At 48.2% G+C, this 135061-nt stretch overlaps 5 protein-coding genes and 6 pseudogenes across 13 annotated transcripts; 5 read left to right on the forward strand and 6 right to left on the reverse strand.

Annotated features, from left to right (window-relative positions):
• The first annotated feature begins 219 nt into the window (after window positions 1–219).
• LOC138987124 (UL16-binding protein 1-like) lies at window positions 220–13615 on the forward strand (annotated as a pseudogene).
• Window positions 13616–15606: 1991 nt separating this feature from the next.
• LOC102269969 (UL16-binding protein 3) lies at window positions 15607–27351 on the forward strand. The gene is given in 6 exon segments (XM_070367031.1): window positions 15607–15773; window positions 24534–24797; window positions 25035–25310; window positions 25914–26046; window positions 27230–27247; window positions 27249–27351. Coding segments are annotated over 6 exon segments (852 nt in total). The 5' UTR covers window positions 15607–15700; the 3' UTR covers window positions 27337–27351.
• Window positions 16410–17705, forward strand: LOC102274057 (tyrosine-protein kinase RYK-like; annotated as a pseudogene).
• LOC138987128 (retinoic acid early transcript 1E-like) lies at window positions 25388–41134 on the reverse strand. 9 transcript variants are annotated; one of them, XR_011463549.1, is made up of 8 exons: window positions 40727–41133; window positions 39699–39879; window positions 38656–38919; window positions 38133–38414; window positions 37153–37292; window positions 28976–29152; window positions 26968–27396; window positions 25388–25520 (listed from the first exon to the last, which is right to left on the reverse strand). XR_011463549.1 is itself a non-coding variant. In XM_070367036.1 (6 exons), the coding sequence occupies exons 2-5, from the start codon at window positions 39769–39771 to the stop codon at window positions 37183–37185; spliced, it is 729 nt and encodes a 242-aa protein (XP_070223137.1). In that variant the 5' UTR covers window positions 39772–39879; window positions 40727–41133; the 3' UTR covers window positions 25401–27396; window positions 37153–37182. The 9 variants fall into 9 exon arrangements, 6 of the variants coding, with proteins under 6 accessions (XP_070223137.1, XP_070223138.1, XP_070223136.1 ...); XR_011463548.1 differs by having other exon boundaries at window positions 25401–27396; XR_011463550.1 differs by lacking the exon at window positions 37153–37292 and having other exon boundaries at window positions 25401–27396; window positions 40727–41134.
• Window positions 41135–41139: 5 nt separating this feature from the next.
• LOC138987127 (UL16-binding protein 1-like) lies at window positions 41140–55194 on the forward strand. The gene is made up of 4 exons (XM_070367032.1): window positions 41140–42662; window positions 51370–51639; window positions 51876–52151; window positions 54064–55194. Exons 1-4 carry the CDS (start codon window positions 42590–42592, stop codon window positions 54177–54179), a joined length of 735 nt encoding a protein of 244 aa, XP_070223133.1. The 5' UTR covers window positions 41140–42589; the 3' UTR covers window positions 54180–55194.
• On the forward strand, window positions 42888–45858 carry LOC102266069 (tyrosine-protein kinase RYK-like; annotated as a pseudogene).
• A 10693-nt stretch (window positions 55195–65887) lies between the features above and the next one.
• On the reverse strand, window positions 65888–82344 carry LOC138987126 (UL16-binding protein 3-like). The gene is given in 6 exon segments (XM_070367030.1): window positions 65888–66327; window positions 66330–66355; window positions 67545–67677; window positions 68282–68563; window positions 70060–70323; window positions 82152–82344. Coding segments are annotated over 6 exon segments (819 nt in total). The 5' UTR covers window positions 82225–82344; the 3' UTR covers window positions 65888–66286.
• LOC138987123 (tyrosine-protein kinase RYK-like) lies at window positions 77169–80805 on the reverse strand (annotated as a pseudogene).
• A 6775-nt stretch (window positions 82345–89119) lies between the features above and the next one.
• LOC138987125 (UL16-binding protein 3-like) lies at window positions 89120–98064 on the reverse strand. Its single transcript, XM_070367029.1, is given in 7 exon segments — window positions 89120–90383; window positions 91551–91683; window positions 92840–92934; window positions 92936–93107; window positions 93483–93746; window positions 97779–97906; window positions 97994–98064. Coding segments are annotated over 7 exon segments (1050 nt in total). The 3' UTR covers window positions 89120–90196.
• A 13684-nt stretch (window positions 98065–111748) lies between these two features.
• LOC102274630 (UL16-binding protein 3-like) lies at window positions 111749–121108 on the reverse strand (annotated as a pseudogene).
• On the reverse strand, window positions 117403–118491 carry LOC102274342 (tyrosine-protein kinase RYK-like; annotated as a pseudogene).
• Window positions 121109–135061: the final 13953 nt, after the last annotated feature.

The raw sequence follows: 135061 nt of genomic DNA on the forward strand, positions 1-135061 counted from the left end.
ACACGACTGAGCGAGTAAAACCACCACCGCAGGAAGACTGCAGGCGGGAACGGGGAGGAAGGTTGAGCGGCGAGAAGGACTTGCAGGAGAAAAGAGACAGTGAGGGGCGGGGGGAACAAGGAGTGAGTCAGGAGTGGGCGGCTACTGCCCGGCGTCAGCAAGGCTGGGAGGAGGCAGGGGCGGAGAATGGACTGAAATGCGGGGCGAGCTATAAATAGCTCCCGCAAAGTCGGATCCAACCAGTTTCCAGGCGGGGATGGACTGGAAGCCTGACCCCAGAGCGCGTCTTGGTTTCGTGGCTCTGGTGCTACTCGTGGCTCTCCGGTTCTGCACGGCGCGAGGCGGTGAGTTCGGGGATTAACCTGCGAGGAGAGGACACGGGGCCCTAAGACCCGAGAGGGATGGGGGTGTCCGAGGCGGCATGGGGAACGCCGAGGCGGGTCGCCTCCTGCTTTAAAGCCCGCGCGCTCCTTTCCCGCTGGGCTCCTGCTCCCCGCCCCCATTCGCGCTTGTTGCCGTCCCCCTGCAGGGAAAAGACAAGATCTGGGTGAAAAAGGAATCCCAGCAGGAAGGGAGGGAAGGCAGGGAGACGTTGAGAGCCAGGTCGGCGTCACGAAATGCTGCTGCATCCCCCCGGGTTTCTGTCCGGAATTCAGAGTCACTGAAGGGGTGCAGGAAAGGTGGCGGCTGCTTCGAGGGACCGGAACCCACGCGGTTCAGGGAAGACTGGGTGGAGTCTGACCAGTTGCGTTGGCCGCAGGAAAGGTGGCGGAGATGGGCAAGAGTTCAGGTGGAGTCTGCCACTTGGGCGGAGAGTAGGGGGCGGCAGTGCAGGAGGGAGGGTCTGGGAGATGGGTGGAGTCTGTCCCAGGACGCCTCCCAGAGTCCTGCTTGGTTCAGTTCAGTTCAGTTCAATCTCTCAGTCGTGTCCCACTCAGTGCGCACCCCATGAATCACAGCACGCCAGGCCTCCCAGTCCATCACCAACCCCGGAGTTCACCAAACTCATGTCCATCGAGTCGGGTGATGCCATCCAGCCATCTCATCCTCTGTCGCCCCCTTCTCCTCCTGCCCCAAACCCTCCAAGCATCAGGTCTTTTCCAGTGAGTCAGCTCTTCATGAGGTGGCCAAAGTACTGAGTTTCAGCTTCAGCATCAGTCCTTCCAATGAACACCCAGAACTGATCTCCTTCAGAATGGACTGGTTGGATCTCCTTGCAGTCCAAGGGACTCAAGAGTCTTCCCCAACACCACAGTTCAAAAGCATCATTCTTTGGCCAGCTTTCTTCACAGTCCAACTCCCACGTCCATACATGACCACTGAAATACCATAGCCTTGACTAGACAGGCCTTTGCTGGCAATGTAATATCTCTACTTTTCAATATGCTGTCTAGGTTGCTCATAACTTTCCTCCCAAAGACTAAGCGTCTTTTAATTTCATGTGCTTGGTTACAACAGTATTTTTCCATATCCCTCCCCATCCCAAGAACCTCAGGGCTCCAACAACTTCCCATCTGTGAAGGGATCCTAAACCTGCCCTCTGTCAACTGGCACCCTATCCTCTTGCCTGAGAATTCACTCCAGCAGAAGCCTCCCAGCCTGGGCCCCAGGACATAAAGCAGGAGAGATGGGAGAAGAGTTTCCCAAAGTGTGTGACACAGGGCACGAGGGTGAGGACGGCACCCCACTCTACCCTTTCGTCCCACATTCATATTCCCTGAGACTATGGAGACAGTGGCCTATTATAGCTATTATTTAAGATAGGAGTTGGAGAACCTTTCTTCAAAAGATAGAGAGTAAATCTGTTGGTCTCCACAGGCCATGTGGTGTCTGTGTGCGTTATACATCTCCACATTTGTGCTACAAGAGCAGGAAAAACGACCTGAAAAACAAAAAAGAACCATGTGACTGCCCTGGGTCACAAAACAGTAACAAATGACTCCTCCCTAGGGACTAGTGCAGGTATTCCTTAGCTGCCTGTTAGTGAACCAAAATTTGCTCTGTCCTACCTTGTAGGTTCTGGGTGGTGTGATTGTGAAAGGAGTGTGGGTCCAGCAGATACGGGTTAATGTCCCCTGACCCCTCTGCTCTAGAATGGCTTCCTTGGTCCATGGAGATAGGGGGACACTGCATGAAGCCTCTCAGGCATGAGCAGAGAATAGTGTGTGCATGCTAAGTCACTTCAGTTATGTCCAACTCTTTATGATCCTATGGACTATAGCCCACGAGGGTCCTCTGTCCAAGAGATTCTCCAGGCAACAACACTGGAGTGGGTTGCCATGCCTCCTCCATGGGATCTTCTCTCACTCAGGATAGATCCCACATCTACCCAGCCCGACATTACAGATGGATTCTTACCTTCTGAGCCACAGGGCAGGCCCTGGAGAATAGTGGTCCTACAGTTCTGATGTCAGGCCCAAGCCACCTGCTGCCTCTCTCTTATTTGTTACCTCTGGCCCTTCTTATGCCACACCACCATATCACTTCAATCCTATGATGGTTGGTCTATGTGGACTAATGATGAGGGGTTGATGAGCCCAGATCATGATGGACAACACTGACGCTTTCATGACCAGAGGCTTCACTCCACCAGCCCCAGGACCATACACAGGAGCCACATTTAAATGGTGTAGTATTCCCCATTGCAATTGCATGGCCTTGCTTCAGGACATAAAGGGTCTGTGTTGTGAACCTCCAAGTAAAAATGCCATAGACGGCACATAGCACCTTTCTGACCACAGATACCTCTGACGTCACAGGTTCTGCTGGGTCATGTACCCAGGAAGCAGGTCATTATTCACCACTCATCTGTGACTGCTTTTGTTCTAGGACAGCAGTTGTAACAGAAAACTATGGTCTGCAGAGCCTGAAATATGTCATATGTACAATTATAGAAGTCTATGGGCCACACTGCAAATTTAATGGAAATAGGATAGGGATAACACCTGAACCCTGAAAGGTTGTAGGTTGTTAGTCATTTTCTCCAGGATATGATATTGTTTACACATACTATTGGGGAATGAAGGTCAGTGTCAGAAGTGTGAACTTGGAAATCGCTTTATGGTAGCCTCACAGCACGGTAATTTACTAACTGTGAAGATTTTTCATTCATATTGCAAATGCAATGGATGTGAAATGAGCATTATGAGGATCAGTGAATGGGTGACACTCCTGTGGGCAGCACGTGGGACAGATGTACTCTTACCACAGATCTCAGGCACCACAGTAATAACAGGCGGGCCATGATGATGTTTCAGACTGTTGGACACGATGACAGTCCCACTCTAGGTCCTTATGAATGGGGTGGCTTCTCTGCCAAGTGTACACTTACCCCAGTCAATGACCGTGGCTTCCAAAGGCCAGAAGGACTTCTGCACTTGCTGTGGTGATAAGAGGCCCCTCCTTGCTGAAGCCTGGCATCTCTGTCTCTAGTAGTGGATTCTAAATATAAGACCTGACTCAGTGCTGATACTGCACAAAGGACCCAGACATTTTGTTGGGATGTCTGCACTCAGCCTCCTGAACATCCAGCCTTGTGTTTGTCTCTGTTTTTATATAATTTTTCCTTTCAATTATGTAGTTTTTAACAGGGCTCACTGCTCTTCCCTTTGCCTTTAGGATCGCCCTGTGCTATGAGCCAGCGTGGTACTCTCTGCAGTGAGTCCTGGCTACACTGGGGCTCTCTGGTCACTTTGGTCACTGCGCCTGCTTTGTTTCTGACATAGAGCACTCCACTTGGCATCGGCTCTTCCCCTTCTTCCTCAGTCCTGCTGGAAGACAGGGAACACCAATCCCACCACCATCCCTGACCTTCAGCAAAGTCACCCTTGAGCTGTTGGAGATGCTTCTCATCCATTCTTTCCTCTCGGCTCCATAGAACCTGTTGGACTGCACACTTTCCTGCCCTTTCATACCATGTCCACCCTGGCACATTCACTTCTCTGAGCCTTTGATCCCCTCCTCTACCACCTGCCTCAGAAGTTCTGGATTTTCTCTTTCATGTCATGTGGGCCAGGCCTTCTCCAGGATTCCAAGACCCGTCAAAGTGGTAGATCAGCAGCATCTCCCTGGCCTTGCTAAATCCTGTGAATTCTCCTTTCTGCAGCTTTGGGTTCTGTGTTGGCCTTATGAGCAGAGTAGAGATAATGTTATGTGGTTTCTCTGCTTGCTCAGCCTGTAGGTGGTGTTTAGGGCCAGGGTGCCTTCCTGCTCTACCAACCCAGCCTGGCAGCTTTACTCTGCTCTCACATAAGTGGGGAGGAGGTGGGGTCTTCTCCAGAACCTGCCCTCACCTGCATTTTCCTTCACAGACACTCACTCTTTTCTACAACTTCACTGTCGATCCTCACCCCAGTCCTGGAGAGCTGTGGTGTGTGGTTCAAGGCCAGGTCGATGGGAATTTTTTCTCTCCTATGACTGTGGTGGCACCAAGATCCAATCCACAAGTCCATTGGGAGAGGAGGTGAAACCACTGAACACTTGGGAAACACAGACAGAACCACTAAGAAACATCGGGACTTCCTCAAGGGGCAATTGCCTGACATTATACTGGAAAACACACGGCCAGAGGTGAGTTCAATTCAATTCAGTTCAGTCGCTCAGTCGTGTCCCACTCTTTGCAACCCCGTGGACTGAAGCACGCCAGGCTTCCCCTGTCCTTCACCAACTCCCAGAGGTTGCTCAAACTCGTGTCCATCAAGTCAAACTCATGTCCATCGAGTCCAGGGGTGAGTTAGAAGTCCAAATACTGAAGGGGCTGCATCCATTGTTTATGGGTAAAAAATTCAGTGGGTATTGGTCCTTCCTAGTAGTCCAGTGGAAGGAGCAGGCCTTTGAGGAGAGAACAGGGCCAATTACCTGGGCCCAGGGAGGTGGACCAAGGTGAGGCAAAGAATTTGTCAAGTCCAAGGCTGAGCTCTTTCTTTCCTTGGTGGAGTCAGGCCCTCTGACCCTGCAGGCCAGGATGACGTGCCAGTGTGAAGAGGATGGACACATCAGTGGATCCTGGCAGTTCGCTTCAATGGAGAAATGTGCTCCGCTTTGATTCAGAAAAATGGACACTGGACAGAGGTTCATTCTGGAGGAGGCGGATGAAGGAGAAGTGGAGAAGGACAGAGCTGTGACCGACTTCTTCAAGAAAGTCTCCATGGGAGACTGTCAGGGCCTGGCTTCAGGATTTTATAGTGTGCTGGGAGAAAATGTTGAAGACCTCAGGTAAGTGAGAGACAGTATAAGGAAGTGGTAGTCCACCCAAGGTGATATGGACCCAATGTCTGTGTGTGGGTGTGTGTGTCTGTGTGTGTCTGTGTGTGTCTGTGTGTATGTGTGTTTTGGCAAAGTGATCCATCTAAAGTGAGCTGTTCCTGAAACATGGATGGACCTAGAGAGTGTCATACTGAGTGATCTAAGTCAGAAAGAGAAGGAGAAATATCATATGACATGCCTTATATCTGGAATCTAAAAAGAAATAGTACAAAAAACTTAGAAAACAGAAAGAGACTCACAGACTTAGAAAACAAGCTTATGGTTACCTGGGGGAAGGGTAGTTAGGGACTCTGGGAAGTTCATGTACATGTGCTATATGTAAAATGGATAACCAACAAGCTCCTACTGAATAGCACATGGAACTCTACTCAGTGTTATGTGCCAGCCTGGATGGGAGAGGGGTTTAGGGGAGAAGGGGTACATGTGTATCTATGGCTGAATCCCTTCACCGCTCACCTGAAACTATCATAGCACTGTTAATGGCTGTACCCCAATTAACAATGTTTTTTGGAGTGAATAAAAATAAAATAAAAGAATGTAAAAAAATAAATTTTAAAAGTGAGTAGCTCCTGGGAGAACAATGATCCGGGATGCTCTGTCATCCTCGCGTTCACTTTCCACCTCCTGATGTCCTTTCTCACAGAACAGGCATTTGGACGACTGAACATGGAGTTTTGCTGATCCAAATCCTGTAGACATCTTTTTATTTCTGGGATTTATTTCTCACTGTGCCCTCATTCCAGAATCTTCTTTTAAATGTCACCAATTCTACTGAAAACTGTCAGTACCACCTCTGCTGTCAGCTCCTGAGGACTCCATCCTCAGGTCACTGTCTCTGATGTCACAGCAGGACTGAGTGGCTGTGTTGGAAACCTTGCTCCCCATTAGCTGTCAGAGCCCGTAGGACTGGGCTCCTCCCTCCCCCATCTCACCTGAGGATCTATCACAGGGCCTCCATGTGATGGGTACAAGCTGTCTGCACCCATCTAGGGGTACCTAGGGTACCTGAATTCTAGGGGTACCTGAATCAGGGGGCCTGAGGAGGCATCTGGTGAGTTTGGGGTCTGGACAAAGGATTCACTCTTACTCTCCTTGCAGCATCACCGACCACAGTCCCCAGACAGTGCAGCCTACGGCCCCAACCAGCAATCACATAACCAAGATCATCCTTGGAGTTCTCACCGGTTTCATCATAATAAGCATCGAGCATGGATCATTCACAAGAACAGGTACTGAGGGCAGAATTCAGAGGGAAGGCAGGGGCACAGGTCCTGTCGTGAGGCTGGGGACCCAGTGACTCCCAGCCAACCCCTCCCCTCACTGAACCTCCTCACCCTGGAAATGAGCCGAGGGATAAGACACCGTATCATCTGAGAGCAGAACTCGACAAGCTCAGCCCTGAGTTCTGAGAGAGGTCCCCGCTGTCAGGTGACATTTGAAAAGGAGGCGCCTTCACCAGGCTGAGGGCCTATTGATGCTTAAAGGGTTCAGCCAAGTCCCCTGACTGAGCACAGACTGCTGGCTGGCAGGGCCCCGGTAGGTGGTGTGAGAACAGCAGGCACTCAGGGCGAAGGCAGGACTCACGGGGGCTGAGAGCAGCATGGGGGCTCCACATGTTGTGTCAGCGGGGAGGGGACCCACCCAGGGGGCCAAGATGAGAGGGGCCGGGCTCTCATCCCAGGAGGAAGGGCGGGAAGGCCTTTTGCAGACCCAACTCCAAAGGCCTGTTCTCACAGGAAGTGGCTTGGGTCACAGCAGGCAAGGCAGGAGCCCCACAGCAGAGACTGTGGGAAGGGCTGAGGCCAGGCCTGTGCTCCTGGAGCAACAGCAGTTCTGTCTCAGCCTGTGGCCTCTTGGGGACCCAGAGACTCCATCACTGAGTGATATTGCCTTGAGCAGAGGTGCCTGGGGATGGGTGGGGCTGAGCTGGGGTGGAGGCGCCCAGCTGAGCTGCACCAGGAAGAGATGCGGGGGGGCACGGACCCTGGTCCTGAGGGCTGTCAGTTGCTGGCTCAGAGGCTGCAGGGCAACGAAGGAAGGAGGTTTGCCTGCAGCCCTTAAGGCTGTCAGAAAGCAAGGCCCCTCATCTGGGGACCTACTCTCTGGTACTTAGGCACCCCCTTGGGAGGATCTGGACCTGAGTAAAGGAAGCAGGTTGACTCCTCACTGGCTCCAGTCCTGAGCCTAACCAGGGGGTGTCAGGGCCTGGGTGACTCAGTGATACAGGAAAGGAGGAGGAGGTGAGAACAAGCTGCTGGGCCTGGGGTGGGGGTGCGGGTAGAGGACATAGAAGCCCCTCAGTGAGGAAGGAGCTGGATGGGGGCTGGGGAGGGGCAGCCCCAGGAAAGTGACAGGAATTCCTCAGCTTCCTGGACCAAGGCCTCTTTCTTTTCTGCAGGAGACAGTGCTCCCAGGAAGCCCCTGACAGGTGCTCTGTTGGCCTCAGGACTCAGTCTTTGCTTGGCTGCTTTTGTTCTCCTGCGTTCACTTTAAAGCCAAGAGATCAGACCTTAGGAATCCCAAGTCTGTCTACCAGTTATGATGACACAGTGGCTGCACCATCTCGAGTCTCTTGTCACATCTAATGAGCATCCTCCTCAACATCTTTATTTTTTTCAAATCTCCTTTCCCACTTCCTCTTGGTGTTGAGTGATGCAGTCTCTGCACTGATACTTTCAACTACTTGAACAAGAGATCACCACAAACATAACACTTTCAATCTTCTAGTTTTTGGAAAATTAGACTTTTCCCTGCATCGTGACCTTATTCTTAAAAAATGATGATATTGCTGGAAAAAATACATCTGCTATTACAGGACTCAGGGTTTTTTTTTTTATATATATCCAGAGAAACAACTTCATTATATTTTCAAAGGAATAAAATTTTACATTGACTGGTTCCTTCATAGTTTGTGCTGAGTCATGTTCGACTCTTTGCGACCCCATAGACTGTAGGCCACCAGGCTCCTCTGTCCGTGGGATTTCCCAAGCAAGAATACTGGAATGGGTTGCTATTTCCTTCTCCAGGGGATCTTCCTGATCCAGGGATCAAACTCATGTCGCCTGTGTGTCTCCTGTACCTCTTTTCGTTGGCTGATTCTTTACAACAAGTGCCACCTGGGAAGCCTTTGTAGTGATTCTTAAGTCAACATCTCTATATTGCAGAAAAGTTAAGTACTTCATGCCTGTTTTCTAATCCAGGAGAAAAGTCATGGTATGTCTCTATTCCTCCACATTATGGGATTAAATAAAACCAGTGATAATGCTTTATTTCTTGTGGAAACAGAGAATTTAAGGATCATTCCTAAAGTAACATGCAGTCCAGCTGTGAAGTGATCCTTAAATTCTCTGGATTTTTAAATGTATATATCACCATATCACAACAGTAGATCTGTGTTCACCCTACTATGCAGCCATCCAGTGTTAGTTCCAGGATGGAAAACATACTCTAAAAAGCCATGTAGATAGAGGCCAACCTCAGAGATACTGTGGGCTGGCTTCAGACCAGGGCAATAAATTAAATTTCACAATAAAGGGAATTTCCACTGCACATAATACTGTGTTGACATGGAAGTCTGTTAAGTGTGCAATACCTTTATGTCTAAATAAACAATGTACAGACCTTAATACACAACACTTTGTTTCTAAAATAAAATATGTTGAGCATCGCCTGAGCCTCCAGGAGTCACCATGTTTTTGCTGGTCGAGGGTCCTGTCTCAGTGTCTGTGGCTGCTGACTTATTAGGGTGGTGGTTGCTGGGGTTTTTGTGGGTAGCACAGTTTCTGAAAAGAAGACAGCAATGAAATTTGCCACATCAATTGACTCTTCCTTTCACAGAATTCTCTTAGCATGCAATGCTCTTTGACAGCGTTTTACCCATAGTAGATCTTCTTTCAAATTGAGGTAATCCTCTCAAATCCTCCTCCTGCCTTTTCAACTAAATTTATTCTAAACTTAAAATAGTCTAAGTCCTTTGTTGTCATTTCAACAATCTTCACAGAATTTTCACCAGGAGGAGGTTTTATATCAAGAAACCACTTCGTTGGCTCATCCATTAGCATCAACTCTCATTTATTCCAATTTTATCATTAGATTGCAACTATCAGTCCCATCTTTACATTAGGCTCCACTTCTAATTCTAGCTCTCTTGCTATGTTCGCCACATCTGTAGTTACTTCTTCAAAAGTGAACTCTTGAACTCCTCAAAGTCATCTAAGAAAGTTAAAATCAACTTCTAAATTTCTATTAATGTTGAAATTTCAACCTCTATTCATGAATCACGAATGTTTTGGTTGGAACTTATAATCATGAATTCGCTTTAGAAAGTTTCCAATTGGCTTTGCCCAGATCTGGCTTTTGCTATGTGCCAGGCTCTGTGGTCAGGATATTATTGACATACGTCACGATCTGTAACACATACAGGTAAGTGGGGCCCTAATCCCAGATCTCTGTGATTACAGATGTAACAAGAAAGGGAAACATGGGGAGGGAAACAGTGTTAAACATAGCTTCCTTAGAGAAGCCTGCTCTGATTTCCCCCAGCATGGTTGAATCTCCGTTACAAGCCTCTACATCACCTTTGTACTAGACATGGACTCCATGGGTAGGGACTGTGTCTGTCTCACTCAGCAACGTATTTCCAGCACTCAACACAGTGGTGAGCACAACATAGGTGCTTAATGTGTGCTTGTTGAATGAATGAACAGTCATGGAAGGCTTTACAGAGGTGGTGGCACTGAGGTGGGTCTTGACAAATCAGGAGGGTTTACCAGGGAAGAAGTGAATGGACAATTTTGTAAAACAAACATATGTTATTAAATTTATGACCCTCCTCACTAGCACAGGGAAAATCCTTGATGTTTACAAGTAGTTTTGATGGCAGGATGAAGCCTAGGCAGGCTAGGGGTGAGAAAAGTATTTGCGATCCTTCCTTTCAACACACTTGGAAAACCAATCTCCTAATGAGAATGAGGCTTGTTGGACAGGGAGTCCCTGGGATAGAAGAGCCCCAGCCGCCACCCCTTCTCTCTGCCCCAGTAAACAGTTGGGATTTCAAGAAATATGAGAAAGACTGCTCTTCCTTTGGTTAGTATTTCTTACCTTACCTTCCTCTACTTTCTGATTGGGATGAATTTATGGGCACTTAACAGCTGGTTTAAGTTAGAATCACGACTCATTCAACAAACATTTAGTGAACATCCTTGGCATTGAAGATGCTGTATGGGAGCAGCGGCAGAAAGTACAGGATGTAACGAACCACAGGCTCTGTCTTCATGGAGCTTATTTTAGTAAATAAATAACACGGATAACATCAACTACTAGAGTGCAGTCAGAACCTTGTGGAAATCACATCGGAAGGGCAGAAATGCTGCCTAGGGAGGGAGACCTGGAGTGGAGATTGAGGGTAAGAGATGTGATGGGGCAGGGTTCTGTGGGAGTGAAGACACGAAAACGGGTGGCACGGAGGGTCTGGGGAAGAGCTTGTAACAGCTGCGCCAGGAAAGTGATGGATGGTGAAGTCGGAAAAGGACTTCAGTGCCATACATGCATGCATCGTGCTCTGTTGCTTCAGGCATGTCTGACTCTTTGCGACCTTTTGAGCCCTCCAGGCTCCTCTGTCCATGGGATTCTCCAGGCAAGAGTACTGGAGTGGGTTGCCATGCCCTCCTCCAGGGGATCTTTCCAACATACGTCTCCTGCACTGGGAGGCGGGTTCTTTACCACTAGCACCTGGAACCCCTACCTTGGAGAACAACGAAAAGCAGATCTAAAAGTTTCCAAAGGTGAAATATCTTCTATAGGTGGCCCTCTAGGAAGTGGTAGGGCAGGGATTTAAGCTGGTGCTTGATCAGACTCCAAAAGCCTGTGTATATGCATATATATTAATACCTGTGTATACTGAGGCAAGGGGCTTCCCCCTGGGGCTCAGCGGTAAAGAATCTGCCTGCAGTGCAGGAAACTCAGGTTTGATCCTTGGGTCTTGAAGACCCCTGGAGAAGGGAATGGCTACCTACTCCAGTATTCTTGCCTGGGAAATCCCATGGACAGAGGAGCCTGTGGGCAACAGTCCCTGGGGCTGCAAAGAATCCCACACAACTACTGACTAAACAAGAACACTCTGAGGCATGTGTTAAACTGCTTAACTAAGAATTTTTGAATTAGGAGGAAATGGGCAGAATTATCTGGAACTCTCAATGTTAGCCAGATTTATGAAGTAAAATTTTCCTTAATTTCTAATGAGCAGGATCACAGTGTGGGGCAGGATGAGCATAGAACCCAAAGCTGGAGAAGGGAGAGTTCACAATTAGGGGTCACAGGACTTAGCAAGGCCAGGGAGATGCTGCTGATCTCCCACTAGGATGGGTCTTGGAAGCCTGGAGAAAGGCCTGGCCCACCTGGCATGAAAGAGAAAGTCCAGAACTTCCAAGGCAGGTGGTAGAGGAGGGGATCCAAGGCTCAGAGAAGTGAATCTGCCAGGGTGGACACGGTATGAAAGGGCAGGAAAGTGTGCAATCCACCAGCTCCATGGGAAAGCCTGATGGACTCCATGGAGCCTGAGAGGAAAGCGTGGATGAGAAACATGTCCAGCAGCGCAAGTGAGATCTGCTGGGACTTGAAACCTAGGATCTGTAGACCTTCACTCTAGTGCTTGCACCTGGACAGTGATCTCCTCCAGCAACAAAATACAAAGAAATTATGAGGGACTGAAAATAACTGCATGCATGCCAAGTTGGGCTTAATTATGAATGAAAAGATAAAACACCCAACTGGAAAAGCAGGGTGCGGGGTATGATCCCTGCACAGGACACTGCCACGACGGTGGGCAGACCACCTAAGCCATCCCTCAGGTCCTAAGCCTTGACCTGCCCCTACCCTCACCCATATAAGGGACCAGCCTGCCTCCCCCACCGCCCTCCCCCCAAGGGAATGAGCAAGGAAACCTGTGGCTTGTGCTTGCGCCCTCACACTGCAGCACGTGTCCCAGTGAAGCCTCGCCTAAATTTCTTATCTGGCCTCTTATCCACTTCTATCGATTAGGGTTCTGTTCGTGCCCTCCAAGAGTCTATTCCCCCAGTCCTGTGTACGTTCTGGCAGCTCTTTGGTGGGGTTAATGGCGACCTCCACCAAGAGGAGCTATGCAATACCCATGTCTGCAGCACCAAGCATACCCAAGTCTGCCGAACCCAGAGCCCCTGCCCCTGCGGCATCATTGACTCAATGGGCATGAGTTTGAGTAAACACTGGGAGTTGGTGATGGACAGGGAGGCCTGGCGTGCTGCAGTCCATGGGGTCACAAAGAGTTGGACATGACTGAGCGACTGAATGAACTGAACTGAGGCCAATAAGCCTGGTCGCTAACATACTCTGTGGCAACCATGAAGGGCTACTGTCCCCTTTCTGCCAGAGCATCTGGGCATCTCTGTGACCTCGGGGTGCAAATTCTCTGTGGTGACAAGTGGCCGCCTGAACCTCAGCTCAGAGTCACCAGTTTGGTTGGTCTGCCTTCCTGGCCCCTGGGGGCCTCAGGGCCCTCATTCAGGCATCGCGCTCCCCCTCACCCTTTGTCCCTTTCCCTCATCTATTATCTCTCCACTTCTCCTCTCTCTGTCTTATCCTTCTGAGAGAGTGGACCTCGGCAAGGACAGCATCACCCCTCCCAGCTTAGGAGACAAAGCTCCCTCTGGCTGTCAATGGCTCACTTTGATGGGTGACAAGGTAGTGGGAGAGACTCACCTCATACCCTGCAGGTCTTGGTCCAGCAGGTTCTGCCTCATAGGAGATTTGTGAGAACGATAGAGGTTCAAACCACGTATTAGGTAGTGGCTGGATGTCTGATCATACCAATATTCTCACTTCTATTTTCCTGCGGCCAAGAGAAGTCCCGTTGGGAACTCAGTAAAGTGGCAGATTTCTATATGCTGGTTTATGCGTAGGTGAGAATCCCACCTCTGGGCTGCAGGCCCACAGCCGATGTACAAGGGGCTGGTTTCTGGGCTTGATCACCCCAGTGGGCAGTGGACAGGGTGCTCCCTCCCTCACTGGCCCTTTCTGGAAGCCTGCAGGTTGGTGCCTGAATAAATAGACACCCGCAGAGTGCAAGGGTTGAAAAGGCAATGGCTCCCTTTCCGTTTTTTCAGTCTTTTCTGTCCCTCCTCCCTTTTGCTCTCCCTTGGTCCTCATACCTACACTCCTGTCCTTTTACATCCAAGAGACTCCCTGTTGGGTCACCTTTTTCACCATGACTTGTTTGTTTTGTGTCCCCACTTCAGGCTTGAGGTTCCCACTGGCCCCCTTGAGAGAAGAGCTGGGCTGGGCTGGACAAAATGCCCCAGAGGCCACTTCCCAGTAAGACCCTCTCTTTGTTTCTTGTTTGTTAATTTTCTGTCATTGGTAGGTTCTCTCAGTCAGTGAATTTAAAAGCATCTTTGTTTTATGTACTTTTCTCTGTCCAATTGCTCCTGCAAAGCTCTGCTACAGTTGTGGGCATGGGTTACTTGTTGCTCTTTCACTCAGTCATGTCTGACTCTTTGAGACCCCATGGACTGCAAGAACCAGGCTTCCATGTCCTTCACCATCTCCTGGAGCTTGCTCACACTCATGTCGATTGAGTCAGTGATGCCATCCAACCATCCCGTCCCCTGTCATCCCCTTCTCCTCCTGCCTTCAATCTTTCCCAGCATCTTTCCCAGGTCTTTTCCAGTGAGTTGGCTCTTCACATCAGGTGGCCAATGTATTGGAGCTTCAACTTCAGCATCAGTCCTTCCAATGAATATTCAGGACTGATTTCCTTTAGGATTGACTGGTTTGATTTCCTTGCTGTCCAAGGGACTCTCAAGAGTCTTCCACAACACCACAGCTCAAAAGCATCAATTCTTCAGTGCTCAGTCTTCTTATGGCCCAACTGTCACGTCCATACATGACTACTGAAAAAACCATAGCTTTGACTATAGGGACCTTTGTTGGGAAAGTGATGTCTCCGGTTTTTAATATGCTATCTAGGTTTATCATAGCTTTTCTTCCAAGGAGCAAGCATCTTTTAATTTCATGGCTGCAATCACTGTTCACAATCATTTTGGAAGACTTTAAAAACAAAACAAACAAAAAAGGGAGCTTCCATTTCTCCCTTCCAAAATGTAAGTCTTTCACCTGGGTTCTCAGGAACCATCTGATCCATCTGTGGTACCCCAGAGTCAGGGGGAAAAAATAGCATTTTTAAAACAGAAGCAATAAAACAAGGAGATCTCTGGTTCTGTCTTTACATGAAAATGAATTTGTAACTGAGCGTGATTTAATTGGGTTAAAGGAAAGTAAGTACTATATAAATAAACCCTCAGAAATATCAATAAAGCTCGTCAGAACACATTTCTGACACCAGGGACGACCCTGAGTCAGAATGATTGGCCAGAGATGACCCAGAAACTAACTCCATCACCAAAGAACCTGAGACCACAAGCCATGTGGCAAAGCAGTTCTGCTGGGTTCCCTTACCCTGCTGCTCTCCGCCCTGTAGCCCCTTCCCAAAAAAGCCTCTTCCCTTGTCAGCATGTGTGTCTCCTGGAACAATTCATTTCCCAATGTTAGACAAAAGCCCACTCTCACACCCTGCACGGAGTCCCCCTTTCTGTAACAGATGGCGACTCTGGTGGGATTTCCTCACTGCGACTGATGCCCTGACCATTCAGGTACTTAGGGACAAGCTTGTCCGCTGACTGACCCGACCCAGGGGCCCGAACAAGAATTTTCTTTTGTTCCTTGTCTCCTCCCAACTCAGATGACTGGCCTGAGTGCCCCCGATCTGATAAGGGACAAGAGACTTAAGACTGATAAGGTGAGGAACAAGAAGAGCCTTAAGTTCAGTGGCTCAGTCGTCTCCGACTCTTTGCGACCCCGTGGACTGCAAACCCATCACCAACTCCCGGATTTTACTCAAACTCGTGTCCATCGAGTCGGTGATGCCTTCCAACTATCTCATCCTCTGTCGTCCCCTGCTCCTACCGTCTTTAATCCTTCCCAGCATCAGGGTCTTTTCCAGTGACGCCCCTTCTTTCGCATCAGGTGGCCAAAGTATTGTCGTTTCAGCCTCAGTAACAAGACCTAGGCGGTCTCCAATCACCTGCAAGTGGCGCACTACGTAAGCAGGTGGGCAGGCGAGCACACTGGGGAGGCCGGGCTAGAGAGCAAGTGAGCTGTTAATAGAGCCCCGCCCAGCCCCGGCAGTGGGCTAGCCGGAAAAGATCGCGGGTTACTAGTAGGTGGCAGCCTGCACTCCTGCAAAATTGAAACCTGTCAGCGGAGGGCTCCAAGGCCAGGCAGTCCTGGGAGTCTTGTTCAGCGGGAGGTCCACACCTCAGCTGTGGGCTAGCGGGAGAGGATCGCGGGTTCTGGCTTGGCAGCCTCGCACTCCTGCAAAGGGATCCAGGTGGCAAAGGGAGAGATGGGTGGCTTCAAGACCAGTCTTGGTTTCCTCGTTTTGCTTCCAATTGTTTTGTTCAGCGGAACGTCCAGCGGTGAGTTCGGGGATGACCCTACGCGGAGCGTGGCGGGGGAACGCGAGGAGGTTTAATGGGTTATGAGCGGTAAAGGGGATGGGGGTGGTGTCCCCGGGGTTTCGCGAAACTTTTTACAGGGTGGCGCTGCCGCCCCCACCTCTTTCCCTTCCCTGGCCCATTTAGTCCTCGGAGGCTCCTCCCGGCTTCTTGCTGGTACTCCGGGCCAGAACAGGGTTGACTTGGGTGAAGTAGTAATGTCGGGAATTTGGGAAGTGACGCTGGGAAAAGAGGGGTCCGCAACGCGGCAGGAAATAGGGTTGAAACCCCCAAGGGTCCAGACCGCCCCTGGAAGTGGGAGCCCTGGAGCCGGGCGGTTTGGGGCCAGTCGGGCATCCCGCGAATAGACCCAGACCCGCCCCGAAAAGCACGCCTTCCCGCCCCGACCTGTGCAACAGAGACCCTTCTGGTCCCTACATCTCCCGGCCCTTGAAGGACCAGCGCTCTTTCCCGGCTGTAAGTTATAAACGCAGAGCGGACCCTGGTGCCCAGGAAGCGGCGGCGGCGGCGCACTCCCTGCTGAAACGTGCTTGAGTGCTCCTGTCCGAGCCCTGGCTGCTGGCTCCAGCCCGGGCCCCGGCCCCAGGGCTCTGCGTCATGGCTCCACCCCGCCCCGGGCTCCACCCCGGCCTCCGGGCTCCACCCTCAGCCACCGGGCTCCGCGGCACGGCTCCACCCCCGCTCTCCGGGCTCCACCCTCGGCCACCAGGCTCCGCGGCACGGCTCCACCCCCGGTCCCCGGGCTCCACTCTCGGCCACCAGGCTCCGCGGCACGGCTCCACCCCCGGTCCCAGGGCTCCACCCCCGGTCCCCTGGCTCCTCAGCAAGGCTCCACCTCCGGCGCCGGGCTCCATCCCCGGTCCCCGGGCTCCACCCTTGGCCACCAGGCTCCGCGGCACGGCTCAACCCCCGGCCCCAGGGCTCCACCCCCGGCCCCCGGGCCTCACCCAGGACCCCGGGGGCCGGTGCGAGCCTCTTCCTGAGCAGGGACCAGGTGCCTCGGCTCATTGGTCTAGATGCAGAACTTTATATATTAGAGAAGTGGCCTTGTTGGGCACTACGTCTATCCTTTAACCCAGCGAAACAGATGTCCTGCCTTTCACTTGGCCTGCAGAGTCCAAGTTGAATATAAGCAGGTTTCCAAGTAGACAATTTCGTGGACCTGCCCCAGGTCGGCATTTCTGCTTGATGGGGGTGGGGCGTTCGAGGGGCACGGGGTGGGGGATTTCCACGCACTATATCGGCTCTAGCTTTCCTTTTCTGCAAAGTAGATGATGAGGTTGTGATACTAAATGCAGCTCAACTTGACAGTAAATTCTTCAAAACTTCCCTTCTTCAAAAATTTGAAAGGAAGGAAAATGTGCTACAAAAAACTTCGGTCTTAGACAAAGCCACTAGCAGAACTATTTATGATCCTGTTCATGCAGCTCCAGCTACTTCTACCCGTGTGTTTTATATCACCGCAGGGGTTTGCCGTGCAGTTATATTTCTTGTAGTAATAATATTAGCTGTTTTGCACCTTCATAGTATGACAAGAATTGAACTGGAAGACAGCATCAGTGTCCAGTAGTTCCCAAGGGTTGTCTCAGCCATGTCCCAGATGACTCAGTATCTGTGAGGAGACACACCCAACAATAGTACTTCCATCCCGTTATCCTACCTTGTGGGTGGGTAGAGGAGTGTCTTGAGAAGTGCCCCTCTTTTGGAGGCCAGAGCTAAGGTGAAGGATATCGAAATATCCAAGGAGAGGATAACTCTATCCACGGAAAGGATGTACTCCAAGAAGGTAGTTTAGGGCGTATTTTCCATGGGATTTATGTAGATGGAAAATATCCAAATAAAAAACAGCAATCATTTGTAAAAACAGAGATTAAGCTTCTGAAATTCAGGTGACAATGATATTCACTGAACATTGCAAGCTATGAGATCTTCATCACAGAAATCTTCTCCTATTTCCCTTATGTGTATAGAAAAAAGAGAAAAGCCCTCATGATATTGCCTTACACGAATTGGGAGAATCATAAATAGTTTTCACAGCATTGCAAATTGTGTGTCTCTGTGTGTATTAGTCAGTCCTGTCCGGCTCTTGCCACCTCATCTACTGTAGCCCGCCAAGCTCTTCTGTCCGAGGAATTCTTCAGGCAAGAATAATGGAGTGGGTGGCCATTCCCTTCTCCAGGTGATCTTTCTGACCCAGGGGTCAAACTCGGGTCTTCTGAATTGCAGGCAGATTCTTCACTGTCTGAGCCACCAGGGAAGCCTGCAGCACAAATTAGTAGAGGCCAGTAATCCTCAGGCAATTTCTCAACAGGACCTGGTCCACAAGGTCAGATTGCCTGTGGAATGGATTACCTGGTCAGAAGAGAAGTCCTCCACAAAGACCTGGCTGCTAGGAGCTCTGCCATTGATGACAACCTCAAGTTAAGAGTACAGATAGCCCCTCTCCAGAATCTTGTTCCCCATGGACTCTCACTGTGTGGGGGACAATGAAAAAGTGGGATCGATGGATGGCTCATGAACGTCTGGTTAAGAATGAGGTCTCCGGACTTCCCTGGTAATCCAGTCGCTAAGAATCCACACTCCCAATGAAAGGGCCTGGTTCGATCCTTGGTCAGGGAACTGGATCCCGCATGCTACAACTAAGAAGTCAGCATGTTGCAACTAAGAGTCTTCATGCTGCAAAAAGGTCCCAAGTGCCACAACTTAGACCCAATACAGCCAAAAAAAGATAGATATGAAAAAAATAATGTTTTTTAGTTCTCCAGTGCTAGTGATGTGTGGGCCTTCAGAGTGATAGTGTAGGAGCTCATGGCTCTGGGTCAAATACCCTACACGGATGTCGACTCTTTAGAGATATGAAAGAAGGTCATCAAATAGCCCAGCCTATCAACTGTCCTGATGAACCATTTGCTGTGATGGCTTGTGCTGGGCCTTAGATTTGGAGGAGAAGCCCAGTTCCAGCAGCTGGCCCAGTGTCTCACAGGGTTCCATGCAGCCCTGGGGGTCTGTGTCTGACTGTCCTCTCACAGTCCCCCAGCATCAGGGGGACGGTGCCTGCTGAGGCCCACGTGGAGCCGGCCAGTCACATACATCACCCAGCACCGCAGAAGCACATTGTCTTCCAGAACACTGTGCCTTAGGAATGCCATAGCATCTGAACTTTCTAAGACAGACTTAATGATGTGGAATATTTTCTAGATATCACTTTCTTTAGGTTGAACTGAAAATGTTTGTATAAATTTTTTGACCAAGAAAGTTTTAAACAGTGTTATAAAATAAATAGTTTTTAAAATTGTTTCAACACAAATACTTGGACTAGCTTAGTGCCAAGTGCTTTTTAGTTTTTACTTCATCAAAGTAATGTAGTTGATTCACCCTTGAATGTGCTGGGCTTAGTTGCTCAGTCGTGTCTGACTCTTTGCGACCCCATGGACTATACAGTCCCTGGAATTCTCCAGGGTTGAATACTAGAATGGGTAGCCTTTCCCTTCTCTAGGGGATCTTCCCAACCCAGGGATCGAACCCAGGTCTTCCACATTGCAGGTGGATTCTTTACCATCTAAGGCACCAGGGAAGCTCAAGAATACTGGAGTGGGTAGCCTCTCCCTTTTCCAGGAGATCTTTCTGACTCAGGAATTGCACTGGGGTCTCCTGCATTGCAGGTGGATTCATTACCTGCTGAGCCACCAGGGAAACTCTTAAGTTTCTTTCTTCTTCTTCTTTTTTTAAATATTTATCACTAGTCTTGGGAATTATTTGTCTATAAGATAGAATACTTTGTCTTAGAAAAAGAAAAATGAAAAAATGCTGTTGCCTTGTACAGGAAAAGGTAGTATTGGAGGAAGAAAACTTAAAAGCTAGAAGGAAAAAAAAAAGAAAAATGCAATAGAAATAGAAACTACTCTTTCATGAAAAATTGCCTTTTAAATTTTTTTTTAAATAAAGAGGAGTTCTGCCTTCTTACTTTGGGGAAAGTAGGAGTGGAATTCACTGAAACATCTTAAATTTGGCAGATCCTAGCATATGGCACCCCACTCCAGTACTCTTGCCTGGAAAATCCCATGGATAGAGGAGCCTGGTAGGCTGCAGTCCATGGGGTCGCTAAGAGTTGGACACAACTGGGAGACTTCACTTTCACTTTCATGCATTGGAGAAGGACATGGCAACCCACTCCAGTGTTCTTGCCTGGAGAATCCCAGGGACGGGGGAGCCTGGTGGGCTGTCGTCTATGGGGTTGCACAGAGTCAGACACGACTGAAGCGACTTAGCAGCAGCAGCATTTCTCAGAGCCAGAAGTGGATTTGGGGCAGGTCAATAGTAAACAATGGTGATTTTATTTATTTTTACTTTCTGGAAAAGGAGGATAACACAGTTCCAGAAGGTACACTCATGGTTTAAGGTTAAGAATCCCTTTTACTGCACCTAGAACAGTGCTATGCACAGAATGGGTGCCTGAGTTTTGTTGGGTAAAAAAAAAAAGTAAACAGATTTTGTGCTTATCTTCAAGGCTGGCTTAAGTATAAAATGGATTTTTAAACACACTTGAAAAAATTAAAGAATTCAGTTTATTAAAAAAAAAATTACATATGCATCGTGAGGAAGGCTCTCAATGCCTAGCCATTGATCAGCGCGTCCCTGGAGTCAAAGCTCCTCCCACACAGTTCAGGCCGTTACTAATTGAAGCTGGTTATGACCCAGATCCTACCACTGGTGAAGTTAATAAGTGATGGAAAAGGAGAAGCTGGTTTGTTCAGGAGCCCTGGGAAATAGTGACCTAATGTTCTCAGACCGCCTCTAAGTTTCCAGGTTAGAAAGGGAGCAGAGGTGGCTGCTGTGGGGCACATCAGCGTCTTGAGCACAGTCAGGGTGGTTGGCACAAGGCGAATGTTTGAGCACCACCAAGCTTATGGTTTCAACAAGTCTGGGGGTCTACGTGCTTGCCACCAGCAGTTTTTCTGTGCTGGGGGTCTGCTTCCTGTGGAAACAACTTGAGGCTTGTGTCAGCTCTTTGTTATCTTTCAGGGAACTGGTAATTTCATGACACTGCTATGTGGCTGGTCACAGTCTAAATTGTTACCAGTTTCCCAGCACAAGGAGTATTCCTTTCTCCATCTTCACATGTTCTAATCCTTAACTCGTAAACCACTGTTTTGAGACTCACAGGAGGCCTGGCTGACTGAAACTTTTCTACAAACAAGAGGCAGACAGAGACCATGGGGGGAGGGGTGGGGAGGTCTTTCCCACTAAGGCGCCCTTGAGCCGTTTTGGTTACGAGACCATTTATTTCCCATTTGTCCATGGTCCCAAGAAGCCCAGGGCCTCCAACAGCTAGTTGGAGAAAGTCTAAACATGCCCTCTCTCAACTGGCATCTTATCCCTCTGTCTGATAACTCACCCAACAAACCCCCCCACACCTGGCCCCGAGGACCTAACTTAGGAGGGACGGGAACAGGGTTTCCCAGAGTGTGACACAGGGCTCGAGGGTGAGGCTGGGCATCCCCACTTCTACCCTTTGGTCCCACATTCATAGTGTCTAGGAATTGGGACAGCAGCAGCCTATAATGGTTATTGATTAAGGTAGGAGTTGACAGATTTTTTTCTACAGAAGATAGTAAATCTCAAGGTCTCTTTAGGCAATTTGGTATCTGTCTCTGGGTGCAAAAGGAGCTTCCATGTTTGTGGAGCAGCAGGAGCCAAATATAATGTGTAAATCAACTGAGAACCAGACTTGTCCACTGTCCTGGTTTCTGACCCCAGTAATGAGTGACCCATCCCATAGAGAATCATCCAAGAGCTGCCTCAGTTGTCTGTTTATGAACCAGAAACTTACCGTGTCCTGCCTTGTAGCTTCTGGTGGTGGGACTGTGATAGGAGTGTGGATCTGGCTGTTATGGGCTAATGCACCCCCTCTGCTATAGTCTGGCTTCCTTGGTTCAAGGAGCCATAGGGGGCACTGCATGAAGCCACAGGTGTGAGCATACCTGTATCAACTCTGGTGTCAGGCCTAGGTGACCTGCTGGCACATCTTATTTGTTCCCTGTAGCCCTGGTTATGCCAAGCCACATAATCACTTCTATCCTATGACGGCTGGCCTATCTGAACTAATGGTTGGGGTTGGTGAACCCAGATCATGATGGGCAACTCTGACATTCCATGACCAGAGGCCTCATCTCTGCCAGGCCCCAGGACCATACCAGGAGCCGCACTGAATGGTATGGGCTTTCTCACTGCAAGTGGTATGTCCTTTCTTCAGGACACCAGGAGTCTGTGTTGTGAGCCTCCAAGTAAAATGCCACCTACAGCATGTAGCACCTTTCTGAACACAGGAAGCTATGATGTCACCGGTTCTGTTGGGTCATCTGCCCAAGAAGCAGGTCCAGCCACACTCATCATTCATCAATTGTGACTGCCTTTGTGCCAGGACAGGAGTTGCAGCAGAGACCTAGGGTCTTGAAGCCTGGAATGTGTCATATGTACCATTAGAGGGAACCTAGGACCTCAGTGGTAATTCAGTGGAGATAAGATAGGGACCACAGCTCTGCAGGCCTAGGGAGAGTGTAGGTTGGTACTCGTTTTCATTATTTCCTCCAGGAGATGATACTGTCTCCATGTACTATCGGGGGATGGGGAGTCAGGGTGAGAAGAATGAATGTGGAATCCACGACTATGGTACCTCACCCATGGTAGTTTACTAACAACACAGACTGTGCATTCGTGTCAGAAGCCCAGGACGTGTGCAATGGACACTGAGTGGATCTGTGGACCCAGAGATAACCACTGTCAGCAGGACCTGGCACAGGTGTCTATTAATTGCCTGGTCCTTGGAGCATCGCTTCACAGCATGGGGGCCATGATCATGCTACTGTTCCTGTGCGTGGTGTTAGTAACACACTGGGTCTAATGAATGTGGGAGTAGTTTCTACTTCTGCACTTCCAGTTCAGTTCAGTTCATTCACTCAGTCGTGTCCGACTCTTTGCGACCCCATGGACTGCAGCCTGCCAGGCTTCCCTGTCCATCACCAACTCCCAGAGTCATGTCCATCGCATCGGTGATGCCATCCAACCATCTCATCCTCTGTCGTCCCCTTCTCCTCTATCCTTCAATCTTTCCCAGCATCAGGGTCTTTTCCAATGAGTCAGTTCTTCACATCAGGTGGCCAAAGTATTGGAGTTAGTTGCCCCAGTAAATAACCGTGTGGCTCATCGGGAGAGTATGGAAGGACTTCTGCACTTGCTGTGGTGATGAAAGGGCCCTCCTCACTGGGACGTGGCTTCTTTCTCTGGTGATGCCTTCTGAGAAGTAGCTCAGTTCTGGAGATTTTGGTAGGGATGTTTGGTAGGGATGGCTGCTTTCAGCTTACTGATCATCCAGTCTTGTGTTTGTCTCTCCTTGTTTTCTGTCTCTCAATCAAGCAGTTTGCATCCAGGTTCACTGACCATCTCTCTGCCTCTAGGATCACCCTGTGCTATGAACCAGCATTGTACTCTCTGCAGTCAGGCCCTGGCTGGCATTGGGACTCTCTAATCACTTTCAGCTTCCCTGATAGCTCAGTTGGTAAAGAATCCACCTGCAACACAGGAAACCCCAGTTTGATTCCTGGGTCTGGAAGATCCGCTGGAGAAGGGATAGGCTAGCCACTCCAGTATCCTTGGGCTTCCCTTGTGGCTCAGCTGGTAAAGAATCCGCCTGCAACGTGGGAGACCTGGGTTCGATCCCTGGATTGGGAAGATCCTCTGGAGAAGGGAAAGGCTACCCACTGCAGTATTCTGGCCTGGAGAATTCCATGGACTGTATAGTCCATGGGGGTCACAAGAGTGAGACACGACTGACTGACTTTCACTAATGACTTTGACCATTGTACCAACTTTGCTCCTGACATACAGTACTCCACCTGGAATCTGATCTTTCCCCATTTTCCAGCCCTGTTCCTGCCGGAAGCCCACAGGAACACAGTCTCCTATCACCATCCCTGATTTCCACAAAAGTCATCCTTGAGCTATTGGAGATGCTTCTCATCCATGCTTTCCTCTCAGGCTCCATAGAATCCATCAGGCTTTCCCATGGCGCCTGGTGGCCTGCACACTTTCCTGCCCTTTCATACTGTGTCTGCCCTGGCAGATTCACTTCTCTGAGCCTTTGATCCCCTCCTCTACCACCTGCCTCGGAAGTTCTGGATTTTCTCTTTCATGCCATGTGGGCCAGGCCTTTCTCCAGGCTTCCAAGACCCATCCTAATGGGAGATCAGCAGTGTCTCCCCGGCCTTGCTAAGTCCTGTGACCCCTAGTTGTGAACTCTCCCTTCTCCAACTTGGGGTTCTGTGCTCACCCGTCCCCTCTTTGCCCCTCTCCCTGTCATCCTGCTTCCTCAGGAGCATCCCCACAGGCTCCCCATCTCTCACAGGACATGGGGTTAGATTCTGACAGTCCTCTGTCATCTAGGCTTTTCCTGCATAGCAGCCTGGCACGTCTCTGCAAAGGTTATTATGCTGAGAACTGACCTGGTGGACAAGGGGACACACCCAGGATGTGTGAAATTTGCCAGGCAGGGGACTCCTCCTTCTCCACAAGGAGAGGAGGGGCACTGGCTGTGTGGTGTGTGTTGTGGGGTGTCATTGCTCTGTCAGCCCAGCCCTGCACTTTACTCTGCTCTCACATAAATGGGGGAAGGGGCCTCAGGGTCTTTTTCCCCAACCTCACCCTCACTGTGTTTTGCCTTCACAGACGCTCATTCTCTTTCCTATAATGTCACCATCGATCCTCAGCCCAGAGATGGTCAGCCATGGTGTGAGGTTCAAGGAGAAGTTGATCAAAAGGTCTTTCTCTCCTATGACTGTGGTAGAGCTAAGATCAAGTACATGAGTCCATTGGGAGAGGAAGTGAAAAGTATGAACGCTTGGGAAACACAGACTGACACACTCAGAGACATTGGAGACTTGCTCAAGGAGCAGATGCCTGACGTTACACCGGAGAAACACATAGACGAGGGTGAGTTAGAAAGTCCAAATGCAGGAGGAGTAGACTGGGGGCTTAGCTGCATCCACTGTTTTCAGGTAAAAAAAAAAAAATTGGATATTGTCCTTCCCTAGTAGTCCAATGGAAAGAGCAGCTGTTGCAGGAGAGACCAGGGCCAGATTAGCTGGGCCCAGGGGAGGTGGACCCAGGTTGGGCAAAGAATCTCTCAAGCTCAGAGGCTGAGCTCTTTCTTTTCCTCGGTGGGGTCAGGCCCTCTGACCCTGCAGGCCAGGATGACATGCTGGCGTGAAGACAACGGACACACCAGTGCATCCTGGGAGTTTGGCTTCAATGGACAACTGTGCCTCCTCTTTGATTCGGAGAATGGACACTGGACAATGGTTCATTCTAAAGGGAGGTGGATGAAAGAGAAGTGGGAGAATGACAGAGCTGTGATGGAGTTCTTCAAGAAGGTCTCCATGGGAGACTGTCAGCGCTGGTATCAGGATTTCTTGCTGCGCTGGGAGAAAATGTTGAAGACCGCGGGTAAGTGAGAAGAGTAGGAGAAAGTGGTAGTTCTCTCATGGTGACATGGACCCCCCCTCTCTGTGTGTGTGAAAATGATCTGTCAGAGGTGAGCTGTCCTGGGAGAACAATGGCCCGGGATGCTCTGTCATCCTCCTTCCTCTTCCAGCTCCTGACGTCTCTCCTCACAGCACAGGCCTTTGGACGAGTGAACATGGATTCCCACGGATCCTAAAAATGAGAACATCTCTGTGATCCCAATCTCTTTCTTACTGTTCCCTCTTTCCAGAATCTTCTTTTAGATGTCACCAATCCTACTTCTGGAAAAGTGTCAATACCACCCCTGCTGTCAGCTCCTGAGGACTCCATCCTCAGGTCACCGTCTCTGATGTCACAGCAGGACTGAGTGGCTGTGTTGGAAACCTTGCTCCCCCATTAGCTGTCAGAGCCCCGTGAGGACTGGGCTCCTCCCTTCCCCCCATCTCACCTGAGGACCTATCACAGTGGCCTCCATGTGATGTGTGTAAACTCTCTGCACAGTAGGGGTACCTGAGTCAGGGGGGTGAGCAGGCATCTGCCGAGCTTGGGGTCTGGACCAGGGCTTCACTCTTACTCTCCTTGCAGCATCACCGACCACGGGACCCTCTACAATGCAGCCCATGGCCCCAGACAGCAGTTACATCGCCTGGATCGCCACCGGGGTTCTCGCCAGTTTAGTCATAATCATCGTTTTAGCCTATATCCATTACAAGAACAGGTACTGAGGGCAGAATTCAGAGGGAAGGCAGGGGCACAGGGCCTGGTGTGAGGCCAGGGAAGGTGAATCCCAGCCAACCCCTGCCCCTCACTGAACCTCCTCATCCTGGAAATGAGCCAGTGAATAAGACCCCATATCACCTGAGAGCAGAATTCGGGCAAGATCAGGCCTCAGTCCTGAAAGGTCCTCATGTCAGATGCCAATGGGAAGTGAGGGGTGGCTGGGGCACGGGAAGGCCGAGGGCCTATTGATGCTTAAAGGGTTCAGCCAAGTCCCCTGACTGAGCACAGACTGCTGGCTGGCAGGGCCCCCGGTAGGTGGTGTGAGAACAGCAGGCACTCAGGGAGAGGGCAGGACTCATGGGGGCTGAGAGCAGCAGGGGGCTCCACATGATGTGTCAGCGGGGAGGGGACCCACCCAGGGGCCAAGATGAGAGGGGCCGGGCTCTCATCCCAGGAGGAAGGAGTGGGAAGGCCTTTGCAGACTCAACTCCAAAGGCCTGTTCTCACAGGAAGTGGCCTGGGTCATGCAGGTAAGGCAGGAGCCCCACAGCAGAGACGGGGGAAGGACTGAGGCCAGGCCTGTGCTCTTGGAGCAGCAGCAGTTCTGACTCAGTGTGGCCTGCAGGTCACCAGCCTCCTGGGGACCCAGAGCCTCTATCACTGAGCGGCCCTGCCTTGAGCAGAGGTGCCTGGGGATGGTGGGCCTGAGCTGGGGTGGAGGCGCCCAGCTGGGGGGACCAGGAAGAGATGGGGGGCAGGGAACCTGGTCCTGAGAGCTCTGTGTGCTGCTGGCTCAGAGACTGGAGGGGAGCAAAGGATGGAGGTTTGCCTGCAGCCCCCAAGGCTGTCAGGAAGCAAAGACCCTCCTCCAGGGACCTGCTCCCTGGTCCTTTAGGCCCCCCTCAGGGAGGATCCAGACCTGAGTAAAGGGAGCCAATTGATTCCTCACTGGCTCCAGTCCCGAGCCTAAGCAGGCGGTGTCAGAGCCTGGGGTGACTCTGTGATGCAGGAAGGAAAAAGGAGATGACAAGAAGCTGCTGGGCCTGGGGTGGAGGTGGGGGTGGAGGACATAGGAGCCCCTCAGTGAGGGCGGGGCTGGAGGGGGCCTGGGTAGGGGCAGCCCCAAGAAGGTGACAGGAGTTCCTCAGCCTCCTGGACCAAGGCCTCTTTCTTTTCTGCAGGCGACGGTGCTCCCAGGAAGCGCGACAGGTGCCTCTCTCCTGCTCTTCACTTTAGATCCAGGACATCAGACCCCATGAATCCTGAGTCTGTTTTCCGGTTACAGTGACACAGTAGATGCATCATCTCATGGGCTTTATCACATTTGGGGAAATCCTACTCAGTGTCTCTAAAAAAAAAAACAGAAACAATTTATTTTGCCACTTTGTCCTGGTGCTAAGTGATGGAATTTCTACACTGAAATGCTCAAGTCCTTGAAGAAATCTCCACAAACAGGACATTTTTCATCATATTCTAGTTTGTGGATAATTAGACTCTGCCTCGTGACCTCGTTCTTGCAAATGATATTGCAAGAAAAATACCATCTGCTATTACAGGACTCAGGGATTGTTTCTGTGTCTGGAGAAATCACCTCAGCCTATTTTCAATAGAACAAAGTTTTATTTATGACTGTTTCCCTTAATAATTTATCATGCCTAGTCGCTGTGTTAGTCGCTCAGTCATGTCCAACTCTTTTGACCCCGTGATCTGTAGCCCGCCAGGCTCCTCTGTCCATGGGATTCTCCAGGCAAGAACACTGAAGTGGGTTGCTGTTTCCTTCTCAGGGGACGTCTCCAACTCAGGGATTGAACCCACGTCTCCTGTGTCTCCTGCCTTGACAGTGGATTCTTTACCATCTGAGCCACTGGGGAAGCCTATTTATTATGCTAGTGCTATTTAAATAAAAATCTCAGTACTCCAGGAAACTTGAAGTATTTAAGATTTTTGTTTTCTAACCCCAAGAGAGGTCATGACGTGTCACCCTTTGTCCATCTTGTGGGATTCGATGTCCCTGGCGATTCTGAGGACACATGGTCTGAGAGGACACGTGCACCCTGTGTTCACGGCAGCGCTGCTCACAGTAGCCGGGACCTGGAAGCCACCTACACGTCACCCACAGATGAATGGGCAAAGAAGATGTGGGACATATACACAGGGCAGTATTTCTCAGCCTCAGAAAGAATGAAACAATGCCCTATGCAGCAACATGGATGGACCTGGAGAGTGTCATATTGAACGACATACGTCAGACGGAGGAGCAGAAACACCTTCTGAGGTCCTTCACACTCAGAATCCAAAACGTCGTGATACAAGTGCTCTTACTTACAAACCAGAAAGAGACTCACAGACTTAGAGAATGAATTTATGGTTGCAGGGGGAAAGGATGAGGGGAAGGGATAGTTAGGGAGTCTGGGATCAACATGCACACACTGATTTATTTAAAATGGATAACCAGCAAGGACCTACTGTATAGCACATAGAACTCTGCTCAATGTCATGTGGCAGCCTGGGTGGGGATGGGAGGGGAGTTGGGGAAGAAAAGATGCATGTATGGAAGTGAAAGTGAAAGAAGGTTAGTTACACAGTCATGTCGGACTCTTTGGGATCCCATGGACTGTAAGCTGCCAGCTCGTCTGTTCATGGAAATCTTCAGGCAAGGGATACTGGAGTGGATTGCCATTTTCTTCTCCAGGGGATCTTCCTGACCTGGGGATCGAACCCGGGTCTCTTGTATTGCAGGCAAATTCTTTACCAACTGAGCCACCAGGGAAGATAGAGACATGTATGTGTATGTTAAATCCCTAGCCTAGCTTCTTTGTATTGCTCATTCAGGACGCCTGCACTCCTTTCTGGGTGTATATTTCTGCCTTGCTTCCCTCTTAAATAAACGAACTCTTTCTGTATGTCTCCAGTAATAACTTTGGTACCTGTTTTTACAGTTTTTGCCTCCTTCAGTTCAGTTCAGTTCAGTCGCTCAGTCCTGTCCGAATTTTTGTGACCCCATGGACTGCAGCACGCCAGGCTTCCCTGTCCATCATCAAGTCCCGGAGCCTACTCAGACTCATAGACTTTTCAGTATGGCCATTCTGATCAGTGTGAGGTTCCTTGAAGGGGGAAGGAGAATAAATGTCAGAGAATGAGCAGTAAGAGCTAAAGCGTCTCGGCCCCAGGATCCAGGACACCTCCTGGGCAACAAGGACAGCCTTCAGGAGACAGAGCAGGTGGGTGTGCGCAGGCCTCTCATAGCAGTGGCTCCTCTTGTTGCAAAGCACCGGCTCTAGTTTGCCTGGGCTTCCAAAGCACATGGGTTTAGTCGTCCTGTGGCATGTGGGATCTTCCCTGACCAGGGATCAAACCTGTGTCCCCTGCATTGGCAGGAGAATTCCTATCACTGTCCCACCAGAAAGCCCCTGCCACATCTTCTTTATCCATTCATTTTTCGATTGTCATTTGTTGCTTCTATGGTGTCTCAATAGCTCAGACCGTAAAGAATCTGCCTACTATGCGGGAGACCTGGGTTCAGTCCCTGTGTTGGGAAGCTCCCCTGGGGAGGGCATGGCAACCCACTCCAGTATTCATGCCTGGAGAATCCCACGGACAGAGGAGCCTGGTGGGCCACAGTCCATGAGGTTGCAAAGAGTTGAACACGACTGAGCTACTAAGCACACACACATTCTCCTTCCCCTGGTGGTGTCTAGGCCCTGGTTCCCACCTCTTACCCTGGGCCCACAATTCTCCAGCTGAACGGCCTCAGGTTCTGAGTCCTTGCCCCATGTCTCCCCCAGGGTCTGGGTCTGTTCTGAGCAGGCCTTCAAGGCATTAATTTTCCTCCAAGAGAAGCAAGGATTTGGGCCTGTTATTGTCATAATGAAGGAAAATCTGTTTCTCCAATGCCTCTGTGGAGCCTCCATCTCACATCAGGGCTGGAGTGACAATGAAGTTGTAGCCAAGTTAAGTGTCTGTGAGAGAACTCAGGTACTAGCTGGCATGGGGAGTGCTGGCTCACTCTTCATGTGCCCCACAAAATTCATCTGTTGCAACTTTGGCCCTGAATGTGATGGTATCAGAAGATGGGTGTGTGGGAAATGATTGATGTGTTCCTTTCAATTCAGTTCAGTCTCAGTCATGTCTGACTCTTTGTGGCCTTGTGGACTGCAGCACGCCAGGCTTCCCTTTCCATCACCAAATCCTGGAGCTTGGTCAAACTCATGTCCACTGAGTTGGTGATGCTTTTTAACCATCTCATCCTCTGTAGTTCCCTTCTCCTCCTGCCTTCAATCTTTCCCAGCATCAGAGTCTTTTCCAATGAGTTCTTCACATCAGGTGGCCAAAGTATTGAAACTTCTGCTTCAGCATCATTCCTTCCAATGAATAATCAGGAATGATTTCTTTTAGAATTGACTGGTTTGATCTCCTTGCAGTCCAAGGGACTCTCAAGACTCTTCTCCAACACCACAGTTCAAAAGCATCAATTCTTTAGCACTCAGCTTTCTTTATGGTCCAACTCTCACACCTATACATGACTACTGGAAAAACCATAGCTTTGACTAGATGAACCTTTGTCACCAAATAATGTCTTTGCTGTTTAATATGCTATCTAGGTTGGTCATAGCTTTTCTTCCAAGGAGCAAGCATCTTTTAATTTCAAGGCTACAGTCACCATCTGCAATGAGTTTGGAGGCCAAGGAAATAAAGTCTGTCACTGTTTCCATTGTTTCCCCATCTATTTGCCATGAAGTAATGGGACCAGATGCCATGATCTTTATTTTCTGAATGTTGAGTTTTAAGCCAGCTTTTTTACTCTCCTCTTTCACTTTCATCAAGAGGCTCTTTTCTTCCTCTTTCCTTTCTGCTGTGAGGGTGGTGTTGTCTGTGTATCTGAGGTTATTGATATCTCTCCTGGCAGTCTTGATTCCAGCTTGTGCTTCTTCCAGCCAAGCATGTAGCATGATGTACTCTGCATATAAGTTAAGTAAGCAGGGTGACAATATACAGCCTTGACGTACTCCTTTCCCAATTTGGAACCAGTCTGTTGTTCCATGTCTGGTTCTAACTGCTGCTTCTTGACCTGCATACAGATTTCTCAGGAGGCAGATAAGGTGGTCTGGTATTCCCATCTCTTTAAGAATTTAGCAGAGTTTGTTGTGATCCACACAGTCAAAATAATGGGTGAGAACCATTGTAGAAAATGACCCTGTGTTCCCTCCACCCTTCCACAAGGTGAGTGCACCGTGAGAAGACAGCCCTCTGTGAACCAGACATCTTCCAGTGCCTTGATCTTGGACTTGCCAGATTCCAGAACCATGGGGAAAACTTTCCTGTTGTTTATAAGCCACCCAATGTATGGTTACTTGTTATAGCAATCCCATGGGACTAAGACAGGGAGGAAGGGAGCTCTCAAAAGCCTGGTGTCTAAGACACGGGGTTCAAGTCCCCTGAAAGGCAGGACAGGCAGAGTGGACCCCAGACTTAGTGTCTTTCCACCCTTCCCCCATCCTCACTGGTGTCTCCATTTAACCCCTGATGTTCTGTAGCCACTATGGCTGAGGACTTCCCCAGGGTACATGCTGATGCCAGTACAGTAGCCCTAACAAACATTGGGGAGAGGAATCAGCTACATGGAAAGGAGAGTGCCAAGGGCAGGACATGTGAAGAAAAATATGTGACCCTGTCTGAATCCCGCAGTTAACAACCCTAGATGAAAAAACAAACCATCCCGTGGAAAGTAGTGGTAAGTATTAGGGCGACCTCTTCAGGACAGCAGGGAGGGCTTAGCAAGGTGGGTATTGGCTCCAGGGTTTCCTGGAGGGGGGCCAAGGGGTGGTGTGGGAGGGGTGGGGTGGAGTGTGGTTGGGGTGGAGAGGTAAAGGGAGAGGGAGGGGGGAGGGTGGGGGAGGGAGGGTAGGTTGCATTTAAAAGCTGCTGGGGAGTAGTCTCCAAGGTCACAGCTCAGGCTCCCAAGTCCCCACTTTTCTGTTGAAGCTGCTTCTGCTCCCTCTGGACAGAGCCCAGGACACATGGGCCATGAGTGTCTGAGGGTGGGTCCGGGGGTCTTGCCATGCAGGCTCCTGGCTCCCCAGCTGAGCTACTGGACAGATCTGGGAACACCTGTGATGAGCGGTAAGAGATGAGGGAAGGTGGGGAGAAGGGCGAGGTGGGGAGGAAGGAGTTGGGGACAGTGAGGAGTCTGGGCCTGGAGAGGTGGGAGGGGCGTGGTGGAGAGGGTTGGGTCCCCTCCTCCACCTGTGGGCCCCCACAAGAGTCCCTCCCCCTGAGCTTAGTAGGCAGGGAGGGATTGAAGGGAATCCTATTGCTCAGAGGCTCCAAAGTGAAAGTCACTCAGTCAGGTCCAACTGTACAGTCCATGGAATTCTCCAGGCCAGAATACTGGAGTGGGTAGCCTTTCTCTTCTCCAGGGGATCGTCCTGACCCAGGAGTCGAACTGGGGTCTCCTGCATTCCAGGTGGATTCTTTACCAACTGAGCTATCAGGGAAGTCCCAGGCTGACTAAAAACTGAGGGAGAGAATGCAGTTCAGCCCCTGGGCCTGGGGGAGGCATCAGCTGGTGAAGGCAGCCCCAGTTGACACCTGTCACAAGGCAGATATTCTTGTGTGGTGTTTCAAGCTAAAAAAAGAAAGTACATGATAGGGGGTATCAGCTTCTTCCCTGTCCCTGCCAGTTTTTGGTTCCCTTGGAGCCTTGGGGTCCAGGCCAGAGGGTCCAGGCCCAGAGAAAGGGAGAAGCTGGGGAGCCAGTCACCACTGAGGCCTCTTCAGCAACAGTCCTGACACACTGCTCACCCCACACTCTCCATGCACACCTGTCTTCCCACACTTCAGCCCCCACAGTTACACACACAAGCCCCCTCGCCCTCACACTGCCCTCCATCACCCACAGCCCAGCCTGACTCTCCAGCCTCCCACACAGCCCCCTCACACACACGTGTTCCCCACATAGGCTTCATGCTTCTCACTTACACTCCTTCCACCCTTGTGCACGTCACCCTTCCTGAAATTTTCCATGCAGGTCTCCTCACACCCCCTTCCCTCTGTGCACCCCCCATCCCCTACCCCCCACACACTTTCTTTCACACACAAGTGCCTGCTTGCCTGCCCCACTGGCTCTCCACTCTCTGCAAAGTCACACCGCGTTCCCTTCCCTCAGGGACCCTGGCTTCCTCACACTGTCTGTACACACTGCTTCACACAAATTCCACACAGAAGGCTCCCGTCTACTTCCACTGCCATCCAGAAACTTTCCCCTCACAGCCATTTCCCTTCACTCTCTTCCTCCTCTCTGGGTCCCCCAGGGCATCCCCCTCCGGGCCCTCTGCATATGCATACTGTCTTCTCCCCTTCTGTCCCAGGCTCAGCTGTCCACAGTCACACACATACACACACATCAAGGTTCCCAACATTCTCACACACCAGTTGTGGCCGCTCCCCACACATCCAACACACTCTTTCCAGCATTCCCTCCCTCTCTTCACATTCACCTTCCTATCACAAATTAGTGGCACTGCCCCCCACACACCTAAGTAGGAAATGGCAACCACTCCAGTATTCTTGCCTGGAGAATCCCATGGACAGAGGAACCTGGAGGGCTACAGCGCACAGGGTCGCAAAGAGGCAGACATGACTGAGCACCTAACACAATCACTCCTCTCTTCTGCCCTCCTCCTCTCATGCATACCCTCTGTGTCTCTCTCTCTCTCACACACACACACACAGTCACACTGACCAGTTCTCCCCAAGATACTGGGCCTTCCAGCTGCCGCAAAGCCACACACAGCTCGGGGTGGTTCTGGGAAGGGGCTGGCTGCCAGGACTCTGCCCCAGGGCCGAGCAGGAATTTTAGGTCTCTGTCTGGGTCCTACCTGGAAACGTGCTGTCTCCTTTTTAATGCCCCAGCCCCATATCTAAAACTACTCAGCAAACGTGCTCCTATTTGCATACAGCCCCGAGCCTGCACGAACAGTCACCTTCCATGCGTTGATCAACCTAAAATGAACGTTTGTGTGTTGTGCTAAATAGAAATCCTCTTTTAGTTACAGGATCAGCCAGTTCTCCCGCTGTCACGTATTGAGCAGTGTACCCTTCGCTGGTATTTCTTTCCTCGTCTACTAGGTGTCACATTTCTAGACGTCCCTGGGTCTGTTTCTTGGCTCTTTTCTAAAACTGCTCTCTTGCCTTCCTTCTTGCTCACCAGTTCCCTTTGTGCTGGGAATGCAGCCTAAGCCCCTGCAAGCTTGGTTGGGACAGTGAAGTCTTTATAAAAATTACCACAAACTCTATGGCTTGAAACAACCAAAATTTATTCTTTCAAGATTGTGAGGGTTAGAAGTCTGAAATCAAGCTGTCAGTAGGGTCCTCTCTGAAGGCTCTAAGGAAGGCTCCATCTTTTCTCTTCCTGACTACTGGTGACTGCATGGAGAAGGAAATGGCAACCCACTCCAGTATTCTTGCTTGCAGAATCGCCATGGACAGAGGAACCTGGTGGGCTGCAGTCCATGGCGGCGCAAAGAGTCGGACACGACTGAGGTACTATGCACAGCACTGGTGCTTGCCAGAAACCCTTGGCAGTGCGTAGCCCCAGTGTCTGTTTCTGTCCTTCCATGACGCTCGTGTGTCTTGTTTTCCTATATCCGTCTCTTCTTTGCGTGTCCACATTTCTTTCAAGGCGTGCCTCCTGGTAAAGGCACCAGTCTTTGGATTAGAGCCCAACCTAATCCACCCTGACCTCACCTTGGTTGGATTACATCTGCACACACCCTATTTCCAGGTGAGGTCTCCTTCACCTAATGGTAGGACTTCAACACATTTGAGCCCCTAAAATAAAGGAGTTTCAATAAACATTCATGTGATTCTCACTGGGCAAAAAAGGTACAATGTATAATTGAATTCTCTGCATCACTGAATATATTCCTGACAGGAGAAAACTTCAAGTTTGTCTAGACATGAGTGAAAACTGAAAGGTTAAAATTTTTTCCAATGTTGTCTTCTTCTCGTCCTGGTATGAATGTATGAGCTCAAACATCTTCTTTGTTTGAGCATTGTTTTTAGGTGTTTCTGAGGTCAGCAGTGTTCTCTGTTAGCCAGTTCAGTGCAGTCGCCCTTTCTAAGTGGGAAATATTAATCCAAGAGTTCATTCTCTTCAGTTTTGTTGTGCATGAGCTAGTTTAGAGCACCTGATAAGGGTCCATCTAGGTTGTGGAGAGTCCTTTAAATAATATCTTTTCCAGTATGCATAATTTCCTGGTTGCAAGTCATGGAACATCTAATCTTCATCCATAAATTATTGAGGTAGGATTTAGAATCAAGCTTAGAATGTCTTTTTAATAATTTGATTAGGGCTTCCCTGGTGGCTCATTGGTAATGAATCTGCCCACCAATGCAGGAGACACGAGTTCAGTCCCTGTCAGGGAAGATCCCACATGTTGTGAAATAACTAAGCTCATGGGCCACAAATCCTGAGGCTGTGCCCTGGAGCCTGGGCACTGCAGCTACTGAGCCTGTGTGCCTCAGCTACTGAAGCCCACAGCCTAGAGCCTGCACTCTGCTACGAGAAGAGTCATCACAGTGAGCTGCTCTTGCACCGTAACGAGAGAGCAGCAAGTAGAGAATGCCCGCACACAGCAATGAAGACCCAGCACAGCCAAAAATAAATACATCTTAAAAACAATTCAGTTAAATTTCACAATAATGTAACACAACAAATAGGAGTACCACAGCATATATATTCTTTTGTGTCCAGCACTTGCCTCTCAAATCCTTTTTATGAGGCATCTATGGTTTTACTGCGGTAATGTATTCTTTATTTATTGTGTTATAGTGTTCCATTCCTGGCTATATCACACTTTATCCTTTCCTCTGTCCTGGATACATTTTTATGCATTAACATGTTAGTATGTTAATACATATATTAATCTATGTGATAATTCAACTGGTAGCCTCATACTTTTGTGTCATGACATCTAGGCAGTTAGCACTTGATTGCGGTTTCTGCATATGTATTAGTCTGCTAGGTCTCTAAAGAAAAGCTATTTTTTCTATACTCAGAACACCAAATATGACACCAAAATGTGGGTTTTAGAAACTCTGATCCAGGAACCAGGACTCCGACCAAACATACACCTCCTATTGTACCACAACACAGACTATAACCACACACCACCAGCCGAGTGGTTTCAACAAGTCTTCCTGGAGGTGAGGATTTCATCACATGAATTAAGAAGAACATTCAGCCCATAAAAGCATGCGGTAACTTAACTATACATGAAAGTGAGTGTGAACACCTAAATTATGTCTCATTAAATCACACAGTATATCCCTAATGCATTATCTTCTTAACAGAATTAAAAAATGCCAACCCCCCCCCACCCCAATTTCACCCCACATGAAGGCAAGTCTGATGGAAAGAATAGCATTGGAAGTTTTAACTGATTGTGAGCAAATGTTTGACTTTTGCAAATCCTGAAAATGACCAAGTCAATACATCTTAAGGGCCCATCAACAGTCGTGGAAAGTGAAGGAATTCTTAAGCATAGGCTTTTTTAGCTTCTTGTTAAACCTCACTCTGAGTAGAAGGTAGTATATTAGATCAACAGCCAGACTGTCATCAAGGGTCAGTTTTTGCCACCCAGAGTTGGTTTAACATTGTACCTTCTCATAGTCCAGGGAGAAACATCCAGATGATGGAATAGCTGTTGGAACATTGGGGAAAATGTTGAGCTAGATAATGCTACCATCAGAAAACAAAAGGTTTTTTTCATCCAAGGGCTGGGAAAGCCTGAGTAAGATCTCAGGACAACACCCCACCCCACCACGTCTACATCTTGTACCCGGGGCCCCCAAAGGAGAAGACACTTGTCTTCATCCCCACTCCCACTGCACTGTCCTGCTGCCCACACCAGCCTCTTCTACCCCAGCAACAGAGTGGTTCCCAACCCTACAGGGAAGTGTGGGGGCCCAAGACAGAGACAGAACATCATCTTGGTAAAGATGGGTCCAGTGGACAGGGGCTTGGTGAAACCCGTGGCTCACCTCTCCCAAGTCCTGACCAGAACAAACCTGCCTAGGAGCCAGAGGCCGGCTGGCTTCTCACCTGCTGTGGTCCCTGATTTCTTCATAATATTCATGACGATGAAGCAATTAGAACTAACTGGGTGATGATCAATAGGATAATGCAAGAGACCAATCGGATGGATGCAGACTGGCTGATATCTGGGGCCATTATTATTGGTTCTAAAACGAAAAAGCAAAAGCCTTGTCAAATCTAAGAATACACCTTCCTCAGCACGTGCTGTCCTTAGCACATGTTCCCCATATAGTTACTGACTCACGTGAAGCCACTCTTCAGGTCCGGGTATGGAAAGATTAATGGGCTTGTGCTCTGTCTTCGTGGAGCTAATATTTCTCCTGAGTTGTGTTAGTCACTCAGTCATGTCCGACTCTTTTGTGAGCTCATGGACTATAGCCAACCAGGCTCCTCTGTCCCTGGGATTCTCCAGGCAAGAATACTGGAGTGGGTTGCCATTTCCTACTCCAGGGGATCTTCCCAATCCAGGGATTGAACCCAGGTCTCCTGCCTTGCAGGCAGATTCTTTACCGTCTGAGTCACTGAGACAGCAAATGTCCATCTGATTATCTTTCAGGTGGACATGTTTACTATGAGGAGTCCTTTTTGAGGAGGACACAATTGGGGACACTTAATTCTGTCTGGGAAGGGATAAGGGCTTCATTAAGTGACATTTGAGTTGGTTAAAGGATCAGTACGACAGGCGGGAGAGAAGGCCTGGAAACATAATGCATATATAGGTTTGGGGACCATCGAGCAGTGCCTGGGGTCTTGGTTAATGAGGAAGGGGGCTCCTATGCTGAGGGAGGTGGGTTGGGAAAGGAGGATGCTGGCCAGTTCAGTGCTATGCCCATCACTGACTCTCCAGACAGGAAGCCCACCAAGAGATGAGTCACTCCATCCATCATCACATTTTCAATTACACTAACATATGTGCTCATATCCACACATGAAGGCACTAGACCTTTGAAGAGAGCTGCCACCTCCCCCACGTCCCACTCAGTTACCTGTGGGCTCTGGGACCAGCATCTTCTCCCAGTGTTTCAGGAATTCCCTAAGCCAGTAACTGCAGTCTCCTGTTGAAATGGTCCTGAAATACTCTGCCAGTTCCTGGTTGTTCTCCCACTCCTCCTTGATGCCTGTGGCTCCAGGATCGATGACTGTCCAGGTTATGCTCATGGTGTCAAGGAGAAGAGCTGTCCGTCCATTGAGGCTGAAGTGCAAGGATGCACCAGAGCATTGCTCAGCTTCACGTTGACAACACAGCTTTACCTGCAGGGTGGGAGGACCTGTGCCCCCCACACACAATGAATCATCCTGGACTCTCCACAGTCCATCCTCCCCAGTCACTCAAGTGTGTCTGCACATCTAGGGGCTCGTGATCTTCTGACCATGACCTGCCCCATTTTACCCATCAGGTCCACCGGGTCTCTAAGGCTGGATCCTGTTCAGTCCTTTCACAGGAATGCCCTCCCTGCATGCACTCTTTCTCTTGCTGTCTCCAGCTCCCCACCCCCTTCCCATACTTACCCCTCATCTCATTTTTGTCCAGTTTGATGACAGGCAGGACCATCCTGAGCTCTCTTCCTGCTTCTACCAGCGTTTGGCTTATTTCAGTCCATGCTTTCGTGTCGTTTACCTCCTTTCCCAGGAAACCCAAAGGTTTGACCTTGTTGCTGGCACTGTCATACCAGAGGAAAGGCTTTGTGTCCACGGAGCCCTGGACTTGACACCAGAGCTGGCCAGGTCTGGACTGAGATTTGACAGTGAGGTCAAGGCACAGAGAGTGGGCATCTGTGAGAGAAAACCACAGGTATGGCTGGGAGTTTCCTCCTCCAGGGCCTGGTTGCAGAGGGAGGGGTCTCTATCCCAGACCCCCGCCTCTGCTGTATCCTCAGTCCTACCTCACCTTTAACTGTCTGAGCTTTAGTTAAACATTTTGATGCCACCGTGGATCTTTTCTGTCCATATGCTATTAGCAGGAAGATTTATCTGATATATGGTGGCTCAGGCAGTAAAGAATCTGCCTGCAATGCAGGAGACCCAGGTTCGATCCCTGGAGAAGGAAATGGCAATCCACTCCAGTATTCTTGCCTGGAGAATGGACAGAGGAGCCTACAGAGTCCGTAGGGTGGCAAGAAGTTGGACACACCTAAGTGACTAAGTATGCACATGCCAGCTTGTGAGGCAGCAAAAACAGAAGACAGTGTCTGGTTTCTAGAGACTTAAAATCTATCTGAACAGATAAGACTTTCAACAGAATGGGGAGAAGGATGCCATAGGACACATGCCACATTCACGATGGGTCCCTAGTCATCAGGAAAGTTTTACTGGAGTAGGAGGTAGGACTTGCCAGGAGAGGGAAAGCTGCTACAGGAGCACAAGCCCAGGCACTATGCCTTGGGTGGGGTCCTGGAAGGCAGGGTGTCACCTCCTGGGCAGCCAGTCCAACTAAACCACACCCTCACCATCCTAAGAGCAGGTGGACAGGGGCCCACCAGGGTGGAGCTCCTTCCCTCCCCATTGTGTCATGTCCCCCTCACCCACCAGAGCCCCAGATCCAGGACACTCACTGCCCAGAGTCTTCCTGGCTTCTATCAGCAGCAGTATCAGCAAAAGATGACCTGCGGTTTGTGCCAGTGACATTCCTCCCTGCAGTTTTAGGAGAGTGACCAGCAAAAGGTAGCCTGGGGTGTGTCTATACCTCTGTCTCCTGGCACCGCCCAAAGTCTTCAGTCCTAGACTGAGGAAGCCCTGTTGAAAAACAAGAAAAATAACACTTATACCCAGGAAGTATTTCTTAAGTTTCAAATGTAATTACTCATTAAAAAAAAAATACTAATGACATTACAAAGCCAAATTCACTTTGAATAACTATCCTCTCTCCAAAACAGCCCTTTTCTGGTGTGAGCAAGAAAAGCCCACGTTCTGTTGGCTCTTCTGCTCATTCCTTGAACCACTTCCTGCTCTAATCTTTCTTTGAACTCCTTCCTCCCTCACCCCCACCCCACAGCCGCTGCCATCTCCTGCTCAGTTATCCCTTCTTTTCTCCTACATCCACTTTCCATCCTAACCTCTCAAACCTTCTCTGTAATGATAACGATTCACTACATGTTAGTCACTCAGTCGTGTCCGACTCTTTGCGACCCCATGGGCTGTAGCCCGCCAGGCTACTCTGTGCATGGGATTCTCCAGGCAAGAATACTGGAGTGGGTTGTCATTCCCTTCTGTTAATCAAACCAGCAGCGGCCGACCCCACCAGGTCTGTCATATCGGAGGAGGGTGTACAACAGAGTCCAATAGTCCTGTTGGAGCCGAGCTCCAGAACAGCCGGGAATTTATTATCCTTTGCTCACCCGCAAGTGGCAAAGTCCTCCCAGGGCCCCGAGGAGCAAGCTCACCGCAAAACATTGACGGATTTTCCCGAGTCAAGCAGCAGCGGCCCCCTCCCGCCTTTCCCAACCCCCTCCCCTGCGCTACCCGTCTCCAGCACGACATCAGCAGCGCAGGTGGCTCAACTCCGCGGTCTCCGGGCTGGTGGCTTCGGGGTGGCGAGAGAAGACAGAACATTTGCGGGGGCCCGTCCTGGGTTCGCACTCACCGCCCATTCCTTCTCCGCACCCGGCTCCTGCGATCGGCGGGGCGCGGTCCTCGCCTGCCCGGTCCAGCCAAGGTCGCTTTCGAGCAGGTTGAAACCCCGAGAGAACAACCACAAGAGAAATCCTGAAACTCTCCTCGGGGTTTTCACTTTGAATCGCTCTTTCGAATCTCGGCCCGACACCTCGAGGCCCCGGCTCGGGGGAAGCTCGGCCGGCGGCGTTCGGAGAGGCGTCGCTGGAGCGGGGATCCCCGGGCGGGCGCCGAAGAGGGGCCCCGGGCCGAGGTGCTGCGCTCGGGGGACGGCGCCCCTGGAGGGCCGCCCGGTCGATGAGTGAGTCTTTGTAAGGAAGTGCCCAGGGTTGCGGGGTGATGACGAGGCTCTTTCCGGTTGTCAGTCTGGGCGCCGCCGCGGTGCCTTCGGGGACCCACGAGCTGGGACGAGGCCCGGCCAAGGAGCCACGGGCGATTTCTCCGTCCTTCCCCCGGGCGAGTTTTCAGGCGCTCTGGCTCCGCCCCTCTCTTCTCTACCATCGCATCTTGGGTTTCCTAAATCGATGTCACCCTGGCCACCTGTCCAGCTGCCCCAAGTCAGTCCTTCATGGATGGCATTCCTTACAAGGGCAGCTCAGTTAGAACTGGACATGGAACAACAGACTGGTTTCAAATAGGAAAAGGAGTACATCAAGGCTATATATTGTCACCCTGCTTATTTAACTTCTATGCAGAGTACATCATGAGAAACGCTGGGCTGTAAGAAGCACAAGCTGGAATCAAGATTGCCGAAGAAATATCAATAACCTCAGATATGCAGATGACACCACCCTTATGGAAGAAAGTGAAGAAGAACTAAAGAGCCTCTTGATGAAAGTGAAAGAGGAGAGTGAAAAAGTTGGCTTAAAGCTCAACATTCAGAAAACAAAGATCATGGCATCTGGTCCCATCACTTCATGGGAAATAGATGCGGGAACAGTGGAAACAGTGGCTAACTTGATTTTTCTGGGCTCCAAAATCACTGCAGATGGTGATTGCAGATGTGAAATTAAAAGACGCTTACTCCTTGGAAGGAAAGTTATGACCTACCTAGACAGCATATTGCAGAGCAGAGACGTTACTTTGCTAACAAAGGTCCGTCTAATCAAAGCTATGATTTTTCCAATAGTCATGTATGGATGTGAAAGTTGAACTGTAAGGAAAGCTGAGCGTGGAAGAATTGATGTTTTTGAACTGTGGTGTTGGAGAAGACTCTTGGATTGCAAGGAGATTCAACCAGTCCATCCTAGAGGAAATCAGTACTGAATATTCGTTGGAAGGGCTGATGTTGAAGCTGAAACTCCAATCCTTTGGCCACCTGATGCAAAGAACTGACTCATTGGAAAAGACCCTGATGCTGGGAAAGATTGAAGGCGGGAGGAGACGGGACAACAGAGAATGAGATGGTTGCATGGCATCACCGACTCAGTGGACAAGAGTTTGAGTAAACTGCAGGAGTTGGTGATGGACAGGGAGGCCTAGCGTGCTGCAGTCCATGGGATCGCAAAGAGTCGGACAGGAGTGAGCAACTGAACTGAATTGAAGGAACAAGAGCGTTGCGGTCTCCTGTAACCAGCGCACGTGGGCGCCCAGTGTAAAAGGCGGGTAGGCTGCTTTACAGGAAGGCAGGCGTGTGAGTGAGGGAGCAGGCAGGAGTCCCCGCCCAGATCCGGCGGTAACCTGGGCGGGGCCTGTCGGCGGAGGAGGCGCTCAGGCAGTCAGAGCAGAGGCGGAGGTCCAGGCCACAGCTGCGGGCTAGCGGGAGAGGATCGCGGGTTCTGACTTGGCAGCCTCGCACTCCTGCAAAATTGGGATCCAGGTGGCAAAGGGAGAAATGGGTGGCTCCAAGAGCAGTCTTGGCTTCCTCGTTTTGCTTCTGATTGTGTTGTTGAGCGGGACGTCCAGCGGTGAGTTTGGGGATGAACCTGCGGGGGAACGCGAGGAGGTTGGATGGGTTCTGACCCGGAAAGGGGATGGGGGTGGTGTCCGTGGGGCTTCGCGAAACTTCTTGCAGCGTGTCGCCGCCGCTCCCTCCTCTTTCCCTTCCCTAGGCCCCTTTGCTCCTCGGTGGCTCCTCCTGGCTTCTTGCCGGCTCTCTGGGCCAGAACAGGGATACCTTGGGTGTAGTAGTAATGCCGGGAGTTTGGGAGGTGACGCTGGGAGAAGAGGGGGCTGGGGCGCGGCAGGAAGTGCGGTTGAAACCCCCCAAGGGTCCAGCCCGCCCCTGGGAAGTGGGAGCCCTGGAGCAGGGCCGTTTGGGACCAGTCAGCCTTCCCGGGGAGAAGGGACCCAGACCCACCCCGAAAAGCACACCCTCCCGCCCCGACCTGTGCAACAGAGACCCTTCTGGTCCCTCCATCTCCCGGCCCTTGAAGGACCAGCGCTCTTTCCCGGCCGTAAGTTATAAACGCAGAGCAGACCCGGGTGCCCAGGCGGCGGCGGCCGCGCCCTCCCGGCTGAAACGTGCTTGAGTTGCTCTTGTCCGAGCCGCAGCTGCTGGCTCCACTCCCGGCCCGTGGACTCCGCGGCGCGGCTCCTCCCCGATCTCTGGGCTCCGCGGCGCGGCTGCATCCGGGACCACCGAGACTCCGCGGTGCGGCTCCACCCGCGATCCCGGGGCTTCGCGGCGCTGCACCTCTCAGATCCCCGAGACTCCGCGGTGCGTCTCCACCCGCGATCCCGGGGCTCCGCGGCGCGGCTCCTCCCGGATTCCCGAGACTCCGTGGTTCGGCTCCTCTCCGAACCCCGAGGCTCCGCTGCGCGGCCCCACCCGTGATCCTCCGGGCTCCGCGGCGCGGTTCCTTCCCCGGCCCGGGCTCCGCGGCGCGGTTCGTTCCCAGATCCCGGGCTCCGCTGCGCGGCTGCACCTCCGACCCCTGGGCTCCGCGGCGCCGCTCCATCCCCGACCCCGGAGGCGGGTGTGAGCCTTTTCCTGATCAGGGACCAGGTGCCCTGGCTCATTGGTTTAGATGCAGAACTTTTTTTTATTAGAGAAGTGATCTTGTTGGACACTACGTCTATCCTTTAACCTGTTCGTACCCAGCGAAACAGATGTCCTGCCTTTCACTTGGCCTGCAGAGTCCAAGTTGAATATAAGCAGGTTTCCAGGTAGACAGTTTCATGGACCTGCCCCAGGTCAGCATTTCTGCTTGTTGGGGGTGGGGGTGCGAGTAGCAACGGGGTGGGGGTATTTCCACGCACTGTATCAGTGATTTGGCTCTAGCTCTCCTTTTCTGCAAAGTAGATGATGAGGTTATGATACTAAATGCAGCTCAACTTGACAGTAAATTCTTCAAAAACTTCCCTTCTTCAAAAATTTGAAAGGAAGGAAAATGTGTTAAAAAAAGCAGAACTATTTATGATCCTGTTCATGCAGCTCCAGCTTCTTCTACCCGTGTGTTTTGTATCAGCACAGGGGTTTGCCCTGCAGTTATATTTCTTGTAGTAATAATATTAGCTGTTTTGCACCTTCATAGTGTGACAAGAATTGAACTGGAAGACAGCATCAGTGTCCAATAGTTCCCAAGGGTTGTCTCAGCCATGTCTCAGACATGTTCCATGTCTGAGAGGAGACACACCCAACAATGGTACTTCCATCCCATTATCCTACCTTGTGGGTGGGTAGAGGAGTGTCTTGAGAAGTGCCCCTCTTTTGGAGGCCAGAGCTAAGCTGAAGGATATTGAAATATCCAAGGAGAGGATAATTCTATCCATGGAGAGGATGTACTCCAAGAAGGTAGTTTAGGGCGTATTTTCCATGGGATTTATGTAGATGAAAAAGATCCAAATAAAGAACAGCAATCATTTGTAAAAACAGAGATTAAGCTTCTGAAATTCAGGTGACAATACTCCCTGAACGTTGCAAGCTGTGAGATCTTCATCAGAGAAATCTTCCTCCTATTTCCCTTGTGTGTATAGAAGATAGAGAAAACCCCTGGTGATATTGCCTTACATGAATTGGGAGAATCGTAAATAGTTTTCACAGCATTGCAAATTGTGTGTCTGTGTGTGTTAGTTAGTCAAACTCTTCTGTCCAAGGAATTCTTCAGGCAAGAATAATGGAGTGAGTGGCCATTCCCTTCTCCAGGTGATCTTTCCAGCCCAGGGATCAAACTTGGGTCTCCTGAATTGCAGGCAGATTCTTTACTGTCTGAGCCACCAGGGGAGCCTGCAGTACAAATTAGTAGAGGCCAATAATCCTCAGGCAATTTCTCAACAAGACCTGGTCCACAAGGTCAGATTGCCTGTGGAATGGATTACCTGGTCAGAAGAGAAGCCCTCCACAAAGACCTGGCTACTAGGAGCTCTGCCATTGATGACAACCTCAAATTAAGAGTACAGATAGCCCCTCTCCAGAGTCTTGTTCCCCATGGACTCTCACTGTCTGGAGGACAATGAAAACGTGGGATCGATGGATGGCTCATGAATGTCTGGTTAAGAATGAGGTCTCCAGACTTCCCTGGTGATTTAGTTGCTAAGACTCCACACTCCCAATGAAGGGGCCCAGTTCGATCCTTGGTCGGGGAACTGGATCCCACATGCTACAACTAAGAAGTCAGCATGTTGCAACTAAGAGTCTTCATGCTGCAAAAAGATCCCAAGTGCCACAACTAAGACCCAATAGAGCCAAAAAAAGATAGATATGAAAAAAATAATTTATTTTCGTTCTCCAGGGCTAGTGATGTGTGGGCCTTCAGAGTGATAGTGTAGGAGCTCATGGTTCTGGATCAAATACCCTACACGGATGTCGACTCTTTAGAGATATGAAAGAAGGTCATCAAATAGCCCAGCCTATCAACTGTCCTGATGAACCATTTGCTGTGATGGCTTGTGCTGGGCCTTAGATTCGGAGGAGAAGCCCAGTTCCAGCAGCTGGCCCAGTGTCTCACAGGGTTCCATGCAGCCCTGGGGGTCTGTGTCTGACTGTCCTCTCACAGTCCCCCAGCATCAGGGGGACGGTGCCTGCTGAGGCCCACGTGGAGCCGGCCAGTCACATACATCACCCAGCACCGCAGAAGCACATTGTCTTCCAGAACACTGTGCCTTAGGAATGCCATAGCATCTGAACTTTCTAAGACAGACTTAATGATGTGGAATATTTTCTAGATATCACTTTCATTAGGTTGAACTGAAAATGTTTGTATAAATTTTTTGACCAAGAAATTTTTAAACAGTGTTATAAAATAAATAGTTTTTAAAATTGTTTCAGCACAAATACTTGGACTAGCTTAGTGCCAAGTGCTTTTTAGTTTTTACTTCATCAAAGTAATGTAGTTGATTCACCCTTGAATGTGCTGGGCTTAGTTGCTCAGTCGTGTCTGACTCTTTGCGACCCCATGGACTATACAGTCCCTGAAATTCTCCAGGGTTGAATACTAGAATGGGTAGCCTTTCCCTTCTCTAGGGGATCTTCCCAACCCAGGGATCGAACCCAGGTCTTCCACATTGCAGGTGGATTCTTTACCATCTAAGGCACCAGGGAAGCTCAAGAATACTGGAGTGGGTAGCCTCTCCCTTTTCCAGGAGATCTTTCTGACTCAGGAATTGAACTGGGGTCTCCTGCATTGCAGGTGGATTCATTACCTGCTGAGCCACCAGGGAAACCCTTAAGTTTCTTTCTTCTTCTTCTTCTTCTTTTTAATATTTATTACTAGTCTTGGGAATTATTTGTCTAAAAGATAAAATACTTTGTCTTAGGAAAAGAAAAGTGAAAAAATGCTGTTGCCTTGTACAGGAAAAGGCAGTGTTGGAGGAAGAAAAAAGATAGAAGGAAAAAAAGAGGAAAATACAGTAGAAACAGAAACTACTCTTTCATGAAAAATTGCCTTTTTATTTTATTTTTTTAATAAAGAGGGGTTCTGCCTTCTTACTTTGGGGAAAGTAGCAGCAGAATTCACTGAAACATCTTAAATTTGGCAGATCCTAGCATATGGCACCCCACTCCAGTACTCTTGCCTGGAAAATCCCATGGATGGAGGAGCCTGGTAGGCTGCAGTCCATGGGGTCGCTAAGAGTCAGACACGACTGGGAGACTTCACTTTCACTTTCATGCATTGGAGAAGGACATGGCAACCCACTCCAGTATTCTTGCCTGGAGAATCCCAGGGACGGGGGAGCCTGGTGGGCTGCCATCTATGGGGTCACACAGAGTCGGACACGACTGAAGCGACTTAGCAGCAGCAGTAGCAGCAGCAGAAGCAGCATTTCTCAGAGCCAGAAGTGGATTTGGGGCAGGTCAATAGTAAACAATGGTGATTTTATTTATTTTTACTTTCTGGAAAAGGAGATAACACAATTCCAGAAGGTGCAATCATGTTTTAAGGTTAAGAATACCTTTTACCACACCTGCACAGAATGGGTGCCTGAGTTGTGTTGGGTAAAAAAAAAAAAAAAAGTAGACAGATTTTGTGCTTATCTTCAAGGCTGGCTTAAGTATAAAATGGATTTTTAAACACACTTGAAAAAAATAAAGAATTCAATTTATTAAAAGAAAAATTACATATGCATTGAATGGAAGGCTGTCAATGCCTAGCCATTGATCAGCACCTCCCTGGAGTCAAAGCTCCTCCCAGACAGCTCAGGCTGTTACAAATTGAAGCTGGTTATGACTCATATGCTACCACTGGTGAAGTTAACAAGTGGTGGAAAAGGAGAAGCTGGTTTGTTCAGGAGCCCTGGGAAATAGTGACCTAATGTTTTCAGACCATCTCCAAGTTTCCAGGTTAGAAAGGGGGCAGAGGTGGCGGCTGCGGGCGCGTCAGCGTCTTGAGCACAGTCAGGGTGGTTGGCACAAGGCGAACGTTTGCGCACCACCAAATTATGGTTCCAACCAGTCTGGGGTTCTGCGTGTTTGCAGCCAGCAGTTTTTATGTGCTGGAGGTCTGCTTTCTGTAGAAACAACTTGAGGCTTGTGTCAGCTCTTTGTTATCTTTCAGGGAACTGATAATTTCATGACACTGCTATGTGGCTGGTCACAGTCTAAATTGTTACCAGTTTCCCAGCACAAGGAGTATTCGTTTCTCCATCTTCACATGTTCTAATCCTTAACTCGTAAACCACTGTTTTGAGACTCACAGGAGGCCTGGCTGACTGAAACTTTTCTACAAACAAGAGGCAGACAGAGACCATGGGGGAGGGGGCAGGTCTTTCCCACTAAGGCCCCCTAGAGCCCTTTTGGTTACAAGACCATTTATTACCCACTTTTCCATGGTCCCAAGAAGCCCAGGGCCTCCAACAGCTTCCTATCTCTTGAAGAGAATCTAAACATGCCCTCTCTCAACTGGCATCTTATCCCTCTGTCTGATAATTCACCCAGCAAAACCCCCGACCAGACCCCCAGGACCTAACTTAGGAGGGACGGGAACAGGGTTTCCCAGAATGTGACACATGGCTCGAGGGTGAGGCTGGGCATCCCCACTTCTACCCTTTGGTCCCACATTCATAGTGTCTAGGAATTGGGACAGCAGCAGCCTATAATGGTTATTGATTAAGGTAGGAGTTGACAGATTTTTTTTCTGCAGAAGAAAGTAAATCTCGAGGTCTCTTTAGGCCATTTGGTATCTGTCTCTGGGTGCAAAAGGAGCTTCCGTATTTGTGGAGCAGCAGGAGCCAAATATAATGTGTAAATCAACTGAGAACCAGACTTGTCCACTGTCCTGGTTTCTGACCCCAGGAATGAGTGACCCATCCCGTAGAGAAGCATCCAAGAGCTGCCTCAGTTGTCTGTTTATGAACCAGAAACTTACCGTGTCCTGCCTTGTAGCTTCTGGTGGTGGGACTGTGGATCTGGCTGTTATGGGCTAATGTGCCACCTCTGCTGTAGTCTGGCTTCCTTGGTTCAGGGAGCCATAGGGGACACTGCATGAAGCCACAGGTGTGATCAGGGGATAGTGGCCCTGTATCAACTCTGGTGTCAGGCCTAGGTCACCTGCTGGCACATCTTATTTGTTCCCTGTAGCCCTGGTTATGCCAAGCCACATAATCACTTCTATCCTATGACGGCTGGCCTATCTGAACTAATGGTTGGGGTTGGTGAACCCAGATCATGATGGGCAACTCTGACATTCCATGACCAGAGGCCTCATCTCTGCCAGGCCCCAGGACCATACCAGGAGCCGCACTGAATGGTATGGGCTTTCTCACTGCAAGTGGTATGTCCTTTCTTCAGGACACCAGGAGTCTGTGTTGTGAGCCTCCAAGTAAAATGCCACATACAGCATGTAGCACCTTTTTGAACACAGGAAGCTATGATGTCACCGGTTCTGTTGGGTCATCTGCCCAAGAAGCAGGTCCAGCCACACTCATCATTCATCAATTGTGACTGCTTTTGTGCCAGGACAGCAGTTGCAGCAGAGACCTAGGGTCTGTGAAGCCTGAAATGTGTCATATGTACCATCAGAGGGAACCTAGGACCTCAGTGGTAATTCAGTGGAGATAAGATAGGGACCACAGCTCTGCAGGCCTAGAGAGACTGTAGGTTGGTACTCATTTCCATTATTTCCTCCAGGAGATGATACTGTCTCCATGTACTATCGGGGGATGGGGAGTCAGGGTGAGAAGAATGAATGTGGAATCCACGACTATGGTACCTCACCCATGGCAGTTTACTAACAACACAGACTGTGCATTCATGTCAGAAGCCCAGGACGTGTGCAATGGACACTGAGTGGACCTGTGGACCCAGAGATAACCACTGTCAGCAGGACCTGGCACAGGTGTCTATTAATTGCCTGGTCCTCAGAGCATTGCTTCACAGCACGGGGGCCATGATCATGCTACCGTTCCTGTGTGTGGTGTTAGTAACACACTGGGTCCCATATGAATGTGGGAGTAGTTTCTCCTTCTGCACTTCCAGTTCAGTTCAATCACTCAGTTGTGTCTGACTCTTTGCCACCCCATGGACTGCAGCACGCCAGGCTTCCCTGTCCATCACCAACTCCCAGAGCTTACTCTAACTCATGTATATCGCATTAGTGAAGGCATCCAACTGTCCCATCCTCTGTCGTCCCCTTTCCTCTGGCCTTCAATCTTTCCCAGCATCAGGGTCTTTTCCAATGAGTCAGTTCTTCACATCAGGTGGCCAAAGTATTGGAGTTAGTTGCCCCAGTAAATAACCGTGTGGCTCATCGGGAGAGTATGGAAGGACTTCTGCACTTGCTGTGGTGATGAAAGGGCCCTCCTCACTGGGACGTGGCTTCTTTCTCTGGTGATGCCTTCTGAGAAGTAGCTCAGTTCTGGAGATTTTGGTAGGGATGTTTGGTAGGGATGGCTGCTTTCAGCCTACTGATCATCCAGTCTTGTGTTTGTCTCTCCTTGTTTTCTGTCTCTCAATCAAGCAGTTTGCATCCAGGTTCACTGACCATCTCTCTGCCTCTAGGATCACCCTGTGCTATGAGCCAGCATTGTACTCTCTGCAGTCAGGCCCTGGCTGGCATTGGGACTCTCTAATCACTTTCAGCTTCCCTGATAGCTCAGTTGGTAAAGAATCCACCTGCAACACAGGAGACCCCAGTTTGATTCCTGCGTCGGGAAGATCTGCTGGAGAAGGGATAGGCTAGCCACTCCAGTATCCTTGGGCTTCCCTTGTGGCTCAGCTGGTAACAAATCCGCCTGCAATGCAGGAGACCTGGGTTTGATTCCGGGTCGGGAAGATCCTCTGGAGAAAGGAAAGGCTACCCACCGCAGTATTCTGGCCTGGAGAATTCCATGGACTGTATAGTCCATGGGGGTCACAAGAGTCAGACATGACTGAGTGACTTTCACTAATCACTTTGACCGTTGTACCAACTGTGCTCCTGACATACAACACTCCACCTGGAATCTGATCTTTCCCCATTTTCCATCCCTGTTCCTGCCGGAAGCCCACAGGAACACGGTCTCCTACCACTATCCCTGATTTCCAATAGTCATCCTTGAACTATTGGAGATGCTTCTCATCTGTGCTTTCCTCTCAGGCTCCATGGAGTCCATCAGGCTTTCCCATGGCGCCTGGTGGCCTGGACACTTTCCTGCCCTTTCATACCATGTCCCCCTGGCAGATGATCCCCTCCTCTACCACCTGCCTCAGAAGTTCTGGATTTTTTCTTTCATGCCAGGTGGGCCAGGCCTTTCTCCAGGCTTCCAAGACCCATCCTAATGGGAGATCAGCAGCATCTCCCTGGCCTTGCTAACTCCCGTGACCCATAAATATAAACTCTTCCTTCTCCAACTTGGGGTTCTGTGCTCACCTGTCACCTCTTTGCCTCTCTGCCTGTGATCCTGCTTCCTCAGGAGCATCCCCACAGGCTCCCCATCTCTCACAGGACATGGGGTTAGATTCTGACAGTCCTCTGTCATCTAGGCTTTTCCTGCATAGCAGCCTGGCACGTCTCTGCAAAGGTTATGATGCTGGGAACAGACCTGGTGGGGACGCACCCAGGATGTGTGAAATTTGCCAGGCAGGGGACTCCTCCTTCTCCACAAGGAGAGGAGGGGCACTGGCTGTGTGGTGTGTGTTGTGGGGTGTCATTGCTCTGTCAGCCCAGCCCTGCACTTTACTCTGCTCTCACATAACTGGGGAAGGGGCCTCAGGGTCTTTTTCCCCAACCTCACCCTCACTGTGTTTTGCCTTCACAGACGCTCATTCTCTTTCCTATAATGTCACCATCGATCCTCGGCCCAGAGATGGTCAGCCATGGTGTGAGGTTCAAGGAGAAGTTGATCAAAAGGTCTTTCTCTCCTGTGACTGTGGTACAGCTAAGATCAAGTACATGAGTCCATTGGGAGAGGAAGTGAAAAATATGAATGCCCGGGAAACACAGTCTCTGACTGACACACTCGGAGACATTGGAGACGTGCTCAAGGAGCAGATGCCTGACGTTACACCGGAGAAACACATAGACAGAGGTGAGTTAGAAAGTCCAAATGCAGGAGGAGTAGACTGGGGGCTTAGCTGCATCCACTGTTTTGGGGTTAAAAAAAAAAAAAGGATATTGTCCCTGCCTAGTAGTCCAATGGAAAGAACAGCTGTTGCAGGAGAGACCAGGGCCAGATTAGCTGGGCCCAGGGGAGGTGGACCCAGGTGGGGCAAAGAATCTGTCAAGCTCAGAGGCTGAGCTCTTTCTTTTCCCCGGTGGGGTTAGGCCCTCTGACCCTGCAGGCCAAGATGACATGCTGGCGAGATGACAACAGACACAACAATGTGTCCTGGCAGTTTGGCTTCAATGGACAACTGTGCCTCCTCTTTGATTCGGAGAATGGATACTGGAGAGTGCATCATCCTGGAGGGAGACAGATGAAAGAGAAGTGGGAGAATAACAGAGCTGTGACCGACTTCTTCAAGAAGGTCTCCAAGGGAGACTCTTGGCTCTGTTATCAGGCTTTCTTGGAGCACTGGGAGAAAATGTTGAAGGCCACAGGTAAGTGAGAAGAGTAGGAGAAAGTGGTAGTTCTCTCATGGTGACATGGACCCACCCCTCTGTGTGTGTGTGTGTTTGTGAAAATGATCCGTCAGAGGTGAGCTGTCCTGGGAGAACAATGGCCCAGGGATGCTGTCATCCTCCTTCCTCTTCCAGCTCCTGACGTCTCTCCTCACAGCACAGGCCTTTGTATTGTTGGACATGGATTCTCACTGATCCTAAACATGAGAGCATCTCTGTGATTCCAATCTCCTTCTTACTATTCTCTCTTTTTTTTCTTTTTTTAGATGTCTTAATCCTTTATTTATTTATTTATTTATTTTACCCAAGTTAGATATATTATCATCCTCTGTTTGGTTTAAAATTTCTCACCATTTTTATAGTACAAGATACAAAAAAAAAAAAACTCCCCATAGACTGTCAAAGTATAAAATTGGCCTCCCTCCCCCCCATCTCACATAAGAATAAAATTTAGGGGCTTTTCTACTGTTCAAATGCAACTTGCAGTTAGTTATTCACTAAACATGTTTCACAGACTACTGATATTCCCTATTTCCAGAACCTTCTTTTAAATGTCACCAGTCCTACTTCTGGAAATCTGTAAATAGCACCTCTACTGTCAGCTCCTGAGGACTTCCATCCTGATGTCACCGTCTCTGATGTCATAGCAGGACTGAGTGACTCTGTTGGAAATCTTGCTTCCCCATTAGCTGTCAGAGTCCCATGGGAACAGGTACTGAGGGCAGAATTCAGAGGGAAGCCTGAGGACCTGGCACAGGGCCTGTGTGAGGCAAACAGGCTGCATAGTAGGGGTCCCTGGCCAACCCTGCCCCTCACTGAACCATCTCCTGAGTTTGGGGTCTGGACAAGACCCTTCATCACCTTATTCTTCTTGCAAGATCAGGCCCAGTCCTGAAAGCCCCCTCAGTCAGATGCCAATGGGACAGTGAGGGGTGGCACATCACCTGGATCCTGCCTATTGATGCTTACCAGTTTCATCCTAACTGTCAGACTGCTGGCTGGCAGGGTCCTTTCTAGGAGCATGTGCTGAGGGCAGGCACTCAGGGGAAGGCAGGGCACAGGGCCTGGGGACTGAGGCTGGGGCAGGGGCTCCACATGATGTGTCTGCCCTCAGGGGAACCTCCTCATCCAAGATGAGAGGGGCAGGGGATAAGATCCCAGGATATGAGGTGGGAGGCAAGAACTGCAGACCCAACTCCAAAGGCCTGTTCTCACAGGAAGTGGCCTGGGTCAAGCAGGCAAGGCAGGAGCCCCACAGCAGAGACTGTGGGAAGGGCTGAGGCCAGGCCTGTGCTCCTGGAGCAGCAGCAGGTCTGACTCAGTGTGGCCTGCATATCACCAACCTCCTGGGGACCCAGAGCCTCCATAACTGAGGGGTCCTGCCTTGAGCAGAGGTGCCTGGGGATGGGTGGGCCTGAGCTGGGGTGGAGGTGCACAGCTGGGAGGGACCAGGAAGAGATGGGGGGCAGGGACTCTGGTCCTGAAAGCTGTCAGCTGCTGCCTCAGAGGCTGGAGGGGAGCGAAGGAAGGAGGTTTGCCTGCAGCCCCCGAAGGCTGTCAGGAAGCAACGCCCCTCCTCCAGGGACCTGCTCCCTGGTCCTTTAGGCCCCCCTCGGGGAGGATCTGGACCTGAGTAAAGGGAGCTGATTGATTCATCACTGGCTCCAGTCCTGAGCCTAAGCAGGGGGTGTCAGAGCCTGGAGTGACTCTGTGATGCAGGAAGGAAGGAGGAGGTGACAAGAAGCTGGTGGGCCTGGGGTGGGGGTGGGGGTGGAGGACATAGGAGCCCCTCAGTGAGGGCGGGGCTGGAGGGGGGGCTGGGGAGGGCAGCCCCAGGAAAGTGACAGGAGTTTCTCAGCCTCCTGGACCAAGGCCTCTTTCTTTTCTGCAGGAGACGGTGCTCCCAGGAAGCGTGACAGGTGCTTTGTCTGCTTCTCTCCTGCTCTTCACTTTAGATCCAGGAGATCAGACCCCATAAGTCCTGAGTCTGTTTTCTGGTTACAATGACACAGTAGATGCATCATCTCATGGGCTTTATCACATTTGACGAAATCCTACACAGCATCTTTAAAAAAAAAAAACAGGAACAATTTATTTCACCACTTTCTCCTGGTGCTAAGTGATGGAATTTCTACACGGAAATGCTCAAGTCCTTGAAGAAATCCCACAAACAGGACATTTTTCATCGTGTTCTAGTTTGTGGATAATTAGACTCTGCCTCGTGACCTTATTCTTGCAAATGATATTGCAAGAAAAATACCATCTGCTATTACAGGACTCAGGGATTCTTTCTGTGTCTGGAGAAATCACCTCAACCTATTTTCAATAGAAGAAAGTTTTATTTATGACTATTTCCCTTAATAATTTATTGCGCTTAAAGTGAAAGTGTTAGTTGCTCAGTCGGTCCAACTCTTTGTGACCCCGTGCTCTGTAGCCCGCCAGGCTCCTCAATCCATGGGATTCTCCAGGCAAGAATATTGAAGTGGGGTGCTATTTCCTTCTCCATGGGACCTCTCCAACTCAGGGATTGAACCCACATCTGCTGTGTCTCCTGTGTTGGCAGGCAGATTCTATACCATCAGAGCCACTGAGGAAGCCTATTTATTCTGCTACTGCTACTGCTGCTACGTCGCTTTAGTCGTGTCTAACTCTGTGCGACCCCATAGATGACAGCCAACCAGGCTTCCTGTCCCTAGGATTCTCCAGGCAAGAACACTGGAGTGGATTGCCATTTCCTTCTCCAATGCACGAAAGCGAAAATCGAAAGTGAAGTCACTCAGTCATGTCCGACTCCAGCGACCCCATGGACTGCAGCCTACCAGGCTCCTCTATCCATGGGATCCCCAGGCAAAAGTACTGGAGTGGGGTGCCATTGCCTTCGTGCTATTTAAATAAAAATCTCAGTACTCCAGGAAACTTGAAGTATTTAAGATTTTTGTTTTCTAACCCCCAAGAGAGGTCATGACATGTCACCCTTTGTCCATCTTGTGGGATTGATGTCCCTGGCGATTCTGAGGACACATGGTCTGCAGCTGTGTTCAGGACACGGGACCTGGAAGCCACCTACACTCACCCACAGATGAATGGGCAAAAGAAGATGGGGGACATACACACAGGGCAGTATTTCTCAGCCTCAGAAAGAATGAAACAATGCCCTATGCAGCAACATGGATGGACCTGGAGAGTGTCATATTGAGCGACCTCAGGACGGAAGCCACCTTCTGAGGTCCTTCATACTCAGAATCCACCCACAGATGATTTATGGTTGCAGGGGAAAGGATGAGAAGATAGTTAGGAGTCTGGGATCAACATGCACACAACCACAGGTACTGGCAGTCAGAATGGCTGCAATCAAAAGTCTACAAGTAATAAAGAATGAAACAATGAACCCTCTTACACTGTTGGTGGGAATGCAAACTAGTACAGCCACTAGAGAACAGTGTGGAAATTCCTTAAAACTGGAAATAGAACTGCCTTATGATCCAGCAATCCCACTGCTGGGCATACACACTGAGAAACCAGAAGGAAAGAGACACGTGTACCCCAATGTTCATTGTAGCACTGTTTATAATAGCCAGAACATGGAAGCAACCTAGATGTCCATCAGCAGATGAATGGATAAGAAAGCTGTGGTACATATACACAATGGAGTATTACTCAGCCATTAAAAAGAATACATTTGAATCAGTTCTAATGAGGTGGATGAAACTGGAGCCTATTATACAGAGTGAAGTTAAGCCAGAAAGAAAAACACCAATATAGTATACTACATATATATGGAATTTAGAAAGATGGTAACAATAACCCTGTATATGAGACAGCAAAAGAGACACTGATGTATAGAACAGTCTTATGGACTCTGTGGGAGAGGAGAGGGTGGGAATATTTGGGAGAATGGCATTTGAAGCATGTATAATATCATGTATGAAGCAGTCGCCAGTCCAGGTTCGATGCGATACTGGATGCTTGGGGCTGGTGCACTGGGACGACCCAGAGAGGTGGTATGGGGAGGGAGGAGGGAGGAGGGTTCAGGATGGGGAACACATGTATACCTGTAGCGGATTCATATCGATATTTGCCAAAACTAACACAATATTGTAAAGTTTAAAAATAAAATAAAATTTTAAAAAAATGAATAAAATGGATAACCAGCAAGGACCTACTGTATAGCACATAGAACTCTGCTCAATGTTATGTGGCAGCCTGGGTGGGGATGGGAGGGGACTTGGGGAAGAATGGATGCATGTATGGAAGTGAAAGTGAAAGAAGGTTAGTTACACAGTCATGTCTGACTCTTTGGGATCCCATGGACTGTAAGCTACCAGCTCGTCTGTTCATGGAAATCTTCAGGCAAGGGAGTACTGGAATGGGTTGCCATTTTCTTCTCCAGGAGATCTTCACGACCTGGGGATCGAACCCGGGTCTCTTGCATTGCAGGCAAATTCTTTACCAACTGAGCCACCAGGGAAGATAGAGACATGTAAGTAAGTAAGTAAGTGTTAGTCGCTCAGTCGTGCCCAACTCTTTGCAACCCCATGGACTGCAGCCCACCAGACTCCTCTGTCCATGAAATTTTCCAGGCAAGGATACTGGAGTGGGTTGCCATTTCCTTCTCCAGGGGATCTTCCCAACCCAGGGATCGAACCCGGGTCTCCTGCACTGCAGGCAGATTCTTTACTGACTGAGCTACAAGGGAAGCCCTGTATGTGTGTGTTAAATCCCTAGCCTAGCTTCTTTGTGCTGCTCATTCAGGACTCCTGCACTCCTCTCTGGGTGTATATTTCCACCTTGCTTCCGTCTTAAATAAACAAACTTTTTCTGTTATGTCTCCAGTAATAACTTTGGTATTTGTTTTTACAGTTTTTGCCTCCTTGAAACATTCTTGCTTTCAAAGTTGGTAAGAGCCAAGGGAACTTTGCATCTAGCCCCTGATGTTTAGTGTCTAGAATTCCTCATTTTACACCAAGCTACCCAGGTTCAATTCCTGGGCAGGAAACTAAGATCCCTCTTTAGCACCACTCACAACTGTCTCTCTGAGGTCAATATTAAGGAAATATACACCTTATATTAAGGTGTAACTATGCACCTTAAATATACAGGTAGAGGGGCTTCACAATTTTGTCATGGGAGATTTCACCTCTGCCAAGAGTTTAAAAAAAAGAGAAAGTCCTTCCAAAGTTAACCCGGTTCATTCCCTTTCTAGGCCCTTTAATAGCTATTGTTGTTCTTTCCTTTCTAGTCCTTGTTTATTTAACCTTTTGATTGACTTTGTGTCTGTAAGATCTACCAGTTTGAAATAACATTCATGGTGGCTCAAGGAATATAGCCGTTTCAGTGGAGGGTGGCCCAGATCCATGTAGGTCCTTGTGAGGGACTTCTGCACCTTGAGGGGAGGCTCAGTTCAGTGGTCCCTGTCCAGCAGGGAGAAGTTTTGATAGAAGAAAGCTTCAGCCCCTTAACCCTTAAGAATAAGGGTGTAGAACCCCTCAGTGGGTAAGGAGACAGGCTGGGACAGTTTGCTGCAGTGAGTGTACCTGGACAAAAGTCACATCAAGCATCAAAATAAATTGTAAAAGAAATTTATTTTATTTGTAAATTGTAAAATCGAAAGAAATTGTAAGGGGCTAAAAATAATTACATCCACCTGCAGTTGGGGCAAATAATCAACAAAAAGATACAAAAAGACCAAAAACCCAAGGCGATTTCAGAGCAGCCAGGTGCAAAAGCAGGGTACTGGTCATGATCCCTGCACACAGCACCACCAAGGGGGAACAAACCACCCAGGTCACCCCCCCTGGCCTGAACCCAGGACCTGCCCCCACCCTCATCTCATATGTGGGACTGGCTCCCCCACCCTCTGGAGCCAGCAAGGGAACATGTTACTTGTTTTTGCTCCCTCATGAGTCCCAATAAAGCTTCTTTCCCCCTGAATTTGTGTCTGGCCTTTTACCAACTTCTATTGATGGAGTCCAGGAGCACTGGTCAGTAACACAGAAGGACTTTTGCTGAAGGTCAGGATGCTGCTCGGAGATGGTGTCTCCAGTGGGCTTCCAGCAGAAACAGGGGTTGAACATATGCAGATCCCAGGTAGGGATGCACCGTGTCAGGAACAAAGCAGGCACAATGGTTGATATGAGTAGAGAGATGGGACGGCTGCCAGGTCCTGGCTGCAGAGTATGATGCTGGTTCACAGCACAGGGCAATCCTAGAGGCAAACACTCTGGATGGGCGGCCAACCTAGATATAAACTGCACGATTGAAAGGAATGAGACAAGGGAATGCCCTGGGGCTCCACTGGTTAGGACTCCGGGGTTTTGCTGCCAGGTGCCCGGTTTGATCACTGGTCAGGGAACTAAGATCCCAAAAGCCAGGCAGCTGACCAAAACACAAAAAAACCCAGAAGCGATAGAAAATAGAACACAAGCTGGATGATCAGGAAGCTGAAAACAGCCGTCCCAACAGCTTGTCTGGATACTTTGCTCAGTTTCTAGAACTGAGCCAGTTATCAGAACAGAGAATCCCTTACTAGAGAGAGATGCCAGTTTCCAGCAGGAGGGCCCTCTTATCACCGTGGCAAGCACAGTGCAGCAGTCCTCTGGCCTTCCCCATCCTTGGAAGCCACACGGCCATTGACTCAGGTAAGTGCATACCAGGAAGCAGAAGCCACCCCACATTCCTATGAACCCAGTGTGTGACTCACATCATGTCCAGGCATCTGAAGCGTCATCGCGGCCCTGCTGTTATCAATGTGATGCATGAGATGCAGGGTACTGAATATATAACCATCCTGCATCCTGCTTCTAGGGGTATCACGGTGTGTGAAGACCCACACAGTGGTTATTTCACATTCTCTGGATTTGAACCAATGATGGAAAAGTCTCTGCAGTTAGGAATGGGGCAAAGGCTGCCATAGTTGAGAAGTACAAGTACATTCTCATATTGTCTTTCCATTGCTACAAACAGGATGTTGCAAGACCACAATTTTCTGGGTAAAATGAGAGATTAGTGACAATCATAGCCTGAAAGCATGCAGGGCTGTGATCCCTTCACATCTTCTTTTTATATCTGCCTGGTGTAAAGCATTTCTATCAATGGCCGGACACTAAATATTTCAGGGTTTGCAGACCAGAGGCCTCTGCAACTGCTCAACTCAGCTGTGGAAGGTGTTCATGGGAAGGACATGAAGGAAAGAGTGTGGTGGGAACTGCCACTGGGACCCTAGGACCCTGCAGCACCCATGACACAGAAGTCCATCCAGCTGGGGAAATCGTGCCAGGGGTAACCTGCCTGCCTGCTAAGTCACTTCAGTCATGTCTGACTCTTTGAGACCCTATGGACTGTTGCCCACCAGGTCCCTCTGTCCATGGGATTCTCCAGGCAAGAATACCAGTGTGGGTTGCCATGCCCTCCCCCAGGGAGAGCTTATGACATCCTAATCAGAGCATCACAACCCAGCCCCACAGGGTCAGAGGCATGGCCACGCCACTTGTAGTGGGGAAAGCCTTCATTTAAACATGGCTACTGATATGGTCCTGAGTCTGGTAGAGAAGGGACCTCCAGTCTTGATGAACTGGGCTCATCCAGTCAGTAATCATTACTGAGAGGCCAGCTGTCATAGGATAGAAGTGACTGTGTGGTTTGGCATAAGCAGGGCCACAGGAAACAGATAAGATGACCAGCAGGGGACCAAGACCTGACAGCAGAACTGTGGTACCTTCCTGTCCTCTGCTTTCCTCTGTGGTTACACAGGGTCCCCGTGGCCCCTTGGACCGAGGAAGCCACTCTACAGCAGAGGAGGGGTGCTTTAGCCTGTAACTGCAGGACCCACCCTCCTATCACATTCCCACCACCAGAGGCTACAAGGCAGGACAGGGCAGGGTTGTGACTCATAAACAGGCAGGCGAGGGAGCCCCCGGATAATTCCCCCAGTGATGAGTCACCCAGTGCTGGAGTTCGCAAACCAGGACAGTGGTCAGAGGGATTCCTTTGGTTTTTCACGTTGTCTTTGCCTCTTGTCCCACCACAAACCTGGGGGTGCACAGAGACAGACGCCAAAAGGCCTGAAGAGACGAACAGATTTATTGTCTTTGTAGAAGAGTTCTCCATCTCCTGTCTTAATCAATAACCATTATAGGCTGCCATCTCCACAGTCTGTGGATGATATGAATGTGGGAACAAAGGGTAGAAGTGGGGGTGCCCCTCCTCACCCTCAGGCCCCATGTCACACTTTGGGCGACTGGGCTCTCATCCCTCCTGGGGACCAGGCTGGGAAGCTTTTGCTGGGGTAAGTCCTCAGGCAAGGGGATAGGATGCCAGTGGTGGAGACTGTGATTCGGGTCCATTCACAGGTGGGAAGGTATTGGAAGCCCTGGGCTTCTCGGGATGCAAAGATGTGGAATGAACTTAGTGAGATGTGGGGCAGGAGTGTGGCCACTAAGGGGATGTGTCTGGGGAAGGGAGAGCCCGGGTGGCACGGGTGGTTTATAGCTGGTAAAGTGGCCTGGGAGTCAAGGGCAGGGAGTCATGTGGAGGAGAAGGGTTTGTGTGAACACATGAGATCAGTGGTGTGTGCTTTTCAGGGGGTGTCCCGGTTCCTCCCCACAGGAAGGTCACCTGTCCCAGCCCTGCTACAGGGGTCCCACTCCTGGAGGCATGGGTGAGGGGCTGGGAGCTTAGGGATGGCAGTGTTTCCTGCCATGCTCTCCTTGTCCTCTTGCCTCCCCACCTCCCATTGTCTGAGCATTGCTATTTCAACCAGTTTGCCCGTTTGCTGGCCTGAAGGTGGCCAACCAGCCCAGCAGGTGCCAACAAGGAAAGGAGCTCACCTAAGGATTGAGGAGGAGGAGGCGTAGGCAACACCACGCCCGTGGACTTTCTAACCAAGGCCAGCTCAGGTCCCGCTCTTCGGTTATAATGCATCATCCCCGCCTTCTCCCAGCAGGTTCACCGGGAACTCACCACGCTGCGCTTTGTGGACACAGTTGGGCAGCAGAAGCAGGACCAGGAAGCACGACTGAAGTTGGTACCAGCAGCCCTTGCCACCTGGAGCCCCGGGGTGACCCACCCTTGGGGAGGAGCCTGGTTGGCCAGTGGAGAAGGGACTGAGTCCCCAGAGTCCTCCCACAGGAGTCTCTCCTGGGGGCTCCCCCAGGCTCCCCACACCCTCTGTGGGACTGATGTTCCTCAAAAGTTCAGTGATCTGTCCCTCACCTTTCTTCTATCCATCCCTTTCTCTGGATCCCCGTGTTCCTTGTGTGTTTTTAGCGGCACTAACACCTGATAAGGGGCTTCCCAGGTGGCTCAGCGGTAAAGAATCCGCCTGTCAATGTGGGAGATGGCTGTTCCATCCCTGGATGGGGAAGATCCCATGCAGGAGGAAATGGCAACACACTCCAGTATTCTTGCCTGAGGAAATCCCATGGACAGAGGAGGCTGGCGGGCTACAGTCCACAGGATCACAGAGATACGACTTAGTGACTAAACAACAACTCCTGAGACAGGGGTTGGCGAGTCCTCAGCATGTACAAATTCAGGGTTACCTGCATGATCTCCTCAGGTCCTAAATGAATGTTTAGCCTCTCTTCATTCCCGTAGGTAGCGTTTCCCATTTACAAATGTGTAAATTGAGGCATGTCAAGATGAAGAAACTAGCAGAGTCAGAATTTTGTGTAGATTCCTGTTTCTGAGGTATCTAAAGTCTACATCCATGAAACTACTTCAGGTACTAATTCCAACCTCCCCAGCCCTCCACCTCTGACCTCACGCCTGGGGATCTGGGGTGAGGCCGGGGTCAGGGGCATGCCTGGGGTGAGTCTGGGTGCCCAGGTCCCTGGGGCCCACACTCTTCACACGGGGCTGACCTGGCCCATCTCTGACGGCAGCCTCTGACTTCCTCCTGTTCTCCCAGTCCTTCCTCCCTGTGGTCTGAGTCTACCAGGGGCTTCTGGGTTGCCTCCTCTGGGGGATTCAACCCAGGCTCCCGCCCCCAGCCCTTCATAAGGGAGTGTCTCCCCACGCAGCTCACCTGGCCCCACCAAGCTCTTGCCCCACCCAACCCTGAGTCCTGCCCACCCTTGTGGGTCTCTTGTCCTCCAACCAGCCTCCCAGCACAGGTCTGTCCCACACAGAGACTCTAGTGAGTCAGTTGAGAACCTTCTTGTCTCCTTTGCACCTGTTGATTCACAGAGTTTGCTGCTATCTGTGGGCAGCAGCTGGGTGACCCCAAGGTAGAGCATTGTGCTGGACTGGTGTGAGTCAGGGCTTCTACCAGATAAGGCTGTGTGTGGCAATGCAGTCACACCACTCATCAGTATCCCAGGGACCTGCAGTGATTGTCTTAGCCTGGGCTGGCGTCACATGGAAGTGGGGCAGAGCTGAAAGATTGGCTAGAGCCAAGCTTTGGCTTCTCCCTGTGTGTCTGTGTGTGTTTTGGTGGGGGGATGGGTTTCGGGGAGTCTCCTGTCAGGAGCTCTGCTGGCTGTGAGCCCCAGCCAATGCTAGGCATGGTCTCCAAATGCTGGCCAGAGCACCAGATGCTTTGCAATCTGCTGACTATGTGCTGGGACAGGGAGCAAGCAATTCTGTGCCCATGGTCTCCAAGAGTGGAGTCTCCATTTCCCACAGTCCTCCAATGCTCCAGATCATAAACCCTCTTCATTTCCAAAATGGGAGTGAGGGAATGGGGGCATGGGGCTGCTTCTTCCAGCACTGCACCAGGGCTGGAGTGCCTGATGTAGGGCCAAAACCTCCTGCTCCTTAGGTGGAATGCTCCAGTTTGTGATGACCCCTCCGTTTGAGAGTACCTGGCCAAAGGGTCCCAACTAGATCCCCTCTTTTCTGCTCCTGCCCTTCTCAGTGTGGTTCTTTCTCTATGCTGGTTATAGAGGGGATGTTCTGCTGGTTTCAGGTCACTTTCTCGGAAAGAGAGCTGTTTTGTATGTGGTTGTAGTTTTGGTGTGTTCATGGGAGAGTGGAGCTCAGGGCGTCCTACTTGGCCATCTTGATTTTGCCTTTGTGTGATCAATGATCTTTCATGTTAGTATTGTCATTGTTTTGGGGTGCCAGGAGTCATGGGCACGTTGCCATCTGATATGTGTGTGTGTCCTGACTGTTCCGTTGACCCGCCCATCTCTCTCCTGAAACTCCTGAATCCCTGAGACACAGCAATATCGAAATTAGGCCAATTAATAACATTACTTCTACATGTCCCATTGACAGGAACAATCACGCCTCTCTCACTTTAAATCCAAAGATAGAAATGGTTAAGCTTTTAAAGAAGGCACATCGAAGCCAAGATGGGCCAGAAACTAGGCCTCTTCCCCCTAATAGTCAAGTTGTGAAGCAAAGGAAATGTTCTTAAAGGAAATCAAAAGTGCTCCTCCAGTGAACACACAAAGGAGAAGATAGCAAAACAGCCTTACTGGTGATATGGAGAATCTTTCACTGGACTGGAGGAAAGATCACAACACTGCCTTAGGTCAAAGCCTGATCCAGAGCAAGACTCTAGCTCTCTTCAAGTCTATGAAGGCTGAAGGAGGTGAGGAAGCTGCAGAAAAAAGAGTTGAAAGCCGGTAGATGTTGGTTCATGAGTTTTAAGGAAAGAAGCCATCTTCCGAACATAAAGCACATAAAGTGGAAGAGAGAGGGTTGATGCTGAAGCTGCAGCAAGTCATCCAGAAGATCAAATAAAATAATCTCTGAAGATGGCTATCCTAAATTAGAGCTTTCCAGTGTAGAGAAAAGAGTGTTCTATTGGAAGAAGATGCCCCCGAGGACTTGCATAGCTAGCAAAGAGAAGTCAGTGCCTGGCTTCAAAGATTCAAAGGATAGGCTGGCTCTCTTGTTAGGAGCTAATGCAGCTGGTAACTTGAAGTTGAAGCCAAGCCTCACTTACCTTCTGAAAATCCTAGTGACTTTCAGAATTATGCTAAACCTGCTCTGCCTGTGCTCTGCAAATGGAACAACAATGTTGAGATGACAGCATATCTGTTTACAACACTGATTACCAAAAATATTAAATCCACTGTTGAGACCTACTGCTCCCAAAAAAGGATTCCTTTCAAGATATCACTGCTCATTGAGAAAGCACCCAAGGGCCCTGATGGAGAAGTACAATGAGATTCATGTTGGTTTCACACCTGCTAACACAGCATCCATTTTGCAGCCCACGGATCAAGGAGTAGTCATGATGTTCAAGTCGTGGTGTTTAGGAAATAGTTTCTGTAAGGCTATAGCTGCCACAAATAGTGTTTCCTCTGATGGATCTGGGCAAAGTCAATTGAAAACTTTCTAAAGTGAATTCATGATTATAAGTTCCACCCAAAACATTCATGATTCATGAATAGAGGTTGAAATTTCAACATTAATAGAAATTTAGAAGAAGTTGATTTTAACTTTCTTAGATGACTTTGAGGGGTTTTGAAGAAGTAACTACAGATGTGGCGAAAATAGCAAGAGAGCTAGAATTAGAAGTGGAGCCTAATGTAAAGATGGGACTGATTGTTGCAATCTAATGATAAAATTGATAAATGAGAGTTGACTCTAATGGATGAGCAAAGTGGTTTCTTGATATAAAACCTCCTCCTGGTGAAGATTCTGTGAAGATTGTTGAAATGACAACAAAGGACTTAGAATATTTTAAGTTTAGAATAAATGTAGTTGAAAAGGCAGGAGGAGGATTTGAGAGGATTACCTCCAATTTTGAAAGAAGTTCTACTATGGGTAAAACGCTGTCAAAGAGCATTGCATGCTAAGAGAATTCTGTGAAAGGAAGAGTCAATTGATGTGGCAAATTTCATTGCTGTCTTCTTTTCAGAAATTGCGCTACCCACCAAAACCCTCAGCAACCACCACCCTGATTAGTCAGCAGCCACAGACACTGAGACAGGACCCTCGATCAGCAAAATCATGGTGACTCCCTGGAGGTTCAGATGATGCTCAACGTATTTTATTTTAGAAACAAAGTGTTGTGTATTAAAGTCTATACATTGTTTATTTAGACATAAAGGTATTGCACACTTAACAGACTTCCATGTCAACACAGTATTATGTGCCGTGGAAATGAAAAAATTCATGTGATTCCATTTATTGTGAAATTTACTTTATTGCCCTGGTCTGGAACCCAGCCCACAGTATCTCTGAGGTTGGCCTCTATCTACATGGCTTTTAGTCTATGTTTTCCATCCTGGAACTAACACTCGGATGGCTGCATAGTAGGGTAAACACATGACCTACTGTTGGGATATGGTGATATATACATTTAAAAATCCAGAGAATTTAAGGATCACTTCACAGCTGGACTGCATGTTACTTTAGAAATGATCCTTAAATTCTCTGTTTCCACAAGAAATAAAGCATTATCACTGGTTTTATTTAATCCCATAATGTGGAGGAATGGGGACATACCATGACTTTTCTCCTGGATTAGAAAACAGGCATGAAGTACTTAACTTTTCTGCAATATAGAGATGTTGACTTAAGAATCACTATAAAGGCTTCCCAGGTGGCACTTTTGGTAAAGAATCAGCCAACGAATGAGGTACAGGAGACACAGGCGACATGAGTTCGATCCCTGGATCAGGAAGATCCCCTGGAGAAGGAAATAGCAACCCACTCCAGTATTCTTGCTTGGGAAATCCCATGGACAGAGGAGCCTGGTGGCCTACAGTCTATGGGGTCGCAAAGAGTCGAACACAACTCAGCACCAACTATGAAGGGAACCAGTCAATGTAAAATTTTATTCCTTTGAAAATACAATGAAGTTGTTTCTCTGGATATAGGAAAAAAAAACTCTGAGTCCTGTAATAGCAGATGTATTTTTCCAGCAATATCACCATTTTTAAGAATAAGGTCACGATGCAGGGAAAAGTCTAATTTTCCAAAAACTAGAAGATTGAAAGCGTTATGTTTGTGGTGATCTCTTGTTCAAGTAGTTGAAAGTACCAGTGCAGAGATTGCATCACCCAACACCAAGAGAAAGTGGGAAAGAAGATTTGAAAAAAATAAATATGTTGAGGAGGATGCTCATCAGATGCGACAAGAGACAGATGGTGCAGCCACTGTGTCATCATAACTGGTAGACAGACTTGGGATTCCTAAGGTCTGATCTCTTGGCTCTAAGCAGAAGAACAAAAGGAGCCAAGCCAACAGAGCACCAGTCAAGGGCTTCCGGGGAACACTGTCTCCTGCAGAAAAGAAAGAGGTATTGGTGCAGGAAGCTGAGGAACTCCTGTCACTTTCCTGGGGCTGCCCCTCCCCAGCCCCCCTCCAGCCCCACCCTCACTGAAGGGCTCCTATGTCCTCCACCCCCACCCCCACCCCAGGCCCAGCAGCTTCTTGTCACCTCCTCCTTCCTTCCTGCATCACAGAGTCAGCCCAGGCCCTGACACCCCCTGCTCAGGCTCAGGACTGGAGCCAGTGAGGAATCAATCTGCTCCCTTTACTCAGGTACGGATCCTCCCCGAGGTGGGCCTAAAGGACCAGGAAGCAGGTCCCCGGAGGAGGGGCTTTGCTTCCTGACAGCCTTGGGGGGCTGCAGGCAAACCTCCTTCCTTCGCTCCCCTCCAGCCTCTGAGCAGCATACGCAGCTCTCAGGACCAGGGTCTTGGCCCCCCATCTATTACTGGTCCCGCCTAGCTGGGCGCCTCCACCCCAGCTCAGGCCCACCATCCCCAGGCACCTCTGCTCAAGGCAGAGCCTCTCAGTGATGGAGGCTCTGGGTCCCCAGGAGGCTAGTGACCTGCAAGCACAGGCCTGGCCTTAGCCCTTCCCACAGTCTCTGCTGTGGGGCTCCTGACCTCAGCCCTTCCCACAGTCTCTGCTGTGGGGCTCCTGCCTTGCCTGCTTGACCCAGGCCACTTCCTGTGAGAAGAGGCCTTTGGAGTAGAGTCTGCAAAGGCCTTCCCACCCGTTCCTCCTGGGATGAGAGCCCGGCCCCTCTCGTCTTGGCCCCTGGGTGGGTCCCCTCCCCGCTGACACATCATGCGGAGCCCCCATGCTGCTCTCAGCCCCCGTGAGTCCTGCCCTCGCCCTGAGTGCCTGCTGTTCTCACACCACCTACCGGGGCCCTGCCAGCCAGCAGTCTGTGCTCACTCAGGGGATTTGGCTAAACCCTTTAAGCATCAATAGGCCCTCAGCTTCCTATGCTCTAGCCACCCCTCACTTCCCGATTGTCATCTGACAGTGAGGACCTTCCCAGAATTGAGGCCTGATCTTGTCCGAATTCTGCTCTCAGGTAATATGGGGTCTTATTCACCCGTTCATTTCCAAGATGAGGAGGTTCAGTGAGGGGCAGGGGTTGGCTGGGATTCACCTTCCCTGGCCTCACACCAGGCCCTGTGCCCCTGCCTTCCCTCTGAATTCTGCCCTCAGTACCTGTTCTTGTAATGGATATAGGCTAAAACGATGATTATGACTAAACTGGCGAGAACCCCGGTGGCGATCCAGGCAATGTAACTGCTGTCTGGGGCCATGGGCTGCATTGTAGAGGGTCCTGTGGTCGGTGATGCTGCAAGGAGAGTAAGAGTGAAGCCCTGGTCCAGACCCCAAGCTCGGCAGATGTCTGCTCGCCCCCCTGACCCAGGTACCCCTACTGTGCAGAGAGTTTACACACATCACATGAAGGCCCCTGAGATAGATCCTCAGGCGAGATGGGGGGAAGGGAGGAGCCCAGTCCTCACGGGGCTCTGACAGCTAATGGGGGAGCAAGGTTTCCAACAGAGCCACTCAGTCCTGCTGTGACATCAGAGACGGTGACCTGAAGATGGAGTCCTCAGGAGCTGACGGCAGAGGTGGTATTGACAGTTTTCCAGAAGTAGGATTGGTGACATCTTAAAAGAAGATTCTGGAAAGAGGGAATAATAAGAAGGAGATTGGGATCACAGAGATGCTCTCATGTTTAGGATCCGTGGGAATCCATGTTCACTCGTCCAAAGGCCTGTGCTGTGAGGAGAGACGTCAGGAGCTGGAAGAAGAAGGAGGATGACAGAGCATCCCGGGGCCATTGTTCTCCCAGGACAGCTCACCTCTGACAGATCATTTTCACACACACAGAGGGGTGGGTCCATGTCACCATGAGAGAACTACCACTTTCTCCTACTCTTCTCACTTACCCGTGGTCTTCAACATTTTCTCCCAGCGCAGCAAGAAATCCTGAAACCAGCGCTGACAGTCTCCCATGGAGACCTTCTTGAAGAACTCCGTCACAGCTCTGTCATTCTCCCACTTCTCTTTCATCCACCTCCCTTTAGAATGAACCATTGTCCAGTATCCATTCTCCGAATCAAAGAGGAGGCACAGTTGTCCATTGAAGCCAAACTGCCAGGATGCACTGGCGTGTCCACTGTCTTCACGCCAGCATGCCATCCTGGCCTGCAGGGTCAGAGGGCCTGACCCTACCGAGGAAAAGAAAGAGCTCAGCCTCTGAGCTTGACAGATTCTTTGCCCCACCTGGGTCCACCTCCCCTGGGCCCAGCTAATCTGGCCCTGGTCTCTCCTGAAACAGCTGTTCTTTCCACTGTACTACTAGGCAAGGACAATATCCTTTATCGCAGGGAGCCGGCGAGAGACATTCCGCTCGTGACAAAGGTCATGAGGAAGGAGGCTCGGCATACGCAAAGGCAGGATCGAGCCTCGGGAGTCTCCCCGGATATTCTCGAGTATCTTCCCTCAAAAAACCAGAGTCTGCCTACTTTTTGCTTTGTGCTCTCACCTCTGACTTTACTGGGGGCTGTCCCCTACCACCATCTCGCTCTCTCTGTCAAAGAGTTAACTTACAGCTCCAATTAATAAAGTTCCTGGGCAATTAGGAGTGTTTAAATCCAAACCCCTCAGAAGGCTCTCTAACTCGCCTGACAAGTTTACCCGGACTCCCCAGCCTCCAGACGCACGGGAAGCTTAAGATATTCAAATAGCTTAGAGCCTCTCAGAGAGTTAGAAACTGTCAGAATAAACTAGTTAAGGATTTCATTGATGAGTCAATGTTTGTTGCCAAGTTTTCACATCCCCTGAATTGTATCCTTGAATATGTATTAATTAATAGTTGGTATATAGAAAAAATAAGTAGTGGCCTTGGTGTTAGTAACTTTAGACCCTTAAGGTAATAAATTCTTTCCTTTGTTGTAAACCCATGTAAACATCCGCCCTATAGGAATGCAATTTTATCTTTGGAAGATGGCACCAAACCTTAAAATAATTACTCTTAGAGAAAATAAGTCTTTGTTGATAAGTCCTTGTCAAGAGTCATAAAATGTTAGTAGGCCTTCTGGCCAGAAGATGATGTAAATCACCTAAACCATTTGTATACGATAAATTTGCAGGAAAGAAACCCTGGTTTTTGATAAGAATCAAAGACTGCTGACTTTGCATCCCCTATTATCCTCTATGTGTAACTTAGGGTATAAAAGCCCCTGTTAAAAATAAAGCTATGGGGCTTGTTCACCAGCGCTTGGTCTCCCCATGTCATTCTTTTCACATTCTGGCTGAAGTCTCCATCTGGAGCGCGGAACCCACCACGCTTACTAATTATGCCTGGGCTTCTAAGACCCACTCGAGAAGGTGTCTAGGGTGAGGCACCTTCCGCTATTCGAGAGGGCGCCTGCGGCCTACGTAAGTGGTGCAAACTTCTTGTCTTGAAGTTTTATTGGTCTCCCGCGTAAACCAAGCTACTCAGCCTCTTTTCTCCACTGAATTTTCCTACTGAGCTATCCTCATTCTATTATTCTTTATATCTCTAATTAGCATATAAATAGTCGCCTAGGCCGTCTATCCTTCGAATACCCTGGATCAGCTGGGGCTGGTCCCCAGCACTTTATTTTTTTTTTCACCCAAAAACAGTGGATGCAGCTAAGCCCCCAGTCTACTCCTCCTGCATTTGGACTTTCTAACTCACCCTTGTCTATGTGTTTCTCCGGTGTAACGTCAGGCATCTGCTTCTTGAGCAAGTCCCCAGTGTCTCTGAGTGTGTCAGTCTGTGTTTCCCACGCGTTCATACTTTTCACTTCCTCTCCCAATGGACTCATGTACTTGATCTTAGCTCTACCACAGTCATAGGAGAGAAAGACCTTTTGATCAACTTCTCCTTGAACCTCACACCATGGCTGACCATCTCTGGGCTGAGGATCGATGGTGAAATTATAGGAAAGAGAATGAGCATCTGTGAAGGCAAAACACAGTGAGGGTGAGGTTGGGGAAAAAGACCCTGAGGCCCCTTTCCCCATTTATGTGAGAGCAGAGTAAAGTGCAGGGCTGGGCTGACAGAGCAATGACACCCCACAACACACACCACACAGCCAGTGCCCCTCCTCTCCTTGTGGAGAAGGAGGAGTCCCCTGCCTGGCAAATTTCACACATCCTGGGTGTGTCCCCTTGTCTACCAGGTCAGTTCTCAGCATAATAACCTTTGCAGAGACGTGCCAGGCTGCTATGCAGGAAAAGTCTAGATGACAGCAGGCTGTCAGAATCTAACCCCGTGTCCTGTGAGAGATGGGGAGCCTGTGGGGATGCTCCTGAGGAAGCAGGATCACAGGGAGAGGGGCAAAGAGGTGACGGGTGAGCACAGAACCCCAAGTTGGTGAAGGGACAGTTCACAACTAGGGGTCACAGGACTTAGCAAGGCTGGGGAGACACTGCTGATCTCCCATTAGGATGGGTCTTGGAAGCCTGGAGAAAGGCCTGGCCCACATGGCATGAAAGAGAAAATCCAGAACTTCTGAGGCAGGTGGTAGAGGAGGGGATCAAAGGCTCAGGGAAGTGACTCTGCCAGGGGGACACGGTATGAAAGGGCAGGAAAGTGTCCAGGCCACCAGGCACCATGGGAAAGCCTGATGGACCCCATGGAGCCTGAGAGGAAAGTGTGGATGAGAAGCATCTCCAATAGTTCAAGGATGACTATTGGAAATCAGGGATAGTGGTAGGAGACCATGTTCCCGTGGGCTTCCGGCAGGAACAGGGATGGAAAATGGGGAAAGATCAGATTCCAGGTGGAGTGTTGTAAGTCAGGAGCACAGTTGGTACAACGGTCAAAGTGATTAGTGAAAGTCACTCAGTCATGTCTGACTCTTGTGACCCCCATGGACTATACAGTCCATGGAATTCTCCAGGCCAGAATACTGTGGTGGGTAGCCTTTCCCTTCTCCAGAGGATCTTCCAGACCCAGGAATCAAACCCAGGTCTCCCGCATTGCAGGCGGATTCGTTACCAGCTGAGCTATCAGGGAAGCTGAAAGTGATTAGAGAGTCCCAATGCCAGCCAGGACCTGACTGCAGAGAGTACTATGCTGGCTCATAGCACAGGGTGATCCTAGAGGCAGAGAGATGGTCAGTGAACTTGGATGCAAACTGCTTGAGAGACAGAAAATAAGGAGAGACAAACACAAGACTGGATGATCAGTAGGCTGAAAGCAGCCATCCCTACTAAACATCCCTACCAAAATTTCCAGAACTGAGCTACTTCTCAGAAGGAAGCCACATTCCAGTGAGGAGGGCCCTTTCAACACCACAGCAAGTGCAGAAGTCCTTCAATACTCTCCCGATGAGCCACATGGTTATTTGCTGGGGCAATTAACTCCAATACTTTGGCCACCTGATGCAAAGAACTGAGTCATTGGAAAAGACCCTGATGCTGGGAAAGATTGAAGATCAGAAGAGAGGGGACGACAGAGGATGGGACAGTTGGATGCCATCACTAATGCAATATACATGAGTTTGAGTAAACTCTGGGAGTTGGTGATGGACAGGGAAGCCTGGCAGGCTGCAGTCCATGGGGTGGCAAAGAGTCAGACACGACTGAGTGACTGAACTGAACTGGAACTGCAGAAGGAGAAACTACTCCCACATTCATATTGGACCCAGTGTGTTACTAACACCACGCACAGGAATGGTAGCATGATCATGGCCCCCGTGCTGTAAAGTGATGCTCCGAGGACCAGGCAATTAATAGACACCTGTCCCAGGTCCTGCTAGCAGTGGTTATCTTGGGTCCACAGATCCACTCAGTGTCCATTGCACACGTCCTGGGCTTCTGACATGAATGCACAGTCTGTGTTGTTAGTAAACTGCCATGGGTGAGGTACCATAGTCATGGATTCCACATTCATTCTTCTCACCCTGACTCCCCATCCCCCGATAGTACATGGAGACAGTATCATCTCCTGGAGGAAATAATGAAAACGAGTACCAACCTACAATCTCCCTAGGCCTGCAGAGCTGTGGTCCCTATCTTAGCTCCACTGAATTACCACTGAGGTCCTAAGTTCCCTCTAATGGTACATAGGACACATTCCAGGCTTCAAGACCCTAGGTCTCTGCTGCAACTGCAGTCCTGGCACAAAAGCAGTCACAACTGATGAATGATGAGTGTGGCTGGACCTGCTTCTTGGTCAAATGACCCAACAGAACCGGTGACATCATAGCTTCCTGTGTTCAGAAAGGTGCTACGTGCTGTATGTGGCATTTTACTTGGAGGCTCACAACACAGACTCCTGGTGTCCTGAAGAAAGGACATACCACTTGCAGTGAGAAAGCCCATACCATTCAGTGCGGCTCCTGGTATGGTCCTGGGGCCTGGCAGAGACGAGGCCTCTGGTCATGGAATGTCAGAGTTGCCCATTATGATCTGGGTTCATCAACCCCTAACCATTAGTTCAGATAGGCCAGCCATCATAGGATAGAAGTGATTATGTGGCTTGGCATAACCAGGCCCACAGGGAACAAATAAGATGTGCCAGCAGGTCACCTAGTCCTGACACCAGAGTTGATACAGGGCCACTATCCCCTGATCACACCTGTGGCTTCATGCAGTGTCCCCTATGGCTCCTTGAACCAAGGAAGCCAGTCTACAGCAGAGGGGGTGCATTAGCCCATAACAGCCAGATCCACACTCCTATCACAGTCCCACCACCAGAAGCTACAAGGCAGGACACGGTAAGTTTCTGCTTCATAAACAGACAACTGAGGCAGCTCTTGGATGATTCTCTACAGGATGGGTCACTCATTACTGGGGTCAGAAACCAGGACAGTGGACAAGTCTGGTTCTCAGTTGATTTACACATTATATTTGGCTCCTGCTGCTCCACAAATGGGGAAGCTCCTTTTGCACCCAGAGACAGATACCAAATTGCCTAAAGAGACCTCAAGATTTACTTTCTTCTGTAGAAAAAAATCTGTCAACTCCTACCTTAATCAATAACCATTATAGGCTGCTGCTGTCCCAATTCCTAGACACTATGAATGTGGGACCAAAGGGTAGAAGTGGGGATGCCCAGCCTCACCCTCGAGCCCTGTGTCATACTCTGGGAAACCCTGTTCCCGTCCCTCCTAAGTTAGGTCCTGGGGGCCAGGTCGGGGGGGTGGGCTGTTGGATGAGTTATCAGACAGAGGGATAAGATGCCAGTTGAGAGAGGGCATGTTTAGACTTTCTCCAAATAGCTGTTGGAGGCCCTGGGTTCTTGGGACCATGGACAAATGGGTAATAAATGGTCTCATAGCCATAACAGCTGCTCCAGCAAAGTGCATCCACTGCTCCTTACCCCTCGTCCAAGGTAAGGAGCAATGGATGCACTTTGCTGGAGCAGCCGTGAAAAGATACCCCACGCCCAAGGTAAGAGAAACCCAAGTAAGACAGTAGGTGTTGCAAGAGGGCATCAGAGGGCAGACACACTGAAACCATACTCACAGAAAACTAGTCAATCTAATCATACTAGGACCACAGCCTTGTCTAACTCAATGAAACTAAGCCATGCCCGTGGGGCAACCCAAGATGGGCGGGTCATGGTGGAGAGATCTCACAGAATGTGGTCCACTGGAGAAGGGAATGGCAAACCACTTCAGTATCCTTGCCTTGAGAACCACATGAACAATATGAAAAGGCAAAATGATAGGATACTGAAAGAGAAACTCCCCAGGTCAGTAGGTGCCAAATATGCTACTGGAGATCAGTGGAGAAATAACTCCAGAAAGAATGAAGGGATGGAGCCAAAGAAAAAAGAATACCCAGCTGTGGATGTGACTGGTAATAGAAGCAAGGTCCAATGCTGTAAAGAGCAATATTGCATAGGAACCTGGAATGTCAGGTCCATGAATCAAGGCAAATTGGAAGTGGTTAAACAAGAGATGGCAAGAGTGAATGTCGACATTCTAGGAATCAGCGAACTGAAATGGACTGGAATGGGTGAATTGAACTCAGATGACCATTATATCTACTACTGTGCACAGGAATCCCTCAGAAGAAATGGAGTAGCCATCATGGTCAACAAAAGAGTCTGAAATGCAGTACTTGGATGCAATCTCAAAAATGACAGAATGATCTCTGTTCGTTTCCAAGGCAAACCATTCAATATCACCGTAATCCAAGTCTATGCCCCAACCAGTAACGCCGAAGAAGCTGAAGTTGAACGGTTCTATGAAGACCTACAAGGCCTTTTAGAACTAACACCCAAAGAAGATGTCCTTTTCATTATAGGGGACTGGAATGCAAAAGTAGGAAGTCAAGAAACACCTGGAGTAACAGGCAAATTGGGCCTTGGAGTACGGAATGAAGCAGGGCAAAGACTAATAGAGTTTTGCCAAGAAAATGCACTGGTCATAACAAACACCCTCTTCCAACAACACAAGAGAAGACTCTATACATGGACATCACCAGATGGTCAACACCGAAATCAGATTGATTATATTCTTTGCAGCCAAACATGGAGAAGCTCTATACAGTCAGCAAAAACAAGACCAGGAGCTGACTGTGGCTCAGACCATGAACTCCTTATTGCCAAATTCAGACTTAAATTGAAGAAAGTAGGGAAAATCACTAGACCATTCAGGTATGACCTAAATCAAATCCCTTATGATTATACAGTGGAAGTGAGAAATAGATTTAAGGGCCTAGATCTGATAGATACAGTGCCTGATGAACTATGGAATGAGGTTCGTGACACTGTACAGGAGACAGGGATCAAGACCATCCCTTTGGAAAAGAAATGCAAAAAAGCAAAATGGCTATCTGGGGAGGCCTTACAAATAGCTGTGAAAAGAAGAGAAGCAAAAAGCAAAGGAGAAAAGGAAAGATATAAACCTCTGAATGCAGAGTTCCAAAGAACAGCAAGAAGAGATAAGAAAGCCTTCTTCAGCGATCAATGCAAAGAAATAGAGGAAAACAACAAAATGGGAAAGACTAGAGATCTCTTCAAGAAAATCAGAGATACCAAAGGAACATTTCATGCAAAGATGGGCTTGATAAAGGACAGAAATGGTATGGACCTAACAGAAGCAGAAGATATTAAGAAGAGATGGCAAGAATACACAGAAGAACTGTACAAAAAAGGTCTTCACGACCCAGATAATCATGATGTTGTGATCACTGACCTAGAGCCAGACATCCTGGAATGTGAAGTCAAGTGGGCCTTAGAAAGCATCACTACGAACAAAGCTAGTGGAGGTGATGGAATTCCAGTTGAGCTATTCCAAATCCTGAAAGATGATGCTGTGAAAGTGCTGCACTCACTATGCCAGCAAATTTGGAAAACTCAGCAGTGGCCACAGGACTGGAAAAGGTCAGTTTTCATTCCAATCCCAAAGAAAGGCAATGCCAAAGAATGCTCAAACTACCGCACAATTGCACTCATCTCACGCGCTAGTAAAGTAATGCTCAAAATTCTCCAAGCCAGGCTTCAGCAATATATGAACCGTGAACTTCCTGATGTTCAAGCTGGTTTTAGAAAAGGCAGAGGATCCAGAGATCAAATTGCCAACATCCACTGGATCATGAAAAAAGCAAGAGAGTTCCAGAAAAACATCTATTTCTGCTTTATTGACTATGCCAAAGCCTTTGACTGTGTGGATCACAATAAACTGTGGAAAATTCTGAAAGAGATGGGAATACCAGACCACCTGATCTGCCTCTTGAGAAATCTGTATGCAGGTCAGGTAGCAACAGTTAGAACTGGACATGGGACAACAGACTGGTTCCAAATAGGAAAAGGAGTACGTCAAGGCTGTATATTGTCACCCTGCTTATTTAACTTATATTCAGAGTACATCATGAAAAACACTGGACTGGAAGAAACACAAGCTGGAATCTATATTGCCGGGAGAAATATCAATCACCTCAGATATGCAGATGACACCACCCTTAATGCAGAAAGTGAAGAGAAACTTAAAAGCCTCTTGATGAAAGCGAAAATGGAAAGTGAAAAAGTTGGCTTAAAGCTCAACATTCAGAAAATGAAGATCATGGCATCCGATCCCATCACTTCATGGGAAATAGATGGGGAAACAGTGGAAACAGCGTCAGACTTTATTTTTCTGGGCTCCCGAATCACTGCAGATGGTGACTACAACCATGAAATTAAAAGACGCTTACTCCTTGGAAGGAAAGTTATGACCAACCTAGATAGCATATTCAAAAGCAGAGACATTACTTTGCCAACAAAGTTCGGTCTAGTCAAGGCTATGGTTTTTCCTGTGGTCATGTATGGATGTGAGAGTTGGACTGTGAAGAAGGCTGAGCGCTGAAGAATTGATGCTTTTGAACTGTGGTGTTAGAGAAGACTTTTGAGAGTCCCTTGGAATGCAAGGAGATCCAACCAGTCCATTCTGAAGGAGATCAGCCCTGGGATTTCTTTGGAAGGAATGATGCTAAAGCTGAAACTCCAGTACTTTGGCCACCTCATGCGAAGAGTTGACTCGTTGGAAAAGACTCTGATGCTGGGAGGGATTGGGGCAAGAAGAGAAAGGGATGACAGAGGATGAGATGGCTGGATGGCATCACTGATCCGATGGACCTGAGTCTGAGTGCACTCCGGGAGTTGGTGATGGACAGGGAGGCCTGGCGTGCTGCACAGGACTGAGCGACTGATCTGATCTGATCTGGTGTGAACCAAAACGGCTCTAGGGTGCCTTAGTGGGAAAGACTCGCCCACCCCCCCCCACCCCCACCATGGTCTCTGTCTGCCTCTTGTTTGTAGAAAAGTTTTAGTCAGCCAGGCCTCCTGTGAGTCTCAAAACAGTGGTTTAAGAGTTAAGGATTAGAACATGTGAAGATGGAGAAACGAATACTCCTTAGGCTGGGAAGCTGGTAACAATTTAGACTGTGACCAGCCACATAGCAGTGTCATGAAATTACCAGTTCTCTGAAAGATAACAAAGAGCTGACACAAGTCTTAAGTTGTTTTTACAGGAAGCAGACCCCCAGCACATAAAAACTGCTGGCTACAAGCACGCAGACCCCCAGACTGGTTGAAACAATAAGCTTGGTGGTCAAATGTTCGCCTCGTGCCAACCAACCTGACTGTGCTCAACACGCTGATGCACCCTGCAGCAGCCACCTCTGCCCCCTTTTCTAACTTGGAAACTTGGAGACGGTCTGAGAACTTTAGGTCACTATTTCCCAGGGCTCCTGGACAAACCAACTTGTCCTTTTCCACCACTTGTTAACTTCACCAGTGGTAGGATCTGGGTCATAACCAGCTTCAATTAGTAACAGCCTGAGCTGTCTGGGAGGAGCTGTGACTCCAGGGAGGCGCTGGTCAGTGGCTAGGCATTGAGCCCCTTCCTCGCGATGCATATGTAATTTACTTTAAATAAATTGAATACTTTAATTTTTTCAAGTGTTTTTAAAAATCCATTTTATACTTAAGCCAGCCTTGAAGATAAGCACAAAATCTGTTTACTTTCCATGATTGCACCTTCTGGAATTGTGTTATCCTCCTTTTCCAGAAAGTAAAAATAAATAAAATCACCATTGTTTACTATTGACCTGCCCCAAATCCACTTCTGGCTCTGAGTACTGCTGCTGCTGCTGCTAAGTGGCTTCAGTCGTGTCCGACTCTGTGTGACCCCATAGACGGCAGCCCACCAGGCTCCCCCATCCCTGGGATTCTCCAGGCAAGAATACTGGATTGGGATGCCATATGCTAGGATCTGCCAAATTTAAGATGTTTCAGTGAATTCAGCTCCTACTTTTCCCAAAATAAGAAGGCAGAACTCCTCTTTATTAAAAAAAATAAATTTAAAAAGGCAATATTTCATGAATGAGTAGTTTCTGTTTCTATTGTATTTTTCTCTTTTTTTTTTCCTTCTAGCTTTTAAGTTTTCTTCCTCCAACTCTGCCTTTTCCTGTACAAGGCAACAGCATTTTTTCCTTTTTCTTTTCCCAAGACAAAGTATTTTATCTTATAGACAAATAATTCCCAAGACTAGTGATAAATATTAAAAAAAAAAGAAGAAGAAGAAGAAGAAGAAAGAAACTTAAGGGTTTCCCTGGTGGCTCAGCAGGTAATGAATCCACCTGCAATGCAGGAGACCCCAGTTCAATTCCTGAGTCAGAAAGATCTCCTGGAAAAGGGAGAGGCTACCCAATCCAGTATTCTTGAGCTTCCCTGGTGCCTTAGATGGTAAAGGCACCTGCAATGTGGAAGACCTGGGTTCGATCCCTGGGTTGGAAAGATCCCCTAGAGAAGGGAAAGGCTACCCACTCCAGTATTCAACCCTGGAGAATTCCACAGACTATATAGTCCACGGGGTCACAAAGAGTCGAACACGACAGAGCAACTAAGCCCAGCACATTCAAGGGTGAATCAACTACACTACTTTGATGAAGTAAAAACTAAAAAGCACTTGGCACTAAGCTAGTCCAAGTATTTGTGTTGAAACAATTTTAAAAACTATTTATTTTATAACACTGTTTAAAAATTTCTTGGTCAAAAAATTTATACAAATATTTTCAGTTCAGCCTGAAGAAAGTGATATCTAGAAAATACTCCACATCATTAAGTCTGTCTTAGAAAGTTCAGGTGCTATGGCATTCCTAAGGCACAGTGTTCTGGAAGACAATGTGCTTCTGCGGTGCTGGGTGATGTATGTGACTGGCCGGCTCCACGTGGGCCTCAGCAGGCACCGTCCCCCTGACGCTGGGGGACTGTGAGAGGACAGTCAGACACAGACCCCCAGGGCTGCATGGAACCCTGTGAGACACTGGGCCAGCTGCTGGAACTGGGCTTCTCCTCCGAATCTAAGGCCCAGCACAAGCCATCACAGCAAATGGTTCATCAGGACAGTTGATAGGCTGGGCTATTTGATAACCGTCTTTCATATCTCTAAAGAGTCGACATCCGTGTAGGGTATTTGACCCAGAGCCATGAGCTCCTACACTATCACTCTGAAGGCCCACACATCACTAGCACTGGAGAACTAAAAAAAATTATTTTTTTCATATCCATTTTTTTTTTTTTGGCTGTATTGGGTCTTAGTTGTGGCACTTGGGATCTTTTTTGCAGCATGAAGACTCTTAGTTGCAACATGCTGACTTCTTAGTTGTAGCATGTGGGATCCAGTTCCCCGACCAAGGATCGACCGGGCCCCTTCACTGGGAGTGTGGAGTCTTAGCAACTGGATCACCAGGGAAGTCCGGAGACCTCATTCTTAACCAGACATTCATGAGCCATCCATCGATCTCACGTTTTCATTGTCCCCCCACACAGTGAGAGTCCATAGGGAACAAGATTCTGGAGAGGGGCTATCTGGACTCTTAACTTGAGGTTGTCATCAATGGCAGAGCTCCTAGCAGCCAGGTCTTTGTGGAGGACTTCTCTTCTGACCAGGTAATCCATTCCACAGGCAATCTGACCTTGTGGACCAGGTCCTGTTGAGAAATTGCCTGAGGATTATTGGCCTCTACTAATTTGTGCTGCAGGCTCCCCTGGTGGCTCAGACAGTAAAGAATCTGCCTGCAATTCAGAAGACCCGAGTTTGACCCCTGGGTCAGAAAGATCACCTGGAGAAGGGAATGGCCACCCACTCCATTATTCTTGCCTGAAGAATTCCTCGGACAGAAGAGCTTGGCTGGCTACAGTAGATGGGGTGGCAAGAGCCGGACAGGACTCACTGACTAATACACACACAGAGACACACAATTTGCAATGCTGTGAAAACTATTTATGATTCTCCCAATTCATGTAAGGCAATATCACCAGGGGTTTTCTCTTTCTTCTATACACACAAGGGAAATAGGAGGAAGATTTCTGTGATGAAGATCTCATAGCTTGCAACGTTCAGTGAGTATCATTGTCACCTGAATTTCAGAAGCTTAATCTCTGTTTTTACAAATGATTGCTGTTCTTTATTTGGATCTTTTTCATCTACATAAATCCCATGGAAAATATGCCCTAAACTACCTTCTTGGAGTACATCCTCTCCTGGACAGAGTTATCCTCTCCTTGGATATTTCGATATCCTTCACCTTAGCTCTGGCCTCCAAAAGAGGGGCACTTTTCAAAACACTCCTCTACCCACCCACAAGGTAGGATAACGGGATGGAAGTACCATTGTTGGGTGTGTCTCCTCACAGATACTGAGTCATCTGGCACGTGGCTGAGACAACTCGGGAACTACTGGACACTGGTGCTGTCTTCCGGTTCAATTCTTGTCATACTATGAAGGTGCAAAACAGCTAATATTATTACTACAAGAAACATAACTGCACAGCAAACCCCTGCGCTGATATAAAACACACGGGTAGAAGTAGCTGGAGCTGCATGAACAGGATCATAAATAGTTCTGCTTTTTTGTAACACATTTTCCTTCCTTTCAAATTTTTGAAGAAGGGAAGTTTTTGAAGAATTTACTGTCAAGTTGAGCTGCATTTAGTATCACAACCTCATCATCTACTTTGCAGAAAAGGAAAGCTAGAGACGATATAGTGCGTGGAAATCCCCCCACCCCGTGCCCCTCGCACGCCCTACCCCCATCAAGCAGAAATGCTGACCTGGGGCAGGTCCACGAAATTGTCTACTTGGAAACCTGCTTATATTCTACTTGGACTCTGCAGGCCAAGTGAAAGGCAGGACATCTGTTTCTCTGGGTTAAAGAATAGACGTAGTGCCCAAAAAGTCCACTTTAATAAAAAATGTTCTGCATCTAGAGCAATGAGCCGAGGCACCTGGTCCCTGCTCAGGAAGAGGCTTGCACCGGCCCCCGGGGTAGCCAGTGAGGCCCGGGGGCTGGGGGTGGAGCCCGGGGGCCGGGGGTGGAGCCCGGGGGCCGGGGGTGGAGCCCGGGGGCCGGGGGTGGAGCCGTGACGCGGAGCCAGGCGGCCGAGGGTGGAGCCCGGGGGCCGGGGGTGGAGCCCGGGGGCCGGGGGTGGAGCCAGGAGCGATGGCTGGGACAAGAGCTCTCAAGCACTTTTCAGCCGAAAGTGCGTCACCGCCGCCTCCAGGGCACCAGGGTCCGCTCTGCGTTTATAATTTACGGCCGGGAAAGAGCGCTGGTCCTTCAAGGGCCGGGAGATGTAGGGACCAGAAGGGTCTCTGTTGCACAGGTCGGGGCGGGAGGGTGTGTTTTTCTCGGCGGGTCTGGGTCCCTTCTCCCAAACCGCCCGGCTCCAAGGGCTCCCACTTCCCAGGGGCGGTCTGGACCCTTGTGGGGTTTCAACCCTATTTCCTGCCGCGTCCCGGCCCCCTCGTGCCCCCCGTCACTTCCCAAATTCCCGACATTACTACTCCACCCAAGTCACCCCTGTTGTGTCCCGGAGAGCCGGCAAGAAGCCGGGAGGAGCCTCCGAGGACCAAATGGGCCAGGGAAGGGAAAGAGGTGGGGGCGGCGGCCCACCCTGTAAAAAGTTTCGCGAAACCCCGCGGACACCACCCCCATCCCCTTTCCGGCTCATGCTATGCTATGCTAAGTCACTTCAGTCGTGTCCGACTCTGTGCGACCCCATAGACGGCAGCCCACCAGGCTCCCCCATCCCTGGGATTCTCCAGGCAAGAACACTGGAGTGGGCCGCCATTTCCTTCAATGCATCAAAGTGAAAAGTGAAAGTGAAGTCGCTCAGTCGTGTCCGACTCTTAGCGACCCCATGGACTGCAGCCTAACAGGCTCCTCCGTCCATGGGATTTTCCAAGCCAGAGTACTTGAGTGGGGTGCCATTGCCTTCTCCGGATCATAGCCCATCCAATCTCGCGTTCCCCCACGCCCCGCGCAGGGTCATCCCCGAACTCACCGCTGGACGTCCCGCTGAACAAGACAATCGGCAGCAAAACGAGGAAACCAACACTGGTCTTGGAGCCACCCATTTCTCCCTTTGCCACCTGGATCCCAATTTTGCAGGAGTGCGAGGCTGCCAAGCCAGAACTATCTTTTCCCGCTAGCCCATAGCTGCAGTCTGGCCTCCGCTCCTGCGCGGACTGCCTGGCCCGCCCCTCCGCCGACAGGCCCCGCCCCGGGTTTCCTAGCAGTAGCCATTAGGAAACCCCGCGCCGGAGGCTGGGCGGGGCTCTCTTAACGGCTCACTCCCTCACTAGCCCGGCCTCCCTGTGTACTCGCCTGCCCACTTGCTTACGCCGTGCGCCAACTTGCAATGGTGATAGGAGACCGCCTAGTTCTTGTTGCTGAAGCTGAAATGCCAATACTTTGGCCACCTGATACGAAGAACTGACTCACTGGAAAAGACCCTGATGCTGGGAAGGATTAAAGACGGTAGGAGCAGGGGACGACAGAGGATGAGATAGTTGGAAGGCATCACCGACTCGATGGACATGAGTTTGAGTAAAATCCGGGAGTTGGTGATGGATTTGCAGTCCATGGGGTCGCAAAGAGTCGGACACGACTGAGCCACTGAACTTAAGGCTCTTGTTCCTCACCTTGTTCCTTATCAGTCTTAAGCCTCTTGTCCCTTGTCAGATCGGGGGCACTCAGGCCAGTCATCTGAGTTGGGAGGAGACAAGGAACAAAAGAAAATTCTTGTTCGGGCCCCTGGGTCGGGTCAGTCAGCGGACAAGCTTGTCCCTAAGTACCTGAATGGTCAGGGCATCAGTCCCAGTGAGGAAATCCCACCAGAGTCGCCATCTGTTACAGAAAGGGGGACTCCTTGCAGGGTCTGAGAGTGGGCTTTTGTCTAACATTGGGAAATGAATTGTTCCAGGAGACATACATGCTGACAAGGGAAGAGGCTTTTTTGGGGAAGGGGTTACAGGGCGGAGAGCAGCAGGGTAAGGGAACCCAGCAGAACTGCTTTGCCACATGGCTTGTGGTCTCAGGTTCTTTGGTGATGGAGTTAGTTTCTGGGTCATCTCTGCCCAATCATTCTGAACCAGGGTTGTCCCGGGTGTCAGAAATGTGTTCTGGCGAGCTTTATTGATATTTCTGAGAGTTTATTTATATAGTACTTACTTTCCCTTAACCCAATTAAATCCAGCTCAGTTACAAATTCATTTTCATGTTAAGACAGAACCAGAGATCTCTTTGTTTTACTGCTTCGGTTTTAAAAATGCTATTTTTTCCCCCTGACTCTGGGGGACCACAAATGGACGAGATGGTTCCTGAGAACCCAGGTGAAAGACTTACATTTTGGAAGGGAGAAATGGAAGCTCCCTTTTTTGTTTGTTTTGTTTTTAAAGTCTTCCAAAATGATTGTGAACAGTGACTGCAGCCATGAAATTAAAAGACGCTTGCTCATTGGAAGAACAGCTATGATAAGCCTAGACAGCATATTAAAAAGCAGAGACATCACTTTGCCAACAAAGGTCCCTATAGTCAAAGCTATGGTTTTTTCAGTAGTCATGTATAGACATGAGAGCTGGACCATAAGAAGGCTGAGCACTGAAGAATTGATGCTTTTGAGCTGTGGTGTTGCGGAAGACTCTTGAGAGTCCCTTGGACAGCAAGGAAATCAAACCAGTCAATCCTAAAGGAAATCAGTCCTGAATAGTCATTGGAAGGACTGATGCTGAAGTTGAAGCTCCAATACATTGGCCACCTGATGTGAAGAGATGACTCACTGGAAAAGACCTGGGAAAGATGCTGGGAAAGATTGAAGGCAGGAGGAGAAGGGGATGACAGGGGACGGGATGGTTGGATGGCATCACTGACTCAATGGACATGAGTGTGAACAAGCTCCAGGAGATGGTGAAGGACAAGGAAGCCTGGTTCTTGCAGTCCATGGGGTCTCAAAGAGTCAGACATGACTGAGTGACTGAACAACAAGTAACCCATGCCCACAATTGTAGCAGAGATTTGCAGGAGCAATTGGACAGAGAAAAGTACATAAAATAAAGATGCTTTTAAATTCACTGACTGAGAGAACCTACCAATGACAGAAAATTAACAAAAAGAAACAAAGAGAGGGTCTTACTGGGAAGTGGCCTCTGGGGCACTTTGTCCAGCCCAGCCCAGCTCTTCTCTCAAGGGGGCCAGTGGGAACCTTCAAGCCTGAAGTGGGGACACAAAACAAACAAGTGGTGGTGAAAAAGGTGACCCAGCAGGGAGTCTCTTGGATGTAAACGGTCAGGAGTGTAGGTATGAGGACTAAGGGAGAGCAAAAGGGAGGAGGGACAGAAAAGACTGAAAAACGGAAAGGGAGCCATTGCCTTTTCAACCCCTGCACCTGTGGGTGTCTATTTATTCAGGCACCAACCTGCAGGCTTCCAGAAAGGGCCAGTGAGGGAGGGAGCACCCTGTCCACTGCCCACTGGGGTGATCAAGCCCAGAAACCAGCCCCTTGTACATCGGCTGTGGGCCTGCAGCCCAGACGTGGGATTCTCACCTACGCATAAACCAGCATGTAGAAACCTGCCACTTCACTGAGTTCCCAACGAGACCTCTCTTGGTGGCAGGGAAATAGAAGTGAGAATATTGGTATGATCAGACGTCCAGCCACTACCTAATAAGTGGTTTGAACCTCTATCATTCTCACAAATCTCCTATGAGGCAGAACCTGCTGGACCAAGACCTGCAGGGTATGAGGTGGGTCTCTCCCACCACCTTGTCACCCATCAAAGTGAGCCATTGTCAGCCAGAGGGAGCTTTGTCTCCTAAGCTGGGAGGGGTGATGCTGTCCTTGCCGAGGTCCACTCTCTCAGAAGGATAAGACAGAGAGAGGAGAAGTGGAGAGATAATAGATGAGGGAAAGGGACAAAGGGTGAGGGGGAGCGCGATGCCTGAATGAGGGCCCTGAGGCCCCCAGGGGCCAGGAAGGCAGACCAACCAAACTGGTGACTTTGAGCCGAGGTTCAGGTGGCCACTTGTCAGCACAGGGAAGTTGCACCCCGAGATCACAGAGATGCCCAGATGCTCTGGCAGAAAGGGGACAGTAGCCCTTCATGGTTGCCACAGAGTATGTTAGCGACCAGGCTTCTTGGCCTCCTTCTTCAATCAGTTCTTTCAGTTCAGTTCATTCAGTCGCTCAGTCATGTCCGACTCTTTGTGACCCCATGGACTGCAGCATGCCAGGCCTCCCTGTCCATCAGCAACTCCCAGTGTTTACTCAAACTCATGCCCATTGAGTCAGTGATGCTGCAGGGGCAGGGGCTCTGGGTTTGGCAGACTTGGGTATGCTTGGTGCCGCAGACATGGGTATTGCATAAGTCCTCTTGGTGGAGGTCGCCATTAACCCCACCAAAGAGCTGCCAGAACGTACACAGGACTGGGGGAATAGACTCTTGGAGGGCACGAACAGAACCCTAATGGATAGAAGTGGATAAGAGGCCAGATAAGAAATTTAGGCGAGGCTTCACTGGGACACGTGCTGCAGTGTGAGGGCGCAGGCACAAGCAACAGGTTTCCTTGCTCATTCCCTTGGGGGGAGGGTGGTGGGGGAGGCAGGCTGGTCCCTTATATGGGTGAGGGTAGGGGCAGGTCAAGGCTTAGGACCTGAGGGATGGCTTAGGTGGTCTGCCCACCATCGTGGCAGTGCCCTGTGCAGGGATCATAGCCCGCACTGCTTTTCCAGTTGGGTGTTTTATCTTTTCATTCATAATTAAGCCCAACTTGGCATGCATGCAGTTATTTTCAGTCCCTTATAATTGCTTTGTATTTTGTTGCTGGAGGAGATCACTGTCCAGGTGCAAGCACTAGAGCGAAGGTCTACAGATCCTAGGTTTCAAGTCCCAGCAGATCACTTGCACTGTTGGACATGTTTCTCATCCATGCTTTCCTCTCAGGCTCCATGGACTCCATCAGGCTTTCCCAAGGATCTGGTGGATTGCACACTTTCCTGCCCTTTCATACCATGTCCGCCCTGGCAGATTCACTTCTCTGAGCCTTGGATCCTCCTCTACCACCTGCCTTGGAAGTTCTGGACTTTCTCTTTCATGCCAGGTGGGCCAGGCCTTTCTCCAGGCTTCCAAGACGCATCCTAGTGGGAGATCAGCAGCATCTCCCTGGCCTTGCTAAGTCCTGTGACCCCTAATTGTGAACTCTCCCTTCTCCAGCTTTGGGTTCTGTGCTCATCCTGCTATCCACTGTGATCCTGCTTACTCAGGAGCAGCCCCCAAAGGCTCACTTAAATTTCTTGTGCTGCTGCATGAGAAAAACCCAAGATCCTCCTTCTGCTCAGACCAATGGGCTGTGGGCCTCTTGCATTAGAAATTAAGGAAAATTTTACTTCATAAATCTGGCTAACATTGAGAGTTCCAGATAATTCTGCCAGTTTCCTCCTAATTCAAAAATTCTTAGTTAAGCAGTTTAACGCACGCCTCAGAGTGTTCTTGTTTAGTCACTGGTTGAGTGTGATTCTTTGCAGCCCCAGGGACTATTGCCCACAGGCTCCTCTGTCCATGGGATTTCCCAGGCAAGAATACTGGAGTAGGTAGCCATTCCCTTCTCCAGGGGATCTTCAGGACCCAAGGATCAAACCTGAGTTTCCTGCACTGCAGGCAGATTCTTTACCGCTGAGCCCCCAGGGAAGCCCCTTGCCTCAGTATACACAGGTATTAATACATATGCATATACACAGGCTTTTGGAGTCTGATCAAGCACCAGCTTAAATCCCTGCCCTACCACTTCCTAGAGGGCCGCCTATGGAAGATATTTCACCTTTGGAAACTTTTAGATCTGCTTTTCGGTGTTCTCCAAGGTAGGGGTTCCAGGTGCTAGTGGTAAAGAACCCGCCTCCCAGTGCAGGAGACGTAAGAGACGCAGGTTTGATCACTGTGTTGGAAAGATCCCCTGGAGGAGGGCATGGCAACCCACTCCAGTACTCTTGCCTGGAGAATCCCATGGACAGAGGAGCCTGGAGGGCTACGGTCCACAGGGTCGCAAAGAGTCAGACATGCCTGAAGCAACAGAGCACGCATGCATGCATGTGTGGCACTGAAGTCCTTTTCCAACTTCACCATCCATCACTTTCCTGGCGCAGCTGTTACAAGCTCTTCCCCAGACCCTCCGTGCCACCCGGTTTCGTGTCTTCACTCCCACCAGAACCCCTGCCCCATCACATCTCTTACCCTCCAATTTCCACTCCAGGTCTCCCTCCCCTATGCAGCATTTCTGCCCTTCCGATGTGATTTCCACAAGGTTCTCACTGCACTCTAGTAGTTGATGTTATCCGTGTTATTTATTTACTAAAAATAAGCTCCATGAAGACAGAGCCTGTGGTTCGTACATCCTGTACTTTCTGCTGCGGCTCCCACACAACATCTTCAATGCGAAGGATGTTCACTAAATGTTTGTTGAATGAGTCGTGATTCCTAACTTAGACCAGCTGTTAAGTGCCCATAAATTCATCCCAATCAGAAAGTAGAGGAAGGTAAAGTAAGAAATACTAACCAAAGGAAGAGCAGTCTTTCTCATATTTCTTCGAAATCCCAACTGTTTACTGGGGCAGAGAGAAGGGGGTGGTGGCTGGGGCTCTTCTATCCCAGGGACTCCCTGTCCAACAAGCCTCATTCTCATTAGGAGATTGGTTTTCCAAGTGTGTTGAAAGGAAGGATCGCAAATACTTTTCTCACCCCTAGCCTGCCTAGGCTTCATCCTGCCATCAAAACTACTTGTAAACATCAAGGATTTTCCCTGTGCTAGTGAGGAGGGTCATAAATTTAATAACATATGTTTGTTTTACAAAATTATCCATTCACTTCTTCCCTTGTAAACCCTCCTGATTTGTCAAGACCCACCTCAGTGCCACCACCTCTGTAAAGCCTTCCATGACTGTTCATTCATTCAACAAGCACACATTAAGCACCTATGTTGTGCTCACCACTGTGTTGAGTGCTGGAAATACGTTGCTGAGTGAGACAGACACAGTCCCTACCCATGGAGTCCATGTCTAGTACAAAGGTGATGTAGAGGCTTGTAACGGAGATTCAACCATGCTGGGGGAAATCAGAGCAGGCTTCTCTAAGGAAGCTATGTTTTACACCATTTCCCTCCCCCCATGTTTCCCTTTCTTGTTACATCTGTAATCACAGAGATCTGGGATTAGGGGCCCCACTTAACTGTATGTGTTAAAGATCGTGACGTATGTCAATAATATCCTGACCACAGAGCCTGGCACATAGCAAAAGCCAGATCTGGGCAAAGCCAATTGGAAACTTTCTAAAGCGAATTCATGATCATAAGTTCCAACCAAAACATTCGTGATTCATGAATAGAGGTTGAAATTTCAACATTAATAGAAATTTAGAAGTTGATTTTAACTTTCTTAGATGACTTTGAGGAGTTCAAGTGTTCACTTTTGAAGAAGTAACTACAGATGTGGCGAAAATAGCAAGAGAGCTAGAATTAGAAGTGGAGCCTAATGTAAAGATGGGACTGATGGTTGCAATCTAATGATAAAATTGGAATAAATGAGAGTTGGTGCTAATGGATGAGCAAACGAAGTGGTTTCTTGATATAAAACCTCCTCCTGGTGAAGATTCTGTGAAGATTGTTGAAATGACAACAAAGGACTTAGAATATTTTAAGTTTAGAATAAATTTAGTTGAAAAGGCAGGAGGAGGATTTGAGAGGATTACCTCCAATTTGAAAGAAGTTCTACTATGGGTAAAACTCTGTCAAAGAGCATTGCATGCTAAGAGAATTCTGTGAAAGGAAGAGTCAATTGATGTGGCAAATTTCATTGCTGTCTTCTTTTCAGAAACTGTGCTACCCACCGAAACCCCCAGCAACCACCACCCTAATTAGTCAGCAGCCACAGACACTGAGACAGGACCCTCGACCAGCAAAAACATGGTGACTCCCTGGAGGCTCAGACGATGCTCAACATATTTTATTTTAGAAACAAAGTGTTGTGTGTTAAGGTCTGTACATTGTTTATTTAGACATAAAGGTATTGCACACTTTACAGACTTCCATGTCAACACAGTATTATGTGCAGTGGAAATTCCCTTTATTGTGAAATTTACTTTATTGCCCTGGTCTGGAAGCCAGCCCACAGTATCTCTGAGGTTGGCCTCTATCTACATGGCTTTTAGAGTATGTTTTCCATCCTGGAACTAACACTCGGATGGCTGCATAGTAGGGTGAACACAGACCTACTGTTGGGATATGGTGATATATACATTTAAAAATCCAGAGAATTTAAGGATCACTTCACCGCTGGACTGCATGTTACTTTAGGAATGATCCTTAAATTCTCTGTTTCCACAAGAAATAAAGCATTATCACTGGTTTTATTTAATCCCATAATGTGGAGGAATGGAGACATACCATGACTTTTCTCCTGGATTAGAAAACAGGCATGAAGTACTTAACTTTTCTGCAATATAGAGATGTTGACTTAAGAATCACTATAAAGGCTTCCCAGGTGGCACTTGTAAAGAATCAGCCAACGAAAGAGGTACAGGAGACACAGGCGACATGAGTTTGATCCCTGGATCAGGAAGATCCCCTGGAGAAGGAAATAGCAACCCACTCCAGTATTCTTGCTTGGGAAATCCCATGGACAGAGGAGCCTGGTGGCCTACAGTCTATGGGGTCGCAAAGAGTCGAACATGACTCAGCACCAACTATGAAGGGAACCAGTCAATGTAAAATGTTATTCCTTTGAAAATATAATGAAGTTGTTTCTCTGGATATATAAAAAAAAAAAAGCCCTGAGTCCTGTAATAGCAGATGTATTTTTCCAGCAATATCATCATTTTTAAGAATAAGGTCACGATGCAGGGAAAAGTCTAATTTTCCAAAAACTAGAAGATTGAAAGTGTTATGTTTGTGGTGATCTCTTGTTCAAGTAGTTGAAAGTATCAGTGCAGAGACTGCATCACTCAACACCAAGAGGAAGTGGGAAAGGAGATTTGAAAAAAATAAAGATGTTGAGGAGGATGCTCATTAGATGTGACAAGAGACTCGAGATGGTGCAGCCACTGTGTCATCATAACTGGTAGACAGACTTGGGATTCCTAAGGTCTGATCTCTTGGCTTTAAAGTGAACGCAGGAGAACAAAAGCAGCCAAGCAAAGACTGAGTCCTGAGGCCAACAGAGCACCTGTCAGGGGCTTCCTGGGAGCACTGTCTCCTGCAGAAAGAAAGAGGCCTTGGTCCAGGAAGCTGAGGAATTCCTGTCACTTTCCTGGGGCTGCCCCTCCCCAGCCCCCATCCAGCTCCTTCCTCACTGAGGGGCTTCTATGTCCTCTACCCGCACCCCCACCCCAGGCCCAGCAGCTTGTTCTCACCTCCTCCTCCTTTCCTGTATCACTGAGTCACCCAGGCCCTGACACCCCCTGGTTAGGCTCAGGACTGGAGCCAGTGAGGAGTCAACCTGCTTCCTTTACTCAGGTCCAGATCCTCCCAAGGGGGTGCCTAAGTACCAGAGAGTAGGTCCCCAGATGAGGGGCCTTTCTTTCTGACAGCCTTAAGGGGCTGCAGGCAAACCTCCTTCCTTCGTTGCCCTGCAGCCTCTGAGCCAGCAACTGACAGCCCTCAGGACCAGGGTCCGTGCCCCCCCGCATCTCTTCCTGGTGCAGCTCAGCTGGGCGCCTCCACCCCAGCTCAGCCCCACCCATCCCCAGGCACCTCTGCTCAAGGCAATATCACTCAGTGATGGAGTCTCTGGGTCCCCAAGAGGCCACACTGAGACAGAACTGCTGCTGCTCCAGGAGCACAGGCCTGGCCTCAGCCCTTCCCACAGTCTCTGCTGTGGGGCTCCTGCCTTGCCTGCTGTGACCCAAGCCACTTCCTGTGAGAACAGGCCTTTGGAGTTGGGTCTGCAAAGGCCTTCCCACCCCTTCCTCCTGGGATGAGAGCCCGGCCCCTCTCATCTTGGCCCCCTGGGTGGGTCCCCTCCCCGCTGACACAACATGTGGAGCCCCCATGCTGCTCTCAGCCCCCGTGAGTCCTGCCTTCGCCCTGAGTGCCTGCTGTTCTCACACCACCTACCGGGGCCCTGCCAGCCAGCAGTCTGTGCTCAGTCAGGGGACTTGGCTGAACCCTTTAAGCATCAATAGGCCCTCAGCCTAGTGAAGGCGCCTCCCTTTTCACAATGTCACCTGACAGTGGGGACCTCTCAGAACTCAGGGCTGAGCTTGTCGAGTTCTGCTCTCAGATGATACGGTGTCTTATCCCCCGGCTCATTTCCAGGGTGAGGAGGTTCAGTGAGGGGAGGGGTTGGCTGGGAGTCACTGGGTCCCCAGCCTCACGACAGGACCTGTGCCCCTGCCTTCCCTCTGAATTCTGCCCTCAGTACCTGTTCTTGTGAATGATCCATGCTACGATGCTTATTATGATGAAACTGGTGAGAACTCCAAGGATGATCTTGGTTATGTGATTGCTGGTTGGGGCCGTAGGCTGCACTGTACGGGGGACTGTGGTCGGTGATGCTGCAAGGAGAGTAGAGTGAATCCTTTGTCCAGACCCCAAACTCACCAGATGCCTCCTCAGGCCCCCTGATTCAGGTACCCCTAGAATTCAGATACCCTAGGTACCCCTAGATAGGTGCAGACAGCTTGTACCCATCACATGGAGGCCCCTGTGATAGATCCTCAGGTGAGATGGGGGGAAGGGAGGAGCCCAGTCCTTACGGGGCTCTGACAGCTAATGGGGGAGCAAGGTTTCCAACACAGCCACTCAGTCCTGCTGTGACATCAGAGACAGTGACCTGAGGATGGAGTCCTCAGGAGCTGACAGCAGAGGTGGTACTGACAGTTTTCCGAAGTAGAATTGGTGACATTTAAAAGAAGATTCTGGAATGAGGGTACAGTGAGAAATAAATCCCAGAAATAAAAAAGATGTCTACAGGATTTGGATCAGCAAAACTCCATGTTCAGTCGTCCAAATGCCTGTTCTGTGAGGAAAGGACATCAGGAGGTGGAAAGGGAACGAGGATGACAGAGCATCCCGGATCATTGTTCTCCCAGGAGCTACTCACTTTTTAAATTTATTTTTTTACATTCTTTTATTTTATTTTTATTCACTCCAAAAACATTGTTAATTGGGGTACAGCCATTAACAGTGCTATGATAGTTTCAGGTGAACGGTGAAGGGATTCAGCCATAGATACACATGTACCCCTTCTCCCCTAAACCCCTCTCCCATCCAGGCTGGCACATAACACTGAGTAGAGTTCCATGTGCTATTCAGTAGGAGCTTGTTGGTTATCCATTTTACATATAGCACATGTACATGAACTTCCCAGAGTCCCTAACTATCCCTTCCCCCAGGTAACCATAAGCTTGTTTTCTAAGTCTGTGAGTCTCTTTCTGTTTTCTAAGTTTTTTGTACTATTTCTTTTTAGATTCCAGATATAAGGCATGTCATATGATATTTCTCCTTCTCTTTCTGACTTAGATCACTCAGTATGACACTCTCTAGGTCCATCCATGTTTCAGGAACAGCTCACTTTAGATGGATCACTTTGCCAAAACACACATACACACAGACACACACAGACACACACAGACACACACACCCACACACAGACATTGGGTCCATATCACCTTGGGTGGACTACCACTTCCTTATACTCGTCTCACTTACCTGAGGTCTTCAACATTTTCTCCCAGCACACTATAAAATCCTGAAGCCAGGCCTGACAGTCTCCCATGGAGACTTTCTTGAAGAAGTCGGTCACAGCTCTCCCACTTCTCCTTCATCCGCCTCCCTCCAGAATGAACCTCTGTCCAGTGTCCATTTTCTGAATCAAAGCGGAGGCACATTTCTCCATTGAAGCCGAACTGCCAGGATCCATTGATGTGTCCATCCTCTTCACACTGGCACGTCATCCTGGCCTGCAGGGTCAGAGGGCCTGACTCCACCAAGGAAAAGAAAGAGCTCAGCCTTGGACTTGACAAATTCTTTGCCTCACCGTGGTCCACCTCCCCTGGGCACAGGTAATTGGCCCTGTTCTCTCCTCCAAGGTCTGCTCCTTCCACTGGACTACTAGGGAAGGACCAATACCCAACTGAATTTTTTACCCATAAACAGTGGATGCAGCCCCTTCAGTATTTGGACTTCCTAACTCACCCCTGGACTCAATGGCCATGAGTTTGACTTGATGGACATGAGTTTGAGCAACCTCTGGGAGTTGGTGAAGGACAGGGAAGCCTGGCGTGCTTCAGTCCACGGGGTTGCAAAGAGTGGGACACGACTGAGCGACTGAACTGAATTGAATTGAACTCACCTCTGGCCGTGTGTTTTTCCGGTATAATGTCAGGCAATTGCCCCTTGAGGAAGTCCCCGATGTTTCTCAGTGGTTCTGTCTGTGTTTCCCAAGTGTTCGTAGTTTTCATCTCCTCTCCCAATGGACTTGTGGATTGGATCTTGGTGCCACCACAGTGATAGGAGAGAAAAAAATTCCCATCGACCTGGCCTTGAACCACACACCACAGCTCTCCAGGACTGGGGTGAGGATCGACGGTGAAGTTGTAGAAAAGAGAGTGAGTGTCTGTGAAGGAAAATGCAGGTGAGGGCAGGTTCTGGAGAAGACCCATTACCTCCTCCCCCCACTTATGTGAGAGCAGAGTAAAGCTGCCAGGCTGGGTTGGTAGAGCAGGAAGGCACCCCTGGCCCCCAACACCACCTACAGGCTGAGCAAGCAGAGAAACCACATAACATTATCTCTACTCTGCTCATAAGGCCAACACAGAACCCAAAGCTGCAGAAAGGAGAATTCACAGGATTTAGCAAGGCCAGGGAGATGCTGCTGATCTACCACTTTGACGGGTCTTGGAATCCTGGAGAAGGCCTGGCCCACATGACATGAAAGAGAAAATCCAGAACTTCTGAGGCAGGTGGTAGAGGAGGGGATCAAAGGCTCAGAGAAGTGAATGTGCCAGGGTGGACACGGTATGAAAGGGCAGGAAAGTGTGCAGTCCAACAGGTTCTATGGAGCCCGAGAGGAAAGAATGGATGAGAAGCATCTCCAACAGCTCAAGGGTGACTTTTGCTGAAGGTCAGGGATGGTGGTGGGATTGGTGTTCCTGTGCGCTTCCAGCAGGACTGAGGAAGAAGGGGAAAGAGCCGATGCCAAGTGGAGTGCTCTATGTCAGAAACAAAGCAGACGCAGTGACCAAAGTGACCAGAGAGCCCCAGTGTAGCCAGGACTCACTGCAGAGAGTACCACGCTGGCTCATAGCACAGGGCGATCCTAAAGGCAAAGGGAAGAGCAGTGAGCCCTGTTAAAAACTACATGATTGAAAGGAAAAATTATATAAAAAAACAGAGACAAACACAAGGCTGGATGTTCAGGAGGCTGAGTGCAGACATCCCAACAAAATGTCTGGGTCCTTTGTGCAGTATCCAGCACTGAGTCAGGTCTTATATTTAGAATCCACTACTAGAGACAGAGATGCCAGGCTTCAGCAAGGAGGGGCCTCTTATCACCACAGCAAGTGCAGAAGTCCTTCTGGCCTTTGGAAGCCACACGGTCATTGACTGGGGTAAGTGTACACTTGGCAGAGAAGCCACCCCCACATTCATAAGGACCTAGAGTGGGACTGTCATCGTGTCCAACAGTCTGAAACATCATCATGGCCCGCCTGTTATTACTGTGGTGCCTGAGATCTGTGGTAAGGAGTACACATCTGTCCCACGTGCTGCCCACAGGAGTGTCACCCATTCACTGATCCTCATAATGCTCATTTCACATCCATTGCATTTGCAATATGAATGAAAAATCTTCACAGTTAGTAAATTACCGTGCTGTGAGGGCTACCACAGAAGCGATTTCCAAGTTCACACTTCTGACACTGACCTTCATTCCCCAATAGTATGTGTAAACAATATCATATCCTGGAGAAAATGACTAACAACCTACAACCTTTCCAGGGTTCAGGAGTGTTATCCCTATCCTATTTCCATTAAATTTGCAGTGTGGCCCATAGACTTCTATAATTGTACATATAACATATTTCAGGCTCTGCAGACCATAGTTTTCTGTTACAACTGCTGTCCTAGCACAAAAGCAGTCACAGATGAGTGGTGAATAATGACCTGTTTCCTGGGCACATGACCCAGCAGAACCTGTGACGTCAGAGGTATCTGTGGTCAGAAAGGTGCTATGTGCCGTCTATGGCATTTTACTTGGAGGTTCACAACACAGACCCTTTATGTCCTGAAGCAAGGCCATGCGAATTGCAATGGGGAATACTACACCATTTAAATGTGGCTCCTGGTATGGTCCTGGGGGCTGGTGGAGGTGAAGCCTCTGGTCATGAAATGTCAGTGTTGTCCATCATGATCTGGGCTCATCAACCCCTCATCATTAGTCCACATAGACCAACCATCATAGGATTGAAGTGATATGGTGGTGTGGCATAAGAAGGGCCAGAGGTAACAAATAAGAGAGAGCAGCAGGTGGCTTAGGCCTGACATCAGAACTGTAGGACCACTATTCTCCAGGGCCTGCCCTGTGGCTCAGCGGTAAGGAATCCATCTGTAATGTCGGAGCTGGAGTAGATGTGGGATCTATCCCTGAGTGAGAGAAGATCCCATGGAGGAGAGCATGGCAACCCACTCCAGTGTTCTTGCCTGGAGAATCTCTTGGACAGAGGACCCTCGTGGGCTATAGTCCATAGGATCATAAAGAGTTGGACATAACTGAAGTGACTTAGCATGCACACACTATTCTCTGCTCATGCCTGAGGCTTCATGCAGTGTCCCCTATATCTCCATGGACCAAGGAAGCCATTCTAGAGCAGAGGGGGTCAGGGGACATTAACCCGTATCTGCTGGACCCGCACTCCTTTCACAATCACACCACCCAGAACCTACAAGGTAGGACAGAGCAAATTTTTGGTTCACTAACAGGCAGCTAAGGAATACCTCGCACTAGTCCCTAGGGGAGGAGTCATTTGTTACTGTTTTGTGACCCAGGGCAGTCACATGGTTCTTTTGGTTTTTCAGGTCGTTTTTTCCTGCTCTTGTAGCACAAATGTGGAGATGTATAACGCACACAGACACCACATGGCCTGTGGAGACCAACAGATTTACTCTCTATCTTTTGAAGAAAAGGTTCTCCAACTCCTATCTTAAATAATAGCTATAATAGGCCACTGTCTCCATAGTCTCAGGGAATATGAATGTGGGACCGAAGGGTAGAAGTGGGGGTGCCCGTCCTCACCCTCGTGCCCTGTGTCACACACTTTGGGAAACTCTTCTCCCATCTCTCCTGCTTTATGTCCTGGGGGCCAGGCTGGGAGGCTTCTGCTGGGGTGAATTCTCAGGCAAGAGGATAGGGTGCCAGTTGACAGAGGGCAGGTTTAGGATCCCTTCACAGATGGGAAGTTGTTGGAGGCCCTGAGGTTCTTGGGATGGGGAGGGATATGGAAAAAATACTGTTGTAACCAAGCACATGAAATTAAAAGACGCTTAGTCTTTGGGAGGAAAGTTATGAGCAACCTAGACAGCATATTGAAAAGTAGAGATATTACATTGCCAACAAAGGCCTGTCTAGTCAAGGCTATGGTATTTCCAGTGGTCATGTATGGACGTGGGAGTTGGACTGTGAAGAAAGCTGAGCGCCAAAGAATTGATGCTTTTGAACTGTGGTGTTGGGGAAGACTCTTGAGAGTCCCTTGGACTGCAAGGAGATCCAACCAGTCCATTCTGAAGGAGATCAGTTCTGGGTGTTCATTGGAAGGACTGATGCTGAAGCTGAAACTCCAGTACTTTGGCCACCTCATATGAAGAGTTGACTCACTGGAAAAGACCCTGATGCTTGGAGGGTTTGGGGCAGGAGGAGAAGGGGACGACAGAGGATGAGATGGCTGGATGGCATCACCGACTCGATGGACATGAGTTTGAGTGAACTCCGGGAGTTGGTGATGGACTGGGAGGCCTGGCGTGCTGTGATTCATGGGGTCGCACTGAGTGGGACACGACTGAGAGACTGAACTGAACTGAACTGAACCAAGCAGGACTCTAAGGAGGCGTCCTAGGACAGACTCCACCCATCTCCCAGACCCTCCCTCCTGCACTGCCCGCCCCCCCCCCCCCCACTCTCCGCCCAAGTGGCAGACTCCACCTAGACCCTTGCCCATCTCCCGCCACCTTTCCTGCGGCCAACGCAACTGGTCAGACTCCACCCAGTCTTCCCCTGAACCGCGTGGGTTCGGTCCCTCGGAAGCGGCCGCCACCTTTCCTGCACCCGCTTCAGTGACTCTGAATTCCGGACGGGGAAACCCGGGGGGCTGCAGCAGCATTTCGTGACGCCGACCTGGCTCTCAACGTCTCCCTGCCTTCCCTCCCTTCCTGCTGGGATTCCTTTTTCACCCAGATCTTGTCTTTTCCCTGCAGGGGGACGGCAACAAGCGCGAATGGGGGCGGGGAGCAGGAGCCCAGCGGGAAAGGAGCGCGCGGAGCTTTAAAGCAGGGAGGCGGCCCCGCCTCGGCGTTCCCCGAACCGCCTCGGACACCCCATCCCTCTCGGGTCTTAGGGCCCCGTGTCCTCTCCTCGCAGGTTAATCCCCGAACTCACCGCCTCGCGCCGTGCAGAACCGGAGAGCCACGAGTAGCACCTGAGCCCACGAAACCAAGACGCGCTCTGGGGCCAGCCTTCCTGTCCATCCCCGCCTGGAAACTGGTTGGATCCGACTTTGCTGGGAGCTATTTATACGAGGGCTAGCCCGGCATCAGTCCATTCTCCGCCCCTCACTCCTCCCACCGGGCTGACGCCGCGCCCCCCTGACTCACTCCTTCCTCCAGTCCCTCAGCTGGGACTTTTCTCCTGCAAGTCCTTCTCGCCGCTCAACCTTCCTCCCCATTCCCGCCTGCAGTCTTCCTGCGGTGGTGGTTTACTCGCTCAGTCGTGTCTGACTCTTGCGACCCCGAGGACTGTAGCCCGCCGGGCTCCTCTGACCATGGGGATTCTCCGGGCGAGAGTACTTCAGTGGATCGCCATGCCCTCCTCCTTGGGATTTTTCTGGCCCTGGGATCGAAGCCGGATCTCCTACATTGCAGGCAGTCTTTACTGACTGAGCTTCGAGGGAAGCCCTGCTTTTCTTAAAAGACTCAAGATTGACCCCTGCACCGCGCCCCTGCCCCAAAACACAACCCCCACCGGAAAACTCTGTGGATCTCTTGAAAGGGCCTGGAGAGAGCCCTTAAGTGCAGTGTCATCAGCAATATATTTTCTAGTAGTTTCTGTCCGAGAGTAGTCCTAGACCTTTTGTGGGCCAAAGTAACTGTTCATTAGAAAAGTTTGAGGACTGAGGCCGGAATCCGATTTTCCAGGTTCCGCGTGGAGACCGGGATCCAGCGCTGCCACCGGGCGCCCCTGGCGGTCTCTTCCGGCTGCTTGTTCTACTCTGGTGCGTTTGTGCATGCTAAGTCGCTTCAGCCATGTCTGACTCCTAGTGCCCCATGGACTTTAAAAGCCTACCAGGCTCCTCTGTTCATGGGATTCTCTAGGCAAGAATACAGGAGTGGACTGCAATGCTCTCCTCCAGGGATCTACACTGTAGCCTGTGTGATCCATTTTCTTCCCCCTCATAATTTACTTTTATGCAGTGTCCAAGCAGCATTGAGCATCTCACGTTCACGTCTCAGGGCTATCCACTGATGAAGAGTGAGATCATCCATCACTCGTTGGGACTGACAAGACCTCCTAATTCTTGGGAAGTGGGTCTACCAATAACATTGAGAGGTCAACATCTGTGACAGAGGGCTCCATCTCGCTGTTATCATGGGGCTCTTGGCCTCTGCTAGCTTCAGGGGTGAGTGAGCCCTGACCTCGGAGGGTCGTGCTGACACTTCAGCACAGGCAGTGCTCCATTTCATGTCTTGTCACTGAGTGACTCTGGGTTCCCTATTTATAGATGTGGAAATAGATTGAGCAGAGTTTCAAGGACCTGGCAAGAGCAATCAGGTGGAGTTTCATGTTCTTAGAAGTATGCTCGTTGTCAACACTCATTAAAATTACCTCCCAGTTGATTCCACTCTCATCTGGGGTCTAGACTATGTCCAGGTGCCAGGAGCATGCACGGGTGGGGGTTGCCAGGCCTGTCCAGAGAGGCCCGTCTTCCCCCACCTGGCTGTCCTGACCAGGACTCTAATGCTGTCCTTCTGCCTTTCTCCTGCTCTCCTAGTCATTTGCCTCTTCACCAGCCTTCCCCACTGGGCTACGTGGTCCCCATGTTGCCTCTTGCCAGAGATTACACCCAGGGCCCTGTCCCCAGGCCTATGCATGAGTCTTCCCCTGACACATCAATCACCTGAACCCACCAAGTTGCTGCCCCACCCAAGCCTGAGTCCTGTCCTCCTCCCAGCCCCCATGTGTCTCTTGTTCCCAAATTGTTACACACCAGGCTCTTGGCCTCCTTCATCAATAGAAATCAATCAGAGGCCAGACAATAGAAATAAATTTCTTAAAAGAAATTGAGGCATGGCTTTACTGGGGGTCCTGGTTCAGCAGAGGGGACAGAGAACAAATGACAGTTTCCTTGTTGCTCACTCCCTAAGGTGGTGGGGTGAGCTGGTTCCTTCTATGGGGTGAGGGGAGAGGTGTTCCCAGGGGTCAGTCAGAGGGGTGGCTTAGGGGACTGGCTGAACCCTTCAAGTGTTGTGTGCTGGGGCATGTGAGGCATCCTGCTTTTGCTCTGGGCTCTTGAAAAGTGGCAGTTAGGCTTTTCATCTCTTTGTATCTTTTCCCAGAATAGCTTCAACTACTCCAACTAAAAAACAGTCTGTTTTTAAAAACCTTTTTATTTTGTATTGGGTATAGCTGATTTACAAACCGTGTTGGGATAGTTTCAGGTGAACAGCTAAGGGACTCACCTGTACACATACATGTATCCATTCTCCCTATACTCCCATCCTGACAGGGCAGTCACCTAACATTGAGCAGAGTTGTGGGTTTGTTCTTTGTGCTGGGAAGATTCCCTGGAGAAGGAAAGAGCAAACTACTCCAGTGTTCTTGGTTGGAAAATCCCATGGACAGAGGAGCTGGCAGGCTACAGTCCATGAGGACAGAAAGAGTTAGACACACACAGAAAGAGAGCACACACACAGACACACCATGTGACACACTTCCGTCCTGGACAGTTATCCATTTTAAATAGAGCAGGGTGTATATGACCTTTCCCATACTCCCTAATGATCTCTTTTCCCCATCCTACCCCTAGCAACTATAAGTTTGTTCTCTAACTAAGTTTGTGAGTCTCTATCTGAGAATGCAAAACGTCCTTAATTGCTGATATGAAGAAAGTTTTATGGGTTTGGATGGAAGATCCAACCAACCACAACATTTTCTGAAGCAAAAGCCAAATCGAGATCAAAGCCCTAACTCTCTTCATTTCTATGAAGGCTGAGAGAGGTGAAAAAGCTGCAGAGAAAAATTTGAAGCCAGCAGGGGGTGGTTCATGAAGTTTAAGGAAAGAAGGCATCTACATAACATAAAGTGCAGAGTGTAATAACTAGACCTGATATAGAAGCTGCTGCAAGTTTTCCAAAAGATTTAGCTAAGAGAATCTACGAACGTGGCTCCACTGAATCAGAGATTTCCAGTGTAGACAAAATATCCATCTATTGGAAGAAGATGCCTGCCAGGACTTTGATACCTAGAAAGGAGTGGTCAATGCCTGGCTTTAAAGATTCCAAGAACAGGCTGATTCTCTTGATAAGGACTAATGCAGCAGATTATTGGAAGTTGATGGCCATTTACCACTTGAAAAATTCTAAAGCCCTTTAAAGTTAGGCCGAATCTGTTCTGCCTGTGCTTTGTAAATGAAACAGTGAAGCCTGGATGACAGCATACCTGTTTACGACATTGGCGCCAAATGTTTTAAGTCCAATATTGAGACAAATATTGCTCAGAAAGAAAGATCACTTTCAAAATATTACTGCTGGCTGACAAAGCATCCAAGAATGTGATGGAGAAGTACAATGAGATTCATGTTATTTTCATGGCTGCCAACACAACATCCACATGGATCATGCAGTAATTATGATGTTCAACTCATAGTATTTAGGAAGTACATTATAGGCTATAGCTGCATAGATAGTTATTCCTCTGTTGGATCTGGGCAAAGTCAACTGAAAAATTTCTGCACTGAATTCATTTTTTGAAAAAACTTATAATCTTTTAAAAGAAACATTTACTAATTTATTTTTTTGGTCGCATTGGTTTTAATTGAGGCATGCGGGATCTTTGCTGGGTCATGCAGGAACCTTCATTGCAGCACACAGACTCTCTAGTGGTGTTGCCTGGGCTCAGTAGTTGTGACACGTGGGCTTAGTTGTTTGGCGACATGTGGGATCTTAGGTCTCTGAACAGGTAGTTTTCTGAACAAGTATCAAGCCATCATTCCTTGCATTGGAAGGTAGATTCTTCACCACTGGACCACCAGGGAAGTTCCTTTACATTGGATTCATGATTATAGATTCCACTGAAAACAGTGAATCACGGGAATAGGTTGAAATGTCAACATTAATGTGAATATAGAGAAGTAGATTTCTACCATCACAGATGACTTTGAGGGGTTCAAGAATTCACTGGAGAAAGTATGTGCAGATGTAGTGGAAATAACAAGGAAGCTAGAGTTAGAAGTGGAGCCTGAAGATGTGGCTGAATTGCTGCAATTGCATTATAAAGCTGAAGTGAATGAGGGTTCATTCTTATGCATGAGCAAACAAAGTGGTTTCTTGAGACAGAAACTGCTCTTGGTAAAGAAGCTATGAAGTTTATGGAAATGACAACAGAGGATTTAGAATAGAACATAAACTTAGTTGAAAAAGCAGCAACAGACTGCAGAGGATTAACTGCAATTTTCAAAGAACTTCTACTGTGGGTAAAAACACTGTTAAAGGGCACTGCATGCTCCAGAGAAATCTGTGAAAGGAAGAGTCAAAGGATGTGGCAAACTTCATTGTTGTCTTCTTTTCAGAAATTGCCCTACCCACCCCGACCTTCAGCAACCACCATCCTGATCAGTCAGCAGACAGACACTGAGACAAGACCCTCCACCAGCAAAAAGATTTTGACTTGTGAAGACAGAAATGATGCTCAAACTACTTTATTTTAGAAACAAAGTGTTGTTAATGAAATTCTGTATATTGTTTATTTAGTTGTAAAGCTATTGCACACTTAACAGATGTCAGACAGTGTCAATTAACTATATACAAAGTGGGAAATGAAAAATTTGTGTGATTCACTTTATTATGATATTCAATTTATTGCCCTGGTCTGGAACACAGCCTGGACTATCTCTGAGGTTTTGCTGTATCTACATGGCTTTTGTTCTACATTTTGCATCTGGAACTAACATTGGGTTGGTTGTGTAGTAAGAAGGACAAACGATCTACTGTTGAGATACACTGAAATATACATCTCAGGACAGGATTCAGTTTTACTCCTACAAACAATGTACAAAAACTCCTGTTATTGCATTTCCTGTATCTCTTGATTCAGATTTATTTTAAAGGCTGTCAGTTATATGAATATATGAGGATATCCCAGCAATTTTTTGTCAGGTTGATTATTCAGGATATGTTCAATCTTTTCACAGGTTTACAGTTCTATGAAGACCTACATGACCTTCTAGAACTAACACCAAAAGAGATGTCCTTTTCATCATAGGGGATTGGAATGAAAAAGTAGGAAGTCAAGAGATTCCTGAAGTAACAGGCAAGTTTGGCCTTGGAGTACAAAATGAAGGCAGGAAAAGGCTACTTTGAGTTTTGTCAAGAGTACACACTAGTCATAGAAAAACACTCTTCCAACAAAACAAGAGAAGACTCTACACATGGACATTACCAGATGGTCAATACTGAAATCAGACAGATTATATTCCTTGTAGCCAAAGGTGGAGAACCTCTATACAGTCAGCAAAAGCAAGACCTGGAGCTGACTGTGGCTTAGATCATGAGCTCTTTATTGAAAAATTCAGACTTAAATTGAAGAAAGTAGGAAAAACCACTAGGCCATTCAGCTATGACTTAAATCAAATCTCTTATATTATTCAGTGAAAGTGACAAATAGATTTAAGGGATTATATGTGGTACACAGAGTTCCTGAAGAACTATGGATGGAGGTTCATGACATTTTACAGCAGGTGCTGGCCAAAACCATCCCCAAGAAAAAGAAATGCAAGAAGACAATATGATTTCTGAGGAGGCCTTACAAATAGCTGAGAAAAGAAGAAACATGAAAGGCAAAGAAGAGAAGGAAAGATCTATCCATCTGAATGCAGAATTCCCAACAGTAGCAAGGAGAGGTAAGAAAGGCTTCCTAGATGATCAATGAAAATAGAGAAAAAAAAAAAAAAACCAGAAAGGGAAAGCCTAGAGATCTCTTCAAGAAAATTTGAGATACCAAGGGAACATTTCATGCAATAATGGGCACGATAAAGGACAAATTGAAAGGACTTAACAGAAGCAGAAGAGATGAAAAGGGGGTAACAAAAACGGACAGAAGAAGTGTACAAAAAAGGTCTTAATGACCTGGATATCCACGATGGTGTGGTCACTCATTTAGAGCCAGGTATCTTGGAGTGTGAAGTCATGTGGGCCTTAGGAAGAATTACTAAGAACATAGCTAGTGGAGGTGATGGAATTCCAGCTGAGCAATTTAAAATCCTAAATGGAGATATTCTCTAAGATGGCAGAGGAATAGGACGGGGAGACCACTTTCTCCCCCACAAATTCATTGAAAGAACATTTGAATGCTGAGCAAATTCCACAACATAACTTCTAAATGCTGGGAGAGGACACCAGGCACCCAGAAAGGCAGCCCATTGTCTTTGAAAGGAGGTAGGGAAAAAACTATAAAAGATAATGGAGAGACAAAAGAGGGAGGGACGGAGATCCATCCTGGGAAGGGAGTCTTAAAAAATAGAGAAGATTCCAAACACCAGGAAACACTCTCACTGGTGAATCTTTGGCGAGCCTTGGAACCTCAGAGAGCAACATAACCAGGAGGAAAAGTAAATAAATAATTAAAACCCACAGATTACGTACCTAAGGCAACTCCCAGCAGAGAAGCCATGCAGTCCCTTGCGTCCGACACTAGCAAGCGGGGGCTTGGCAGGGAGGCACGGGTTGCATTGCTTAGAGTAAGGACTGGGCCTGAATGCCCCGAGGGCAATCTGAGGAAACTAACTTGAGATAGATAGCAAGCCAGACTGTGGAATAGCTATCCTGTGAAAAGCCCTAACCTAAAACACTGCCAGGGCCGCTCACAGAACAAAGGACTGAGCAGAGCTAGCCGGCTGTGGACTGGCCCGTCCCCCGCCGGAGACAGGCAAGGGCAGCCAGAGCCGGAAGAGGGCAATCGGGGCCCCAGAGATGCATCATCTACCAAACTGCAAGCAGGCTTCATTGCTAACCAAGACTCCTTGGGATTCTGGACGGTCTACATCCGCCGGGAGGGTAACAGCCAGAGATCAGCTCCGCAGAGGAGACACAGGCACACCTGAGAAGGCGCGCCTATTGTACACCCAGAAAACTGAGCCACTGAGACGGGGGAGGGGATAAGTAGCAGCCCGCCAAGCACCTGGTCAACTAAGCTGCTTGGACTGGGGAAGGGCACAAAATGCAGGCCCAATCAAGTCTGTGCCTTTGTGGAGTACCCGAGAACCTGAACCTGAGTGGCTTTGACCTGGGAAGTGCACTCAACCCCGGACCGGCCTCAGACAGTTCCTGGCAGAGCAACCTCAAGCCTGAGCAGTGTAGACGGGGAAAGCTCACATGCCATGAGCAGGGGCAAACCCAGTGTGGCCGAAACACTGGGAGCACTCCCCACAGATGCCAGTGATATTTGTTTGCCATGTTCCTCCCTCCCCTCAGCACGACTGAACAAGTGAGCCTAAAAAAAAGTGATCACCACCACCCCCTTGTGTCAGGGTGGAAATTAGACACTGTTCAGACACTGTAGAGGCCAGCAAACAGAAGCTAAAATAAACAGAGGGAACCTCATTGGAAGTGACAGTTGCAATAGATTAAAACCCTGCAGTTAGCACCGACTACATAGGAATGGATCTATAGATCTTGAGAAGTGTAAGCCAGATCAAGGAAGTATCTGAAAATGAACTGACCCCACACAGTCCACACAACACCAGAGAAAGTCCTAGATAAATTTTTACTTTTATCATTTAACAAAAAAAATTTTAACTCCTCTGCTGCTGCTGCTGCTAAGTCACTTCAGTCATGTCCAACTCTGTGTGACCCCATAGACGGCAGCCCACTATGCTCCCCTGTCCCTGGGATTCTCCAGGCAAGAACACTGGAGTGGGTTGCCATTTCCTTCTCTGGTGCATGAAAGTGAAAAGTGAAAGGAAAGTTGCTCAGTCGTGTCTGACTCTATTACTCCTTTAATTTTCAGTTTTATAACCTACTATTACTTGGGGAAAAAAAAGACCCTATTTTTAAAGCAAACTTCATATATATATATTTTATAATTTTTGTGACTTTGCTCTTTTCTTTAATATTGTATTTTTGAGAATCTAACCTCTACTCTAGATTTTTAGTCTTTGCTTTTTGGTATTTGTTATCAATTTTGTACCTTTAAGAACCCAATCTTCAGTAATCGTTTTTACTTGGGAGTGAGATTACTGGCTGGATTACTCTCCCCGCTTTGGATTCTCCTTTTTCTCCACCAGGTCACCTGTATCTCCTCCCTCCCCCTTCTCTTCTCTATCCAACCCTGTGAATCTCTTTGTGTGTTCTGGGTTGTTCAGAACACTTAGGGAACTGATTACTGGCTGGATCTGTCTTTCTTCTTTTGATTCCCCCTTTTATCCTCCTGGCCACCTCTGTCTCCTTCCTCCCTCCTCTCTTCTCTGTGTAACTCTGTGAACATCTCTGAGGGATCCAGACTGTGGAGAGTGCATTAGTTCAGTTCAGTTCAGTCACTCAGTTGTGTCTGACTCTTTGCGACCCCATGAATTGCAGCACGCCAGGCCTCCCTGTCCATCACCAACTCCTGGAGTTCACTCAAACTCATGTCCATCGAGTTGGTGATGTCATCCAGCCATCTCATCCTCTGTCATCCCCTTCTCCTCCTGCCCCCAATCCTTCCCAGCATCAGAGTCTTTTCCAATGAGTCAACTCTTCGCATGAGGTGGCCAGAATACTGGAGTTTCAGCTTTACATCATTCCTTCCAAAGAAATCCCAGGGCTGATCTCCTTTAGAATGGACTGGTTGGATCTCCTTGCAGTCCAAGGGACTCTCAAGAGTCTTCTCCAACACCACAGTTCAAAAGCATCAGTTCTTCAGCGCTCAGCCTTCTTCAGAGTCTAACTCTCACATCCACACATGACCACAGGAAAAACCATAGCCTTGACTAGACGGACCTTTTTTGGCAAAATAATGTCTCTGCTTTTGAATATGCTATCTAGGTTGGTCATAACTTTCCTTCCAAGGAGTAAGCGCCTTTTAATTTCATGGCTGCAGTCACCATCTGCAGAAATTTTGGAACCCAAAAAAATAAAGTCTGACACTGTTTCCACTATATCTCCATCTATTTCGCATGAAGTGATGGGACCAGATGCCGTGATCTTCGTTTTCTGAATGTTGTGCTTTAAGCCAACTTTTTCAGTCTCTTTTCCTTTCATCAAGAGGCTTTTTAGTTCCTCTTCATTTTCTGCCATAAGGGTGGTGACATCTGCATATCTGAGGTTATTGATATTTGTCTCGGCAATCTTGATTCCAGCTTGTGCTTCTTCCAGCCCAGCATTTCTCATGATGTACTTTGCATATTAGTTCAATAAGCAGGGTGACAATATACCAGTCTGTTGTTCCATGTCCAGTTCTAACTGTTGCACATAGGGAAGTGATTAGTGGCTAGCTTGCTCTCTCCCCTTTTGATTCCCCATCTTCTCCTCCTGGTCACCTCTATCTCCCTCTTCTCCGTGTAACTCTGGGCCCTTCTCCGTGTGTCCCTCACTGTGGAGAAACTTTTCACCATTAACCTAGATATTTTATCATCAGTGCTATATAGATGGAGAAGTCTTGAGGCTACTGTAAGAATATGACTGAAAACCAGAGGCAGGAGGCTTAAGTCCAAATCCTGAGAACATCAGAGAACTCCTGATTCCAGGGAACATTAATCAATAGGAGCTCATCACATGCCTCCATATCTACACTGAAACCAAGCACCACCCAAGGGCCAACGAATTCCAGAGAAAGACATACCACGTAAATTCTCCAGCAACACAGAAACATAGCCCTGAGCTTCGATATACAGGCTGCCCCAAGTCACACCAAACCCACTGACATCTCAAAAATCATTACTGGACACTTCAGCACACTCCAGAGAAAAGATATCTAGCTCCACCCACCAGGACACCGACACAAGCTTCCCTAACCAGGAAACCTTGACAAGCCCCACGTCCAACCCCATCCACAGCGAGAAACGTCCACAATAAAGAGGAACCAAAAACTGCCAGAATATGGAAAGGCCACCCCAAACACAGCAATATAAACAAGATGAAATGGCAGAGAAATACCCAGCAGGTAAAGGAACAGGAGAAATGCCCACCAAATCAAAGAGGAAGAGATAGGGAATATACCTGATAAAGAATTTCAAATAATGACAGTGAAAATGATCCAAAATCTTGAAAACAAAATGGAGTTACAGATAAATAGCCTGGAGACAAGGATTGAGAAGATGCAAGAAATGTTTAACAAGGACCTAGAAGTAATAAAAAAGAGTCAATATATAATGAATAATGCAATAAATGAGCTCAAAAACACTCTGGAGGGAACCAACAGTAGAATAATGGAGGTAGAAGATAGGATTAGTGAAGTAGAAGATAGAATTGTAAAAATAAATGAAACAGAGTGGAAAAAAAAAAGAATTAAAAGAAATGAGGACAACCTCAGAGGCCTCTGGGACAATGTTGAACACCCCAACATTCGAATCATAGGAGTCCCAGAAGAAGAAGACAAAAAGAAAGGCCATGAGAAAATACTTGGGGAGGTAATAGTTGAAAACTTCCACAAAATGGGGAAGGAAATAGTCACCCAAGTGCAAGAAACCCAGAGAGTCCCAAACAGGATAAACCCAAGGCGAAACACCGCAAGACACATATTAATCAAATTAACAAAGATTAAACACAAAGAACAAATATTAAAAGCAGCAAGGGAAAAACAACAAATAACACACAAGGGAATTCCCATAAGGGTAACAGCTGATCTTTCAACAGAAACTCTTCAGGCCAGGAGGGAATGGCAAGACATACTTAAAGCGATGAAAGAAATTAAACCTACAGCCCAGATTACTGTACCCAGCAAGCATCTCATTCAAATATGAAGGAGAAATCAAAAGCAAAAGCTGAGAGAATTCAGCACCACCAAACCAGCTCTCCAACAAATGCTAAAGGATCTTCTCTAGACAGGAAACACAGAAAGGGTGTATAAACTTGAACCCAAAACAATAAAGTAAATGGCAATGGGATCATAGTTATCAATAATTACCTTAAATGTAAATGGGTTGAATGCCCCAACCAAAAGACAAAGACTGGCTGAATGGATACAAAAACAAGACCTCTATATATGTTGTCTACAAGAAACCCACCTCAAAACAAGGGACATATACAGACTGAAAGTGAAGGGCTGGAAAAAGATTTTCCATGCAAATAGAGACAAAAAGAAAGCAGGAGGAGCAATACTCATATCAGATAAAATAGACTTTAAAACAAAGGCTGTCAAAAGAGACAAACAAGGACACTACATAATGATCAAAGGATCAATCCAAGAAGATATAACAATTATAAATATGTATGCACCCAACATAGGACCATACAATATGTAAGACAAATGCTAACAAGTATGAAAGGGGAAATTAATAATAACACAATAATAGTGGGAGACTTTAATACCCAACTCCCACCTATGGATAGATCAACTAAACAGAAAATTAACAAGGAAACACAAACTTTAAATGATACAATGGACCAGTTAGACCTAATTGATATCTATAGGACATTTCACCCCAAAACAATGAATTTCACCTTTTTCTCAAGTGCACATGGAACCTTCTCCAGGATAGATCACATCCTGGGTCATAAATCTAGCCTTGGTCAATTCAAAAAAATTGAAATCATTCCAAGCATCTTTTCTGACTACAATGCAGTAAGATTAGATGTCAATTACAGGAGAAAAACTGTTAAAAATTCCAACATATGGAGGCTGAACAACACGCTGCTGAGTAAGCAACACATCACAGAAGAAATCAAAATATGCATAGAAATGAATGAAAATGAAAACACAACATCCCCAAACCTGTGGCACATTGTAAAAGTAGTGCTAAGGGAAAGGTTCATAGCAATACAGGCTTACCTCAAGAAACAAGAAAAAAGTCAAATAAATAACTTAACTCTACACCTAAAGCAACTAGAAAAGGAAGAAATGAAGAACCCCAGGGTTAGTAGAAGGAAAGAAATCTTAAAAATTAGGGCAGAAATAAATGCAAAAGAAACAAAAGAGACCATAGCAAAAATCAACAAAGCCAAGAGCTGGTTCTTTGAGAAGTTAAATAAAATTGACAAACCATTAGCCAGACTCATCAAGAAACAAAGGGAGAAAAATCAAATCAACAAAATAAGAAATGAAAATGGAGAGATCATAACAGACAACACAGAAATACAAAGGATCATAAGAGACTACTAAAAGCAACTATATGCCAATAAAATGGACAACTTGGAAGAAATGGACAAATTCTTAAAAAAGTACAACTTTCCAAAACTGAATCAGGAAGAAATGGAAAATCTTAGACCCATCACAAGCATGGAAATTGAAACTGTAATCAGAAATCTTTCAGCACACAAAAGCCTAGGAGCAGATGGCTTCACAGCTGAATTCTAGCAAAAATTTAGAGAAGAGCTAACACCTATCCTACTCAAACTCTTCCAGAAAATAGCAGAAGAAGGTAAACTCATTCTATGAGGCCACCATCACTCTAATACCAAAACCTGACAAAGGTGCCACAAAAAAAGAAAACTACAGGCCAATATCACTGATGAACATAGATGCAAAAATCCTTAACAAAATTCTAGCAAACAGAATCCAACAACATATTAAAAAGATCATACACCATGACCAAGTGGGCTTTATCCCAGGGATGCAAGGATTCTTCAATATCCACAAATCAATCAATGTAATACACCACATTAACAAATTGAAAAATAAAAACCATATGATTATCTCAGTAGATGCAGAGAAACCCTTTGACAAAATTCATCATCCATTTATGTTAAAAACCCTCCAGAAAGCAGGAATAGAAGGATCATACCTCAACATAATAAAAGCTATAAATGACAAACCCACAGCAAACATTATCCTCAATAGTAAAAATTGAAAACATTTCCCCTAAAGCCAGGAACAAGACAAGGGTGCCCACTCTCACCACTACTATTCAACATAGTTTTAGAAGTTTTGGCCACAGCAATCAGAGCAGAAAAAGAAATAAAAGGAATCTAGATTGGAAAAGAAGAAGTAAAACTCTCACTGTTTGCAGATGACATGATCCTTTACATAGAAAACCCTAAAGACCAAAAAAAAAAAAAAAAAAAAAAGAAAACCCTAAAGACTCCACCAGAAAATTACTAGTACTAATTAATGAATATAGTAAAGTTGCAGGATATGAAATCAACACACAGAAATCCCTTGCATTCCTATACACTAACAGTGAGAAAACAGAAGGAGACATTAAGGAAAAAATTCCATTCACCATTGCAACGAAAAGAATAAAACACTTAGGAATATATCTACGTAAAGAAACAAAAGACCTATATATAGAAAACTTTAAAACACTGGTGAAAGAAATCAAAGAGGACACAAATGGATGGAGAAATATACTGTGTTCATGGATCAGAAGAATCAATATAGTGAAAATGAGTATACTACCCAAAGCAATCTATAGATTCAATGCAGTCCCTATCAAGCTACCAATAGTATTTTTCACAGAACTAGATCAAATAATTTTACAATTTGTATGGAAATACAAAAAAAAAAAAAACTCAAATAGCCAAAGCAATCTTGAGAAAGAAGAATGGAACTGGAGGAATCAACCTGCCTGACTTCAGGCTCTACTACAAAGCCACAGTCATCAAGACAGTATGGTACTGGTACAAAGACAGAAATATAGATCAATGGAACAAAATAGAAAGCCCAGAGATAAATCTACACACCTATGGTCACCTTATCTTCGACAAAGGAGGCAAGAATATACAATGGAGAAAAGACAAACTCTTTAACTAGTGCTGGGGTAACTGGCAAACGACTTGTAAAAAAATGAAACTAGAACACTTTCTAACATCATACACAAAAATAAACTCAAAATGGATTAAAGATCTAAACATAAAACCAGAAACTATAAAACTCCTAGAGGAGAACATAAGCAAAACACTCTCCGACATAAATCATAGCAGGATCCTCTATGACCCACCTCCCAGAATATTGGAAATAAAAGCAAAAATAAATAAATGGGACCTAATTAAAATTAAAAGTTTTTACACAATAATGGAAACTATAAGCAAGGTGAAAAGACAGCCTTCAGAATGGGAGAAAACAATAGCAAAAGAAGCAACTGACAAAGAATTAATCTCAAAAATATACAAGCAATTCTTGCAGCTCAATTCCAGAATTCCTGGGTCTGCTCTCCGGGCTCTAAAGTGAACAGAAGGAGAACAAAGGTAGCCAAGCAAAGACTGAATCCTGAGGCTGACAGAGCACCTGTTGGGGCTTCTTGGGAGCAGCATCACCTGCAAAAAGGAAGAGGCCTTGGTCCAGGAGGCTGAGGAACTCCTGTCAATTTCCTGGGCCTGCCCCTCCCTAACCCACCCTCCAGCCCCGCCATCACTGAGAGGCTCCTATGTCCTCCACCCCCACCCCCACCCCATGCCCAGCAGCTTCTTGTCACCTCCTCCTTCCTTCCTGCATCACAGAGTCACCCCAGGCCCTGACACCCCCTGCTCAGGCTCAGGACTGGAGCCAGTGGGGAATCAATCTGCTCCCTTTACTCAGGTCCGGATCCTCCCTGAGGGGGGCCTAAAGGACCAAGGAGCAGGTCCCTGGAGGAGGGGCCTTGCTTCCTGACAGCCTTGAGGGGCTGCAGGCAAACCTCCTTCCTTTGCTCCCCTCCAGCCTCAGAGCCAGCAGCACACAGAGCTCTCAGGACCAGGGTCCCTACCCCCATCTCTTCCTGGTCCCCCCAGCTGGGCGCCTCCACCCCAGCTCAGGCCCACCATCCCCAGTCACCTCTGCTCAAGGCAGGGCTGCTCAGTGATGGAGGCTCTGGGTCCCCAGGAGGCTGGTGACCTGCAGGCCACAGGCTGAGTCAGAACTGCTGCTGCTCCAGGAGCACAGGCCTTGCCTCAGCCCTTCCCACAGTCTCTGCTGTGGGGCTCCTGTCTTGCCTGTTTGACCCAGGCAGCTTCCTGCGAGAACAGGCCTTTGGAGTTGGGTCTGCAAAGGCCTTCCCACCTCTTCCTCCTGGGATGAGAGCTGGGCCCTTCTCATCTTGGCCCCTGGTTGGGTCCCCTCCCCACTGACACATCATGTGAAGCCCCCACACTGCTCTCAGCCCCTGTGAGTCCTGCCCTCCCCCTGAGTGCCTGCTGTTCTCACACCACCTACCGGGGCCCTGCCAGCCAGCAGTCTGTTCTCAGTCAGGGGACTTGGCTGAACCATTTAAGCATCAATAGGCCCTCAGCCTAGTGAAGGCGCCTCCCTTTTCACAATGTCACCTGACAGTGAGGACTGCTCAGAACTCAGGGCTGAGCTTGTCGAGTTCTGCTCTCAGGTGATATGGGGTCTTATACCCCTGCTCATTTCCAGGATGAGGAGGTTCAGTGAGGGGCAGGGGTTGGCTGGGATTCACCTTCCCCATCCTCACTCCAGCCCTGTACCCCTGCCTTCCCTCTGAATTCTGCCCTCAGGACCTCTTCCTGGAAAGGACTCAGCCCAGGAAGACAGTTGTGATGAAACTGGTGAGGAGCACGGGAGGATCCAGGCTTTGGACTTGATGGCTGTGGCCGTGGGCTGCACGGTAGAGGGGCCCGTGGTTGGTGATGCTACAAGGAGTGTCAGAGTGAAGCCCTTGTCCAGACCACAAACTAAGCTGATGCCTCCTCGCCCCCCTGACTCAGGTACCCCTACTTTGCAGACAGTTTACACATATCACATGGAGGCCCCTGAGATAGATCCTCAGGTGAGATGGGGGGAAGGGAGGAGTCCAGTCCTCAGGGGGCTCTGACAGCTAATGGAGGAACAAGGTTTCCAACACAGCCATTCAGTCCTGCTGTGAGATAGAGATGGTGACATGAAAATGGAGTCCTCAGGAGCTGACAGCAGAGGTGATATTGAATTTCCAGAAGTAGGATTGGTGACATTTGAAAAATGATTCTGGAAAGAGGGTAGAGTGAGAAATAAATCCATGAAATTAAAAAGATGTCTACAGGTTTGGGACCAGCGAAAATCCATGATCAATCGTCCAAAGGCCTGTGCTGTGAGGAGAGACGTCAGGGGGTAGAAGAGGAAGGAGGATGACAGAGCATCCCCGGGTCATTGCTCTCCCAGGACAACTCACCTCTGATGGATCACATTCTCAACACACACACACACACACACACACACACACACGGGTGGGTCCATGTCACTATGAGAAGACTATCACTTTCTCCTCCCTTCTCACTTACCCGTGGTCTTCAACATTTTCTCCCAGCACGCCATGAAATCCTGAAGCCAGGCCCGACAGTCTCCCATGGAGACCTTCTTCAAGAAGTCGGTCACAGCTCTGTCATTCTCCCACTTTTCTTTCATCCATCTGCCTCCAGGTTGACCCACTCTCCAGTGTCCATTCTCCAAATCAAAGTGGAGGCTCATTTGTCCATTCGAGCCAAACTGCCAGGATCCACTGACGTGTCTGTCATCCTCACAGCGACATGTCATCCTGGCCTGCAGGGTGAGAGGGTCTGCTCCCACCATGGGAAAGAAAGAGCTCAGCCTTTGGGCTTGACAGATTCTTTGCCCCACCTGGGTCCACCTCCCCTGGGTCCATGTCAACTGGGCGCAGCTAATCTGGCCCTGGTCTCTCATGCAATAGCTGCTCTTTCCACTGGACATCTAGGAAAGGACTAATATCCAACTGTATTTTTAAGCCTCCAATCTGCTCCTCCTGTACTTGGACTGTCTAACGTACCTGTGACTGTGTGTTTCTCCAGTGTAAAGCCAAGCAATTGGTCCCTGATGTCTCTGAGTATTTCAATCTGTGTTTCCCAGGCCTTTATGGTTTCACTTCTTCTCCCAATGGACTTGTGAATATGATCTTAGCATGATCATAGAAGAGAAAAACCTCTCCATCCACCTGGCCTTGAACCTCACAGCACGGCTGTCCAGGTCTGGGCTGAGGATCGACGGTGAAGTTAAAGGAAAGAGAGTGAGCATCTGTGAAGGCAAACCGCAGTGAGGGTGAGGTTGGGAGAAGACACATAGGCCTCTTCTCCCAGTTCTGTGAGAGCAGAGTAGGGCTGCAGGGCTGGGCTGACAGAGCAGCATTGCCCCGCCTGGCCACCCCACCCCCTCACCAGTTACGACTGAGGAAGATGATGAAGCCTCAGTCAGGCAAGAAACACCACAACCCTGGATACGCTCCATTTCCACTCTGCTCACAAGCTCTGCATGTGGCACTAACCGACACATGTGTTTCCCAGGGATGGGCCAGGCTGGTTCAGAAGGAAAGGCCTAAATCCAGAGGACTGTCAGCTTCTCTCTGAGTGTCCTGTGGGAGACGCAGAGGGTGAGGGGGCTGTTCCTGAGGAAGCGGATCACAGCCAGTGGGGCTGGGGGTGGGGAGGATGAGCTCAGAACCCAAACCTAGATAAGGGAGAGTTTTTAATCACGGGTCACTGGGCGTAGCAAGGCCAGGGAGACGTGGTGGTCTCTCACTAGGATGGGTCTTAGAAACCTAGAAAAAGGCCTGGCTCACATGGCATGAAAGAGAAGATCTAGAACTTCCGAGGCAGGTGGTAGAGGAGGGGATCCAAGGCTCAGAGAAGTGAATCTGCCAGGGCGGACACGGTATGAAAGGGCAGGAAAGAGTGCAGTCCACCTGCTCCATAGGAAAGCCTGATGGACTCCATGGAGCCCGAGAAGAAAGCGTGGATGAGAAGCATATCCAATAGCTCAAAGATGACTTTTGCAGAAGGTCAGGGATGGTGATAGGACATGGTGTTCCTGTGGGCTTCTATCAGGAACAGGGATGGGAGTTGTGGAAAAATCAGATTCCAGGTGGGGGTGCTCTAGGTCAGCAGAAAAGTAGGTGCAGGAGTCAAAGTGATTAGGGAGTCTCAATGCCAGCCAGGGCCTGACTGCAGAGAATATGATGCTGGCTCATAACACAGGGCGATCCTAAAGGCAAACAGATGGGCAGGAACCTAGATACAAACTGTACCATTGAAAGAAATAAAGAGAGACAGAACACAAGGCTGGATGATCAGGAAGCCAAAGGCAGCCATCCCTACCAAACACCTGATCCAGGCCCATTTTCCAGATCTGAGCCACTTCTCAGAAGGTATCATCAGAGAAAGAAGCCATGTTCTAAAGAGGAAGGCCCTTTCATCACCACATCTAGTGCAAAAGTCCTTCCATTTTTCCCAAAGAGTAACATGGTTATTCACTGGGGTAAGTGAACCTGCAGAAGCAGAAACTACTCTCACATTCACATTGCACCTAGTGTGGTCCTAATATCAGGCACAGGAAGCGTAGCATCACCATAGTCCCCCAGTTGTTGAAGCGATGCTTGGACTACCAGGCCATCAATGGACAGCTGTCCCAGGTTCTGCTTACAGTGGTTGTCACTGGGTCCACAGACCACACAGTGGTCATTTCACATGCCCTGGACTTGTGACATTCTTTGAGACCTGAGTAGCTGGTAAATTATTGTGTGGTGAAGGCTACTGTATTAGTGAATTCCAGATTCAAACTTCAGACCCTACCTCCCCATCCACCAATAGTACATGTACACAATATCCTGGAGGAAATACAGAGACAAGTACCAACTGACAACCTCTCAAGGGCTGCAAGGGTGTGGTCCCTATCCTATCTTCATTTAATACCACTGTGGCCTTAGGTTTCCTGTAAATGGTACAGAAGAAATAGTTTAGGCTTCACAGACCCCAGGTCCCTGCTGTAACCTGCTGTCCCAGCACAAAAGCAGTCACAACTGGCGAACGATGAGCACAGCTAGAGCTGCTTCTTGGGCAGATGACCCAGCAGAACTCATGATGTCAGAGGTATCTGTGGCCAGAAAGGTGCTACGTGCCATTTTCTACTTGAAGGCTCACAACACAGACCCTGAGTGTTGCACTGGAGAAAGTCACACCATTTAAATGTGGCTCCTGGTATGTTCCTGGGGCCTGGCAGAGATGAGGCCTCTGGTCATGGAATGTCAGAGTTGACCATCGTGATATGGGCTCATCAACCCCTAATCATTAGTTCAGCTAGACTAGCCATTACAGGATGGAAGCGATTATGTGTTTTGGCATAAGCAGGGCCACAGGGAACAAACAAGACCCACCAGAAGCTGGCCTAGATGTGACACTAGACTTGTTATATGGCCACTATCCTCTGCTCACATCTGTGGTTTCCTCCATGGCACTTTGGACCAAGGTAGCTACTCTGCAGCAAAGGAGAGGCGGGCATTAGCCCATAACTGCTGGACAGTTTTTATTTTCCTAAGGAAAAGTACTCTATGTTGAAGACAAATTACTCCCAAAAGAAAGAAAGAAAGCTAAACTTTAAAGGTGAATCATGTGCATTATCTTGCAGAAGTTAAGAAAATAAAAAGCAGTTGGTAGTAAGATTAATATGTATGTTTAAACAATTATAAAAACTATTTTGTAAGAATATACCTATACCTCAAAGGCAACTATGTGTAAAAAATTTACACAACATTTTAGTTAAACCTAATAAAAGTGATATTGAGAAAGTATTCCATATCCATAAGTCTGTCTTAGAAAGTTCAGATGCTAAAGCATTCCTAAGGCACGTTGTTCTGGAACACAAATCTGCTTCTGTGATTCTGGGTGATGTATGTGACTGGCTGGCTCCAAGTGGGCCTTGACAGGCACCTTCCTCCTGATGCTGGGGTACTGTGAGATGAGAGTCAGACACAGGCCCCCAGAGCCGCATGGACCTCTGTGAGACACTGGGCCAGCTTCTGGAACTCCACCTCTCCTCTGGATCGAAGGCCCAGGACAAGCCATCACAGCAAATCAGGACAGTTGATAATCTGGGCTATTTGATAACCCTCTTTCAGGTACTGGGCCACATCAAATGGGTAGATGTCCACTTAGGGCGTTTGGCCAGAGTCATAAACACATGGGCTCTTTTAGTAGCAGCATGCTGACTTCTTAGTTGTGGCATGCAGGATCCAGTTCCCCCACCAGGGATTGAACCCAGGCCCCTGCATTGGGAGTGTGGAGTCTTAGCCACTGGATTACCAGGGAAGGATGGAGAACTCATTTTTAACCAGACTTTCAAAAGCCATCCATCAATCCCGTGTTTTTGTTGTTCCCCAGACAGTGAGAGTCCATGGGGAACAAGACTCTGGAGAGGGATTGGCTTTGCTCTTAACATGAAGTTGTCATCAATGACAGAGATTCTAGGAGCCAGGTCTTTGTGGAAGACTTCTCTTCTGACCAGGTAGCTCATTCCACAGGCAATCTGAACAGCCATGTGAACTAGCTTTTGTTGAGAAGTTTCCTGCTGACTATTTGCCTCTACATATTTGCACTGTCATAAAAACAATTTAAGATACCCCCAATTCATGTAAGGCAATCCACCATGGGCTTTTCCCCTTCTTATGTTCATACATGGCTAATAGGAAGATTTCTGTGATCTTGTAGCTCACAACTTTTAGGGAGCATGGTGGTCACCTGAATTTCAGAAGCTTGATCTCTAACTGTTTTTACAAATGCTTGTTGCTCTTTATCTGGATATTATTCATCTACATAAACCCCATGGGAAGTACACCAAAAGGTACCTTCTTAGAGTATATCTTTTGAGTTCCTCTCCCTGGATAGATATTTTGGTATCATTCACCTAAGCTCTGGCCTCCAAAAGAGCGACACTTTTCAAGTCGTACTCCTCTAGCCACAAGGTTGGATAACGGGAGATGGGAGCTGTATTGTTGGGTGTGTTGCCTCTCACATACTGAGACATCTGGGAACGACTGGGACTGAGACAGCCCTTGGGAACTACTGCTGGTGCTGATGCTATCTCCCAGTTCAATCCTTTTCACACTATGAAGATGCAAAACAGCTAATACTAGTACTACAAGAAATATACCTGGACAGCAAATCCCTAGGCTGATATAAAACACACCTGTAGACATGGCTGGAGCTGCATGTACAGGATCATAAATGGGTTCTTCTGATAGTGGTTTTGTCCAAGGCTAAAGTTTTCCTTTCTCAATTTCTGGATGGCAACTTTTCCTTCATTTCAACTCTAAGACTGTGAAGCTTTTTGAAGTTACTGTCAAGTTGAGGTGCATTTAGTGTCATAACTTCAGAATCTACTTTGCCAGGACAGGACAGCTCGAGCCCAAACACTGATACAGTGCCTGGGAGTTCTGGGGCAGGGGTGGGGGTGGTGGGGCCGGGCTGCAGGCAGCCTAGCGGACCCGAGCTGTACCAGCGGCAGCCTGCCGGATCCCCATCCCAGGGAGACCGCCCTGCACATCCATCCTGCTGTGAGCGCCCACCTCCACCACCCAGGAGAAGGAAGCTAGGCCACTTGCTGCTGCCCACCTGGCCTGAGCCCTTGAAAGATGAATAGCTCCTACCCCAGCCACCCTGCCAGTGTTAACTGATCTGTCTTAAAGAGCGCTAGTCCTTCAAGGGCCCAGAGCAGTAGGGATGGGACCTAATTCCCTTCAGCAGGAGTAAGAAGGGACCAGAGGCAGTAGGGAAGGGACCTGGTGGTCCTTCAAGGGCCCAGAGCAGTAGGGAAGGGACCTACTTCAGTTCATCAATACTACGAAGGGACCAGAAGGAGCTCTGTGCACAGATCATCAATTCAGTTCAGTCGCTCAGTTGTGTCCGAATCTTTGTGACTCCATGAACCACAGCACGCCAGGGCTCCCTGTCCATCACCAACTCCCAGAGTCCACCCAAATCCATGTCCATTGTGTCAGTGATGTCATCTAACCATCTCATCCTCAGTCATCCCCTTCTCTTCCTGCCCTCAATCTTTCTCAGCATCAGGGTCGTCTCAAGTGATTCAGCTCTTCACGTCAGGTGGCCAAAATACTGGCGTTTCAGCTTCAACATCAGTCCTTCCAATGAATACCCAGGACTGATCTCCTTTAGGATGGACTGGTTGGATCTCCTTGCAGTCCAAGGGACTCTCAAGAGTCTTCTCCAACACCACAGTTCAAAAGCGTCAATTCTTCGGGCCTCAGCTTTCTTTATAGTCCAACTCTCTCATCCGTACATGACCACTGGAAAAACAAAGGACTTGAGTAGACGGACCTTTGTTGACAAACTAATGTCTCTGCTTTTTAACATGCTGTCTCAGTCGGTCATAACTTTCCTTCCAAGGAGTAAGCGTCTTTGAATTTCATGGCTGCAATCACCATCTGCAGTGAGTTTGGAGCCCAGAAAAATAAAGTCAGCCACTGTTTCCATTGTTTTCCCATCTATTTGCCATGAAGTCATTGGACCAGATGCCATGATCTTCGTTTTCTGAATGCTGAGCTTTAAGCCAACTTTTTCACTCTCCTCTTTCACTTTCATCAAAGGCTCTTTAGTTCCTCTTCACTTTCTGCCATAAGGGTGGTGTCATCTACATATCTGAGGTTATTGATATTTCTCCCGGCAATTTTGATTCCAGCTTGTGCTTCCTCCAGCCCAGTGTTTCTCATGATGTACTCTGCATATAAGTTAAATAAGCAGGGTGACAATTTAAAGCCTTGATGGACTCCTTTTCCTATTTGGAACCAGTCTGTTTTTCCATGTCCAGTTCTAACTGTTGCTTCCTGACCTGCATACAGGTTTCTCAAGAGGCAGGTCAGGTGGTCTGGTATTCCCATCTCTTTCAGAATTTTCCACAGGTGATTGTGATCCACACAGTCAAAGGCTTTGGCATAGTCAATAAAACAGAAATAGATGTTTTTCTGAAACTCTCCTGATTTTAGGATGATGCAGCGGATGTTGGCAATTTGATCTCTGGTTCCTCTGCCTTTTCTAAAACCAGCTTGAACATCTGGAAGTTCAAGGTTCAGTATTGCTGCATCCTGGCGCAGGAGGCGGCGGCTGTGACGGCGCAGAAGGGCAGATCATGGGCTTGTGGTTTTCAGGGCGCCTCTGGGTCCCTTTCCCGGGCTCCAGGACTCCCACTTCCCAGGGCCGGGCTGAGCCCTGGCGGGCCTCAACAGCATTTCCTGTACGTTCTGGCCCCCTTTTCTCCTAGCGTCACCTCCCAAAGTCCCCGCATTACTGCTTTACCAAGGCACCCCTGTTCTGGCCCGGAGAGCCCGCAAGCAGCCCGGGGGAGCCACTGAGTAGTAAAGGACCCAGGGGAAGGGAAAGAGGAGAGGGCGCACACCACCACCCCTGTTCAGGTCGTAACTCACCCAACTTCCCCTCGGGCCATCCCCCCACCCCCAGTAGGTTCATCCCGGAACTCACTGCCAGACGTCCCGCTGAACCAGACAATGAGGAGCAAGTCCAGGAAGCCAAGAAGCGTCTCGGGGCCACCCATCTCTCCCTTTGCCACCTGGATCTCGATTTTGCAGGAGTGGAGCATGCCAGGTCAGAGGAGCGGATCCTTTCTGGGGAGGCAGACACTGCACTTCTGGGGCCTCCGGCGTTGCTCCGCCCGGACGCCCCGCCCCAGGCAAGGCCCGCGCAGTCATTAACCGGCGGCTTCCCCAGACTGCTAGCTCGCGACCAGAGTGTTGCCACTTCCTCCTCTTCCCACTTGTTTGAACGATTTGCGGTCTGATGGCCAGAATATTCCTAGTTAGATCATTTTGGTCTCCCTAATTAATTGAAATTGATCAGAGGTCGTTAGGGAAGGATTTCTGGCAAGAAGATCATGGAGGGGAGAGCTCAAGGCTTCCTGCTTTCCCATCTGAGCTTGCCTTGGATGATCACTGACCTCTTCATTGTACTGAGTTTCCTTAGGGTTTTCCATACCGTCTCATGAAAACTTGAAGGAAGTTTTCAGCCAACCCAGTTATTACTTCCGGTGCCAGTTCAGGTGGCAAACTTAATTGATAAATGTCGTCTGTGTCCCGACCATTCCACTGACCTGCCCTTCTCTCATCTCTCTCCCTCTCCTCGGGCTTCTTGAGTCCCATAGACACAACAGTATTGAAATTAGGTTAGTTCATCACTCCGCAAGTAGCTTCGGTCTCATTTGTTTATTTTTCCTTCAAAATTTCAGTGCCAATGCATTTTGAAGAAGGATTCTGTGTAATTCTACAGGTTGTTTGCCCCTCCTTTTTTTTTGTATAATTGTACAACCTTTGAAATTTGCATAAGTTATAATGATCCAGTATTATTTGTCTTTCAAAAAACAACAACAACAACTTTCTCTTCCTCCCAGCAACCATCTAAGGGGAATTAAAGTTCCTGAAAGAAGGCCAATTCAAGATGGCTTCTACTCTGATAGAAACAGAAAACAAAAAGATGAGGAAAAGCAATAAAGAAATGGGTCCTCATCAAACTTATATACTTTTGACAGCAAAGGAAACCATAAACAAAACAAAAAAAAGGCAAACTACAGACTGGGAGAAAAGATTTGCAAATGATGTCACCCTTGCAAGTACAAGGGCTTAATTTCCAAATATATGAAAAGCTCTTACAACTCAATAATCAAGACAGGGAACCCAATCAAAGAATGGGCAGAAGATCTAAATAGACATTTCTCCAAAGAAGGCATACACATGGACAATAGGCATGTGAAAAGATACTCAATATCAATATTTATTATTTTTAATTAATTAATTAAAATGTTTTACTTTATATTGGAGTATATACTTGATTAAAAATGTGTGTTAATTTCAGATGTACAGCAAAGTGATTCAGTTATACATATACATGTATCTCTTTTTTTACAAATTCTTTTCCCATTTATGCTATTACAGAATATGGAGCACAGTTCCCTATGCCACACAAGTCCTTGTTGGTCATCTATTTTAAGTACAGTAGTGTGTATATGTCAATCCTAAACTCCCAGTTTCTCTCTCTCCATCACCTTTCACCTCTGGATATATGCCCAGGAATGGGATTTTGTATCATATGGTAGCTCTGAACCTGCCTGCAATGCAGGAGACCTGGGTTTAATCCCTGGGTCAGGAAGATCCCCTGGAAAAGGAAATGGCAACCCACTCCAGTATTCTTGCCTGGAGAATTCCATGGACGGAGAAGTCTGGCGGGCAACAGTCCCTCGGGTGACAAAAAGTCAGACACTACTTAGCAACCAAATCACCACCACATGGTAGCTCTGTTTTCAGTTTTGAAAGGAATCTCCATTCCATTCTCCATAGTGCGTGTATCAGTTTACATTCCCACCAGCAGTGTGGGAGGGTTCCCTTTTCTCCACAGTCTCTCCAGCATTTATTGTTTGTTCAGTTCAGTTCAGTCGCTCAGTCATGTCCGAATTTTTGTGACCCCATGGACTGCAGCACGCCAGGCTTCCCTGTCCATCACCAAGTCCCAGAGCATACTCAGACTCATAGACTTTTCAATATGGCCATTCTGATCAGTGTGAGGTTCCTTGAAGGGGGAAGGAGAATAAATGTCAGAGAATGAGCAGTAAGAGCTAAAGCGTCTCGGCCCCAGGATCCAGGACACCTACTGGGCAACAAGGACAGACTTCAGGAGACAGAGCAGGGTGGGTGTGCGCAGGCCTCTCATTGCAGTGGCTCCTCTTGTTGCAAAGCACCGGCTCTAGTTTGCCTGGGCTTCCAAACCACATGGGTTTAGTCGTCCTGTGGCATGTGGGATCTTCCCTGACCAGGGATCAAACCTGTGTCCCCTGCATTGGCAGGAGAATTCCTAACACTGTCCCACCAGAAAGCCCCTGCCACATCTTCTTTATCCATTCATTTGTCGATTGTCATTTAAGTTGCTTGTATGGCTTCTCAGGTAGCTCAGACGGTAAAGAATCTACCTTCTATGCGGGAGACCTGGGTTCATTCCCTGTGTTGAGAAGATCCCCTGAAGGAGGGCATGGCAACCCACTCCAGTATTCGTGCCCGGAGAATCCCATGGACAGAGGAGCCTGGTGGGCCACAGACCATGGGGTCACGAAGAGTTGAACACGACTGAGCTACTAAGCACACACACATTCTCCTTCCCCTGATGGTGTCTAGGCCCTGGTTTCCACCTCTTACCCTGGGCCCACAATTCTCCAGCTGAACGGCCTCTGGTTCTGAGTCCTTGCCCCATGTCTCCCCCAGGGTCTGGGTCTGTTCTGAGCAGGCCTTCAAGGCATTAATTCTCCTCCAAGAGAAGCAAGGGTTTGGCCTGTTATTGTCATAATGAAGGAAAATCTGTCTCTCCAATGCCCGTGTGGAGCCTCCACCTCACATCAGTGCTGGAGTGACAAGAAGTGGTAGCCAAGTTAAGTGTCTGTGAGGAAACTCAGGTGCTAGCTGGCATGTGCTGACTCACTCTTCATGTGCCCCACAAAATTCGTCTGTTGCAGCTTTGGCCCTGAATGTGATGGTACCAGAAGATGCATGTGTGGGAAGTGATTGGTGGGTTCAGTTCAGTTCAGTTCATTTCAGTCTCTCAGTCATGTTTGACTCTTTGTGACCCCTTGGACTGCAGCATGCCAGGCTTTGCTCTCCGTCACCAACATCCAGAGCTTGCTCAAACTCATGTCCATCAAATTGGTGATGCCATCCAACCGTCACATTCTCTGTCATCCCCATCTCCTCCTGCCTTCAATCTTTCCCAGCATCAGGGTGTTTTCAAATGAGTCAGCTCTTCGAATCAGGTGGCCAAAGGATTGAAGTTTCAGCTTCAACATCAGTCCTTCAAATGAACACCCAGGACTGATCTCCTTTAGGATAGACTGGTTGGATCTCCTTGCAGTCCAAGGGACTCTCAAGAGTCTTCTCCAACACCACAGCTCAGAAGCATCAATTCTTCGGCGCTCAGCTTTCTTTATAGTCCACCTCTCACATCGATACATGACTACTGGAAAAACCATAGCCTTGACTACACAGACCTTTGTTGACAAAGTAATGTCTCTGCTTTTAATATGCTGTCTCGGTTGGTCATAACTTTCTTTCCAAGGAGTAAGCGTCTTTGAATTTCATGGCTGCAATTACCATCTGCCGTGATTTTGGAGCCCAGAAAAATAAAGTCAGCCACTGTTTCCACTGTTTGCCCATCTATTTGCCATGAAGTGATGGGACCAAATGCCATGATCTTAGTTTTCTGAATGTTGAGCTTTAAGGCAACCTTTTCCCTCTCCTCTTTCACTTTCATCAAGAGGCTCTTCAGTTCTTCTTCACTTATCCTATATCAAAAAGGCTGGAAGTTAGGGTTCACAAGGGGCTCTTATTGTATAGTTAAAATATGGGCCATTGTGGTGACCTGACAAACAAGGGATGAAGTCACAGTGGCCACATTGCCCTGATGCGCATCCTGTTTCTTCCTTAAGGTGATATCCTGTTTTTCCCTGCTGGTGCCAGTTTCTCAAGACTCCTTGACCACCCGACCATGAGAACCCTTTCACTAAGTGACCACAAGACCCCAGCTGTGGGCTAAAGATCAATTGTGGCCCCCTCCCTCTGGGGAACAATTTCCCATCGATAGGGTATAAGAAGGGTTGGCTGTAAAAAGAGAGCACCATTTCTCTCTAAATCCAGTTGCTTTTTTTTTTCTTATAATAAACCTTTCTCTGCCTGAATTCCTGGCTCATTCTCTTTTTCTCCATGCTCGCCTTACAGCACATGCATCTTGGGGAGGTTCCATGGACCAGGCAGGTGTGAAGAAAGAAACAAGATAATTGGCCAAAGGTAAACAAAGACCAGAAGGACTGTCCTACATAAGTAATTTACATCACCTTCATACTGAGCTCCTCCTCCCTCAGGATGCCTGCACTCCTCTCCGGTGTGTGTTCTGCAGAACTTGTGACATACTGCACTCCTCCTCATTATAGACAATGCCCATGCCCTTTCTCTCTGGGTATTTATTTCTGCCTTGCTTCTGTCTTAAATAAACAGCCAGTTTTTCTATGTTCTCTCTCAAACATTGTGCTGTGTCTCTAATAATAAGCTTTGTACCTATTTTACAGTTTTTGCTTCCTTGGAACATTCTTGCTATCAAATGGGGGAAAGAACCAGGGCCACTTTGCTTCTAGCCTCTAGTCCCTGGTGGTCTTGTGGCTAGGGTTCCGGGGTTTTCATCCAGGCTACCATGGTTCAATCTCTGCCCAGGGAAGAAAGGTCTTTCTTCAGGACAACTCACTGCTTTCCTCCAAAATCTCTGGGAATATTTCAGTTCAGTTCAGTTCATTCTCTTAGTCGTGTCCAACTCCTTGCGACCCCATGAACCACAGCATGCCAGGGCTCCCTGTCCATCACCAACTCCCGGAGTCCACCCAAACCATGTCCATTGAGTCAATGATGCCATCCAACCATCTCATCCTCTGTCATTCCCCTTCTCCTCCTGCCCTCAATCTTTCCCACCATCAAGGTCTTTTCCAATGAGTCAGCTCTTTGCATCAGGTGGCCAAAGGATTGGAGTTTCAACGTCACCATCAGTCCTTCCAATGAACATTCAGGACTGATTTCCTCTAGGATGGACTGGTTGGATCTCCTTGTAATCCAAGGGATTCTCAAGAGTCTTCTCCAACACCACAGTTCAAAAGTATCAATTCTTCAGCGCTCAGCTTTCTTTATAGTCCAACTCTCACATCCATACATGACCACTGGAACAACCAAGGCCCTGACTAGAAGGATCTTTGTTGACAATGTGATGTCTCTGCTTTTTAGTATGCTGTCTCAGTTGGTCATAACTTTCCTTCCAAGGAGTAAGCATCTTTGAATTTCATGGCTGCAATCACCATCTGCAGTGAGATTGGAGCCCAGAAAAATAAAGTCTGACACTGTTTCCACTGTTTCCCCATCTATTTGCCATGAAGTGATGGGACAAAATGCCATGGTCTTAGTTTTCTGAATGTTGAGTTTTAAGCCGACTTTTTCACTCTCTTTTTTTACTTTCAAGAGGCTCTTTAGTTCTTCTTTACTTTCTGCCATTGGAGTGGTGTCATCTGCATATCTGAGGTTATTGATATTTCTCCTGGCAATCTTGATTTCAGCTTCTGCTTCTTCCAGCCCAGAGTTTCTCATGATGTACTCTGAATATAAGTTAAATAAGCAGGGTGACAATATACAGCCTTGATGGACTCCTTTTCCTACTTGGAACCAGTCTGTTGTTCCATGTCCAGTTCTCACTGCTGCTTCCTGACCTGCATATAGGTTTCTCAAGAGGCAGGTCAGGTGGTCTGGTATTCCCATCTCTTTCAGAATTTTCCAGTTTATTGTGATCCACACAGTCAAAGCCTTTGGCATAGTAAAAAAAAAAAAAAAAAAGCAGAAATAGATGTTTTTCTGGAACTCTCTTGCTTTTTCCATGATCCAGCAGATGTTGGCAATTTGATCTCTGGTTCCTCTGCCTTTTCTAAAACCAGCTTGAACATCTGGAGGTTCACGGTTCACGTATTGCTGAAGCCTGGCTTGGAGAATTTTGAGCATTACTTTACTAGCGTGTGAGATGAGTACAGTTGTGCAGTAGTTTGAGCATTTTTTGGCATTGCCTTTCTTTGAGATTGGAATGAAAACTGACCTTTTCCAGTCCTGTGGCCACTGCTGAGATTTCCAAATTTGCTGGCATATTGAGTGCAGCACTTTCACAGCATCATCTGTAAGGATTTGAAATAGCTCAACTGGAATTCCATCACCTCTACTAGCTTTGTTCATAGTGATGCTTTCTAAGGCCCACTTGACTTCACACTCCAAGATGTCTGGCTCTAGGTGAGTGATCACACCATCGTGATTATCTTGGTCATGAAGATCTTTTTTGTACAGTTTTTCTTTGTATTCTTGCCATCTCTTCTTAATATCTTCTGCTTCTGTTAGGTCCATACCATTTCTGTCCTTTATCGAATCCATTTTTGCATGAAATGTTCCCTTGGTATCTCTAATTTTCTTGAAGAGATCTCTAGTCTTTCCCATTCTATTGTTTTCCTCTATTTCTCTGCATTGATCACTGAGGAAGGCTTTCTTATCTCTCCTTGCTATTCTTCGGAACTCTGCATTCAAATGGGTATATCTTTCCTTTTCCCCTTTGCTTTTTGCTTCTCTTCTTTTCACAGCTATTTATAAGGCCTCCTCAGACAGCCATTTTGCTTTTTCACATTTCTTTTTCTTGGGGATGGTCTTGATTCTTGTCTCCTGTACAATATCATGAACCTCTGTCCATAGTTCATCAGGCACTGTATCTATCAGATCTAGTCCTTTAAAACTATTTCTCACTTCCACTGTATAGTCATAAGGGATTTGATTTAGTTCATACCTGAATGTTCTAGTGGTTTTCTCCACTTTCTTCAATTTCAGGCTGAATTTGGCAATAAGGAGTTCATGATCTGAGCCATAGTCAGCTCCCAGTCTTGTTTTTGCTGACTGTATAGAGCTTCTCCATCTTTGGCTGCAAAGAATATAATCAATCTGATTTCAGTGTTGACCATCTGGTGATGTCCATGTGTAGAGTCTTCTCTTGTGTTGTTGGAAGAAGGTGTTTGCTATGACCAGTGCATTCTCTTGGTAGAACTGTATTAGCCTTTGCCCTGCTTCATTCTGTACTCCAAGGCCCAATTTGCCTGTTACTCCAGGTGTTTCTTGACTTCCTACTTTTGCATTCCAGTCCCCTATAATGAAAAGGACATCTTTTTTGGGTGTTAGTTCTAAAAGGTCTTGTAGGTCATCATAGAAGTCTTCAGTTTCTTCAGTGTTACTGGTTGGGGCATAGACTTGGATTACCGTGATTTTGAATGGTTTGCCTTGGAAACAAATAGAGATCATTCTGTCATTTTTGAGATTGCATCCAAGTACTGCACTTCAGACTCTTTTGTTGACCATGCTGGCTACTCCATTTCTTCTAAGGGAGTCCTGCCCACAGTAGTAGATATAATGGTCATCTGAGTTAAACTCACCATTCCAGTCCATCTTAGTTTGCTGATTCCAAGAATGTTGATGTTCACTCTTGTCACCTCCTGTTCGACCACTTCCAATTTGCCTTGGTTCATGGACCTGACATTCCAGGTTCCTATGCAATCTTGCTCTTTACAGCATCTGACCTTGCTTCTATCACCAGTCCCACCCACAACTGGGTGTTGTTTTTGCTTTGGCTCCATCCCTTCATTCTTTCTGGAGTTATTTCTCCACTGATCTCCAGTAGCATGTTGGGCACCTACCAACCTGGGGAGTTTACCTTTCAGTGTCCTGTCTTTTTGCCTTTTCATATTGTTCATGGGGTTCTCAAGGCAAGAATACTGAAGTGGCTTGCCATTCCCTTCTCCAGTGGACCGCATTCTGTCAGACCTCTCCACCATGACCAAACTAGGGTCTGTCTGCTTCCCACTCTAAAGCCATTAGAGAGGTCTTGTTGATGGAAAGGAAAGTTTGCCTTATTTTGGATGCCAGCAATGGTGGAGGGGAAGAGGGTAGCAGACCTCCATGGTGGCTCAGTGGTAAAGAATCTGCCCAGAATCCACCCGTCAATGCAGGAGGTGTGGGTTCAATCCCTGCCTCAGAAAGATTCCTTGCAGAAGGAAATAGCAACCCACCCCAGTGTTCTTGCCTGGGAAATCCCATGGACAGAGGAGTCTGGCAGGCTACACTCCATGGGGTCACAAAGAGTCACATACTTAGAGACTAAACAACAAATGGAGGTGAGCAGGGTGTGGGAAGGATGGACATCTGTCCAAAGGCTGACTCCCCCCAACTGACAATAAGTGGGCAAGAACTTTTATAGACAGAGGGACGGGGCTGCATGCAGAAACAGCACAGTCAGCTCTGACAGTCATCTCCAACTTGGTCATGGATGGTCTGACCAGAGTCATCTTGATTGTTTCAAGGACAATTAATCTTTGGTTCCATGGTTGGTTTGTTCTCATCTCCTTGAGGACAATTCTTGGAATTGTGGCAGCTTATATCATGGCTACAGTCTGGTCATCATGTAGCTAATTTCTTCCAACTGGTGGGAATTTATGTATCTATAAGACAGCTCACAGGATAGAGCTCAGAATATTATCAATAGCCCTTGAGAAGGACCTCAAAGTCCTTGACTACACTTAATGACTACATTATTCTTATTTGGTCTCCTTTGACTATTTTCCTTAGTTTCTGCATTTTCTCACTTCTCTGATTAAGCTTAGTGTGTGGCTAAAGCTTTTCCATGGACAAAAGGCAGGCTGAGGACATGGTGGGGCAAGGACCATAGGGTCCCACTCTGTTTCATCAGAATTCTTTCTACAGTTTGAGGGAAGGGAAACAAGTTCCCTCACTCAATCCTGAGGGGAACAAGCTGGTCCCTTATGTGGGGTGAGGGTGGGGCTGATCCGTGGGTCAGGCAGGAGGGGTGGCTTAGGTGGTCTGCCCACCCGTTAGTGGGTGTGTTGGCTTATATGCACTGCCTTGCTTTTGCTCCCAACACCTCAGTAGTGGCAGCTGGGGTTTGATCTTTTTGTATCTTGTTGCTCATAATTTGTCCCAACTGTGCATACATGCAGCACTTTTTCTCCCTTTATAGTGTCTTTGCATTTTTATGCTTCATGAGACCTTTGTCCAGGTCCCAGCCTGTCTCAGGTGTGACAGAAGCAGGAGGAGAAGAGGGAATTCTGGCTTGGACTCCCTGGTCATATACTTTCCCATGGTCTATACTCAACACCTAGAAAATGATTTCTCAAAATAACTGAACCCCCTTCCATCTGATTTCATCAATCTAGTTAATTAGAAGAACTGCTGTATGGAGTTAATTTCCCAGTATGTAGTGAATTAACTTCTGCATCCAGACATCTAAAACTGGTTCTGGCCACATGCCATCCTTGTGGGATGAATTGAGGAAATAGTCACTGAACTCAATTACTGTGCTCCATGGTTCAGATGAAGAGTGTGGTTGACACAGAGAGAGAGATCCTGGCCACACTGTGTGAGGAGATGCTCAACAGGGGCAGCTGCTGTCTCCGTGCCTGCCAAGTTCCCATTTCTCAGCAAGAGCCCAATAAATAGTTATTGAATGAATACATGTTCAGTTACTGCTAGTTTTCTAGTGTTAATGAATATCTTATCAGTCCAGGATCATCAATAGATGGTAAAATTATGGGCTGAAATATTGTCACAAAACAGGATATTCCTGTTTTATAATAGAGGAATATTACAATATTCCTATTATTATTCCTGTTTTACAATAGAGGAATATCCTCTATTCTAACACAGAAGTGAAGCTTCAACCCACATTTTTTTGTCTGTGCAAATATCAGAATCAAACTCACCTTTTATTTTTATCATTATCATCATCGTGATCACTTGCTAGTCTGTATCTTTTTGGAGATTTTGGTTTGACCTCCTTTATCCTGACTATTGAGGACTTTCTCTTCCTTATATAAGTTGCTGTGTGGTTTCCACTGGCTTTATTTTGAGAAATGTGACCAGGGTAACCTTAATATTTCTTTTAGCTGGACTAAACTACCAGACCACCTGACCTGCCTCTTGAGAAATCTGTATGCAGGTCAGGAAGCAACAGTTAGAACAAGACATGGAACAACAGACTGGTTCCAAATAGGAAAAGGAGTACGTCAAGGCTGTATATTGTCACCCTGCTTATTTAACTTATATTCAGAGTACATCATGAGAAACGCTGGACTGGAAGAAACACAAGCTGGAATCAAGATTGCCAGGAGAAATACCAATAACCTCAGATATGCAGATGACACCACCCTTATGGCAGACAGTGAAGAGGAACTAAAAAGCCTCTTGATGAAAGTAAAAGAGGAGAGTGAAAAAGTTGACTTAAAGCTCAACATTCAGAAAACGAAGATCATGGCACCCAGTCCCATCACTTCATGGGAAATAGATGGGGAAACAGTGGAAACAGTGTCAGACTTTATTTTTTTGGGCTCCAAAATCACTGCAGATGGTGACTGCACCCATGAAATTAAAAGACGCTTACTCCTTGGAAGGAAAGTTATGACCAACCTAGATAGCAATATTGTAAAGCAGAGACATTACTTTGCCAACAAAGGTCTGTCTATCCAAGGCTATGGTTTTTCCTGTGGTCATGTGTGGATGTGAGAGTTGGACTGTGAAGAAGGCTGAGCACAGAAGAATTGATGCTTTTGAACTGTGGTGCTGGAGAAAACTCTTGAGAATGCCTTGGACTGCAAGGAGATCCAACCAGTCCATTCTGAAGGAGATTAGCCCTGGGATTTCTTTGGAAGGAATAATGCTAAAGCTGAAACTCCAGTACTTTGGCCACCTCATGAGAAGAGTTGACTCACTGGAAAAGATTCTGATGCTGGGAGGGATTGGGGGCAGGAGGAGAAGGGGAAGACAGAGGACGGGATGGCTGAATGACATCATTGACTCGATGGACGTGAGTCTGAGTGAACTCTGGGAGCTGGTGATGGACAGGGAGGCCTGGCGTGCTGCGATTCATGGGGTTGCAAAGAGTCGTACAGGACTGAGCAATTTAACTGAACTGAAACTTGAGATGAAGTTTGACCTCATTCCAGGCTCTAGGCCTCTAACTTACCTTTTCTTAGAATGTTTTACTTCAAAATCTTGTCACTTTTTCTCTTACCAGTTCAACTCAGGACTGTTTTCTCAAAGCCCAGGGAGCCATCTCTTTCTTTCTTTCTCTTAAGGTGACTTATTAAGGCCATTTATTACTTAAATATGCTAGCATACTCTATGACCAAGCCCACCCAGATGAAAGGAAGAATGAGAAACTAAGACAAGCTATACACCTAGTGGAGAAGGACTCAGTGAAGGATACTAATTTGCCAGTCTATGTGACATGAGCTTTTCTACTGTGTATTATCTAACAAGATATAACTTCCTTTGCTGTTGCTGCTGTTTAGTCCCTAAGTCATGTCCAACTCTGTGAGACTTCATGGACTGTAGCCAGCCAGGCTCCTATGTCCAAGGGATTTCCCAGGGAATAATACTGGAGTGGCATCTGTTTACAGATTTTTTTTTTTTTGTTGCCCTGGGTCTATGTTTCTGCTGGCAGGCTTCCTCCAGCTGCAGCTAGCAGGGGCTCCTCTCTAGCTGCAGTGCTTGGGCTTCTCATTGAGGTGGCTCCTCTTGTTGTGGAGCACTGGCCTTGGGCATGTGGGGTTCAGTAGTCACGGTATTGGTTTCAGCAGTTAAGGCCTGCAGGCTCTAGAGTGTGGGCCTTGGGAGCCATCTCTTTGAATCTGAAGTATTAAAGGAGATAGGGCTGGCATCTCCCAGTCTCTGTAGGAGGGTAGGAGCCTATATTTGGCTCCCAATGAAAGGTTGTTGTTGAATCACGCGAATACACCGGGATTCTTGGCCCCCGGAGGAGAAGAATTCAATCCGGGGCCAGAGACGAGGCTTGATCGCTCAGAGCTTTTGTGTAATAAAGTTTTATTGAAGTATAAAGGAGATAGAAAAAGCTTCTGACATAGGCGTCAGAAGGGGGCAGAAAGAGTACCCGCCTGCTAGTCTTCAGCTGGATGTTATATAGTCACTAGCAGTCTGTTAATGAAAGAAAGGAATGTCTTAAAATTCAGAATGGCACCAGGCCCCTCACCCATAAGATGCATTTTGGGATAGTCTTGGCGCCAAATGGTTTATCCTGGGCCATAAAATGATTAACTTGAATCTTGAAGAAGGGCAGACCACCATACAAATAGTTTCATTTACATAGATTAGGGGAACAATATCCATACTGGTTTGTCAAGTAGCTTCTGGGCCAAGAGGCGGAACCAACTTGGAGACAGACTTTGGGGTAAAGGCATAGTACATTAGCGTAGCTTAAGACGAACATTTCCATAAGAAAAAGGCATTGGTTATCTCTAGGCTCAAGAATAGCTAACTTCAGGTGAAACCAGGTGTCATTATGGCAACACAGTATTTTAAGAGAAACCTCCCTTTAAATTTGTATAGAGAAGGAAAAAAATATTGCTAGTTTGTTTCCTCCTGCCGCTTAAGAGAGATAAAAATGTCTGACACTTGCAGGCTATTTCCTCCATTTGGAGAACCCTGGCCTTCCTGCCTGTTACCCTCTCACCAAGTAGCCCAGCTGGTAAAGAATCCACCTGCAAGGCGGGAGACCCTGGTTCGATTCCTGGGTTGGGAAGAGACCTGGGAGAAGGGATAGACTATCCACTCCAGTATTCTTGGGCTTCCCTTGTGGATCAGATGGTAAAAGAATCCACCTGCAATGCGAGAGACCCAGGTTCAATCCTTGGGCTGGGAAGATCCCTTGGAAGAGGGCCTGGCAACTCACTCCAGTATTCTTGCCTGGAGAATCCCTGTGGGCAGAGGAGCCTGGAGGGCTATAGTATGTGGAGTCACAAAGAGTCAGACAGGACTGAGCAGCTAGGCACAGCACAGCACAGGAGCCTGTACTAGTCAGCTGGTCCGGCCATACAAAGGACCACAGACTGGATGGCTTACCCAACAAACACAGGTTTTTCTACAGTTCTGTAGGGAGGCAGTCCAAGATCATGGTGCTGGAGGGTTTGTATCTTTATAAGATCAATGTATCTCATTTTTTGATGCATTTCAAACTTGAAGACAATACAACATTTGCCTCAAACACTTCATCATGTAGTTGAGGAACTGATGGTCTTTTCTGCCTTTGAATCTGTACTCTGTTTCCTCATGTCACCTTGAACTTCTAATTTAATGAATACTGCTGCATTTTCTTTAATGGACTGTATTAATTTTTTAGTTTTAATATTTAAAGTTTAAGGTTTAAAATTTAGTTTCCCAGGATAGAAATTAAGATGCATCATTTTTATTTTTTGGCTATGCCATGAGGCATGTAGGATCTTGTTCCTTAACCAGGGATCAAACCCCTACCCCTAGCAGTCTAAGCATGGAGTCTTTACCACTGGGCCACCAGGGAAGGCCCCGATCCACCATTTTAATATATATACATATATATTTATATATAAATATATACTTATAATATGGATATTATAAACATATTTTATTTTTACCTTTAATCTCAGTAAGAGATAAATGATCACTAAAGGGAGCCTCCCCAACTGCATAAATAGTACAAATTGAAGAGCTCTGGTCCATGGATGGAAATGAAGAAAGAACATAAGATAAAAATAGACATCAGGAATCAAGACAGCCTTTCATTACCATCCCTTTTGCTTGTTGTTGTTAGTGTTAGTCCTGTTCAGAATGATCATCTCCAATACATTTTTAGGGGATATATCAACCAGTTCAGTTCAGTTCAGTTCAGTCGCTCAGTCGTGTCTGACTCTTTGCGACCCCACCAATCACAGCACGCCAGGCCTCCCTGTCCATCACCAACTCCCAGACTTCACTCAGACTCACGTCCATCAAGTCAGTGATGTCATCCAGCCATCTCATCCTCTGTCATCCCCTTCTCCTCGTGCCTCCAATCCCTCCCAGCATCAGAGTCTTTTCCAATGAGTCAACTCTTCACATGAGGTGGCCAAAGTACTGGAGTTTCAGCTTTAGCATCATTCCTTCCAAAGAAAGCCCAGGGCTGATCTCCTTCAGATTG

Source organism: Bos mutus, unplaced genomic scaffold (genome assembly GCF_027580195.1).
Source record: "Bos mutus isolate GX-2022 unplaced genomic scaffold, NWIPB_WYAK_1.1 CTG733, whole genome shotgun sequence".
Lineage (NCBI taxonomy): Eukaryota > Metazoa > Chordata > Mammalia > Artiodactyla > Bovidae > Bos > Bos mutus.

Bases quoted from the DNA above. Each gene is read 5' to 3' on its own strand.
- LOC138987127 (XM_070367032.1), top strand. From the start codon at position 42,590: ATGGGTGGCTCCAAGAGCAGTCTTGGCTTCCTCGTTTTGCTTCTGATT. The intron at 42,663-51,369 runs GTGAGTTTGGGG...TTGCCTTCACAG, and splicing joins GTTGAGCGGGACGTCCAGCG to ACGCTCATTCTCTTTCCTAT. The intron at 52,152-54,063 runs GTAAGTGAGAAG...TCTTTTCTGCAG, and splicing joins GAAAATGTTGAAGGCCACAG to GAGACGGTGCTCCCAGGAAG.
- LOC138987128 (XM_070367036.1), bottom strand. From the start codon at position 39,771: ATGTCACTGGCACAAACCGCAGGTCATCTTTTGCTGATACTGCTGCTG. The intron at 38,920-39,698 runs GTGAGTGTCCTG...TTTCTCTCACAG, and splicing joins AGCCAGGAAGACTCTGGGCA to ATGCCCACTCTCTGTGCCTT. The intron at 38,415-38,655 runs GTAAGTATGGGA...TGGGGGGCACAG, and splicing joins GGACAAAAATGAGATGAGGG to GTCCTCCCACCCTGCAGGTA.